This window comes from Leucoraja erinacea, chromosome 42 (genome assembly GCF_028641065.1).
Source record: "Leucoraja erinacea ecotype New England chromosome 42, Leri_hhj_1, whole genome shotgun sequence".
Classification (NCBI taxonomy): Eukaryota; Metazoa; Chordata; class Chondrichthyes; order Rajiformes; family Rajidae; genus Leucoraja; species Leucoraja erinaceus.
This window is the reverse complement of record NC_073418.1, coordinates 1528933-1667099: the sequence shown is the minus strand read 5'-3', so window position 1 is coordinate 1667099 and position 138167 is coordinate 1528933. Positions and strand designations below refer to the sequence as shown.

General features: G+C 42.2%; 2 protein-coding genes and 1 long non-coding RNA gene across 3 annotated transcripts; all 3 read right to left on the bottom strand.

Moving 5' to 3' along the window:
* Positions 1–23535: 23535 nt before the first annotated feature.
* On the bottom strand, positions 23536–56055 carry LOC129714819 (CAP-Gly domain-containing linker protein 1-like). Its single transcript, XM_055664661.1, has 22 exons — positions 55038–56055; positions 53177–53203; positions 52454–52480; positions 51728–51754; positions 50317–50352; positions 49732–49758; positions 47429–47455; positions 46347–46382; positions 45032–45058; positions 44325–44360; positions 43582–43596; positions 39745–39780; positions 38580–38606; positions 36098–36133; positions 35374–35400; positions 35226–35252; positions 30243–30269; positions 29706–29741; positions 29134–29160; positions 28141–28167; positions 26724–26747; positions 23536–25167 (listed from the first exon to the last, which is right to left on the bottom strand). Exons 1-22 carry the CDS (start codon positions 55228–55230, stop codon positions 25157–25159), a joined length of 783 nt encoding a protein of 260 aa, XP_055520636.1. The 5' UTR covers positions 55231–56055; the 3' UTR covers positions 23536–25156.
* Positions 56056–56672: 617 nt separating this feature from the next.
* On the bottom strand, positions 56673–108788 carry LOC129714818 (coiled-coil domain-containing protein 18-like). Its single transcript, XM_055664660.1, has 26 exons — positions 108780–108788; positions 107298–107315; positions 106207–106233; positions 104973–105008; positions 103816–103842; positions 101307–101333; positions 99877–99912; positions 89525–89551; positions 88395–88430; positions 86228–86251; positions 84697–84723; positions 83112–83147; positions 80048–80074; positions 78696–78722; positions 75180–75206; positions 74457–74480; positions 72768–72794; positions 70191–70226; positions 69335–69361; positions 69145–69171; positions 64950–64976; positions 62756–62791; positions 61738–61764; positions 60356–60382; positions 56843–56875; positions 56673–56707 (listed from the first exon to the last, which is right to left on the bottom strand). Coding segments are annotated over exons 13-26 (381 nt in total). The 5' UTR covers positions 80049–80074; positions 83112–83147; positions 84697–84723; positions 86228–86251; positions 88395–88430; positions 89525–89551; positions 99877–99912; positions 101307–101333; positions 103816–103842; positions 104973–105008; positions 106207–106233; positions 107298–107315; positions 108780–108788.
* A 332-nt stretch (positions 108789–109120) lies between these two features.
* LOC129714813 (uncharacterized) lies at positions 109121–112943 on the bottom strand. Its single transcript, XR_008726401.1, has 3 exons — positions 112906–112943; positions 111095–111121; positions 109121–109156 (listed from the first exon to the last, which is right to left on the bottom strand). It is a non-coding gene; the product is annotated as an uncharacterized LOC129714813 (long non-coding RNA).
* Positions 112944–138167: the final 25224 nt, after the last annotated feature.

Here is a 138167-nt window from a genome sequence, read left to right as displayed (position 1 = left end):
CGGCTGTGGCCAGCAGCGGCCTCTGCAGTCTGTCCGCGTTTTTATTATTTTCTGTCTGTGTTTTAATGTAGTTTTTGTTATTTTTTGTTGGGTCGTGGTGTGTGGGGTGGGGGGGGTGGGGGTGGGGTGGGAGGGGGGGGGGGGGGGGACTTTTTAAATCTCTCCCTGCACTGGAGACCCGACCTTTTTCTCGTCGGGTTTCCGTTGTCGTTGAGGCCGCAACGAGGAGCGGCCTCCAACAGGGGGGCGCCGGGGACTCTGGTGCTACTCACCGTCGCCGTCGCGGGGCTGGCTGAGTCCGGAGCGGTTGGAGCGGGTGGAGGGGCGCTGCTGCTGCTGCTGCCGCTGCGGAGTCGGAAGCTGCTGCTGCGGGTCTGCGGACAGCGGCGCCGGGAGCCCGCGGATCCCTGGAATTTTCGGGGGCTACTGCAACGGCGAATTCTCCCGCCCGAGTTGCGGGGTTGAAGAGCTCCTGGAGCGGGGCCTCACTACACTGCCCCGCGCGGCTGGAATGGTCGCGGGACTTTACGAGCGCACACCGGGGGCTCCAACACCAAGACCCGGTGTGCGACCTCGCACCACCCGGCGTGGGCTTCAATGGCCGCGGGACAATCGCCATCGCCAGCCGGGGGCTTTGACTTTGACTCTGACATCACGGGGGGGGGGGGGGGGGGGGGGGGGGAGAGTGCAGTGGAGAGATAAGTTTTTTTTGCCTTCATCACAGCTATGTGATGGATGTTTATGTAAAATGTAATTATGTTGTGTCATTTGTGTGTAATGTATGGCTGCAGAAACGGCATTTCGTTTGGACCTCTAGGGGTCCAAATGACAATTAAATTGACTCTTGACTCTTGACTCTTGACTCTCTCTTGAACTTTTACATGTAATATTATATTTGCTTCACTTTCTAAAGGTGGTCACAATTACAGAATATCTGCGTGTCAGTGGTATTTTCTCTTCTCGAACTTGGTGACGATTAATTGAAGTAGCTTTCACGATGTTTGATGTAATTTGGGTCCAGTCTCATCAAATAACAGAGTGGGTTGATGATGGAGCGCTCAGTGAAGGGGTTATTGATTATTGGCACGTAGTTTAGACGTCAACATTCTTCCACACTCTTACTTCAACGGAATAATCGCCTAATAGATGCCTAAACCGAAACAGATTTTTATTTAGCCATGAGACCGTGAATCGTTCAATCTCATAAAACAGGGGTCTGGTTATATCAAGATTTTGTTACAAAATGTCAGTACTTATTGCTAACCTTTCATTCTTTTCTGTCATTAAGACCAATGTCGTCCATTGGATACTTTTGTGGGACGAGGTGTATTCCTAACTTTGACGTTGGAATCCTCGTTGTCTCTGCATTAGTTTTGACGATTTGCGTGAGTGAAGTTTTACTATTATTTCATGGAGCAAATACTGGCCTTAACTGACAAAATACGCCCCTGTCCTACTTAGGAAACCGGAACGGAAACCTCTGGAAATTTTGCGCCGCACCCAAGGTTTCCGTGCGATTCCCGGAGGTTTTTGTCAGTCTCCTTACCTGCTTCCACTAGCTGCAACCTCCGGCAACCACCTGCAACCTCTCGGTTGCATACTTCCAGCAGGGAAAGGCAAAGGCACACCAGTGGAAACAGTATTAAGAAAATAAGACACAAATATTTGACGGATATCCCAACACAGATTTGACAGATGAAATAGCAAGTTAAGTGATCAAAAACGTATGGAACAAATAGCGGAAATATTGGAATAAATACCTTTTTCTTGCTGGCCGAATATATTTTCTGTTGACATAAGCACAACAATCAAAATAGTAATAAGCATCTGGGTCCAATGTACTTTGAGTATTACACGTTAAATCTGTTTCCATTTCATATATACTGTATTGCTGCTGAATGCTTCCATTATTTTCGTTCTAAATTCAAGTTACCAGATTCCACATTTCTTAATATATACTTCCACTTTGGTACGACGAATATGTGGCCGGAAATAAGTTGGAAATCGGGCGCCTATGGATTTCTGGGTCACGGTGATTTTTTTCACGAGAAGATGGGGCCTGTACAAGCCGGGGTGGCATACTTATTGGCACCCCAGCACATACTGGACCGAGGGGCCATCTTTTAATCATGTATCTTTAATTTCCAAACGCTGGTAGCTTACGCAGACAGATGGACATAGGTTCGAGGTGAAGGGGAAATATTTAATAGGAATGTCAGGGAAATATGTTCCCATAATGGGTGGTGGATGTATGGAACAAGCTGCCAGAGGTAGTTGAGGCAGGGATTCTCCCAACATTCAAGAAGCAGTTAGACAGGCAGATGGATAGGACAGGTTTGGAGGGTTCTGCACCAAATGCTGGCAGGTGGGACTACTGTAGCTGGGACATGTTGGCCGGTGTGAACAAGTTGGGCCCAATTGCCTGTTCCCGCACTGTGTAACTCTTTGGAGCATACATTGTCGTGATCCCATGCTTTTTCGCACATTCATGATAAAAATGACGGTTATGGATTAGTCACCTTTCCGCTTCAGTGCTTCAATAATTTTCTTCAATTCTGAATGAAATACAGAAACCCAGAGCATAGATTTAGTTGTGAATTCCGGTCGATTCTTCCGGTATAATTGATTTGTATTGCATCTTTCAATTTAAAAAAGATGTGGACAAGCTTTTCCCTTTGAGAATAGGGAAGATTCAAACAAGAGGACATGACTTCAGAATTAAGGGACAGACGTTTAGGGGTAATATGAGGGGGAACCTCTTTACGCAGAGAGTGGTGGCGGTGTGGAATGAGCTCCCTGTGGAAGTGGTGGAGGCAGGTTCATTGGTATCATTTAAAAATAAATTGGATAGGCATATGGATGAGAAGGGAATGGAGGGTTATGGTATGAGCGCAGGCAGGTGGGACTAAGGGGAAAACAAATGTGTTCGGCATGGACCTGTAGGGCCGAGATGGCCTGTTTCCGTGCTGTAATTGTTATATGGTTATATGGTTATATGGTTAAAAAAGAGTGCTGAAAATAACTGAACTGTGTACCACATTATGACAAGCCAAGGGGGGGGGTGGGGGGGGGGGGGGGGGGGGGGGGGGGGGGGGGGGGGGGGGGGGCGCAAAAGTCTCCAGGGGCTTTCCGTTCAGGTTTCCTAAGTGGGACAGGGGCACAACAGTGAATGATTTGGCTATAGTCTGAACGAAAAGACCATTTGCAGTATACCGGGTATCCTGCAACAAACGCCTTGGCAGCTGGATCGCAATGTTAGGGATTTTTATTATGTGGTCGTGATGTTTTATGCGCCAGGATTTTCTTTACTTGGTCAACTTTGAATTCATTTAAAAACATACCTTCAGCAAAAACAAACATAACTCAAGTGGTCAGGCGCTGAGCGGAAACAGGTAAGCAGGAAATAGATAGGCGACTTTTTGGGTCGGAATCTTTCTTCAGACTGCCAATGTTAGGGCCCGGACACTTCACCAGAAGGATTCGATTAGATTAGATTAGATTAGATTCGTTTATTGTCATTCAGACCTTTCGGTCTGAACGAAATTCTGTCTCCCTGCAGTCATACATATAATTTAAAAAAATGACAAAACACACAGTCAACACAAATTTAACATCCACCACAGTGAGTTCACCAAACACCTCCTCACTGTGGTGGAAGGCAAAATCTTAAATTCTCTGGCTCTTCCCTCTTTGTTCTCCCTCTGCGGGTGGTCGCTGCCTCAGCCACAGCTCCAGGGCCGAGTCAGGTCTCCGCTGCTGCTGCCGCCGCTACAGCTTCGGTGCCGAGTCAGGTTTCCGCTGCTGCTGCCGCTGCTGCCGCCGCCGCCGCCCGCTCTTCGGTGCCGGGTCAGGTCTCCGCTGCCGCTGCCTCCCACAGCTCCAGGGCCGCTCAGGTCTCCGCTGCCGCTGCCGCCGCCACAGCTTCGGGCCGAGTCAGGTCTCCGCCGCTGCTGCCGCCGCTACAGCTTCGGTGCCGAGTCAGGTCTCCGCCGCTGCTGCCGCCGCTACAGCTCCGTTGCCGCCAGCTCCGCCATTAGGCCTCGGCGCAGACGGAGACGGGGACGGGGATACGACCGAAGAAAAAGTCGCATCCCCCGAAGGAAGAGACCAAAGCATGTTTCTCCCACCCCACCCACATACATACACAACTTAATAAAACAAAATTAACTAAAACATGGGACAAGGAACAAAACGAAAGAAAAAAAACAGACGGACTGCAGGTGGGCCGCAGCTGTTAAGCCAGCGCCGCCATCTTGGATTCCCTCTACAGATGATGCCTGACTCGCTGAGTTCTTCTAGTAGTTCGTAATTTGGTCAAGATCGAAGCAAGCATCCGTAGTCTTTACGGTTTACATAACAAAACACACCTTCCTCCTTTTCGCTAAGTACGGCTTCTGAAAGAAAATAATGCAGGGGGGAGAAAAAATGTCAGCAATCCTCCAAATATGTTTTTTTCTTCCCTGCTGTCGAAGGCGTTGACTACAATGTATGTATTTAGATACAACATTCACAGTTAAAATAACGTTACTGTGATATGTAATCAGGCAATCGTTTGACATTGTTAGTAGCTAGTTGAAACTCTACGGGGATGTTTTTCCCTTATGCCTTGACTTCTATTACGGTTTGTGGACATGCGTATCTTTGAGAAAATGTTACCATAGAAACACTATCATATAGGTTAATCCATGATAGTCAACATATAAAATTATAAATGGACTGGACAAGCTAGATGCAGGAAAAATGTTCCCAATGTTGGGCGAGTCCAGAACCAGGGGCAACAGTTTTAGAATAAAGGGGAGGTCAGTTAAGACTGAGGTGAGAAAAACTTTTTCTCCCAGAGACTTGTGAATTTATGGAATTCCCTGCCACAGAGGGCAACGATTTGAATATCTCCCTCCCCACATTAGTGACGTTACTCTTTGCATCTTTTTTTTTTTTTTTTTTTTTTGAAAATATTTTTTATTGGAGATAGGTACATAATCTATTACATCATTACTGTCTTACATTTTTAAATTGATAATATTGTCGGTTAAGTCTGCGATTTCTAATAGAACTAAAGAGATAGATGAAATAGAGGAAGAAAAGAAAGGAAAGAAAAACAAAAACTTGAAAAAAGGGGAAAGAGATATGAAGCAAAAACATCGTTCGATAGTCGTACATTTCCTACCATTTCATCCAATGCCCGAGTGCTAGTCAGGTTCCCTGTGCTGAACTATTCTGACCCTTTAAGTAATTAAAAGGAGACCATGTTCCACGAATAATTCATTTTGCCAGGGAAAATCTTGATTCTTTCACGTTGGTCAAAAATCCACATTTTGATTGTGTAAAGTAGAAAATTTAGAATTAAGTATGCAATAAAGTTTCTTTGTGTTATGTTTGATTACCTAAAATAGAGGGGTTCCAATTGTGTGTTGGTTTATTGGAGAGGATTTACCCAAAAACTTTAATTTTTGTACAGAGTGAGCTTCTAAATGGCCATTTACCTGCAAAAACCAAGGCGATATCTGTAACAGATGGCAGAAATGGCGCAAAGTTTCGCCCTACCCATGGATGGAACCTGGATAAATTTGTGAGGCTCACATTGCTAAAGCGATTTAGGTGGAGGACAGAGTGATTTAGGCAAAAAATCAAAAGATAGAAATGCTGTACATGTGAGGTGCTAATGGTAGGACGTAATTGTAAGGTAAATTGAAGAATACAGTTGAACAGAGGGATCTGGGTATAACCGTGCATAGTTCCTTGAAGGCGGAATCTCATATAGATAGGGTGGTAAAGAAAGCTTTTGGTATGCTAGCCTTTATAAATCAGAGCATTGAGTATAGAAGCTGGGATGTAATGTTAAAATTGTACAAGGCATTGGTGAGACCAAAGCTGGAGTATGGTGTACAATTTTGGTCGCCCAATTATAGGAAGGGTGTCAACAAAATAGAGAGAGTACAGAGGAGATTTACTAGAATGTTGCCTGGGTTTCAACAACTAAGTTACAGAGATAGGTTGAATAAGTTAGGTCTTTATTCTCTGGAGCGCAGAAGGTTAAGGGGGGACCTGATAGAGGTCTTTAAAATGATGAGAGGGATAGACAGAGTTGATGTGGACAAGCTTTTCCCTTTGAGAATAGGGAAGATTCAAACAAGAAGACATGACTTCAGAATTAAGGGACAGAAGTTTAGGGGTAATATGAGGGGGAACTTCTTTACTCAGAGAGTGGTAGCGGTGTGGAATGAGCTTCCAGTGGAAGTGGTGGCGGCAAGTTCATTGGTATCATTTAAAAATAAATTGGATAGGCATATGGATGAGAAGGGAATGGAGGGTTATGGTATGAGTACAGGCAGGTGGGACTAAGGGGATAAAACATTTGTTCGGCACGGACTTGTAGGGCCGAGATGGCCTGTTTCCGTGCTGTAGTTTTATATGGTTGTATGGTTTAATTTACATTCGAAATAATCACAACTAATATTGGATTCTAAGGCATAATTAACTGTCATAACGAAACTGAGTTTTTGGCGGCATCTGTTCTATAATATCGTTTTCATCACGTGCGTTAATGAAAACATTACTTATTGAGAACATAGAAAAATAACCCTCGTTTTGAGGAGGGGTGAGAGTTTTATCTCTAAATTATTGAGCGCATAATTAAAGTCCAATGTTATACATTTAGTCAATGCACCGACGGATGACAACGTGTAATGGCGTCATTCGTGCTCTGTTGCTTTGAACTAAAATGCACAATTTACACCAGCTAAGAAACGATCTTACTGTATCTTTAGCCTTCCGCAAGTTGCGCAAATGCCTTATATCTCAAGATTAGGATGGAGCCTCGTAAAAGAAGTCCACTCACTTTCCTCGCGTAATTCTATCACCATAACTTAAGAGTTATGTTATGGCAAAATTGGAATAGAAATGTACATAATTGTGTACGACGACCCAGATAAGAACCGATTCCAAAACATAAGCAGAATTCAGACATTAAAAGTAACACCATAACAATACATTCTAGACATTTTAAGAAGACCAGGAAACATCTCGGGCGAAATATTGTAACGGGTATTTTTACTTGGACCCAATAGCACCTCACAGAAGCATTAAAACATCTGCAGGTATCACTCTGGTAATGGAACTTTATTACGATACTGTAAGCACACAGAGTAGATGTAATGACAAACAGGAATGAGGTACACCGTACTCAGCACCACCATTAGGCTTCTCCCAGGATGTTGAGCGATCTTGGCATTTCCCAACAGTTGAACCTTCTTAACCAACCTTCCATGAGGAACATGGCAGGTAGTAGGAGACGTAGTCGGGCTCAGGATAGCGGGGGTTCCGAAGTAACCAGGAGGAGTCCAGTCGGGGTAGCGGAAGGTCAACCAGGAGATCCAAACACACGATGCAAACCAGCGAGGGGACAGACGAAAGGAGAGTCGAAGCCAGGCAGGAAGTCGAGGAGCCGTTGCAGGGATACACCAAACAGCCCAGGAGAGAGGCAGACAGAAACCAGGAGGTACGGGACGAAAGCCGTGGTCGGGGACAGAAGGCTGAGGTGATATCCGGGAAGACGACAGGGACGGAATGGTCAGGGGCAGGCCGGTTCGAATCCGTGTAGGCAGTCGGGAAAATCACTGGAGAGTCTTGCATAAATGCTGAGAACAATCTGGCACTGTGTGCACGGCGAGGAGGTCTATATACCGGGTTAATAGGTGATCAGAGGCAACTGAATGCAACAGGTGAGGAGAGTTGGGCTGATGAGAGGGGAGTGACAGGCAGGCAGGCAGGTGAGGAGAAGAGGACCGGTGGAAAAGTACCGGGACGTGAAGTGGATGAGAATGAGGAGAGGCAGACTGTGAAAATAGTACCGGCTCCTGGAGCGTGAACCACTGCCCCGCGGGCTGGAGGCCGCGGAATGCGAGGAGAGGGTGTGCGAGACTGTGACAAAATCGCCATATAACTTTGACTCTGACAAGAGTAGCATTTCGTTCCATCACAGCTATACTATTTGTGTGTAATGTATGGCATTTCTTTGGACTCGGGGTCCAAATGACAAAAATTGACTCACTCTTGACTCTTGACAACAGTACTATTCATCTGCTCGGAAAAATTATCACTTTGCTCAATAGTTTCTATAACCCCATCTCTTCACTGTGTTACAGTTTCCAAGCAACTGGGAATTCTGATCTCCTAAGCATACTACTACACAGTCCTTTTGCTGCGGAGAGCACAATATCATCGATTATGTACACCGGGTGGCGCCGTCATCCATGGCAGCCTCGCCAACAGTGTGTCTGTCTTTTCGTATTTTAAAAATTATATATTTTTAGTGTGTTTTAGTGGTATGTGTTCATGTTCTCTAGTTTGTTTTACGTGGGAGGTGGGGGAGGGGATCGGCGAAAGCATTTATCAATCTCTTACCTTACCTGACATGCGATTGTTTTCCGGATCGTATCTTCAGTCGCTCTGCGGCCTAGCATCATGGAACTGGCGGCCTTGCTTGAGACTGACTATGAGCCCCACCGCCGGGCCGTTGACTTACTATCGGAACCTACAATCCCTTGCCTGGGATTGACGCTCCAACCGCGGCCTTCCTCGTATGTTGGAAACATACTTCGCTAGTAAAGTACTATTATGATTGTGATAATTATGATTATGTTAAGGAAGACATTTCTCTTCTGGATTCCGGTTTTCTGATATAGACGTACAAATTAGGTGACCAATAAAGGGTTAATAACATAAACGTGACATCCATTCGCTGCTGTGGTGAATATTAATGACTAACTCGTACAGACGCTCATCCTTCGCCAATACTAAAAAAAATGCTTATTGTTTATATTGTACACAATACTTCAATGCACCTTGATCTACTGAAGCTGTATTGGCATCGAAATAATGGTAGTATTTTGGACAGAGGTAATCCTTGCATAGTATCATCTCTGGGTATAACTGCACGTGATCTATTTGGGCTCTCTTTTGGTGGATGAGTATCACAAACTGATAAATTATCATGATGCATCGTAAACGTTAAATCAAGCAATCTTGAAATCGGAAGCACATCGGAGAATTAAAGTTGAGAGGTGGCTGTGAGGAAGTGGGGAAGTGGTTGTCGAGAGGTGGTTGTGTGTTATTCTTGATAAACACTATATTTTATTGGTTAATATGTAAGCAGACGTTAATTCATGGGGAAGATTTTCTTCTCTCAGAGAAACAGTAGCTAGATCCGCCGCTGGCTTTTCGAATGCTGTTCATATTTTTATTGCAAACTCGGGCAACGCAAGACATTGTTCTATGACATCTGGACCACATTATCTTTTAAAACTTGTTTTGCCGCGTTATTTTGATAAACACTATTTGATTTTTATTTGCAATATATATGGACGTTATTCAAAAACTATTTTAAAATAGAAATTGCAACGGATTTTTTTTTTAAGATTGCACGACAAATAGTACGGAGTTTTAACAAATGTTAATGAATCGTCCACACCTAATTACCTTTTGCGTTAAAGGATTTGAACTGTCGTTCATGTCCCATGTGCAAGGCGCCTTTCTGCTTTTCATCGCCATCTTCTGTTTCCGTTTTGACATATTGATCAGACGGTGCTGCCATTGCTGTGTAGAAATGAAAATGTACTTTGTTACGCGACAATGTAAATATTATGATTCTCTTCCTTTGTTCTAGTTTTTCTAGTATGGAACCGAAAAGAGATGGAAAATGTTATGTTCGCTTAGTAGGTTTTTCACAGGCCCAAAGCGAAAGGTATATTTTTGTGCAATATTTTAAACGATGCGCTGAAAACAAAGATTATGCAACAATTATATTCCTGTTGTTCCTGCCAGCTGTTTTAGTTTGAAACATTATATATCCTCGTCACAACAATGAAGGGAAAATCAGCTAATAAATGGAAAATAACGACCGCCACTATTTACGCTATCGTACAAAGTGAAAATAGTCATATATTTTGCTAGTATTTACTAATAATAATAATAATAATAATAATAATAATAATAATAATAATAATAATAATAATAATGATAATAATAATAGTTTCCTAATTTAAATGCAAAGTATAATTATGAGGAAAGAATTCAATCCAATCATAGACCTGCAATTATGTACTCTCAGGGAGTAGAACAAGAACTCAGAGATGGTAAAAAAAATCAGCAAAGCAATCTTTAGGCAAGGCTAAAAAAAGTACAGGACAGATACATCGATTACATAATACAACGTATTTGTACCAGCAAGAGTTATCACATCTGTTTCAGAAGAAAGAATTATAAAGAGAAAGGTAAAAAAGTGTACCTCGTTCTTCCAATGAACTTTGTTTGTAAAACGCGAGCAACGAGCAAATCAGTGGTAATATTCACAACTGCAATTCCATATATATGTAAACCCCGAAATTCCATTGAAATGATTCATCAGATACGAATCCGACTTGCAACATTTTTGACGTTAAATGGTTGCAACCATCAGGAGGAACTGTAGTAAATGTATCAAACGATGAACAGTAACATTCATGGTCACTTCCCGTCTGTTGCAAATGGAGAATAAAACAAAGTTGAAATGCTGACACATTGCCTCTACTGATTTTCATTTTAAGACGTTAAATCTAGAGATTTAATGTTGTAGTGTCACAGAGTCATACATAGTAGAAATAAGCCCTTCGGCCAAAGTTGCCCACAATGACCATCATGTCCAATCTGCATTAGTCCCATCTGACTGAGTTTGGCCAATATATTTCTAAACATCTCCTATCCCTGTACAATGTTTCTTAAATGTCCCTTAAACGATGCGATGGTACCTACCTCACCTACATCCTCCTGAAACCCATTCCCTAATCCCATCTGTGAAAAAGGGTTCCTATTTCATCTTCACCCTCGCCTCAAACCTATGTATTACGGTTCTCGATTGCCCTACGCTAGGGAAGAGACCCTTTGCCTGTACCCGATATATTCTTCTCGTTTTTTTTTTCCATTAGATCGACGCTCATCCTCCTGCGCTCCAAGGAAGTGAGTCCAAGCCTGCTCAACCTCTCCCAATAGCTCAGGCCTTCGAGGCCATGCAACATCCTTGTACATTTTCTCGGCGCCATTTCCAACTTGACACCATCTTCCCTATAACATGGTTCCCAGATATCAACACTGCACTCTAAATGCAGCCTCACCATCGTCCCATATAACGGCGACATGAATTCCCAACTGTTATACTTGGCACCCTGACGGATAACGGCCAATGTGCCAAAAGCCTTTTTGACCACCGAGTCTTCATGTGATGCCATTTCAACGCCCTCTGTACCTGCACTCCTATATCCCTCTGCTCAACAACACTCCCCACAGCTCTACCATTCGTTGTGTAGGTCCTGTCATGCAAGTATCCCCAAAATGCAAAATATTTCTGTATTACATTCTATCAAACATTCCTCAGCCTATCTCGCCAACCTTTCAAGATCCTGCTGCAATTTGTGCTAACCATCTTCACCATCTACAAAACTACCCAATTCTGTGCCATCTGCAAACGTGCCAATCATGCCATGTAGTTTCTCATTCAAACCACTGATACATATTTGTAAATAGAGGCGCTGAGGAGATATGTGTGAATTACCAGTATTTATTGTAAACCTTAATTGAGAATAGCGGCTCGTTTCCTTATCGCAATTTGAAATGGTCGATGCCTTTCTATCCGATGTGATTAACCAGACGGTAGCAGGGACAAACACTGCAAAGGTAGGCATAGAGAAAATGCATAGTGCTCAAGATATCATCGGCTAGTGAGGAGAAAAAGATAAGCCAATAACTCGGGCTAATATGCACATGTGTTACATTAATTTGCGGTATATTATAAATGCATTTTCTTGACAGAGCAAGTTACCGAGTTCATTGCCGCTATATTGACTGTACTGTATTCATTTTCATTCAGCACAATTTGACGTATCTGTCAAATATGCTATAGGTTGTGGGTTTTTTTTCCAACAAGATGCAGGTAGCCTCGGCATTTGAACAATATGAATAAACGTCTCTCCTTCATGCTGGTTCCAAATAACTGAACGTGGAACGATATTGCACGCTAACCTGTCTTTCAGCGGGGCATGCCCTATGTAAGTGGTAACACCCCCCTTAGCATGTGATGCTTGAAATCATCACTGGCCGAACAACAGCTGTTATTCATTGTCTTTCGCTTTCACGAGAGGATGGACTTACTTACTATAAACCTAAAATGTATTGATAGTAATGGTTATTTTTTTAATTCACAGTGGATTTCGGATAGCTGTTTCGATGAGGCCGTGTCAATTGTAGATTATCTGCTGCCCGAGATGTTTGAAGATATTAACTGAACTCACTGCAAGCTGATTAGAATTACTATTACAATTCTAGAAGTCTGATTATCGACAGACGTAATAGCAACGAATTGGATAAATGTTGCAATGTTCTAGTTATACTTAAAATTGGTCTGATCATTGGTAAATTCTCAGACAAATGTATGCATTTATTGAAATGCTTTAAATTTGGTTTCCTACATTAATATCTTGTTTACCTTGGCGTTCAGTCACAGGCGGCATGCCGCAAAGCACATGGCTCTGGTGAGACCACATCTAGAGTACTGTGTACAGTTTTGGTCTCCTAATTTGAGGAAGGACATCCTTGTGATTGAGGCAGTGATTGATCCCTGGGATGGCGGGACTGTCACATGAGGAAAGATTGAAAAGACTAGGCTTGTATTCACTGGAGTTTAGAAGGATTAGGGGGGTCTTATAGAAACATATAAAATTATAAAAGGACTGGATTTAAGAGGGAGTTAGATGTGGCCCTCGTGGGTAAAGGGATCAGGGGGCATGGAGAGAGGCAGGTATGGGATATTGATTTGGATGATCAGCCATGATCATATTGAATTGCGGTGCAGGTTCGAAGGGCCGAATGGCCTACTCCTGCACCGATTTCCTATGTTTCTATGTTTCTATGACTGGACAAGCTAGATGCAGGGAAAATGTTTCCAATGTTGGGCGAGTCCAGAACCAGGGGTCACAGTCTTAGAATAAAGGGGAGGTCATTTAAGACTGAGGTGAGAAAAAACCTTTTCACCCAGAGAGTTGCGAATTTATGGAATTCCCTGCCACAGGGGGCAGTGGAGGCCAAGTCACTGGAAGGATTTAAGAGAGAGTTAGATAGAGCTATAGGGGCTAGTGGTGTCAAGGGATATGAGGAGAAGGCAGGCACGGGTTATTGATAGGGAACGATCAGCCATGATCACAATGAATGGCGGTGCTGGCTCGAAGGGCCGAATGGCCTCCTCCTGCACCTATTTTCTATATATATGTGTATCTATGTATTTCCGTTTACGGCCATTTCTCTCGGGGCAAGGGATCTCACCAAATTCCACAATGCAGGGGACGTTAGCCTCTTCTCCAACTTAAGTAAAGAAGGTCAAATGTACTGTCGAGCAATTCTGAATTAAGATAATTGCACTTCATTAAGGTCAGTGAGCTGTTGTGTAATCCATTGTCATTGCAAACACCAGTTCGGCTCCACGAATATTTACGACGCCCGGTGATGATATTAAACTATCAAATCGAGCAACACAAGAAAGTTTTGACTGTATAAATGTGCATGGTTCTCTCTCACATTTAGAACTACAACAGTCTTAATGTCGCCTTACCTTCTCCACCGTGTACACCCCAATTACGTATATGTACCTACCGTCCTCCAAATGTCTTTGCATTAAATCAGTACCCGACGTATTCGATTCGGAAATATATAAATGAAACAACGGCAGATTCCTCTCGTGTTTGTCATTAGCGGAGCTTAATTGGTTTATAAAATGTAGCAAAATATATTGCAAGTTGACATTTTATTCCAGGAAGTAAATCCCGAATGTGTCCACTTGTGTGTGATTGCGTTCATGGTCGCGCTAGCAAAATTGACAATTACATAAATATAAAAATGCTGACATTTTTTCCATTCGTTTACGATTTGTAACCTGCATAACACACAATGGTTTAAAAAATGAACTTTAAATAAATTGCATCGTTGTTTTGTTTGACCCGAGTTAATATAAATATTCTCCAATTACATTACGCATATAATGTGTCTATGTGAAAACATACATGCAAGACTACAACACAGCAAGTCCAGATAAACTCGATGAATGTTTGAATGGACATGCAGATACAGAGACGTTGATATCCCACATTTACAATGTTCTTCAAAACATCAACACCCCATCATCTGAGGTTTACAGGCGTGCATGGGAAGATGAGATGAGTCAACAAATCGCAAACGATATATGGGACGAAAGCTTACAATATATCCATATTTGCTCCTTAAATGCCAGACATTGCATAATACAGTTCAAAGTGCTGAACAAACTAGATCCCTCCTTGAACCCGCGGAGACTTATAGTGAAACCTTTCCTACCCTCCCTCCGCCCTTGTATTCCCCTTGTCCCATATACCCCGACATGTAAAAATGAACTGTCATACTTAAACCATGCCGGATCGTTGCCTTTTTGACACCCGAGTCTTCATGTATGGCCATTTCAACGATACACCTGCACTATATCCCTCTTGCTCAACCACACTCCCCACCGCTCTACCGCATTCGTTGTGTAGGTCCTGTCATTCAAGGTATCCCCAAAATTTGCAAAATAGTTCTGTATTAATTCTATCACATTCCATCAGCACTAGTCTCGCCAGCCTGTGGCAATTTGTGCTACCCCTCTGGTTCTAGTGCCATACTGCAACACGTTGCTTAGAACTGCATGCCAGAGAAGTTACCTTCAAACCCTGATATATTTGTACACCTATTCATTTTGATGAGATATGTGTGAATGTACCATGTATTTTTTGTAAAATTCTGACGGTAGCAGGACACACTGAAAATAGTGCTCTGTTCCTTAATCGCATTTGAAATGGTACAATCCGATAGGGGCAGGCTAGTATGGAACACCTTAGGCATATGTCAATGCATATCATCGGAACTAGAGGAGAAAAAGATAATCTCGAGCTAATATGGACTGTATTAAATTGCGGTATATTTATAACTGCATTTTCTATGACAGGGTGGACGATTTGCCGGCTTATGAAATATGTATCAATCCGATAAATTGAGTTGACGTATCTGTCTGAACGGCTATAGGTTATGTTTTTCTAGACCTTGTATTATGGGGCACGAGCCTCGATGCATAATTGCAACAAATATAGTCAATAAACTTATCCCTTCATGGTGGTTCCTTAAACTGCACTGACATTGACTGTTTATTGTCAGTTCAAAGTTCAGTCATGTGATGCTTGAAATCATCATTGGGCCGAACAACATCTGTAACAACATAGAGGTACGTGGACCGTTTACTATATCACCTAATGTATTGATAGTTACGGTTAGTTTATGCCCCTGCGGCTGTAGATTATCTGCTGGAACGAGAGAATTTTAGTGAACTCACTGCAAGCTGAATTAATTATCGACAGACGGTAATATGCACATTGGATAAATGTTGTAAATTCCTAGTTATACTTAAAATTGGTTGATCATTGGTAAAATCTCAGACCAAAGGTCGATGGCCTTGATTGAAATGCCTTGAAATTTGGTTTCCTATCAGTATTTTCTTGTTTAATTCAGCACAGGGCGGCCACAGGCGGCAGGGAAACCACATTCAAAGCTGAGTCTCTGGTGCAGACCACATCTAGAGTACTGTGTACATTTTTGAACTCCTAATTTGAGGAAGGACATCCTTGTGATTGAAGGCATTGCATTGATCCCTGGGGAGTGGCGGGAAGTGTCGGAGGAGGGATTGAAAAGGAAGACTAGGCTTGTATTCACTGGAGTTTAGAAGTATAGGGGGTCCTTATAAAGCCTATAAATTTATATTGGATTTAAGAGGATTAGTTATGTGGCCCTCGTGGGTAAAGGGATCAGGGGTGCATGGACGAGAGGCATTATTTGGATCTCTGCATGATTGATATTGATCTTACGATTGCGGTGGCAGGTTCGAAGTGCCGAATGCTCTGAATTTTCTATGGCGTTTCTATGACTGGACCAATATGGGCAGGGAAGAGGAGAGTTGCGAATTTATGGAATTCCCTGCCACAGGGGGCAGTGGAGGCCAAGTCACTGGAATGATTTAAGAGAGAGTTAGATAGAGCTATAGGGGCTAGTGGAATCAAGGGGAAAGGCAGTCACGGGTTATTGATTGGGAACGATCAGCCATGATCACAATGAATGGCGGTGCTGGCTCGAAGGGCCGAATGGCCTCCTCCTGCACCTATTTTATATATATATGTGTATCTATGTATTTCCGTTTACGGCCATTTCTCTCGGGGCAAGGGATCTCTGCAAATTCCACAATGCAGGGAACGTTAGTCTCTTCTCCAACTTAAGTAAAGAAGGTCAAATGTACTGTCGAGCAATTCTGAATTAAGATAATTGCACTTCATTAAGGTCAGTGAGCTGTTGTGTAATCCATTGTCATTGCAAACACCAGTTCGGCTCCACGAATATTTACGACGCCCGGTGATGATATTAAACTATCAAATCGAGCAACACAAGAAAGTTTTGACTGTATAAATGTGCATGGTTCTCTCTCACATTTAGAACTACAACAGTCTTAATGTCGCCTTACCTTCTCCACCGTGTACACCCCAATTACGTATATGTACCTACCGTCCTCCAAATGTCTTTGCATTAAATCAGTACCCGACGTATTCGATTCGGAAATATATAAATGAAACAACGGCAGATTCCTCTCGTGTTTGTCATTAGCGGAGCTTAATTGGTTTATAAAATGTAGCAAAATATATTGCAAGTTGACATTTTATTCCAGGAAGTAAATCCCGAATGTGTCCACTTGTGTGTGATTGCGTTCATGGTCGCGCTAGCAAAATTGACAATTACATAAATATAAAAATGCTGACATTTTTTCCATTCGTTTACGATTTGTAACCTGCATAACACACAATGGTTTAAAAAATGAACTTTAAATAAATTGCATCGTTGTTTTGTTTGACCCGAGTTAATATAAATATTCTCCAATTACATTACGCATATAATGTGTCTATGTGAAAACATACATGCAAGACTACAACACAGCAAGTCCAGATAAACTCGATGAATGTTTGAATGGACATGCAGATACAGAGACGTTGATATCCCACATTTACAATGTTCTTCAAAACATCAACACCCCATCATCTGAGGTTTACAGGCGTGCATGGGAAGATGAGATGAGTCAACAAATCGCAAACGATATATGGGACGAAAGCTTACAATATATCCATATTTGCTCCTTAAATGCCAGACATTGCATAATACAGTTCAAAGTGCTGAACAAACTAGATCCCTCCTTAAACCCGCGGAGACTTATAGTGAAACCTTTCCTACCCTCCCTCCGCCCTTGTAAATCTCCAAGACATTTTAAAATCCCAGTGGCCTTGATTGCAGTATTTTACTGTTCTCGCGTGAAAGCTTGATTCCCCGCCTTGCGTGCCTTGCGAAGTAAGGCAGCCATACTCGTTGGCTATCATTGCACGGATAGGCACACTTTCATTCACTGCGTTATTAAGCTCGTCTAAAATGCTCGATTGGTAAGAAACTGCAGATACTGCAGGAACTCAATGCGCCGGACAGCATCAGTTGGGGCAATGGACAAAGGAGGCTGCGCACCAGGCCCCATATTCGTCGAATCATATTCTTCTTAAACTCGTGTGTCCTGGTATTTGTGACGATTGTTTCTCAGAAGTTCAAAGGGAATGTGAAGCTTATCAGATTTGTACTTCCGTTCTGATTTTCTGCACTGTCTTCTTCGGGCTCTGGTGGTGTCATTGAGCCACGGCCAGCCTTTGGGCTTATGCCCCGTCCCACTTAGGAAACCTGAACGGAAACCTCTGGAGACTGCGCCCCACCCAGGGTTTCCGTGCGGTTCCCGGAGGTTCCCGGAGGTTTTTGTCAGTCTCCCTACCTGTTTCCATTATATGCAACCTCCGGCAACCACCTGCATCCTCCGGGAACCTTACGAAACCTTAGGCTTTTTCAATTTAAGAGGAGCAACAAAATCCAGGACGGAAGAGCAAGTGGTGTTCAATAAATAAATTAGGTCGTCAGTGCTGAGATGGAGGGGAGGCGCATCAATAGAGCAGATGTCGGGGGCGGCTATGAAAGCCTCAGAGAACGTACTAGCAGTTGAAGACTTTACGTAGCGGGAGTAACGAGCAGGGAGATGGGATTTTGAGGGAGAGAAAGGCAGAGATGCATCGAATATAATTGCACTATGATCAGACAGACAGGCATCATTAATTTATGTATTACAAATTGGGACACCAGACAAAAGCACTAGGTCTAGTGTATGGCCAAGCGTGTGCGTAGGTCCAGCGGTGAGTAGAGTCAGATTGAAGGACTCAACCAGGTTCATAAATTCACTCACAAGACGCTTTGTGGGAGAGCAGACATTAATTTCAAAGACACCAAGAACCAGGACCCGGTCAAATTTGGGCAACAAGCTAGCGATAAGATCAGCACATTGTGAGATAAAGTCCTCGTGCATTTTTCGTGGGCGAGACACAAGTTCAATTAAAATAGGACAGATTAGACCGACTATGATTAGTTGCTGTTCAAAACTGGAGAACTGATCAGCGTTCAGAAGACGGCAGTTGAAATGCTTCTTAAACCCAGTGGCCGGAGAGACTAGGCGAGCTGACAAAGTCACAGGTATCAGGACAGAGTTCCACGAGTGGAGCAAGCTCACCAGGATTTAGCCAGGGTTCTGTGATCAGTAGCAAGTCCAATCCAAGTGCTGTGAAGAAGTCATTATCAGGGAGAAGGCAGGAAGCAGGAAGCAGTAAAATCTGCAAGAACAAAATACTTTTCCACCCTTATTTCCAAAAACGCTCTTAACGCCAAAGTTATTTTTAGCACCATCACCTCTATCATATGTCCTGCCCCCAGCACCTGGTTAACTGGGTCCCCTGCTAAGTGCGAATAATTTACTACTTTTTTCACCAGCAGGGTTAACAACATCAGATGGAACATTTCCCCTCCACATCCGCGACCTGGCTGTCTCATTAAGAACTTGTTTTCCCCCATGGATCTTGAGCGAAGCAGTACAGATTAGTGAAGACGCGCTTTCTCGCACCGAAGAAACTTGGATGGAATTCCACAACAATCACAACCAGCCTCCTCCCTCCCCAAACACCTTAATCGGATAAAATCTGACAATTACCACCGTTTTCCATCGGCAAACATATCCTGTTCCTCCTCTTGGTTGAGTCTACCTCAGGTTCCCTTCACTCCAGAGACGCAATCTCCACCAAACACTTCAATTCTCGTGGCACCGACACGTTTTGGTGATGGATGTCCCACCTCAGACGCGAACAACCGTTTGCGTTCCACGTATTTGATCTGACCAGATCCGCGATACTGGCGTTAAGAATGTTATTCGGGTTTCCATTAAATTTATATTGACCAAAACAAATATGGGGCATTCCAGTTACCGGTGCTACCTGTAAAATTACTCCATCTCGGTTTAGCAGAAACGTATCCCCCCTTCTTATCCTTATGGTTTGCTTTCCAAGGCATGATGGAAGTTCAACCTACATATACCGTTTTCCCCCTTTTAGCATTTTAGGAGCACGTCAATTTTCTTGATCAGACTGTTTAAGAAAACGTATAGTCGGTGGGGGCGCTGCAAGCCGGCACCCTGCCAGCAACGTGTCAGTTTTCTTCACTTTTTTTAATGTTTTAAAGTGTGTTTAAATGTATGTTTTTTTAATGTTTCTTTGTGTGTTTTGTGTTGGGGTGGTGTGGGGTGGTGAGGTGGAAACCGCTTCGGTCGCCTCCTCCACGGAGAGGCGACTTTTTCCAGGTCGCCTCCCCCGTGGCCTAACTACGAGGATCGGTGCGGCCTTTCCTGGAGACGCGCCCGGGAATTCAGCGGCGGGCGCAGCATGGACTCTCGACGTGGAGCATGCGAGCCTCGCTGGGGCTCGCCGGAGGGGAGCGCTCCGTTTCGCTGGCTCGCGGCAGCCGGCAGCCTGAATGCGCGGTCTGCACAGTTCCAGCTGGCGTGGCGTCTACAGCCCGCGATTGGGAAAGGGGGAGATGCAGCGAGATCTGGGTGTCATGGTACACCAGTCATTGAAGGTAGGCATGCAGCTGCAGCAGGCAGTAAAGAAAGCGAATGGTATGTTGGCTTTCATAGCAAATGGATTTGAGTATAGGAGCAGGGAGGTTGGGAGGTTCTACTGCAGTTGTACAGGGTCTTGGTGAGACCACACCTGGAGTATTGCGTACAGTTTTGGTCTCCAAATCTGAGGAAGGACATTATTGCCATAGAGGGAGTGCAGAGAAGGTTCACCAGACTGATTCCTGGGAAGTCAGGACTGTCTTATGAAGAAAGACTGGTTAGACTTGGTTTATGCTCTCTAGAATTTAGGAGATTGAGAGGCGATCTTATAGAAACTTACACAATTCTTAAGGGGTTGGACAGGCTAGATGCAGGAAGATTGTTCCCGATGTTGGGGAAGTCCAGGACAAGGGGTCACAGCTTAAGGATAAGGGGGAAATTCTTTAAAACCGAGATGAAAAGAACTTTTTTTCAAACAGAGAGTGGTGAATCTCTGGAACTCTCTGCCACAGAGGGTAGTTGAGGCCAGTTCATTGGCTATATTTAAGAGGGAGTTAGATGTGGCCCTTGTGGATAAGGGGATCAGATGGTATGGAGAGAAGGCAGGTGCGGGATACTGAGTTAGATGATCAGCCATGATCATATTGAATGGCGGTGCAGGCTCGAAGGGCCGAATGGCCTACTCCTGCACCTAATTTCTATGTTTCTATGTTTCTATCTCACGTTGGGGACCAAGGAGAGGAAGAAGCTTCCACGCCGACTGACGGCCCGCGGCCTACTTTTACCGCGGGCGCGGCATGGACTTACCATCGGGAGCGGGGTTCCTCCCTGGGGATCCCTGTAGGGGAACGTCGACTTCGACTGCTGCCCTGCAATCTGCGGTGTTTTGGCTGCAGCGCGAACTTTAAATCACCGACCGATGGCCTGCGGCCTACACCAATCTGAAGCCGCGGTCACCGGTGGGGGAGGCACAGATTCAGGACTTACCTTGACTTTTATCATCTGGACGCCCGCAGCGGCGACTGCGGAGGGTTGAGGTCCCGACCACGGGGGAAAATGGAGGAGGACTGGCGGAATTTTGTGCCTTCCACCACAGTGATGAATGCTGTGGTGGATGTTTGTGTTAAAATTTTATTGTGTTTTTGTGTGTTCTTTCTCATTGTACCGCTGCTGAGAAATTCATTTCACTTGCACGCTATGTACAATGTGACGAATAAAACTGATTGATAGATTATCAACCGACATGGAATTGACGGAATATCGGATTTATCACACCTTGTGCGCTTTGAAATGTATTTGAAATCAGAGCATTGCTTTACCAACGTTGGCTGCGATGTTTATTCAACCCTGAATCATTCTCCGTATGCATGCCCACTCCCTGGCCCGCCTGCCCCTTTGCTATCACTTTTAGGTTGCTGTGGTCTGCAATTCGCCTGTTTTTATCTTTACCCACTTAGGCAGCTGTTTCACTATTGCAGGATCTTTTCTTAAATCAACACTAGGCCCATGCTAACCCTTCCCTTTCTATTACCATGCATTCCTCTGGGGAATGGGTGTATTCGAAGCTATAATGCCCATAAATTCCATTGTTTATTTGTATTTGTCAGAGTATTTGCAGATCTTGTTTAAGGTCGTTCTAAAGCACAGATAATGAGATGTTGACATCTCCTGTCGATCATTTGGCTCGCTGCAGTATTTTCTTCCACACGTTCGCCCATTCTATAGCTGAGAGACATCCTAACTCACATTATCCTAGTGAATACTCGCTGTCAATGAATTATTCAGGTTATTTGCCAAGTTAACATACCATGCTATAACTTGCCGATCAGTGGTTGACCCTAATGCCCCTGTCCCACTTAGGAAACCTGAACTGAAACTTCTGGAGACTTTGTGCCCCACCCAAGGTTTCCATGCGGTTCCCGGAGGTTCCCGGAGGTTTTTGTCAGTCTCCCTACCTGCTTCTCCGACCTGCAACCTCCAGCAACCACCTGCGACCTCCGGGAACCGCACGTAAACCTTGGGTGGGGCGCAAAGTGTCCAGAGGTTTCCGTTCAGGTTTCCTAAGTGGGACAGGGGCATTTTCGTTTCCGTGCTGTAATTGTTATATGGTTATTACTTCAGGTCCAACAGCGATTATCCGTTCAATTCTCCGAAATGACTTTCCCAAACCCCTCCCCCACAACATCTGGTCTTCCCATCTCACAGCTGACATGCCGCCTGTCCATCTAAGTCACTCCTGCATTTGGTGTCCATCTTCGGTTTAAACCAACATCTGCAGTTATTTCCTAAACATTCCACACCTCACACGTATTTTAAAAATCCTGAACATGGGACCAGTTGTAGCGACAAAATATCACGGGGCTCTTGCGAATAACGTTTCCAAAGAGCCGTCCTCCTCAGTGGATGATAATTAGAGCACCTTTAGACAGGGTCAAATCAAAATCATTCGAAAATGTCATGTCTAAAATACCCCATGTATTACACGGAACCGGAAAGCGACCAAGTGATTCTGATTAATCGATAATCGTGATTTTTCAACCGAATTAGTTGGAACGTATTATGTTACACCTGTTCAGAATGGTCCAAGAACACATTTAACTTGTATACCATAGGCTGTTGCATATAACGCATGGAACATTTTGGACCATATGTGATAATATGTGTACTTTGCACGTGCAAATGGTGAGTCTGGAATAGCACGGCAGAGAAGTATATTCTACTTAATGCAAACAGCCGAACGCGTGGGGTGGGATGTTCAAAGTTCCTCGAATTAAAAACGGGTTAATGGAAGTACTGCGTTGCTGTGATACGTTTGTGTGTGTTTTTGCTTAATTCGGTCTTGAAGAGCTTGGTGCATTATTTATTCGCTGTATGGTTATATAATGTGTAATGCTGTGAAGTGTATAAACTTTGAAATTTTCAGGGATTGACGAAGGGATTACGCATTTCCGTGAATAGCGATATCGTATACACACTCAAGATCTTAAGCTGAAGATCGCGTCGAGGCAGCTTCAGTTATCTTCGATGAAATTATAACCACTGGAATATATCTGCCCGACATAGAGAAACATAGAAATATAGAACATAAGTGCAGGAGGAGGCCATTCGGCCCTTCGAGCCTGCACTGCCATTCATTGGTTGATGATCGTCCCGTATCAATAACCCGTGCCTGCCTTCTCCCCATATCCCTTGACTCCACTAGCCCCTAGAGCTCTATCTAAATCTCTCTTAAATCCATCCAGTGGTTTGGTCTCCACTGCCCTCTGTGGCAGGGAATTCCATTCCATGACCGGTGTACAAGGACACCCAGGTCTCGCTGTACCTCCCCTTACCTAACCTAATTATATGTAACATGTAAAGTAAAACGGCGGATATTCGACTAGCCAAAGCAAATCCCAGGTCCCATTCCGCTGATAAATAGAGGGTACGTATTTGTGTCTGTCACTGCTATAATTTCTCCCATTCCACTAACGTCACGGAAATGATTCCATTAGGGTGTCTTCTTGTCAATTAATAAAAGACATGCAATTCGTGTTACGATTTTTATTAATATCCAAACCAACCGGATAACACATGAAGTGAAATATTAATAGTGTCATAAAGTAAACGCACATACATATAACGAAGTAAATGAATACAGCAGCATCAAACCATGCAATTGCAACGCTAAGCGGCTGCATGGACATCATGTCATGAGAACAACTATATTATTTGAGAAGGATATGACGACTTGAGCATAAATTGAAGGTTTATTTATGTTGTAGCTAAACAGATAATCGTACATGTTAACTAACATTTTATATGATGTGCTCCCAGCCTCCACTCAGGAATTCATCAAACATCTTTAGTTTAGGTGGCTTCCATAGACGTGATGGTGACATTTTGCTTCCATTGTTTGATCATATTCCCGCTGCGGCTAAATTTCCATAAAGTAACGAGGCGGATTTGATGGCGGTTTGTTCAGTTCTACTTCGAAATTAGGTCAAATTTTACCCATGTGTGGTTGATGATTCGCATGATCGAATGCCGTGTTTCGTCATTTGAGGAAAGTTAATGTAGAAGGTCCATCCGAAGTAGAGGTAATTTTCCGAATTTAACTGATTTAAATTGCTTTCAAGGAATTCAAAAATAATTTAAGATGCACAGAACCTTTCTAGTTCTACCCTATAGATACACGCTATCAAAATCTCTGGTATGGAATGGCATTGATGAACATGTGGAGGAATACTGAAAATACAATGGACACGTGATGAGGCATTATCGCAGAGAGAAATGCAGTGTGCATTTCAAAAACGTTGATCCCTTTCCAGAGTAGATGAGAGTTCGTGAACTCAATCTCCCACTCCACACTCTTCACATTCCCAGCCCGCCTCTTCATTCGGGAAACAGTGAGTAATTTCGAAGAAATATTTTCCCATTTTTGTCTTCCTTTACAAACCAGTGTTTTGTGTTATCATGTTCTCATGCATAATAAATAAAATGGGAACAATTCGGCGATACCGCTATAAAGCCGCGTTGGGAGCACTTCGCACGTGCTTATCATTTCCAAGGCAAACACATCTCTATTCAGCCGAACAATATGTGTAATGCACGTTTCACAAATATCCAGATTTTTACGGTCACATTCTGGTTCAAAAAAGAAAGTACAAGATGATGAAACTTTAATGCTATAGCCAGCCTAAAATTAAATTGTTATTTCACGCTCTCTAGCTGGAAGATTCGGGGTTTTTTTTTCATTAACAATAATCGACTTCTTATTTTAGGCATCTAACCTTTCTCTGACAACAACTGCATTGTTTCATTGACCAGCGACAATTCACGACACAGAGCATGTTTCTTCGTAAAGCTTAATTTTCTAAAACATGGTTCTGTGTATCGTTCAAAAACACTTGGAAAAAGATGAATTGCTTGTTGTAATAATGGAACGCGCTACTTATACTGTAATGGCAAAATGTATATAATAAAAGAGTGTTACGAGCGTATTTAAGATGAAGCAAATAAATCCAGTTGAAGTAAACAGACTGTGTTGTCTTGAGCTCCGATACTGCTGTAGCGTAAAGGACAATAGGATTACAGGCGACCTGCAATTAAAAATAAGTAACATTAGGAAGCAGGTAATGGCTAATTTTGATGTAAATTTTTTGAAAATAAAATCCTTTGAAACGACTTGGCAGAACATGACAATGTGAAATTGGAGCATTTGTGTTGTATTTCAGCATTTGGTTTCCTTCTCCCTTGAACCGAATCTTACTGAACCAGCCTACAGATTAGACTGTTCATCCATTGTGTTACTCTGGCTACTCTTGACCGACCCGGGATGCAGTCTGTGGGAAGAAACTGCAGATGCTGGTTTACTCCGAATATACATAATGCTAGAGTAACTAACTCAACGGGATATGCAGCATCTCTGCGCAGAAGGAATGACTGAGAATTTCTGGTCGAGACCCTTCTTCAGAATTATGTCAGGGGGGAGGGAGATACATAGATAAGAAAGTGTGCTGTGTGAAAAGGGGGCATTGTTAGCTGGAATAAGGTAACAACAAAACAAACAGGGATATAGACAATAGGTAATAGACAATAGACGATATAAAATAGGTGCAGGTGTAGGCCATTCCGCCCTTCGAGCTAGCACCGCCATTCAATGTGATCATGGCGGATCCTGCCTTCCCATTATCCACTGATTCCGATATCTTTAAGAGCCCTATCTAGCTCTTGAAAGTATCCAGTGAACCGGCCTCCACGGAGGCAGTGAATTCCACATACTCACTACTCTCTGTGTGTAGAAGTATTCCTCGCCTCCGTTCTAAATGGCTTACCCCTTATTCTTAAACTGTGCCCTCCTGGTTCTGGACTACCCTCCCTGGCCTTATCCCCCATAGCCCTTGACTCCACTAGCCCCTAGAGCTCTACCTAACTTTATCTTAAATCCATCCAGTGACATGGCCTCCACTGCCCTCTGTGGTTGGGATTTCCATAAATTCAGAACTCTCTGGGTGAAAACGTTTTTTCTCACTTCAGTCTTAAATTACCTTCCTTTATTCTAAGACCGCGTGGCCCTTGGTTCTGGACTCACCCAACATTGGGGACATTTTTCCTGCCTCTAGCTTGTCAGTCATTTTATAATTTTAGATGTTTCTATAAGATCACCCCTCATCCTTCTAAACTCCAGTGAATACAAGCCTAGTATTTTCAATCTTTCCTCACATGACAGTCCCGCCATCCCTGGGATCAATCTCAATTTAGCCGATTGAAGAAAGTTCCAGGGTCTGCAAAGGGATAGGTGGGAAGTCGGAACCGAATTCCATCTGAAAAGGAGACCGTTCAATTGCCTACTAACAGCTGAAAAGAAATGTCCTGCATCTGGAGGTATGCGTTTCAGAACTTCTGTATCTCGTGGTTGATGGTAGAGCTGGGAAGAGGGATTGAGCAAGGTTAAAATGAGACATGATTATGCTGTTGGCCTTGCCGAAGCAGCGTGGTGTAGAGATGGAGTGAATGGAAGGGAGGCTGGTGGGCTGTGAGATGGCCTGGGCTACGTCCACAACTCTGCAATTCATTGCGTTCTTGCATGGAACATTTGTGAAGCAATAGCTGGTAAAAAATATATCATATAACCATATAAAATAAAACAATTTACCTGCATTCGATTTTTCTCGGTCCTCTGTTGTGGCAAAGACATGGGAGTTTTAAACGTCAATGAGAAATAGATGCTCTTCGAGAAATAACTTGAATAATATTTTTTTAATTCTTAACAATACTACAGTTTGCCCAAACTATTAATTCAACATGTTTCTGATGTGATTATTAACCTTTAATTTAAGATGCTAACCTCCAAGTGCAAACCAGTCCTTGCAGTTCGGTAAATTTATCGGGTGAATAAATACTTTTAAAGTTCATTTTTTGTATTATCTGTTTACCTCTGTGTACTTGTAACATACGTACAAACGGGGTAATGCTGTTTTTAGATTTGCACAGCTATTGCTAGAGTCCTCCGCGATAGTTAAATCCAATGATTCGCTGCCTTATGTCTTAAGACATTTCTTCTAACCTCAGTCAAAGATGCAAACCCGAATTGACCAGGGAGTTACAGAGGGAGCGGTCTCTGCGGAATGCGAAATGGGTAGATGTGGCCAGTGGTGGGTTCCCCTTGGAGGTGGCGAAAATGGTGGGGTGGAAGGTGAGGACAAGGGGGAGTCTGTCCTTTTTACGAGTGGTGGAATGGGTAGTGAGAGCGAACTACGGGGTATAGAGGAGACCCTGGTGAGAGCCTCGTCTATAGTCGAAGAGGCGAAACCCCCTTTCCCTAAAGAATGAGGATATCTCCGATGCCTTGGTTTGGAACATCTCATCCTGGGTGCACATGCGGAGTAGACGGAGGAATTGGGAGTAGGGGATAGAGTCCTTACAGGAGGCAGAGTGGGAAGAAGTGTAGTCCAGGTTGCCATGGAAGTCAGTGGGTTTGTAGTAGATGTCGGTCAGTAGTCTGTAACCTGCGAAGGAGATGGTGACGTCTAGAAAGGGTAAGCAGATGTCGGAAATGGTCCTGGTGAATTTCAGTGCCGGATGTACGTTAGTGGTGAAATGGATGAAGTCAGTGAGTTCTGCAATTGGTGCATAATTACATAACTACACACGGCATTGAATGATTTGTGCACGAGACCCAGTTCATATTCAATTTCCAAATTACCCAATCTCTCACCCATTATAACATACTTCGGCGTGTTTACCAATACTAAAATCTTCACACTTTATGTCTAAATTATGTTCCAAGTTGTTTCCCTGTCGTCGCGTTACATTATTTTTACAATGTCAATATATATATATATAGCAAAATGGAAAATTAAGCACGTAACTATAACAAAAATGAAATAAATTAATCACCTTAATGAATACGCAGCCAAAATCGAGACTCGTTTCCAGTTACCTTATCCGTGTTGGTTTCTGTTTCACATGAGCGTTTTCGTGTGAAATATATGGGAGGGTTAGCTCATGGTGAATTTCAATACAACGCCAGAACGTAAACTTATCATTAAATACCAGATGCCATGACTTACTAATAATATTTCGTAGCCTTTCAAGTTCTGTAACACAAAGGCACATTTCAAAGTTAGAAATTGCTGAGTACCTCGAAAGTTATTTCACCAGGGACATTAGTTACTTCCTGCATTTTCTTGTTTAGGTGTAACCCCAGTATCAACCTCGGCCTAATGTGACTCAATCGTCTCAAAGAACACGTATTACATAGAAACATAGACAATAGGTGCAGGAGAAAGCCATTCGGCCCTTCGAGCCTGCACCGCCACTCAATATGATCATGGCTGATCATTCAACGCAGTATCCTGTACCTGCCTTCTCTCCATATCCCCTGACCCCTTTAGCCGCAAGGGCCACGTCTAACGCCCTCTTAAATATAGCCAATGAACTGGCCTCAACTACCTTCTGTGGCGGAGAATTCCAGAGATTCACCACACTCTGTGTGAATTTTCTTTTCTCACCTCGGTCCTAAAAGATTTCCCCCTTATCCTTAAACTGTGATGCCTTGTTCTGGACTTCCCCAACATCGGTAACAATCTTCCTGCATCTAGCCTGTCCAACCCTGTTAAGAATTGTGTAAGTTTCTATAAGAAACGTCCTATTGCGTGCAACAGGGAGATACATACAAATGTACTCCTGCCTGATTATTTTTGTCCATCAATCCAATTTAGATCTTACTTGACTACTATTCACGCTTGATTGTTGCACAGTAATCGTCGTATTTTGGCTATTACCCTCACGATTAAACAAGTCGTGTCGTTTCAACTTCAGCTTGCAAATATGTTAATTTGAAATAGCGGCGTGGAATAGTTTTGTTGTGAAACGTAAGTGTTAATCAGTGTTTTACGGAAACTGTATTTGCGCGGAGAACTTAAATTTTTAATATTCATCATGTACTCACGCTATCCGGGACATTATGATCAATGATATACTGTTTTACTGTCACTGTTTATCATAATTATTTTGTAACGGCAATATCTAAAGGGACGCAGAGAAATCAGGAAATGCATTACCTTCATCCTTTTGCTTAACCAATGACTCTGAAAATCAAAATAAAATATTAGATTCCATACCTTACGTGCATATTAGTCATATACTGTTATTAAATTGATGACATATTGAATGGTTTAACGTTCCATTGTGCTTCACACGAATAATCACAGGACATAGTTGACGCTAAGCCTGCTTGAAAGTAGTCCTGGTTAATTTCATGCAGAATAACCTTCCGTGCCATCCCATGAATTGCAACGCCTTCTGATTATATGGAATGCATGCCTTTGAATAATAACGTCAATACTCATGGTATCGTATTAAGGAATTTAAGAAATACTTTAAAAAAAACTCAAGTCGTCACCTGCTAGTATGCACCAACGGGATGGGCAAAGGGAATCTAAAGCGACCAGATCTTTAAAAATCCAGTGACCTGGAGAAGTTGCCAATATGATCGACGTGCGTACGTGCGAGTGTTGGAGTGGACGTGTGTGTGTGTTGCAAACGCAGGACATGCTTTATTTCGTTTACAGTTTTGCGTAATTAATGAAAATCCACGTGTATTAAAAAAAATAAAGTAGGTGTCGCTGCTTACCGACGTCCTTGCGAATGATTTCCAATTTGTCTAATTCTGAAAGTAGAAAGTAAACATCTTTTCAGCTTTCCATATTTTTTAGACACGTAAAGTTGTCTCACGTAGCCACACACAGCACCCAAGACAAACATATTTTCTAATTATCTCTATTCGTACAACGTTGCACGGAGTTCCCACTTGCCAACGTTATAAAGCTTGTTAGAGCATCACCCAGGTACCTTTAATAGATTTGTCAGCATTTTTTCGCAGAGCATTACAAGGCCAAATTTGCCCTATGTCCCAGTATGTATCCCGATAAACGGGGAAACAACGAGAAGCAATGTCAATAATTTACTTAAAAAACGCCCACCATGGGTGCGCGCATGCACGCAAAATTCACTTCTGTGAATTTCCATTACCCAAGAAATAGCCCTCGACGATAGTGAACAAAATATATAGAATCAAGCGCCCTTCACAAAAAGGAACGAAATTATGTCACTGAATTTGTTGGGGGAAAACTCGATTCTCAGATCGTAAATATTACGCGGATGCACTAACCTGATTTCGATTCTTTTAAACGCAATTCTGAAAAATTTAAAGTGGCATGGCATAAAAACCCAAAGCAAAAAAAAACAAAACTGAAAATAGCACGAAGTTTAGCTAAATCACTGCTTCTAAGGAACACCCTGCAGATTTTTATATTGATATAAACGACAATGTTGAGAAGTATAACCTTAGGAAATATATTTATTCTTGATTATGAGATTCCAAGATCTCTTACGGTAGCTTGCAAGTAAAATCTATATTATTAAAACTAAGATCTTGACCACTTTCTGACTTCCTGTTTCGTGATTTCTGAACGAATGCCGCCACTTACGGCCGAAAGTTGTGGCCACCTCGCTTTGAGTCTCCCTCCGCCGGATTGGGCTGGAGGATTTTCCCAACGATGATAAATCAGAGAGTTATTAATGTTTTTAAAAATGTCGCCATTCTCTCTGCTGCCCCCGCTGGCGGTTGAGGGCAGGGACTCTAAAACCCGGAAGTGTCGTCCCTCACTCAGTCACTGCGAGATGGATGAAGCGAGAGAATTACGGCTATCTGAGCTGCGAATAACACTGAACGCACGTCTACTCGTCTGTGAGTCTCCCCGAGATGTGGTTGTAGAGTGTTTGCAAAAAATGTTTGTCTTGGATTTTAAAAATATGTTTTCAGAAAATGTATTGATTGTAAAGAGTTTGGCAAATTGTCTTGGCTTTTAAAATGTTTTCAGAAAATGTATTGGTTGTAAAGTGTTTGACAATTGTTTTGGCTTTTAAAATGGTTGCAACAGTTTTTGGATGGATAAAGCGTGAAAAAACATTTTATTAGATCAGGACTGCGTTTAATTGCAAAATGGCGCTCATTCCATGACTTCCGCTTAGTTGCAAGATTGCGCCGATGACGTCATTTCCGGTTAGCGGCAAGATGGCGCTGAGTCCGTCATTTCCGGTTCATGGAAAGATGGCGCTGAGTGCGTCATTTCCAGTTCATGGTGCTGACTGCAGAAGGCATAGTGAATGCGACATTGAATAATTCAAAGGTACACAAAAATGCTGGAGAAACTCAGCCGGTGCAGCAGCATCTATGGAGCGAAGGAAATAGGCGACGTTTCGGGCCGAAACTCTTCTTCAGACTGATGGGGGTGGGGGGGGGGGGGGGGGGGGGGGGGAGAAGGAAATAAAAAGGGAGGAGGAGGAGCCCGAGGGCGGGGAGATGGGAGGATATAGCTCGAGGGTTAAGGAAGGGGAGGAGAATAATTATTGATATAATATCTTGAATAATTCAAGAGAGCTTACTGCTCTGTCTACGGCGAGTGTGTTTGTTGGACGTTATGTAAAACACGTTTTTTACTTCAGCAGCAGCAGCCTCTACAGGGTGCTTGAAACGCTTGAATCATTCGGTTTACATACTATATGCTTACCTCGTTCTGATGTTACTTGACATTTTAGTATTGGTTGTGTGTGAGTGAGTGAGTGTGTGTGAGTGTCTGTGTGTGTGTGTGTGTGCGTCTGAGTCCGTGTGTGTGAGTGAGTCTGTGTCTGTGTGCATGTGTGAGTCTGTGTGCGTGTGTGAGTCGGTGTGTGTGTGTGTGTGTGAGACTGCGTGTGTGAGTCTGTGTGTGTGGTGGTGTGTGTCTGTGTCTGTGTGTGTGTCTGTGTCTGTGTCTGTGTGTGTGTGTGAGTGAGTGTGAGTGTGTGTGAGTGATTCTGTGTGTGAGTGTGTGAGTCTCTTTCTCTCTCTCTCTGTGCCTGTGTGTGTGTGTCTGAGAGTCTCTGTGTGTGTATAGGGGGGTTGCACGTAACGTCAACGGGCCAGAGGGCACGGAGCCGCTCAATCCATCTGGAGGACATCGAAGCTTCCGGTATATGTTGTTAATACACGAAACGCGTACATTCCTACCTGTTAAAAACCGCCAAAATGGTGAATTTTTGGGCTGTAAATAATTGTGAAAAGTAAGTTTTCTAACAGTATTCTATTGTTGTATATTTTGGCAAATTATAAAATATCCTGACAGCTTAAACACCCACTCCCTTTCAATAGAATGTTGTCAATTTTCTGAGGTTGATTATGTCCAATTAACAGCTGACAATTATGCCATTCCTTGGCTTGCATCTGCGTATATTTTTATTTAAAGCGCAGGTATTGTTTGCGATTTTTAAAATAATACATTTTGCTCTAGAGACGTTTTCTTTCTTATGTAAAAATCCATGGGCGATTTAAATATTTTACAGTCAGATTTATCACTTCTGAAACCTTTTAGTTGCCATTGGAATCAAGAAAAAGACAAATAATGCCTTACTGTTGACCAAATGCAGTGAGCAAATGCGATAATTCCCAATATTTTCAATATCGATATCTGCACGGCCAATGTTCGGCAAGGACTTATGGTCGGGGTTCGATGTTGTTGTCCCTTCAGCTCTCTCTTCTATCTACCGTCATTTCTGCTCATTTTTCGAATTCTGAAGTAGGATCAATGTCTCGCACGCTTATCCCGATTGCCCTAATTAGTTACAGCGCAAAAACTGACCATTTCGGCGGGATTTAATGGGCCCGCTACGCTGGAAATAATGGTAAGTGCTTACCTGCAGTTCATCGCGTGTACTTCAGTTGGCGTAGCGTAGCAACAGTGTGTGTGTGAGTCTGTGTGTGTGTGTGTGTGTGTGTGTGTGTGTGTGTGTGTGTGTGTCAGTGAGTGAATCCAGACGCCATGAGTAGGTCGCTCACCGCCCCACCCCACTGACATCCCACACCTCAAGACGCTGCTCCCCCACCTGGCTATATAGGATGCTCCCCCTCCTGAGGCTGCCCCCATCCCCCGCTGCAGGACGACCCCCTCCCTCATCAGCCCACGAGAGCCCCTGCCTGAAGCCGTCAACCGCTTCGGCTGCAGGACATTTTCCAACCCCCGACAGCCCCCGCCTCAAAACAAATGTTTAGCACATATTCTTCAGTGAGTCCAGAGGATTCAGAATTACAACAAAACAATGGAATTCTTTAATTTGCCACAACCAAGAATGGATGGATGCACGTTGATGGTGACAATCCAGAATTGCTGCAGGAATTGCAATACGCTAGAACTGAACAACAGCAATTTGTTGAGGAGAATGGGCCTGTGCTGAATGCTGAGCAGAGAGCTGCGTATGCACTCAATTTAACAGAAGGTGAATACATTCCCCTTCAGCAGACTCAATTCCCCATTCAATCAAGTTTTGCTATGTCGATCCATAAAGCACAAGCACAAACAATGCATAAAGTGTCGATCTACCTCGACACACCTGTATTTCAGCATAGAAAACTATATGTCTCGTAGCCGAGGAAAAATGAAGGGAAATGTCAAAGTTTTTCTGAAGGATGGAACATCGACCAAGCATGTTGTCATTAAAAGCGTGTTTCGTTGAATACTTGTTTCGATGACTTCTGAGATAAATTCGCAGAATTTCTTTGTTTAAATTTGACCGCTCAATCTCTCTATATTTAAATTGTCTTTTTTTTAATCAACAGCAAAGAGGCATAAAGGCGCAGTGAGCAGCAACAAGAGACACGACAAAAAGAACGTAGAATTCTCATCTTTAACATTTAAATTGTTCTCATATATTAAGAGTCATTCACATTTTAAACTTTAATAAATCCTTTTCCCACTTTTCATGCCCGCGTGTTCTTCTTCACAATGGGAATCTAATGGGCAGGAATGGATGCTCTGTGGGAGGGCAACTAAGGGTGTATGAGGGGAGGTTGTGGGGAGATGGACTTAATGCGTGGGGGAGGGGTGGCAAGGAGCAGATGAGGGGGTGGAGGGGTAACTCAGTGAACTGCCAGCGTACCAGGCACGAGTGGCTTTACTGCCAGCCCACGAGCCGTGTGTATGTGACATGCCAGCCCACCAGCTGTCAGTGACTGAATTCGCAGCCCACCAGCTGTCAGTGACTGCATTCGCAGCCCACCAGCCGTGAGTGACTGCACTGCCAGCCCACGAGCCCTGAGTAAGTGAACTGGCAGCCCACCAGCTGTAAGTGATCGAAGTGACAGTCCACCAGCCGTCAGTAACTGAACTGCCAGCCCACCAGCCGTGAGTGACTGCACTGCCAGCCCACCAGCTGTGAGTAAGTGACCTGTCAGCCCACTAGCCGTAAGTGACTGAACAGCCAGCCCAATATTCCATTCAGTCCACCCTCTCCCCATCTCTCTCACAGAGCCTGTCACCTGTTTTGGGCAGACATTCTGGCAGTTTCTCAGCAGCTTGCCAGCCAGGTCTGACTGAACTGCAAGTCCAATAATCCATTCAGCCCACAATGTCCATACTAGCCCTCTGTAAACCAGTCCCTTCGGCCCACAACACCCATATTAGCGCAACAGAAAGCCCCCCCCCCCCCCCCCCCCCTCACTGGCCAGCAATATTGGAATTGGTGGAGAGGTGCAATATTGCGCTGGGTCCCACTTAGTCTAGTAAAGTTATAAAAGTCAATATGTTGGAAGTGTCCCTTGGGCAACCAAGGGACGCGTTACATTGTGCTTTGTTGTGACTGCGAGACATCAGCTTGACTGTCATACTAATCCATTTTTACTCCTTGTAGAGAGCGGAAACGGGAAGAAACGAATGGAAAGATACAAAATGCTGCAGTAACTCAGTGGGACACGATACGTTTGGATTCGGCATCGATTATCAAACTCAGGTCAGCGTAGCAGACTACAGCGACACCGCCATTGTTGGCGGGTTTAATGACAATGCTGGAATTGTTGCTTTGTCATCCTGCCCGTCTCTCCGGGCGGCTTTCATATCGCGACCTTCAAATAGCTTTGAAACCACCAGTAACAACATAAGTGAAATACTCGTTTAACCTTGGTGGTACGTAGACATGCGAACGCCAATTAGTAGATCTGGTGGTTTATAAAAATATGAACTCTGCAAAGTTTCATAACCTGGGGCCTCCTCTCTCCCTCCACTTATGTTGACGGGCACTTTCAAATGTTTTCTTTTCCGTATAACTGATTATCTTTACTCACCATCGTTTCTCAGATGTTCTGCAATTTCTAAAGATAATTAAGCCAGAATTACTGTCGAACCATGAATATTGAAAACAATGAACATGCAGAAAATTGCTACTATACTTAAATCGTGACGAATCTTTTCGCCACTCAGAATCTTTCGTACCTGCATCATTCCTCTTCAATTTCTGAGCTATAAACACAGAATAGATTTAACACAAATAGTAAACGCATTGTCATAATTTGCTGACTCTAACTTGCTTTATCCTTTTAATGACAAACCCATCGAAAACCAAAAGCGGCAGTTGCTTTACGTATATAACCCTGGTAGATATACAGCAGCATTGAGTGGAAAGCTAGACGCCTTGCGGGGTGAATCCTTTCCAGAACTATAATTATTAATTGACAACATATGGACTGTTTTTGTAGCATGTATTTTGCCACCGATTTGTTTTCGATAGGCAGTTATCGAAGGCAGTCTATTCGCAGATGGTTAAGGGGGGACTTGATAGAGGTCTTTAAAATGATGAGAGGGATAGACAGAGTTGACGTGGATAAGCTTTTCCCACTGAGAGTAGGGAAGATTTAAACAAGATGACATGACTTGAGAATTAAGGGACAGATGTTTAGGGGTAACATGAGGGTGAAGTTCTATACTCAGTGAGTGGTAGCTGTGTGGAATGAGCTTCCAGCGGAGGTGGTGGAGGCAGGTTCGATTTTATCATTTAAAAATAAATTGGATAGTTATATGTACGGGAAAGGAATGGAGGGTTATGGTCAGAGTGCAGGTAGATGGGACTATGGGAAAAAAGTGTTCGGCACGGACAAGAAGGGCCGAGATGGCCTGTTTCCGTGCTGTAATTGTTATATGGTTATATGGTTATTCTCACCTGTTTTCTCTAGCTCCTCTTTTATGTGCTCCAATTCTGAAAGAAAGAATAAACTCTGTTGAAGAACCGTTTATTTTGCAATTTTGTATTTAATGTTCCGGTTATGTAATGCATTATAAAATTAATAGAAATAAAGTAATTAAATAAATAACTGTAACAACTAAGAGCAAGGAGTAGGTTCCTTCAATATACGAGAAATACATTTCCCAAACAAAGCCGTCGAGTAGTAGGATCATGGAGTGGGTGATACAGTGTGGAAAAATGTCCTTCGGCCCGCCCACATCGTCCAAAAATGTTCCAGCTACTCATGTCCCACTTACCTGCTCTTGGTCCATAACCCTGCAAGCTTGTCCTATCCATGTACTTGTCCAACTGTTTCTTAAAAGTGGGACAGTCCTAGCCTCAACTATCTCCTTTGGCACCTTGTTCCATATACCCACCACCTTCTGTGTGAAAAACTTACCTTTCCGATTCCAGTTAAATATTTTCCGCTTCATCGTGTGCCTATATCCTCTGGTCCTCTGTGTGGGCTGCGATCACCTGAAGGATTGGACGGGTTGGACGGGTGAGGGGGTCGGGGGGGTCGGGGGGTAGTTTCCCCTTCATCTATGATCAAAGTGATCTGCTGCTCAAAATTTTACACTGAGGGAGGTATAAACATGCAAAGCATCTCTTCATTTGACAAGGCTAACTGCCCTAGAGATTCGTCATAATAGCGACTCGGATACTGCGTGTATTATGGAGATGGTCACTTGACTTGTTAATTCACCTATAATGTTTAACATTGTTTATTGATGTTGTAACTACCCTTAACTAAACCGTTCCGAATTATTGCAAAGCTGCCTGACGAGATTTCATAGAAGTTCATCAAATTATGCGAATCTTTAAAGAAGAGGTTGATGGGATGGCGGACTGAATGTAATTGTAGTGGTAGCAAGTGATACGTGACACGTGGACATGCATATAATGGAGATATGTTAAACATGTGCACACAGATTCAAGATTCAAGATTCAAGATTCAAGATTCAATTTATTTGTCATTTGGACATCTTGAGGTCCAAACGAAATGACGTTTCTGCAGCCATACATTACAAACAAATAGACCCAAGACACAACATAATTTTCACCCCCCCCCCCCCCCCCCCCCCCCCCAACATCCAACACATCGCTGTGATGGAATTGGCCCCCCCCCCCTCTCCTTTCCACTCCCCCCCCCCCCCCCCCCCCCCCTCACGATGTCAGAGTCAAAGTCAAAGCCCCCGGCTGGCGATGGCGATTGTCTCGCGGCCATTAAAGCCACGCCGGGTGATGCGAGGTCGCAGACCGGGTCTTGGTGTTAGAGCCCCCGGCGTGCGCTCGCAGAGTCCCGCGGCCATTCCAAGCCGACGTCGACGTTGCGGGAGCCCTGAAAAGCGGTCTCCCTCCAGGGACCCGCGGGCTCCCGGTGCCGCTGTCCACCAGACCCGCAGTTGCAGCCTCCGAATCTCCGGAGGTCGGGCCGCAGCAGCGCTCCACCACCGCTCCACCCGCTCCGGACTCGGCCAGCTCCGCGACGGTGAGGTGAGTCGTCGGCACCAGAGCCCCCGGTCTTCCTGTTGGAGGCCGCTCCTCGTTGCAGCCCCAACGACAACGGAGACCCGACAAAGAAAAAGTCGGGTCTCCAATGCAGGGAGAGATTAAAGGTTACCCCCTCCCTCCCACCCCACCCCCCCCCCCCCCCCCCCCCCCCCCACACACACACACAACAAAAAAAAACAACAAAACGACATAAAAACATAGACAAAAAATAATAAAAACGCAGACGGGCTGCAGAGGCCGCTGCTGACGAGAATCGCGCCGCCTCACCAGTTGTGTTTGGTTTACTTTAGCAACGAAATCGCGCGGGTGTTAAACGGTCGATATTGGCTTAACGCAATCAAATAAATGTCTTAAGATCAAGTGCCGCTGTGATGTTGCCATCTACACTGCGTTCTTCAAGACATGACAATGAGCGTGTTCATAGAATGGATATCCATTAATTCGAGGGAAACCATTATATTTAGTGGAATTTCGGAAACCGTATCTTCGTTGATGAAAAAAACAACTGAGAAATTATCAAGCAGCCGGTATAGTTGTTGTTCAAGACGTAGACCACCATGTACAACCCAGACAGTTATCATATGTGTTATACATGTCCATATTATGACATGTTCATGCCAGGTAGAGCATTTCACTGTATTTGGACATAGTGTTATTAATTTTCCCTCGCTAAAGCCTGAAATCGTGGATATAATACCGAATTATATTGTAACGTTCCCGTGGGATATAGGAGTCACAAGAAAGGGAGCATCAAATTAATGTCGACTTGATCTTCAATGCAAAAGAAAAACGCATTACTTCCATTGGGATAGCAGTGTGCTTCTCGGTTAGTAGCAGCCAATTCGATCTTGCAAACAAATAACACGACCAGCAGCAGAGAGGTAAAGTACGGGAGACTGCTTACCTTTAATTTTCACATTCAAAGATGTTTCTGCAATGAAAAATATATGAAAGAGAGAGTATTACACGAAGATACCATTTACTTCAGAAAATGATGATTGGCTGACACGGAAATCGCTTTGCTGAGTTGAAAACATCAGGTTTTATAATATGGGTAGAAAGGCCCAACCAAATAAACGAAGTTTGGTCTCCTAATCTGAGGAAAGACATTCTTGCCATAGGGGAAGTACAGAGAATGTTCACCAGACTGATTCCTGGGATGGCAGCACTTTTATATGAAGAAAGACTGGATAGATTCGGCTTGTACACGCTAGAATTTAGAAGATTGGGGGGGGTCTGATAGAGACTTACAAAATTCTTAAGGGGATGGACAGGCTAGATGCAGGAAGATTATTCCCGATTTTGAGGAAATCCGGAACATGGGGTCATAGTTTAAGGATAAGGGGAAATCTTTCAAGACCGAGACAGAGGCCAATCTCTCGAATTCTCTGTCACAGAAGGTAGTTGAGGCCAGTTCATTGGCTATATTTAAGAGGGAGTTAGATGTGGCCCTTGTGTTTAAAGGTATCGGGGGGTGTTGAGAGAAGGCAGGTACAGGATAATGAGTTGGATGATCATATTGAATGGCGGCCGAATGGCCCACTCCTGCATCTATTTTCTATGTTTCTATGTTTCCAAGTGGACCTTCGGAATTAATATGCACTATGTTATGGAATCGGACTATGAAATATTAACGAGCACCAAACATAACATATTTAATAGATTTAGAAGTAGGCACTTCGTTCTGGGTTGTCTGTGTAGATCTTTAATAACATTCAGAAAAAATGGAACAAGCTCTCATGGAAAGGACCACAACCTGCGTAAGGTTAATTTTCAATTTTTCAATTGTGTTTTCGTCCGGTACAGATCTTCCAGTTTGGTGTCGAAATGTCAAGTACTCCGAGCATCCGGCCCATTTATCATTTTCCGAAGAATAATAAGCCATAAACAACATTAAAAATCAGCACCAGGATCTTGGAAAGAAGCGGTGTTTTTTTCTCGTATACCACTTGTGCTTAATAAATGCAAGCTTTATTGTATCAGCAAGCTATTCATTAGCTAATAACGCCAGCATTGGGATGAAACACATGTAAACGACATTCTGGTTATATCCATGAAAGCATACGTACGTTTCTCCTCTAGATCATCCTTGAGTTTCTTTATTTCTTTAAAAAAAAAAGGAGGCACATTATTACATTTAAAACATCAGAGCCCGGAAACAGAGAGACACACAAACACCAGTTGAGCGTTGTTTACAGCGAATCAGCAAAGTTCTAGGATGGCGAGGTTTGTGTTAGATACAATGCCAAGCGCTGCAGTGCAGTGTACATCTAACCATACTCATCAAATTGACTTGATATGTCCACCTGCGTTAAAGCCATTGGCGAATAACCACAGTTAAAATATAAACGTCCTGCTGTTCCCCAATTGGTGATGTGATCGGTAATTCATGTTTATTTATCTGTTACAGATTACTGAGAAGATCAAATCTCATTCCAATTAACAAGAGTCCTTTTCCATCGGTTTATCTAAGCGAAACAAATCACTAATATATCGATTTTGAAGTGTAAGACGAGATAAATGCATGAATGGACGGCATGGAAAATAAATTGATGGTTAAGCCATACTTTTTTGGGAAATGAATTGCCTTTTAATGACCGAAGATAATCCCCACCTTAAAATACAGTAACTCACCGACAATTTGAGAAACATTTGGCAACATCATTTGAACTCAGAAATATCTGAATTCTACAAAATGGTATTAGATTATGATAAAAAGATGAATCACTTCAGTAACGAAATATCTAGTTTTACGCTTGGTGATAGCCTGAAAATGAATCTTGGAAATTAATTTATTCATTGCATCCCATAAATACACCATCGCGTTTCTTCCTACTAAGTATTAGTATTAATTCCAGTTAGTATTAAAGGATCCCTGGTATTAGCCTCAAATCTTCTATGTAAGGCCGATTCCAAATTAAGTATTTCGATGGACTATGGGAGTTATCTATGAATGCGCTTCGTTTTGATAGTTTGACAGATATGAGATATTAAAGCTGGTAATAGCTTTTAGGTCCAAGTGCAGGATTGGGTCTGTCGCCTAGGTTTGTGCCATGTTGCTATTTTATTCCGGTACCGCTCATTCTGCGCAGGCTGTTCCGGAAACTAATCGTCCCGTACATGAACCGAACTATTTTCTTTATTAGTCCTTGAGAATTTTGGCATAGCATACATTAGATACTAATTTCTGGCGCTCACATGAAATACGCAAAACACGTTCGTGTCAGAATCTCATTTTATATGTGCCTTTATATGATGTAAGCAATTGTTTCCAACGGCGAATTGATCTGATTATTGTCGCTGATGCGACTCAATAGTTGGAGGGACATAAACGGTTCGGCGGTAGCATCAAACTGATCATACCAGGCCAATCGCGGAATGCTTGCTATTCCTTTCTACCACCTGCTTCTTAGACAGATTACCGACGATAAGTAGGTCGGTGCCATTAACGTCAATCGAACGCGACATATATGTCGAATAGCCGTTTAATGCATTTGTAGAATATGCACTTCCTTACATTTGCGAAGAACGTGCAGTTGTATGATTGAGTTCCTCCCACGAGGCATTGATACTTCGTTAGCAGATTGTATTTTTCAGAAAAACGATGTACCTTTTCATTTAGTAGAATGGCCGATATGTGATGCATGCCGTAATGACATTGCAGTTCTTGCCATAGAGGGAGTACAGATAAGGTTCACCAGACTGATTCGTGGGATGTCAGGACTTTCATATGAAGAAAGACTGGATAGACTCGGCTTGTACTCACTAGAATTTAGAAGATTGAGGGGGGATCTTATAGAAACTTACAAAATTCTTAAGGGGTTGGACAGGCTAGATGCAGGATGATTGTTCCCGATGTCGGGGAAGTCCAAAACAAGGGGTCACAGTTTAAGGATAAGGGGGAAGTCTTTTAGGACCGAGATGAAAAAAAAAATTTTTTTTTCACCCAGAGAGTGGTGAATCTGTGGAATTCTCTGCCACAGAAGGTAGTTGAGGCCAATTCATTGGCTATATTTAAGAGAGAGTTAGATGTGGCCCTTGTGGCTAAAGGGATCAGGGAGTATGGAGAGAAGGCAGGTACAGGATACTGAGTTGGATGATCAGCCATGATCATATTGAATGGCGGTGCAGGCTCGAATGGCCGAATGGCATGCTCTTGCACCTATTTTCCATGTTTCTATGTTTAGTTGAATGGCCGATATGTGATGCATGCAGTAATAAGGGACTAATGTAGAAATATGATTGCATGTCAAATGAACAGACAAGATATATTAAATGGATATTGTTTTTTAAAATCGTATGGTTTTTATTTATAGTATATATTTTTTATCAATCGTGCAAAAACATATCGATGCATTGAACAACATAAGGAAAGTGACCTATCTCCAGTTGTTCATCTCAGAAGTCTCTTTTGCTTATTCTCTCCACTCATTGTTTAAAGTACTCATCGACGGACGGTTTAAATAATTTCTGTGGTTATGATAAAATTCAAGATTCAAGATTCAAGATAGATTTAATTGTCACGTGTGCCCGATGGCACAGTGAAATGAAATTCCATGCAGCCATACAATAAAAATCAACAGGACACAACGCACTATAGGGTTTGACATAAAACATCCCCACACAGCAGAATCAAAGTTCCCCACTGTGTGGGAAGGCACCAAAGTCAGTCTTCTTCCTCCACTATTCCCCGTGGTCAGGGCCTCCCCGTGCCCTCCGCAGTTGCCGCTACGGGCGGCCCGATGTTCAGGACCGCACGCCGGGGTGTTAAAAGTCCGACGTCTGGGGCTGCGGGACGTCCTCAGCGGCGTGGACACAGAGTCGCCCCCCCTCCTACCGGAGTCTGCGGCTCCCAAAGTCCGCAGGCCGCGCCGGGAGGATACTGCCGCTGTAGACCCTCTGCAAGGCGCCCCAGGACTCCACGATGCCGTTCAGCGCCGCCCGCGTTGGAAGCTCTCCGCACCAGAGCTCCACGATGTTGGAGCAGCGGCCCAACGCTCCGGAGCTCCAACGGTGACCCAGGTCGGCATCGCCCGCTCCGCGGTGAATCCAGCGCTGCGCCGCCGCTGTAGCAGCCCTGGTCCGGTTCCCGGTCCCCGGCAGGAAAGGCCGCTCCGATCCAGCTGGTAGGCCGCGAGATGGGGGGCGAGGACGCGACTCGGAGAAATAGTCGCGTCCCCGCCAGGAAGAGACTGGGAGACGGTTTCCCCCTTACCCTGCCCCACTCCCCCACATAGAGAAGTTAAAGTTTCCCCCAACACAACACTTTGGACCGACTAAAAATAATAAAAAAGACAGAAATAACAGACAGAGGCTGCTGCCAGTGCAGCGCCCCTAGAGGTTTGTAAGAACCAGGAAAACATATTAAAGTTGCAAAAGTAACCCCTGCGTCAAGCACGCAATGAACTGCCTCGGTGTTCCTGTGCTTTCACTTTAAACGCCTGTAGTATACTATAGTTTTTGGTTTTGAAGTTAGACAAGAAACAGGGACACAATTGAATGCAATGTTTTCTAATTTAAGGAATAGGTCATTGTGTCCACGACATCGAATTTCGGAACATACTATTTATTACAAAAAATGTATTTAATGACATCCATTCCTCGGTATCTGATTTGAGCATGCTGACTATTCAGATTGATTCAGTTAGACAAGTATACTTTTCATCTATCCAGAAAAACGCTACACCAACGCCGTGGAATATAATATGATAGGAAAACCTAAGTGACATTTATTGACCTCAACATGCATTCAGAAGCATGCTTCAAAACTTATGACGTCGTAATGCGACCATCCGAGCCATGATCTGTTACTGAAATTGTACCCCATGTTCGGGGACATTCAAGTCATGGCTAATATGATAATATGGTTCTGTTGGCAAACCAATAAATAAAGCTTCTGTACTCACCCAGCCCACACGCTTCTACAAAAAAACATATTCACAAAGTAACTGACCATTGCCAGTGACCTGTCAGCTATTCTTAAGATTTTAAGATAGAAAGAACATTTCAAACTTAAGCTATACCAAAAATATTTCAATGGTAAATCGTCTAAAATGTTTAGAAAGGGAAATCGGATATATTTCGAAAATTCTTAGACATAATAGATCGGAGCTTAGAAATAATAACTGCGTACGACAAACATCGAACATACAAGCCTGGCCACCGATATTCTCACACACGTCGCGGTTCAGAAATTGTGACAGATTATTCCTCAGAAAACCACTGATCCATCCCCATAGCTGCCTCCTGTCACCAAGTTAATTTTGGATCAAGCTTGCTTAAGCATATCGCATCCACCCTGCGTTATATTTGTAGGTTCGAATGCAGGACAACGGATCTGCTTTTCCATTCATGTCTATGCTGCCAAGAACAACTGTTGTACTAATAAATACAATTTCTGGGACATTGAGGTGCGCATCGCGGAAGCACCCCATTCGGCCCTACGAGTCCGTACCGATCGCGTTCGCTTTCAAAGTGATCCCCACACTGTCAACTCGTTAATTGGACTAGATGAGGCGCACTGCACAAATGACAAGGAGGCTTCAACTTCATCATATTCAGACGCACGTCCTCAACAACTAGTTGCGCTTTTTGGATGTATATGAGTCTTCCGAAAGTATTGACATTCCATACAAAACCATATACCTACCTTTGCCGTGCGTGGATTCTTTGATTATTTTCAGTTCTAAAGAGTAATTATGAGAACGTCGTTTCATTAAAATGAAATGTGCTAACTTATCATCACCAGCTGAAATTTTACTTCAGTCAAATTATGATTAACGACTTAACTTGATGACCGTTTACAAGCATTGTTTAAAAAGTAATATTCAGACATTACAGAGAAAGGTTGAACAAGTTAGGGCTTTATTCTTTGGATCGCAGAAGGTTAAGGGGGGGACTTGATAGAGGTTTTTAAATGATGAAAGATGAAAGTGTACGTGGAAAATCTCACTGAGAATAGGGATTCAAACAGCTGAAATTTTACTTCAATTAAGGGACAAATTTATGATTAGCGAGGGGGAACTTGACTCAGAGTGGTAGCCGTGTTACTTCCAGTGAAGCATTGGAGGCAGGTTTTTTAAAATAATAATATTCATGGATGGGAAGGGATTTATGAAGCGCGGTATAGGGACTAAGGAAATTATGTGTTCACGGACTAGTAGGGGCCGAGATGGCCTGTTTCAGTGCTGTAATTGTTATATGGTCATATGGTTATATTAAGGAAACGGTAGTTATTTACAAAGTAGGGGCCTATATCATTAATATTTAAATAATTACATTGTGTTTATTTTGGAGGCTAACGTTCATTTTCGAAAGTCAGGAAGTATAACATTATCATGGTGGAAACATACTTACCTTCTTCTTTTGCTGCCAGCGCCGTCTCTGGAATTGAAAATTATCATCTTAATATGTGAGCATTACAAACGTAGGAAACTGTTGAGCTACTCAACGAGTATACGGTATCTGATGTTTCCAACACTACATCCTTCAATGCCAGCACAATTGTGAGTTACACGCCCTGCCAAATAGTCCTTAATTCGGCACCGGTTGTGATGTCAAACTTTCCGTAAAGTTATAAAGCTACGAAGATCACTGATTGTTTTTAATTAGAAGAAAACACAGTTTTATTGATTGGTTTGATTAGGGAGCTTTCATCCCCCGCTTCAGTACTGAATTTAGCTCATAGTCGACTATTGTTCTTGCAGGAAAATATGTTTTTGTTGAAATTTTCTATCAATAGCAATCTTTGCAAATTTTCCAACTCGTTAACATCCTTCAAAAATGAATATATTCGAATTAGCTTACCTCCAGATTTACAACACATTGTTGAAACGGATTTACCAAGTTATAGCGTAAAGTTCAAATATCGCTGCAAGAATACGAGGCAGCATCAACGAATAGCTATCTTTCATTTTTGCCAGTGCTGTTAAATCATTTGTAGGATTTGGCTACAAATGTGTAGAACGGAATAGCACACCATAACTTCGCACTGATGTCCCAATTGATAACATGGGTACCTTGACTAATTCTCATTCTCATAGTCTGCTGAAACTATAACCCTTGCCTGTTCGTTTTCTTGTACGATACGATAAAACTTTATTCATCCCCGGAGGGATATTGGTCTGCCAACAGTCACAACACACAACAAGGTATGCGAAAATTTGAAATTAAAAGTGAAAAAAGAAGAAAAGGACAAGCTGTTGGCTACCGGCTGTGTGCACAGCGCCTTAAGGGACGAACGAATGTCGGAAAGATTTCGGAGGACGTTTCCAGGATTCTGGGGTCTGAGTTACAGTGAGTAGTTAGCCCAGCTGGGTGGGTATCCCATGGAGCGCCGGAGACTGAGCGGCGATCTGTTGGAGGGGCATAACAGCTTGCAGTGCACGTTAGATCGAATGTACACGGGTTTATCATAGAATAGGAAAACCTAGAATTAAAGTGCATGCCTTAAACTCAGATGAAAAAAGATAAAATAGGAATCTGAGCGGAAACATTATCACAGATACGGTGGTGGGTATTTGGAACAAGCTACCATATTAAGCAGTGTCGGCAGGTGCAACAAGTTTTAAATTACTTGAAAACGGTACATGGATATGAAATATTTGCAAAGATATTATAGACATTTCGACTCCACAATCAATGTCTATGCTAACTTGGTTCAGTTACTCACCAACTTCGCTCAATTTTTTCTTTAGTTCCTCCACACCTGTGTGCAAAGGTAAACAAATACGTTTAAAGATTCCTCTGACCGATTGTTATATAGGGCATGAGGCAAATGGTAAATAATGATCCGACTGCAACCATATATTCCAGGAGCATCATCATTGTTAAGCACACCATACAAAACTATATTGGCATGCTTGTACCACCATCTATGTTTCGTGATATGCGATAATATTGCACATCCTTGCAATTTCATATTTTCATTTAAAGTTCGGGAAAAAAACACTTTATCGGGAAAGAAAACCTACAATGAATGCGTTAGTCCAAATGACTGCAGCATTGAAAGATGGGGCCATCCATCTCCCCAGCATTCGAGCCGCCACAATGTCCTCTGCCGCAGACATGAACATTTACTTCACGACGTCGTTCGTTTCCAGTTCCATAGAGTCAAGTAGTCCACAAATGAAACCGGGGAAATAAGCTCATAAAGGATAGGGGTAGAATTAGGCCATTCGGCCAACGTCTATACCGCCATGTAATCATGACTGATCAACCTCTCCCTCCTTACCCCATTCTCCTGCCTTCTCACCATAAACACTGATGCGTGTTCACCAATACGTAATCAATAAATAATCTCTCTATCCCTGCGTTTAAAGGATCCACTGACTTGGCATCCATAGCCTTCTGTGGCAACGAATTCCACAGATTCACTACCCTCTGACTAAAGACATTTCTCTTTATTGATCTCTAGTCGTAGACTCTCCCACCAGTGGAAACGTCCTCATACAGTTTTGTAAATGATGTTTGGAAAGCGTGTTTTTTCATCGAGATTGAATACCCCATTCTGCGGTCTCGATGCCGTTTCTTGGAATCGAAGATGGTTACTGACACTCTTTTGTGCCATCCATAAACCGATAGTGACCTAGTGACACATTTCACATAGTAGGCTCTTTGAGTAATAAAGTTGCCATCCCAGTGGACAGCAACAGAACATATGGCTTGATTTGCAGTATTCGGTGTTGCTCGATATACGTAATACACAAAACCAGTTTGTGATTCTAAAATAGTTTCTCTAACATTAATGCTCACCGCCATCTTTACGAAGTTCTTCGTTCTCTGTCCAAGGGAAGAACAATGAAAAAATATATTCACGGAAGTAACGAATCTTTATAATATTTCATGAGTGAGATGCGAACTATTCTTCGCTATTTTCACGTGCAATTATTTGAGTCACATACAACGGAGATCATATTAAGTTCAGTTTCACACGGGTGGCCATTCCTCTTTGTGTCTGCTTATTTCAGCCTCAAGTATAAGATAGCATAGCATTCATTATTGGTAGAACGTGTGTTCGCCTATTTCATGCAGAGTATGAAAGTAGCGAAACTAAAAATGTATCTATCTAACAACAGCATCGTAACACCGTGCAAATTCTTGATCACCCTCTACGAGACCTTAAAATTGCAAAAATAAATATTGGTGTAGCGGAAGAGTTGCGGCCTTACAGCACAAGACGAACGGATTCAATCCTGACTACGGGTTCTGTCTGTACGATATTTGTAGGTGAACCCCGTGACCGCGTGGGCTTTCTCCGGATGCTCTGGTTTCCTCGCACATTCCAAAGACGTACATTATTGTAGGTTAATCGGCTTGCGTATAATGTGCCCAATGTGTAGGATAGAACTAGTGTATGAGTGATCGTTGGTCGTCCCGAAGGCCGAATGGTCTGATTTCACGCTATTTCTAAAAATAAAACTAAATAAACATAATAACGTCACTGCTAAAAGTAAATTACGAGTAGCTTGCTTACAATGTTAAAACTACAATCTGGGTCAATTGTCATCAATTCTAGACATTTTTTTTGTCATTGTTAATTGAATACCGGGACTCAATTAATCAAAAATAATGGAACAGCGGATTTCAAGTGCTGCACTTTCCGGCGAGCGATGGTAACGAAAAATATGTTTACCAATACGGAAATAACTGGTCAAATGTTGCCATTGACAGCAAATGATTGCAAAAATATACATACTCATGAAAGCCTTGTTAACAATTTAGTGCGTTGTATTGTTTATTTCATCATGTGTTCAAAACGTCTTCTGACTTTGCCTATCGGCAATTCCATATTTCACCCAGGTTTTCTCAAGCGTGATTGCTGTCCTTGCTTAGAAGAATTTAGAAGATTGAGGGGGGATCTTATAGAAACATACAAAATTCTTAAGGGGTTGGACAGGCAAGATGCGGACAAGCTTTTCCCTTTGAGAATAGGGAAGATTCAAACAAGAGGACATGACTTCAGAATTAAGGGACATAAGTTTAGGGGTAATATGAGGGGTTCTTTACTCATAGAGTGGTAGCGGTGTGGAATGAGCTTCCAGTGGAAGTGGTGGAGGCAGCTTCATTGGTATCATTTAAAAATAAATTGGATAGGCATATGGATGAGAAGGGAATGGAGGGTTATGGTATGAGTGCGGGCAAGTGAGACTGAGGGGAAAACATTGTTCGGTACGGACTTGTAGGGCCGAGATGGCCTGTTTCCGTGCTGTAATTGTTATATGGTTATATGGTTATATGCAGGAAGATTGTTCCCGATGTTGGGGAAGTCCAGAACAAGGGGTCACAGTTTAAGGATAAGGGGGGCCGAGATGAGAAAAACATTTTTCACACACATGAGTGGTGAATCTGTGGAATTCTCTGCCACAGAAGGTAGTTGAGGCTAGTTCATTGGCTATATTTAAGAGGGGGTTAGATGTGGCCCCTGTGGCTAAAGGTATCAGGGGGATGGAGAGAAGGCATGTACAGGATACTGAGTTGGATGATCAGCCATGATAATATTGAATGGTGGTGCAGGCTCGAAGGGCCGAATGGCCTACTCCTGCACCTATTTTCTATGTTTCTATGTTTCTATCCGCATTTATTCTCCCGTCATATTTCATGTGATAGCTGAATTAAGCCATCGTCTATTCCGCCATTCAATCATGTCTGATCTATCTCTCACTCCTAATCCCAATCCCCTGCCTTCTCCACATCCCTGACACCAATTCTAATCAAGAAGGTATCTCTGCCTTTAAATTATCCATTGACCTGGCCTCCACAGCCTTCTGTGTCAAATAATTCCACAGATTCACCACGTTCTGACCAAGGAAATGCTTTCTCATCTCCTTCCTAAAAGAACGTTTATATATTTTTATATAAATATATATTTTTATATATATGTATATATTGTATCTTTAGTAAGTCCTCGCATAATAATGTAAAACGCAATACTGCAAAATGCTTTTGTTTTATGTACTTAATTTATGATAGGGAGCAATCTCCGTCGTCCATTTAAAACAAATATTGAATACACTGAACACAAATTAAAAAAAAACGTAAATAATCTTTGACATTACCTTTATCTCTTGCACGTAGCAGTTTTTCTTAAAATTGGATAAAGCGAGACAATACATTTGTTAAAAAAAACATAAACTGTCATGCGAATGGCAGATAACTTCCAACCATGCCAAAGCCCCATAAAGAGACTAACTGAGGTTCAATGGGGCACTGTAATTGTTTTTAACGGGAGATACAGACATAGTTCAGTTGGCCTAAATGCACGTGAATAGACCAGCGGATAGCTTTTGGATAATCTAAATATCAGGACAGAGCTGACGTTGCTTTCACCTCCTCTATTATCGGAGTAAACTTGTACGAGCCAGACGATATAGGCGAGTAACCATCATCATCATGTAATTGAACACTACAGACTCCAACTAAGCTCCGAACGAGAAAGACTTGCAGGTATTGTTCTGGTCTTTTTATTGTTATTGTTTTTTTTATTTTTAATTTACTGAACTTATTTTGAGTGTGTATTATGGTGCATGCAGCGTAGTGCGTTTGCATATCTGTTGTGGTTGTGGATGTAAGCTTTGGTATGTTTTGGGCGTGAGAAATTTAAATTGACAATGTACGCACAAATGCCACAAACAAATTCTTACCTAGGTCTTGGCGAATAATTTGTAAGGTCTGATGCTCTACGAAAATATCAAACATTTAATAATTTCAATTCGTTTTAATAAATATTGTACCGTTAAATAAATCTAAGGTTTCAATTATACGTCTATTATTTCAGCGGTTTCGAATTATTTCTGTCCGTCAACCAGAATATGGAGTATTCCGATTGATGTAATGAAGAAAATATTATGCAGATATTACATTCTATCATGTCCATATTAGCAAACATAGAGGCATTGACGGTTGATATCACTGAACATACTGTGCGTGGAGATAATTTATTCGTTCAAGTGAGTTTATTGTCATGTGCCCCTGATAGGACAATGAAATTCTTGCTTTGCTTCAGCACACAGAACATAGTAAGCATTTACTACAAAACAGATCAGTGTGTCCATATACCGTAATATAAATATATACACACATGAATAAATAAACTGATCAAGTGCAAATAACAAATAATGGGTTATTAATAATCAGAGTTTTGTCCGAGCCAGGTTTAATAGCCTGATGGCTGTGGGGAAGTAGCTATTCCTGAACCTGGTTGTTGCAGTCTTCAGGCTCCTGTACCTTCTACCTGAAGTTAGCAGGGAGATGAGTGTGTGGCCAGGATGGTGAGGGTCTTTGATGATTCTGCCAGCCTTTTTGAGACAGCGACTGCGATGAATCCCCTCGATGGAAGGATGGGCAGAGCCGATGATAGACTGTAAATATATGCACTACGATTTTTTTTAAAATTCCTTCTATATAATTAGGGAAACATGGGAAATATGACTTGATTGTCAGCTTAGAAAAATCCACGACAGGCATGGACATTCTGCTGCTGTTGAACTTCACGTTCTGCATGGTGCGAAGCAAAACCGTGATTACACGTTAAAACGTATTAAAACGTGCTCAAAATCCAAAATCCAAAATCCAAATAAATTACAGCATCGCAGATATAACGACCCTTTGCCCATCGCCAAAGTGTCAACTTGAAAATGACATCGGCAATAGATTGCTGAGCATTGAACTGAGTGATACTCCTGTGAGTCTCTCCATCCTAATGCAGTGACATAAGTTGAACATCAACAAGAGCATACACAGTATGATATTGCCGAGCAATGTTCTTGTACTCGAAATCAGGCTGCGCTGCAGGGGATAGACCACAAAAGGTTGCATCCTGGAGCCTTCGTGTGTTACCGGCCGAGAAGAGATCAGACAGAATATTTAACTAAGAAGAATCATTTCAGAGGCAACATTTAAGTAACTTGATGCAAATACGACAGAGGCACTGGCAATTGATATCAGTTGTTACTTTACGTTGAAAATAATTAAAATAAATTGCCTTTATTTTCTTCATTATGAAATTTATTTCAAACTGAACATTATCAAGTAAATGTTGATTAATAGTTTTACCTGCTTTCAATTCACGTAACTTTTCGTCTGAAAGGTCAAATAGTGAAGGTAAGTCAAAGTATGGTTCATATGTTTTTACAACATGTTCATTAATTAAATCATTGTTTAGAAGCGCCTGACCAACATAACGTCGCAAATCCCGTAATCATTCCCCTAGCTGATGAAGGCTGACGTACCAAAAGCCTTCGTCAGTACCCGTCTATCTGTTACGCCACGTCAAGCGAGCTATGTTTGTCTATATACTTTGGCCCCGCTGTTCGACATCACCCGGAAAATGTACCAATGATCCAAAAGCGATTCACCGTTCCCCGCACTGGTTCTCATTCATCCGTGTTCCCGTTCCCTTTATTCCTTTACAAGTATGTGGCACAAGGAGTAATTTATAGATTCATACCTATGTGGCGCTGCTTCTTATCCCCGTTCATAACACTATATTTATTTTCGATCATCTTTTAATCTGGATTTTTAACTTATGTATTGTGTTTTTTTTTTAAATATAAATTATGATGTTTTTATAAGTGATACACCAAGATTTTATATGTATTTATGATATTTGATATGCAATGCATTTTTAATGTAATGTTGCCCTTCTCTGGACATTGAGTCTGTAATACAGTTTATATTATTTCCATCCTATTAGACCCCGTTATTTTTTTTTGTGTTATAAAAAGTGAACACAATTACATAGTGTTATGTTTTGGTTGTCAGGAATAAATCGTCACTCACCATCGAGTTGCACATGTTTGCCCATATCTGTTATGAACAAATATTTCAACATACCAATTACATATAGCATCGGAAATATGCAACGACATTACATAGAGACATAGAAACATAGACAATAGGTGCAGGAGTAGGCCATTCGGCCCCATCGAGCCTGCACCGCCATTCAATATGATCATGGCTGATTATCTAACTTAGTATCCTGTACCTGCCTTCTCTCCATACCCCCTGATCCCTTTAGCCACAAGGGCCACATCTAACTCCCTCTTAAATATAGCCAATGAACTGGCCTCAACTACCTTCTGTGGCAGATAATTCCAGAGATTCACCACTATCTGTGTGAAAAATGTTTTCCTCATCTCGGTCCTAAAAGATTTCCCCCTTATCCTTAAACTGTGACCCCTTTGTTCTGGACTTCCCCAACATCGGGAACAATCTTCCTGCATCTTGCCTGTCCAACCCCTTGCGAATTTTATAAGTTTCTATAAGATCCCCCCTCAATCTTCCAAATTCAAGCGAGTACAAGCCGAGTCTATCCAGTCTTTCTTCATATGTAAGTCCAGACATCCCAGGAAGCAGTCTGGTGAACCTTCTCTGTACTCCCTCTATGGCAAGAATGGCTTTCCTTCGTTCCAGCACAACATGTAATCTAATAAACATACCAAATCATTGAACAACACAGATCAACCTTTTAGAAGATCATCTTACATTAATTAAATGTGATACCTGTTTCTCTATTTTTCAGTTCGTCCTCTGTGAAATGAAAATATGGAATCTTCAATGGCTATTAGCATTTCGATATATCACAGTAGTATGTTATGTCTTAATACTCTCGGCATTGTTTCAATATAGTGTGGCTAGATGTTACTACTTCTTTAATGTGTTTGAGATTGGAGGAGCATTTTATCCTCGGACCTTACTTGCTCTCTATCCCACACAAATACGCATACACTTGCACATGCACACACACTCACTCACTCACTCACACACTCACTCACTCACTCACACTCACTCACTCACTCACTCACTCACTCACTCACTCACTCACTCACTCACTCACTCACTCACTCGCTCACTCACTCACTCACTCACTCACTCGCTCGCTCGCTCGCTCACTCACTCACTCACTCACTCACTCACTCACTCACTCACTCACTCACTCACTCACTCACTCACTCACTCACTCGCTCGCTCACTCACTCACTCTCACATTACACCAACTGCTGTAAAATACTCTACTTTTTCGGCCATTGTCCACAATTAAATTAACATTTCGGTGCTCATCCAACACTTTTTCTTGGGACGATGTTGAACGATATAAAATAATAACAATCAGAATACTTACTTCCTATGGGTTACATCGCTATTGATTTGAGTTGCATACTGCTGTGTCTATTTCACACCAGCATCGATACCAGGTGCATTGTAAATAACGCAAAGACATAATCTCGCAGAACATTCCTAACACCCATCAGTTCACCCAAGCAGGGACATAAACAAGGCAATTAACAGATACTTGTGCACAACTTTCAAATGACCAATTTCAGTCGCAATTAAATTAAGTTAATTAATCTTAATAACATGGCTCCATTACTGTTTGAAAACGTTACCGTTCGTTAATATTCTTGTGTGTAAGGAAAGTGTGTAAAATGCAAATTGCCAATTTATCCTTCATTCTTAATGCCAGAATTTTCCTTTCCAACCGGAATGTTTTAAATTCACAGTGTCAACAGAATATGATAATTCTTTCACGTGCGCTCCCAAATTGGCCAAAAATGTCTTATGTCATTGTTGTGGTGTCAGTTAACTGGCCTTTCTGTTCTCAATGACGATCCCTACCCAGCCAGATGCACGTCATGAAATGCTCTGACTTTGGATAGTGGACACGAAATGCTGGAGTAACTCAGCGGGACAGGCAGCATCTCTGGTGAGAATGAATGGGTGTCGTTTCAGGTCGAGACCATTCTTCGAACTGAGTTGGGATGGCCTATTTTACTGAACTGAAGTAGTGCAGGCAGAAGCCCGAAACGCGACTGAATGGGTTGATTGCTGTGGAAACTCTGGGCTGGCTTAATTCCAGCTGCCAGTGATGTGAGGATATTACAATACATGCCACTGTCTGTAACCTTCAATAGTTTTTAAAATATGATGAAAATCAATTACATCATTTCAATGGGAGCAATTAAATCAAACAAATTAAGCCACCCAAATAATTTCAATAAACAAAGTAAAGGAAACACAGTATATGGTATTTTCTGTGATCGGTATTTTAATAATTAATTGTAGTTTCATGCCAATTTGGCAAGAAATCCAGAGGTGAAGGAATTTTATCTAAATTGTTTGATGTCAATGAAGTTCAATGGTGATCTGATTACCCCCCAACGAAAAGCGTGCATTACTCAAAACATGTGTTGATTACGGCACCTGATCTTGAGGTTCTGAGATGGAAATCCATTCCAGAGAATATTAATACAAGTTTGGCAATGAAATGTAGACGATATACTATTTCTGGTTTCTGGCTGTTTGCAATCTAAATCATAACTGCAAAACGTCAAGATGTTAAAGTAAGCTCAGCTTTACCGCTTACCCTTTTCCTTCAAACGTTGCTTCACGGTTTCTAATTCTGAAAATAAAATAAAGTCACGTGTTTGTTTTTCCCCAATCCCCCGAAGTAAATCGCATTGAAAGTAAGTGATTGGTATCGAACATCTGCCACCGATATCACTGGACACCCGTTTAATAAATAACTTGTCATTCTCTGCCTTAATATCCACTGCCATGGCCTCCACAGTCCTCTGTGGCAATGTTCCACAGATTAACTACCTTCTGACTAAATAAGTTCCTCCTCACCACCTTTCGAAAAGAGCGGCCTTTAATTCCGACACCATGATTGCTGGCCATGGACTCTCTCACATCTTTTCCACGTCGACTCGATCTGTACCTTTCATTATTCTATGTTTCAATGAGGTCCCCCTCAACTTTCTAAACTCCAGCGAGTAGCGGCCCAGTGCTGTCAAACTCTCATCGGAAACTAACCCACTCATTCCTTGAATCATACTCTGGATACTCTCCAGATCCAGCACATCCTTCCTCAGATATGGGGCCCAAATTTTCTCACGGTGCTCCAAATGCGGCATGACCATCACCTTACCGAGCCTCAACATTACGTATGTGTTGTGAGAAAACCACTCTGCACGATAGCACTGTTCCAGATACATTAGGGACAATTTACATGTATGCCAAGCCAATTAACCTAGGTCTTTGGAGTGTGGGAGGAAACCTAAGATCTCGGAAAACCCCCACACGGTCACGGGGAGAACGTGCAGAGAGCACCCGTAGTAGAAACATAGATACAAAGAAATTAGGTGCAAGAGTAGTCCATTCGCCCCATAGAGCCAGCACCGCCATTCAATATGTTCATGGCTGATCATACAAAATCCCGTTCAAGGTTTTTCCCCATATGCCTTAATTCCTTGAGCCCCAAAAGCTAAATCTTACTGGTCTTGAAAACACCCAGTGAATTCGACTCCACTGCCTCTTGTGGCAGAGAATTCAACAGATTCACAAGTCTCTGGGTGAAAAATCGTTTCATCATCCCGTGCCTATTCACAGTTGCGATCGACCCCTTGACTCTGGCGCTAGAAGTGCTGTAAGGCAGCAACTCTACCGCTGCCCCAACGTGCCGCGTTTAACTCAGTTCTAGTCGGCCGGGAGGATGAGCACACAATACAACTTCCTATTCAAACACCGATGAAGACTAAATCTGTTCTGTGGCTAGGGGGGAAGAGTGAGAAAGATGGCTCGGAGACTGTAATATCAGGCTCGGTAGACGACTTGGTTGAAGTTAGGAAATGGCAAGATAAGAGGTTGGCACATTGGTGCTTGGAGGCTATCTATCTGCGACTGGCATTGGGCGACATTAATCTTGCCATTGCGTTTGCGTCCTCCAGCTACCTGGACGCACACATTTACCCCACGAATTAGGAATCGGGCAAACAGGTCAAGTCTTTGGGTTCTCGGTCAGACAAATATATCAGAAATGCCACACTGCAACCATCTATACGGCTCTTCGGGAGCGTACGGAACAGAGGATGGAGGAGATCGGTAAAGCAGCGGCGGAGGCCACCACAGCGTCACAATAACCGTGTGCCCGGGGTTTCAATCTATTCATGACACATGAATTATGTCCTTTGTTCAAAAAAGCAATTATCTTATCTCGAAATTACTCACCTATATTCTTTTCATCCAACAACTTTTCTGCAACGGAAAAAAAAAATCACTGTTGCAAAAAGCTTGAGAAGAAACGAAGTATTGTGAAATATTTACAGATATATTAGAGGCATTTCGACCCAACAATCAATGTCTATGCTACCTATCCTTTGTGTTACTCACCAACTTGGCTCAATTTTTCCTTTAGTTCCAAGCCTGTGTGCAAAGGAAAACACTTACGTTTAGAAATTCCTCTGACCGTTTGTTATATAGGACATGAGGCAAATGGTAAATAATGGTTCAACTACCAGCATATATTGCTTGAACATCATCATCGGCAAGCACACACTAAACGGCTCACAACTATACTGACACGCTTGTCCCACAAGCTATGGTTCCTGATATGCGATAATACTGCACATTCTTGCAATTTCATATTTTCACAGAATGTTACGAAAATTCACTTCATCAGGAGGAAAAACCTGCATTGAAAGCGTTACTTCAAATGACTGTAGCTTTGAAAGACGGGGTCATCCCTCCCCCAGCCTTCGAGCTTCAACAAAGCCTGCTGCAGTAGACGCATATAACATGTATTTCACGACGCTCTTCGATCTTCGTTCCACAAAGCCAAGTTGGACAAATAAAAGCAGGGGTCGTAAGGTCATAAGGGATATGAGTAGAATTAGACCATTCAACCCATCACGTGGGGTCAAGCAAAGAGCGTTCTCGTCGCGGCCCTGTATCCACCAATCTTTCCACCACGTCTGAAGGAGGGTTTCGGCCCGAAACGTTGCCTATTTCCTTCGCTCCATAGATGCTGCTGCACCCGCTGAGTTTCTCCAGCTTTGTTGTGTACAATCTTTCCACCACCACGCACAAGAAGCACAAGAAGCGAGAAGACGGACAACATTGTATACAGATGCCGAAAAGTGTGTTCAGGTCTGGCTGGGGTGGAAGATTGCAACCTTCACGTGGTCCACGAATGCAATCATCCCGGCGTGCGCAATCAAATAAGATCAAATAGAACAAGTTGTCCTACAAGTTTAGGCTGTGCACGCCATACGCAGGACGAAGAATAAGCTCTGGCTGAACAACTTCTCGTGTGGTGTGAGGACTCGATAAGAAGAAGACCCATTAAGTCGACACCGCCATTCAAACATGGCTGACAATAGACAATAGGTGCAGGAGTAGGCCATTCGGCCATTCGGCCCTTCGAGCCAGCACTGCTATGCAATACTATCATGGCTAATCTAGCTTCCCCACCTAACCCCATTCTCCTACCTTTTCATCATAACCTCTGATTCATGTACTAATCATGAATATGTCTATCTCTGCCTTAAAAAGATCCACTGACTTGGCATCCACGAGTTGCTGTGGCAAAAAAGAAATGTCTCCTCGTCTCCTTCCTCAAAGAACGTCCTTTAATTCTGAGGCTATGACCTCTTGGCCTAGACTCCCCCACCAGTGGAACCATCCTAACCACATCCACTGTATCAAATCCTTTCACTATTCAACAAGGCCCCCATCATTCTTCTAAACTCCAGGGAGGACAGGACAAGTGCATACAAACGTTCATCATAGGTTAACCTATTCATTCCTTGGATAATTCTTGTAATCCCACCTGAATCCTCCCCATAGACAGCACACACTTCCTCAGATACGGTACCAAAATTACTCACAACATTCCAATTGTGACATTACCAGCGCTTTAGAGAACCTTAACATTACATCCCCGTTTTATATACAAGCCCTCATGAAATAAATGCTCGCATTGCGTTTACTTTCCTTACAACTAATGCAACTTGCAACTTGCATAATTGACTTTGTGGGTATAGTGCAACAGCACTCCCAATTCCATTTGCACTTCAGATTTCTGGATTCTCACTCCATTGAGTCAGCAGAGTGCACATAATACCTCAAGCTGGGGCAACCATGTTGACCGCATGATTGTTCACTAATCGCGAAAACATTTTCAGACGTGCGAAAATGAATTTGAAGAAGAACCCTGACGATATTATTGCAGATAACCATATAACCATATATAACCATATAACAATTACAGCACGGAAACAGGCCATCTCGGCCCTACAAGTCCGTGCCGAACAACTTTTTTTCCCTTAGTCCCACCTGCCTGCACTAATACCATAACCCTCCATTCCCTTCTCATCCATATGCCTATCCAATTTATTTTAAAATGATACCAACGAACCTGCCGACACCACTTCCACTGGAAGCTCATTCCACACCGCTACCACTCTCTGAGTAAAGAAGTCCCCCCTCATGTTACCCCTAAACGTCTGTCCCTTAATTCTGAAGTCATGTCCTCTTGTTTGAATCTTCCCTATTCTCAAAGGGAAAAGCTTGTCCACATCAACTCTGTCTATCCCTCTCATCATTTTAAATACCTCTATCAAGTCCCCCTTAACCTTCTGCGCTCCAGAGAATAAAGACCTAACTTATTCAGCCTGTCTCTGTAACTTAGTTGTTGAAACCCAGGCAACATTCTAGTAAATCTCCTCTGTACTCTCTCTATTTTGTTGACATCCTTCCTATAATTGGGCGACCAAAATTGTACACCATACTCCATCCATAATGAATGTTTATTGCATACAAACACATTTAAAAAATGTCTAAAATAACATGCTGTGGCGAAGCATTAAGGAGGACACACACCATCGGTAGTAATCGGCTCACAGTTCTTTGTCGACTTCAAATAATACAGTCTTTCAAATGCAGACCACGGTGGACTTGTAACTAACGGAATGTGATCACAAGACTCTGCAAATGCTAGAATATATAGCAAGATAAATTGCTTGGAGAATATGCGGAAGCACCTTCTGTTAATTGTCCTCACTGGTCTCAATAGCGCCCTGTTTGGATATATTCGCTAACCCACACCCCACACACTCGCTGGATCCTTTCAGCAGTTTGCGTTTATTTTACTGAATGCCAAGTTTATCTGGACTCTCAACTTAACATCATTGGAATTCGTTTGTAGACCTAACAACAGATAAACACACCCACAATACAGGCGACTGGTCTCAATTGTAGTATCTGAATTCTGAATTCCGCATTCCAACCAAAGGGGTAGGGACCAAGAAACCTTTGCACTGCAGCTTCGCCACAGAACTGCCGTCGCACAAGCAGGTTAATCGGGCATAATGTTAGGAAACATGATCTCATTGATACCCGTGCCATATATAGCACGGCTAGGTCAATGGCTATCCAGGTTGCTTCTCAACAAAACATTATTGAAAATTCCTATTACTTCATTATAGGGTATGTGCAGATATGATCTGCTGGTACATCTACATGTTCACAGTCTGAACTTTTTTCCATTAGCTGTCATGGTGAGATTCTTGAACAAAGTATTACTGTCCAGTGAACATAAGGTTTTGCAAATTATATTTGAAACACCTATTTTCTAGCGTGAATTAAAACGACATTCTTCTGTCCCGATGACGTTTCATTGAATCAAAGAAGGTTCCTGACACTTTTCTGTGTAACCCATTTATCGATAGTGGCTGAGTGATATAATTCAAAAAATAGGGCTCTTTGAGTAATAAAGTTCTTATTCCAATGGACTGCAACAGAAAAGATGGCTTGAATTGCAGTATTCGGTGTTTCTCGACATACGTATTATGCCAAATTAGAATATGATTATATAATAATTTCTGCTCTAACATTAATACTCACCGCCAGTTTTACGAAGTTCCTCGTTCTCTGTCCAAGGGAAGATTAATGAAAAGTTATATTCACAAAAGTAACGAATCTTTATAAAATTTCATAAGTGAGATGCGAACGGTTTTTCGTTATTTTCACTTTTAATTGTTTAAGTCACATACTGCAGAGATTACAATGTCCAGTTTCACACGGGTGACCATTGTGCTTCTATTCCCCTTTGCCTTTGTCTATTACAGCTCCAAGTGTAAGGTAGCATGGCATGATTTGTAGAGCGTGTGTTCGCATATTTTAGCGGAGTATTATATTAGCCAAACTAAAAATGTATCTATCTAACAACAGTATCGTAACTCCTTGCAAATTCCTGATCACTCCTTATACGGCTGTAAAAGCGTAAACATAAATATTGGTTTAGCGGAAGAGTTGAGGCCTTACAGCGGAAGCCAACTGATTCAACACTGACTATGTAAGATATTTGCACGTTTATCGCGTGACCGCGTGGGTTTTCTCCCGGTGCACAGATTTACTCCCACAGTCCAAATACGGACAGGGGTTCAGGTCAATTGGCTCGTGAATATTGTCCCTAGTGTGTAGGATAGAACCAGTGTGCGGGTGATCGTTGGTCGACCCGGACTCGAGGGCCTAATGGCCTGATTCCACGTTGCATTTCCAAAACTGAAACGAAATAAACATAATGATAGTGACGGCTGTAAATAAATTACGAGAAGCTTGCTTACAACGTGGAAAATACAATTTGGATCCATGGTCATAAATGGTAGCAATTTTTTTAAATCATTTTTAATTGAATACCGGGGCTCTAATTATCAAAAATAACCAGGCAACGGGTTTCAAGTGCTGCAATTTTCCTGCGAGCTACGGTGACGAAACCGTGTTTAGCCAATGCTCAAATAAATGTTCAAACATTGGTCATTGACAGCACATGACTGCAAAAAAAAAAAAATTCTAATCCCCTACTGATCACGAATCTATTTCTGCCTTAAAAATAACCACAGCGTTTTGTTGCAAATAATTCCACAGATTCGCCACCATTTGGCGACTAAGAAATCCATCTCTATCCCCTTCCCAAAGGAACGTCCTTTAATTCTGAGGCTATGACCTCTAGATCTAGACTGTCCCAATAGTGGGAACATCCTCTCCACCACACTATCCAAGATAACATGAACGCTGCTAATTATATCCGCAATTTATCGGCGTTTGTAGACTTTCTTTTATATATCTTTAGTAGGTCCTCGCATAATAAAGTAAAACGTAATACTGCAGAATGCTTTTTGTTTATGTACTTAATTTAGGATAGGGTGCAATGTCCGTCGTCCATTTAAAACAATTTTGAATTCACGGAATACATATAACAAAACGCAAATGATCTTTGACATTACCTTTATCTCTTGCGCGTAGCAGTTGTTCTTAAAAAGGGAAGAAGCAAGATAATACATTTGTTAAAAAAACCATAAACGATTAGGCGAATGGCAGATAACTGCCAACTAGTCCAAACCCCCATAATGAGACTAAATGAGGTTGAATTTAAAAATGCGTTTTATTAACGGAAGATATAGAAATTCACAAGGTTCAATTAGCCTAATGCCCCTGTCCCACTTAGGAAACCTGAACGGAAACCTCTGGAGACTTTTCGACCCACCCAAAGTTTCCGTGCGGTCCCCGGAGGTTCCCGGGGGTTTTTGTCAGTGTCCCTACCTGCTTCCACTACCTGCAACCTCCGGCAACCACCTGCACCCTCCAGGGACCGCACGGAAACCTTGGGTGGGGCGCAACGTCTCCAGAGGTTTCCGTTCGGGTTTCCTAAGTGGGACAGCGGCTTAAAACACGAGAAAAGTCCAACGGGCAGCTTTTGCATCTCGTTTAAATATGAATGCCATTACTCATGTTGGATAATCTAAATCTCAGGACAGAGTTGACGATGCTTTCACCTCCTCTATTATTAGAGTGAACTTGTACGAACCTAACGATTTAGGTGTGTAACCACCACCAGGCAATTGAATACAGACTCCAACTAAGCTCTGAACTACATAGACTTGCAAGTATTGTTCTGTTTTTTTCCATTGTTATTATTATGTTTTTATTTTATTTTTGTCAACTTATTTTTATTGTTTATTGGCGTGGTTACAGAGTACTGCGTTTACATATCTGTTGTGGCGTAGCAAGTAGGATTTGCATTGCTACGTTTTGGTCGATATGACAATAAAACACTCATGATTCTTGACTCATGATTTTAGTACTGATTTTCCAACATATTAATGGTATAAACTAAACCTGCTTTGGCAGGAATAATTGACTTTTATCCGCGTCATGAAGTGACAAGAAATACCAATTAATTGATAATAAAATATACCAATTAATGTGAGAATGTACGCACAAATGCCAAAATAAAATTCTTACCTAGGTCTTGGCGAATAATTAGTAAGGTCTGATGCTCTAGGAAAATATCATACATTACATAATTCTAAATCGTTTTAATAAATATTGTACAGTTAAATAAATCTAAAGTTTCAACTATACGTCTAGTGTTTCAGCGATTTCTAATTATCTCGGTCGGTCAATTAGAATGTGGAGCGTTTCGATTGATGTAATAAAGAAAATATTATGCAGGTAATACTTTTGTCATATCCATATTTGGACACAAAGATAAATTGACGTTTGATGTCACTGAATATATTGTGCGGTACCCGGACGTTGCGCCGACGGACGAGAAGCCGACGCAAAGAATTCGAAGCCAAAGAACCGAATGGGAACGAGGCCGAAACGCCAAATAACCGACCGGGTACGAAGCCAAAATGGCAACAAACCGAAAGGATGGGACACCTAAATGCAAATTAACCGAAAGGGCGGGACGTCTAAATGCCAACTAACCGAAAGGCGGCGTCGCCTACAAGCCAACGAACCGAGTGCCGCGCACCAGAAACGTCAAATGACGGACATGACGTTGGCTTGTAGACGACGCCGCCATTCGGGTAGGTGGCGTTCCGACAGAGCGGCCATTCGGTGAGTTTGCTTTTAGGCGACGCCGCTTTACGGTTCGTTGGCTTTTAGGCGGCCCGCCCTTCCGGTACGTTTGCATTTAGGCGTACCATCCTTTCGGTTAGTTGGCGTTTCGGCTTCGTGCTCTTTCGGGTATTTGACGTTTTGGCCTCGAATCCATTCGGTTCTTTGGCTTCGACTTCTATGCTTCGGCTTCTCGCCAGTCGGCGCCGCGTCCGCACACGATACCATATAACCATATAACAATTACAGCACGGAAACAGGCCATCTCGACCCTTCTAGTCCGTGCCGACACACACAATCTCCCCTAGTCCCATATACCTGCGCTCAGACCATAACCCTCCATTCCCTTCCCATCCATATAACTATCCAATTTATTTTTAAATGATAAAAACGAACCTGCCTCCACCACCTTCACTGGAAGCTCATTCCACACAGCTACCACTCTCTGAGTAAAGAAGTTCCCCCTCATGTTACCCCTAAACTTCAGTCCCTTAATTCTCATGTCATGTCCCCTTGTTTGAATCTTCCCTACTCTCAGTGGGAAAAGCTTTTCCACGTCAACTCTGTCTATCCCTCTCATCATTTTAAAAACCTCTATCAAGTCCCCCCTTAACCTTCTGCGCTCCAAAGAATAAAGCCCTAACTTGTTCAACCTTTCTCTGTAACTTAGTTGCTGAAACCCAGGCAACATTCTAGTAAATCCCCTCTGTACTCTCTCTATTTTGTTGACATCCTTCCTATAATTAGGCGACCAAAATTGTACACCATACTCCAGAATTGGCCTCACCAATGCCTTGTACAATTTTAACATTACATCCCAACTTCTATACTCAATATGTGCATAGAGATGATTTATTACCTTTTGGTTTTGAAAATGTAAACATATGCAATTTCTATACAAGGACATTTCTATTCCATCTATATATCAAAGGAAACCTGGGAAATATAACTGATTATCAGCTCAGAATTATCCACGGCAGGCACGGATATTCTGTTGCTATTGAACTGCACATTGTGCGAGGTGCGAAGCATATCCAAATGATTACATTTAAAACGTATTAAAACGTGCTCAAACCCCAAGTTGATAGGCTTCAAATAAATGTACAACATCGCAGATATAACGACCCTTTGCCCATCGTCATAGTTTCATCTTGAAAGTTACATCGGCAATGTATTACTGTGCATTGAACTGAGTGGTAGTCCTCTGAGTCTCTCCATCCGAATACAGTGACATAAGTTTAACATCAGCAAGATCGTACAGTGTATAATATTGAGCAATCTTTATGTTCTGCATAGCCAAGCATCACTGCATGAGATAGACCACATAAGGTTATATCCCGGAGCCTTTGCTTGCTACCGGCCGAGAATAGATCGGGCAGAGATTTTAACTAACAAGAAACATTTTCTAGGCAACACGTCGGTAACTAGAAACAAACTATAGAAAGAAGGCGACTTCGGGATAATTCGACACGCATTGGAAATTGACATGGTTGTTACTTTATATGGAACATAATAAAATACAGTGCCTTTCCTTTCATGTTCCTGAAAGACGTAACAAACTGATTAAATAAATATTGATTCATAGTTTTACCTGCTTTTAATTCACGTAACTTTGCATCTGAAACGTCAAATGGAGAAGGTAAGTTGGCTTCAACAACAGAAAGGAAGTGCAGATCCTATGTTTTTGCAACATGCTCACTAATTAAATCATTGGTTAGAAGCGCCTGACCAACATCTTCTAAAGCTGCAACATAACGTCCCAACTCCCGTATTCATCGCACAATCTGATGAAGGCTAGCGCGCCAAAAAACTTCTTCAGAACCCGTTCATCTGTTACGCCACGTCAAGAGAGCTGTGTGTTTGTATACCTTGGCCCTCGTTCTTCTACGTGGGGCACTGCCGTTCATTGTCAACACCTTAACCTGGGTTTGACTTCGAACAATACATCACCTCAACCTCGCGTAGAACGCAAAGTACTGGAGTAACTCAGCGGGTCAAGCCGCAAATCTGAAGGACATGGATAGAAACATAGAAACCATAACCATATAACCATATAACAATTACAGCACGGAAACAGGCCATCTCGGCCCTACAAGTCCGTGCCGAACAATTTTTTCCCCTTAGTCCCACCTGCCTGCACTCACACCATAACCCTCCATTCCCTTCTCATCCATATACCTATCCAATTTATTTTTAAATTATACCAATGAACCTGCCTTCACCACTTCCACTGGGAGCTCATTCCACACCGCTACCACTCTCTGCGTAAAGAAGTTCCCCCTCATATTACCCCTATACTTATGTCCCTTAATTCTGAAGTCATGTCCTCTTGTTTGAATCTTCCCTATTTTCAAAGGGAAAAGCTTGTCCACATCAACTCTGTCTATCCCTCTCATCATTTTAAAGACCTCTATCAGGTCCCCCCTTAACCCTTCTGCGCTCCAGAGAATAAAGACCTAACTTATTCAACCTATCTCTGTAACTTAGTTGTTGAAACCCAGGCAACATTCTAGTAAATCTCCTCTGTACTCTCTCTATTTTGTTGACATCCTTCCTATAATTGGGCGACCAAAATTGTACACCATACTCCAGATTTGGTCTCACCAATGCCTTGTACAATTTTAACATTACATCCCAGCTCTATACTCAATGCTCTGATTTATAAAGGCTAGCATACCAAAAGCTTTCTTTACCACCCTATCTATATGAGATTCCACCTTCAAGGAACTATGCACGGTTATACCCAGATCCCTCTGTTCAACTGTATTCTTCAATTCCCTACCATTTACCATGTACGTCCTATTTTGATTTGTCCTGCCAAGGTGTAGCACCTCACATTTATCAGCATTAAACTCCATCTGCCATCTTTCAGCCCATTTTTCCAAATGGCCTAAATCACTGTAGACTTTGGAAATCCTCTTCATTATCCACAACACCCCCTATCTTGGTATCATCTGCATACTTACTAATCCAATTTATCACAGCTTCATCCAGATCATTGATGTACATGACAAACAACAAAGGACCCAACACAGATCCCTGAGGCACCCCACTAGTCACCTGCCTCCAACCCGATAAACAGCCATCCACCATTACCCTCTGGCTTCTCCCATTCAGCCACTGCTGAATCCATCTTACTATTCCTGCATTTATACCCAACATTTGAACCATCTTAACCAACCTTCCATGAGGAACCTTGTCAATGGCCTTACTAAAGTCCATATAGACAACATCCACTGCTTTACCCTCGTCAATTTCCCTAGTAACCTCATCAAAAAAATCAAGAAGATTAGTCCTTCTTCTTGAAACATAGAAATTATGTGCAGGAGTAGGCTATTCGGCCCTTCGAGCCTGCACCGCCATTCAATGTGATCATGGCTGATCATCCAACTCAGTATCCCGTACCGGCCTTCTCTCCATACCCCCTGATACCTTTAGCCGCAAGGGCCACATCTAACTCCCTCTTAAATATAGCCAATGAACTGGCCTCAACTACCATATGTGGTAGAGAATTCCAGAGATTCACCACTCTCTGAGTGAAAAATGTTTTTTCTCATCTCGGTCCTCAAAGATTTCCCCCTTATCCTTAAACTGTGACCCCTTGTTCCGGACTTCCCCAACATCGGGAACAATCTTCCTGCATCTAGCCTGTCCAACCCCTTAAGAACTTTGTAAGTTTCTATAAGATCCCCCCCTCCCCCCTCAATCTTCTAAATCCTAGCGAGTACAAGTCGAATCTGTCCAGTCTTTCTTCATATGAAAGTCCTGACATCCAAGGAATCAGTCTGGTGAACCTTCTCTGCACTCCGTCTATGGCAAGAATGTTTTTCCTCAGATTAGGAGACTCGGATAGGTGACGATTCGGGTGGATTTCTTTCTAGGCAGGATGTCAGCATCCTGATAATGCATTTACTTTCTAGCAGGATGTCAGAATCTGAATCTGCTGTTCCCTGTGTCAACACCTCACACTATCTGAATTCAACAATACATGTCATTCATCGCTTCACTTACGTCGCAGTCCAAGATGGCTTGCAGTTTTATTTACCGATTGTTTTCACAATCATCCGGAAGTGGCGGCGCTGCCCTGGCAGCAGCGGCTCGCCTGCAGTCCGTTTGTGTTTACTTTTTTGGGTTATTTTTCTTTCGTTTTGTCTAGCTAAGTTCTTGGTTTTTAGGTTGTGTTTATGTTGGGGGTGGGGGGTGGGGGTTTGAAACGGGGCTTGCTGTCTCTCCCTTCGGGGGAATGCGACTTTTTTGTCGTATCCCCCTACTCTGCCTCCGTCTGCGCTGAGGCCTAATGGCTGAGCTGGCGACCTCGAGACTCCGGAGGCAGAGCCAGTCAGGACTTGCCCTGGGCTCGCTCCCGTGAGGGCGGTCCGGCTCGGTGCTGGAACGGCGCTCCCGTGAGGGGTTGTGACGCTCCTGTGAGGGCGGCGTGGCGCGGAGCTGAGACTCTCCCGTGAGGGGCTGTGGCGCTCCCATCGGGGCGGCCAAGCCCGAGGGAGGAACGGCACTCACGTGAGGGCGATCCGGCTCGGGGCTGGAACGGTGCTCCGGTGGCTGGGACGGCGTTCTGGCGGCGTTGACCTGAGTTTGGGGTTCAGCCGCGGGCCGGCGGCTGCGTCCGCTGGACTGGAGGGCGGCAGCTTCGACAACCCCGGGTCGCCGTGTTTGAGCCGCCCCTTTGCGGGGTTCGGTGAGCCGCGGGACTGTTTGTACAATCGCCCGGTGGGGTATCGCCTCAGCGCAGAGGAAGAAGAGGAGGGAAGAGACTGCAGCCCTAAGATTTTTGCCTCCATCACAGTGAGGAGGTGCTTGGAGGACTCACTCTGGTGGATGTTAATTTGTGTTTTTTGTTGTTTATTGTTGTATTATTGTATGTATGACTGCAGGCACGAAATTTCGTTCAGGCCGTAAGGTCTGAATGACAATAAAGATAATTCTAATTCTAATTCTAATTCTAATCTCCAATTCCTTCTTGAGCACACTAAATGTCCTAATAAATGCCTAATACATTCTCATATTATCGGTGCAGGCTCGAAGGGCCGAATGGCCTACTCCTGCACCTAATTTCTATGTTTCTATGTTTCTATGTTTCATCCGCCGACATAACTGACGGATAACAATTGATACAGCAGCGGTCCCTGTAGCACGATACTAGCCACAAACCCCCAGTCTAAATATTAACCTTCAACCATCACCCTCTGCTTCGTTCCATTGACCAAATGAGGTGCACAATTCACGTGATCGCATCGAATCTTACCTTCCCGATTAGACAACCATGCGGCCCTTGTTATGATCAATATGAAGTCCATTTGGTCGCCAAGTCCCAACATACAGTGTTAGGAACGGGGTGAATAAGTAGCGCAACAGCGGTAGTAATCTCTGGATTCTCCTCGTTTCACATACATATAAAGGTAGAAATGGGACGAAGAGACAGATGATTGCGTCTCAGAGGAACCAGAATGGGGGGATCGCTTTTGGATCATTGAGATTTTGCGAAGGCGAAGAGAGAATGGTTGCATCTGAACTGAAGGGAGATGTTCTGTTGCACATCGTGATGGTTTAAAGTAATTTGCCGCGAGGGTCTCAAGGTGCAGGTAGGAAGAACATAAGAAGTATGTCACACGTGGAATAATCCACACATTACTACCGATGTTGCGCGACTTCTTCACCTCGTTCATAACACTGTATTTTCATTCTATTGGACCTCGTTATTTATTTCTGTGTTATTTATATTAATCATACTATTATGATTTGGTTGTCAGGAATATTTCGTCACTCACCATCGAGCTGCACATGCTTGCCCATTTCTGTTAGGAAAGACATTTCAACATGCCAATTACATATTGCATTGGAAATATGGGACGATGTTGCATCATTTCGGCAAAAAATGTAATCAAAGAAGCATACCAAATATTAACCAACATCGATTAAGCTTTTAGAAGATCATCTTAATTTAATTAAATGTGGTACCTGTTCCTTTATTTCTGAGTTCGTCCTCTGCGAAATGAAAACATGGTAACTTAAATGTCTATTAGCAAGGGATATATAATAGTAGTATGTTCAGTCTTAATACTCTCGGCATTGATCCAAAACCATCTACGGATTTTAACATCTCTGAGCGGGCGGTCCCTTTGCCACGGGTTGGCATACGATGCTCCAAGCTGAGGAAGCTGCGGAATTTTACATAGTGGAGTTCGCGGTCCCTGGTTAGGTCCGACTTCGGGAACTCCGAGCCGCTGGAATTTCGACCGCCCCGATGCGGGAGCAGATGCCCCTGTCCCACTTAGGAAACTGGAGACGTTGCGCCCCACCCAAGGTTTCCGTGCGGTTCCCGGAGTTTGCAGGTGGTTGCCGGAGGTTGCAGGTAGTGGAAGCAGGTAGGGAGACTGACAAAAACCTCCGGGAACCGCACGCACACTTTGGGTGGGGCGCAAAGTCTCCAGAGGTTTCCGTTCAGGTTGCCTAAGTAGACAGCGCCAAAACGAAATAATATGCTGGAGAAACTCAGTGCGTGCAGCAGCATCTATGGAGCGAAGGGGATAGGCGGATAGGCAAGGTTTCGGGCCGAAACATTTCTTCAGTAATGATTCAATGGTTATCTGACCCCCCCCCCCCCTCCCAACGGGAAGCACGCATTACTCAAAACATGAGTTGATTGCTGCACCTGAACTTGGGGGTCCTGAGATTGAAATGCCTTCCAGCCAGTATTAATGAAAAATGGATAAGTAAATATAGATGATATACTATCTTTGATTTTTAGCATTGCATTCAAATCATAACAGCACAACGTCAACAATTTAAAGTATGCTCAGCTTTCATCGCTTACCTCTTTCCTTCAAACTCTGTTTCACGCTACGCAGTTCTGCAAAAAAAAAAAATTCATGTACCTTTTTTTTTTCAATCATATTGAATCGCATTGGTATTAACTAATATCATTTCTACAGGGTTGGCATACGTCGTTCAGCATTGGAAAATAAATCTGCCACCGAAAAAATGGCTGTGCAACAACAGCACCTAACGAAAATGATCCAATTTGTAGTTCACATTTAATTCGATGTTGTTGTAATGTTCGTTGTATCGCGACGTGACTCGCAACCGATTATTGTATTTACGAATATTGCGCACGTGTGGATCAGCACGAGTACCTGTGATCTATGGCAGTGACAATGTTAAGTTTCCAGGCAGCCCTGAGTGTGTCTTTATTAACTTGTTGAACATTAAGCAATTTGAAATTAATACTTCCGTATGGATCAATTTAAAATTCAAAATTGCTTAAATATCATGGGTGTCAAAGTTTAAAATGCAGATACGTGAAAACTAGATCAAACGAATGTAGACAGAAAATGCTGGAGTAATGCAACGGGACAGGCAGCATCTCTGGAGAGAAGGAATGGGTGACGTATCGGGTTGAGACCCTTCTTAAACGAAATTTTGTTTCAAGCGGTGCCATTTCCAGATTTGAATATTTCTAAAATATCAGCTTTGTAGAATACGTTCGTGTTTATAAAATAACATCTTGAATTGAATCGCAATGTATGTTATTTGGCGATGAAGGACTACTGAGCCCCTTTGTTCCGTGAAGCTGTTGCCAGTTTTTCATCGGTGATTACTCGGGGTTAGCGGTTGCAGCAGAATGAATCATCAGTTTATGTTTTAGATTAATTCAGACATACAGCGCGGAAAATCCACTGACTTGGCCTATAAGGGGCCCAGTGCTGTCATAGAAACATAGAAACATAGAAATTAGATGCAGGAGTAGGCCATTCGGCCTGCACCGCCATTCAATATGAGCATGGCTGATCATCCAACTCAGTATCCCGTACCTGCCTTCTCTCCATACCCCCTGATCCCCTTAGCCACAATGGCCACATCTAACTCCCTCTTAAATATAGCCAATGAACTGGCCTCAACTACCCTCTGTGGCAGAGAGTTCCAGAGATTCACCACTCTCTGTTTGAAAAAAGTTATTTTCATCTCGGTTTTAAAAGATTTTCCCCTTATCCTTAAGCTGTGACCCCTTGTCCTGGACTTCCCTAACATCGGGAACAATCTTCCTGCATCTAGCCTGTCCAACCCCTTAAGCATTTTGTAAGTTTCTATAAGATCCCCTCTAAATCTCCTAAATTCTAGAGAGTATAAACCAAGTCTATCCAGTCTTTCTTCATAAGACAGTCCTGACATCCCAGGAATCAGTCTGGTGAACCGTCTCTGCACTCCCTCTATGGCAATAATGTCCTTCCTCAGATTTGGAGACCAAAACTGTACGCAACACTGTCAAACGCTTATCGTATGCTAACACATTAACTCATTGAATTATGCTTGTCAACCTCATCTGGACCCTCTCCAGAGCCAGCACATCCTTCCTCAGACATGGGGCCCAAATTTGCTCACAGTATTCCAATGCGACATGGCTAGCGCCTTGTGCCATTGTAGTGTGTGCCGAAATTGAAGATCTTGGAGAAACCCAGCGCGGTCACGGGGAGAACGTACACATTCCGTACAGACAGTACCCGTGGCTGGGATCGAACCCATGTCTCAACCGCTGGAAGCGCTGTAATGCCCCTGTCCCGCTTAGGAAACCTGAACGGAAACCCCTGGAGACTGTGTGCCCCACCCAAGGTTTCCGTGCGGTTCCCGGAGGTTGTTGTCAGTCTCCCTACCCGCCTCCACTACCTGCAACCTCCGGCAACCACCTGCAACCTCCGGCAACCACCTGCAACCTCCTGGAACCGCACGGAAACCTTGAGTGGGACGCAAGGTCTCCAGAGGTTTCCGTTCAGGTTTCCTAAGTGGGACAGGGAGGAAGTAATGCTACTGGTGTGCCACCGTACCGTCATTAACTCAGTTGCAGTAGGCCGGGAGGATGAGCACACAGTATAACTTCTTATTCAGACAACACACTGATGATGAACGCTATACTTTCTGTCGCTAGAGGCAAGAATAAGAAAAATGCTCGGAAACCATAGTATCAGTCTGAGTAGACGACTTGGCTGAAGTTTGAAAATGGCAAGATACGAGGTTGGTAAAGTGGAGCTTGGGGGGGACTTTATCTGGGAGTGGCATTGGTCGACATTAAACATGTCAGTCCATTTGACACCTACAGCTGCCTGGACGCAAACATTTGCCCCTGTGATTTGGAGTCGGACAAACAGATCAAGTGTTTGGATGTTCAGTCAGCCAAGAGAATGCCAGAAGATATCAAAAATGCCACTCCGCAACCATCTATATGGCGCTCCGGAACTGACGCGCCCTGCAGTGGCATGGAAGACATCCGTAAACCAGCGGTGGGGGCAGCAACCGCGTCACAATATCCGTGTATCTGGGCTTTCAATTCATCAATGATATATGAAGTATATGCTTTGTTCCAAAATAGCAATGATTTTATTAACTCGAAGTTGCTCACCTTTCCTAAGGTCTTCCAACAGTTTTTCTGCAAAGAAAACAACATGTCACTGTTGCAATAGGAATAAACGAGAATAAACTAAGTATTGTGAAATTTGATTATCGGCCTGTATCTATGTAGAAACTTCCGGAAAATTTAAAGTGCTTCCGTTGGTGACTGTGTACATTTATCTTTTTGATGTAACTAATTACCACAGAATCAATAATATACACTTCCAGTCTCATTTAATTGTGCATTTATTATACCTGTGTGCGATAGAAGGAAATGATCAGTTTTTTTTTTCATTTCGGAACATTTATTGTTTTTTCAAAAATTACTAAATGACTCAATATATTACGTGAGGTATAATCAGAAATTACATCTGTAATATTCCGTTTGTAGACTGGGCATTGCCCAACTCATTTGCATACTGAGAGGTAATACCATCTCTGATATTTCACTGCTGCTTCGTGATCTCAACGTCTCAATCACAGGGAACGGACTATCGACAGATGTCTATTATAAACTCACTGATTCCCGCAGCTATCTAGACAACACTTGTCCCACCTTGCCGCCTGCAGAGACTCTATCCTCTACTCCCAATTCCTCCGTATATGCCACATCTGCGCCCAAGATGAGGTGATCCATAGTAGGACATCCGAAATGTCCTCTTCCATCAGAAATGAGACCCTCACTCGCGTATCCTCGTTATCCCGCATCCTCCCCCCCCCCCCCCCCCCCCCCCCCCCCCACAGTCGCAACAGGGATATTCCTCACCTTTCACCCCTTCAGCCGGCGCATACAGCACATAATCCTCCGACATTTTGGTCACCTTCGACTGGATCCCACAACTCGCCACATTTTCCCATCTCCAGCCCTTTCCGCTTTCTACAGAGAACGTTCCCACTGCAACTCATCGATTCACTCGTCCATTCCCACCGTAACCAACCCATCCCCAGGTACTTTCCCCTTCAACAGCAGGAATTGCAACACCTATCCCTTCACCTCATCCGTCGATTCCGGCCAAGGACCCCGGCAGTCTTTTCAGGTGAGGCAGGGATTCACTTACACCCCCTCCAAACTTATCTACTGTATCCGCTGTTCCAGTTGTGGACCTATATATTAGGGAGACCAAACGCAGGCGCGGCAGCGTTTTGCTGAACACCACTCAGTCCGCCTACACCTACGTGATCTCCCAGTTGCGAAATACTTAACTCCCCTTCCCATTCCCGCACTGACCTTTTTGTCCTGGGCCTCTTCTATTCTTAGAGTGGGGTCTAGCGCAAATTGAAGGCACAGCACCTCACATTTCGCTTGGACAGCTTACACCCCAGCGGTCTGAATATTGAGTTATCTAAATTCAAGTTGCCCTTGCTTTCCCTCTCTCTTCATCCCTTCATCTTCCCAGTTCTCCGACCAGTATGACTATCCCTGAATACATTTTATCTCAGTTTGCTTTGTTGTTACCTTTTCCCAGCTAACAATGCTCTATTCTACATTTTCCTTGATCTTCACACCACTTGAGTTCTCGGTCTCACAAATTACACTTCCTTATTTATATATCTCCCTTTCCCTGAATCTCAGTCTGGACAAGTATCTCGACCCGAAACGTTGTCCATTCCCTTTCTCTAGAGATGATGCCTGTTCCCCTGAGTTACTCCAACATTTTGTGCCTATCTTCGTAATACCATGTGCCCTGTTTGTCCTTACCACATTCGCGCAGCGTTTTAACGTCTGTGGGAAGGAAAACAGACCAAAATTAGTAATATTTATATAGATTTACATATACTGAATATTTAGAGGATCTCATGAAGACAAATATTGCATGATTTTCAGCCATGGAATTACTGGAAAACACTGTGATATGTTTGATGCAATTTAAAAGACGTGTTGTGCTTATTCAGTGGATTAAAACAAGTTGTCGCTGTCCAGATGAGATTATTCAAAGTGATGGAAGTTACGATTAGTACAGGCTATCACATGTACACCAAAATTCTTCTGGTGTATCAAGGAAAACATATATCAGTAGAAGCTGACACCATGCTACCTGCCATTTTAAAATGTAGCATTAAAATTAATAGATGTATAAAAGACAATCACTACACCTGTAAAACTACATAGGTTACTTTCGCTTTATCAAATGGCTCAGTGATGCGGAAATAAGGAGTTCGAATCGAGACACGATTAGATTGCGGGATCAACTTTTCGACAGTAATTGTGGCTAAAATCCGAACATTGCTTCCGTATATTGAGATAATAAGAGTAGAAATTGATAAGCGTGTTGAGAAGTAAGTGGAAGAAAGGAGGTAAGGGCCGTTATCCTAAAACAAAATATCAATTTTCGAGGTCCTTTTTTCACGTCAGAATTTTTCAAGGATTTTGGGCCCGTAGGCCAGGTTCATCTTAAATATTGAAGTTCACGCAAGTGCATACCTGATTCTATATCAGTTGTCGAACTATCTAGAAATTAATGAACAATAGACATGAGGAATTTCTTTTAATTCGTTATTCATTAAGTTACTTTCAATTACATTGTGCAGCACACGTATATGTTACGTGTTCCTCCGATAAAAAGGAAAATATGCAGAAACAAAGAGGCGTGTCGACGTACGCAAACCGCTTGAATCGACTGAAATAATATCAATGTGGTATCATGTTTATTGCGTGGCAAAGGAAATAATAGTAATTGTAGATCGGCTATTACATGCTAGCCAATCATACTGCTTGTTTGTAGTAGCCCCGCCTAATACATGCTTTATAATAATGAGAATCCGCCCACGTAGGGCAGTACATGTAGCAGGTAAAGTGTAAAGTGCTGCAGATCCTATGCTGTAGGTGTTTAATAAAGATGTGTTGTATCTTTACGTTCGTTTAATTATTGTATGTACATGGTGTCAGATCGTGGCTCGGACTCACTCCGCCAAGTTTACCGGGTTTCTTTTATTTTAACAGTTTTATTTTAACACTTTGTTCTCTCCGTCATGGCTAACTCGTGCCGCTTGACCTGGCCATCTGATCTTTAATTCATACATCGCTGAGCGATGGCGTCTCTTCGAACGTGACTACACTCATTATATCCACGTTGTTCATCGGAATGGCCCCTCTGACGTGAAAGCATCACTACTGCTTAATCTAGCGGGTCCGGAGGCAACGGATCGTGCAGAAAACATTGACTTTGCTCTTGGTGTTGTGGATGGCAACGGGCAGGTCCCTGCCGAGACTTTAGATGACCCAGAGTTCCTACTCAGAAAATTGAGAGAACTGTGTGATCCGCTGTCAAACCACATAATTGAACGGACGAAGGTCTATGCTCGTTTGCACCATGCTGATTAACCTATTGAACGATTTACTAGCGACTTGAAACACATATTGTCGCAATGGTGAGTTGACAAATGAACTTATTAGAGATAAGCTTGTCGGGGGCGTGATCGATAGCAAACTGAGAGCTGAGTTCCATCGCAACGCCGAACTAACTCTTGGCCCAGCGATTCATTCACGTCGAATTTCAGAGATTACTGCTCCCCATGCCGATCCTGCCTTTTTCAACCCACGACAGCAACACAACGTCAATCTTACTGACCACCCTCCCGAAATGCCCTAATGTGTGTGCTGCGCGATGTCAGAATTGTAACTATTTTTATGCAAAGGGTCGCCAATTCTGCATAGTTTACTGAAAGCTGCAATAATTGTAAAAAGCAGAACCACTTTGCGAAATGCTGCCATTCTCGTGGGACTGCTAATCCTTCAAGGACAAACGTCTAACGACTCCACATCCCCCGGTCACCACCTGTTTGAACTGTTGCCCTCTGGTAGGCGTTACAGGCCAGCCAAAACACGCACCTACAGACTCAGAGACAGTTTCTTCCCCAAGGCAATCTTCGCAATCAATATGAAAAAAAACACTGAGTATTGTTCATGCTGCACTGTTCCATGCTGCTACCCACCTTGAACTTCATTATCACCATGTACATTACTGATTAATTACTTATCTTGATACCTAGTCTTTAACATTGTTTTTACATTGTGTCCTGTGTTTTTATGTTTGTATATTATGCACCAATGGAGTGGCAACACCAATTTCGTTGCATGCAGTGCTTACAACGTCAAATACAGGCATTTCATTTCATTTCATTTCATTTCATTTAAGTTTGCCGTGTAGAGACGAGTGTCTCCATTTTAAGACCGTGTTTATTAATGATAGTTAAATTAAATTATTGAATTTGAAATTATATTTGGTATTTTGCGAATATCATTCTTTATCAGATGATTTCATATTACCATATCTCCGTTATTGCGAACCCCTGTCGAAACAGTGGAAAAGCCATTTGACCGGCCAATGTATCTTAAGGCCGTCGGGATGCTCTTTGGACTGGACTGGACAGGAGTTCTTGACGCTGACGGTAGAGTTACTCATTTGGGGGGCGATTTTGTGTCACTAAACATATCTTGGGAATTCCATGGCGCTAAAAATCTAGATTACATGGAAACATAGAAACATAGAAAATAGGTGCAGGAGTAGGCCATTCGGCCCTTAGAGCCTGCACCGCCATTCTATATGATCATGGCTGATCATCCAACTCAGTATCCCATACCCGCCTTCTCTCCCTACCCCCTGATCTATTTAGCCACAAGGGCCACATCCAACTCCATGTTAAATATAGTCAATGAACTAGCCTCAACTATCTTCTGTGGCAGAGCATTCCACAGATTCACCACTTTGTGTAAAAACTCATTTTCTCATCTCGGTCCTAAATGACTTCCCTCTTATCCTTAAACTGTGACCCCCTTGTTCTGGACTTCCCCAACATCGGGAATAATCTCCCTGCATCTAGCCTGTCCAACCCCTTAAGAATGTTGTAAGTTTCTATAAGATCCCCCCTCAATCTTCTAAATTCGAGCGTGTACAAGCCGAGTATCCAGTCTTTCTTCATATCAAAGTCCTGCCATCCTAGGAATCAGTCTGGTGAACCTTCTCTGTACTCCCTCTATAGCAAGAATGTCTTTCCTCAAATTAGGAGACCAAAACGTTACGCAATACTCCAGGCGTGGCCTCACCTAGACAATGTACAACTGCAGTAGAACCTCCCTGCTTTTATAATCAAATCCTTTTGCTATGATCAGTGCAGGAACCGAACACAGTGCCAGATCCATCGCAATGCTCCCAGTACGTCCTGCTTGTGGATTCCAGATTTGCGTTGCTGGCGTTTTATCAGCAATGTTCACTTCGGCCAGCAAAGGCATGGCATGAAAGTCTGTGCATACGGCGTGCAATGGCTTCCCTTTATCAACCGCACCTTTCGTGAATGAATTTCAAATAATTGGTCCAATATTCACAACGCCAAATCCTTGTACCTTTTACCTATTTACTTAAACCAATCTACTTAAACATTGTACCTATTTACCATATGCACCTATTTCTTGTACCTATTTACTTAAAGAGACTTCGCGTCTTCACGCGAAGGCTTCTTTACGCTTGGGACTATGAAGGAAACTCAAAGGTATACTGAAACATACATTTAAATTTTAGAGTATGTAATGTGCATAGCAGCGCATATCACTAGAAACTGTCTGTATTATTTAGTCTCGATTACATCAACTCTGCTGTAATTCCCGTGAATTTCGTGCGATATCAGTAGTTTAATCAGTCAACGCTCATACGAGACTGGGAGAGCGAAGTACACCCCAGCGATGGACCATTTACAATGCAGCGTACCCATCAAAGGTAATATATTTTCTTTTGAATACGAATCAACTGCAGTTATGAACACGTTTTATCTGAAAAATGTGACTGCCAGTGTGATCTTAACAAGTCAATTTCTGATACAATACATTGCAGCAATGTGGGAATTGTAGTAAGGTATTTAGTTCATTACACACAAACAATTCAGATATCTGTGTGATAGATACCATGGATAGAAATCTACTTCAAGATGGCTGATTCTTTCTTACCTTTCTTGCTTATCAAATCTTTAATCACTATGGAAAAAAAGAACATAACGTTGCAAATTAAACTTTTAAATAATCAAAATAAAACCTCGTGGGTTAAACGGAAACAAGTAGTGTGACTTCTTATTCAGTCTTGCCTTGGATCAATAAACATGGCCATTAAAACATAAATCAATTGTTACTGTGATTGTGCGCAACGGAGGAAATGCAGGTATTTATATATACACTAGACCTGTTCCTCCAACGCGCAGTTGCGGGGTGGGGGGGGGGGGGGGGGGGGGGGGGGGGGGGGGGGGCTGCGGCGTCACACACACACTAACCACCCCCCTTGGTATTATATTAATATTATTCCCCCGCACGCACGCTAACTACCCCTCTTGATATTATATTAATATTAATAATTTGCTCCTTTTACTCCATAACCACCCTATCCACTGACGCATAGCGCCCAACTCACAGGCGCATCTAGAGAGGCAGGGGGAGGTACAGAGTGAAGGCAGAGGGAGAATAGGGAGAGACAGAGAGAGAGAGGGGCAAAGACAGAAGATATATGATATGATGTTTTGCTGTGATCTGGAAATATCCCGCTGATATTCAAGTTATTCATCATACATATTCCCGTGGAAAACAATGTCAGTGTCGCGATGGCACTTTGACTGTAACAATATTATTTATAGAATTGTTTAAAATATGAAAATGCAGCTGTGTTGCACTGGTAAAATATTGTTCCAACCCGGTTAGGCCTCTGTTAAATATAAAAACTCCGCGTACCCATAATCTATACTTCAGTACATAGTGTTGTGTCTATCATATCTATCATATGCTTGTGTAAATGTGTTCCTATGTTAGGAGCATCGGTAATGGGCATTTCGGTCAGGGAATTCTTTAAGTAAGTGACAGAGTATACAATCATGCAAACATAGTTCAATTTAGGGTCGGTTCATTGTTACATGGAGGGAACAGGAAAACAGGAGCTCGCTATCTGAATACACAGAGAACATGGTTTGATAACGTTTCGGGTCGCGACCCTTCTTCAGTCTGCTCCTGATGTAACTTCTGTCTTTAATATAGTTGTCGCATTGAATGACGTAATTCTAATCACTTCTGCACAGCAATAATTTCTATCGAATCGACATAGTGGCTGATTCCAATCCTGAACAAATGTCCGCCTGATTTTAGTCCGTCTTACACCCAAACATAGGTAACTAGATTTTACTGTTACAAACATCTCGCATTTCCCTCCTACATATTTCGCAGGTCATTTTATAATTCTTCCGAGGTGATTTTGCTGAACCATTCCAGGCCTATGTTCATAATAACAATGGAAAAATATATAAACATGCTGTTTTAATTACTTTTGTCTTTTTGTCTCAGCTGTTCTTCTGCAATTAAAAAAAAATCAAGAGTAGTAATTTTATGATAACATTATCAAATCAAGTTTACGGATTTGTCACCTAAATTTTTGGGGCAAATGCCACGTGTTGTATCGTGTACGTCATGTGATTCACATTAGTTATTCTTTTGCACTATAATTTAAATAATAATTAATTAATACATCATATTCAAACACGTCAGTTGCACATGCGAGTAAATGCGTTAACATTTGGTACCAAGTTAGAAGCGAACCATGTTACACATTGAACCATGTTAACTTATTTATAAACCAAGGGAGCACATATGAAAGATAACACATTCATTTCTGGATGGAGATATTTAAAAGATTGGGTTGACGCTAGCTATTCCAAACTAACCAATAATGCGACGTACGCTAATTTCGATGTGAAGCCATCGAAACTGCTCACTTTGCTTATTCTTCCATAAAAGGCAGCTGTGAAAATTGAAGTCTTACAACTGAAAGTATGATATAAACATAGACACATATAAATTAGGTGCTGTAGTAGGCCATTCGGCCCTTCGAGCCTGCACCGCCATTCAATATGATCATGGCTGATCATCCAACTCAGTATCCCGTACCTGACTTCTCTCCATACCCCCTGATCCCCTTAGCCACAAGGGCCACATCTAACTCCCTCTTAAATATAGCAAATGAACTGGCCTCGACTATCCTCTGCGGCAGAGAGTTCCAGAGATTCAACACTCTCTGTGTGAAAAAAAACTTCTTCTCGTCTCGGTTTTAAAGGATTTCCCCCTTATCCTTAAGCTGTGACCCTTTGTCTTGGACTTCCCTAACATCGGGAGCAATCTTCCTGCATCTAGCCTGTCCAACCCCTTAATAATTTTGTAAGTTTCTATAAGATCCCCTCTCAATCTGCTAAATTCTAGAGAGTATAAACCAAGTCTATCCAGTCTTTCTTAATAAGACAGCCCTGACATCCCAGGAATCAGTCTGGTGAACCTTCTCTGCACTCCCTCTATGGCAATAATGTCCTTCCTGAGATTTGGAGACCAAAACTGTACGCAATACTCCAGGTGTGATCTCACCAAGACCCTGTACAACTGCAGTAGAACCTCCCTGTTCCTATACTCAAATCCTTTTGCTATGAAAGCTAACATACAATTCGCTTTCTTCACTGCCTGCTGCACCTGCATGCCTACTTTCAATGACTGGTGTACCATGACATCCAGGTCTCGCTGCATCTCCCCTTTTCCTAGTCGGCCACCATTTAGATAATAGTCTGCTTTCCTGTTTTTGCCACCAAAATGGATAACCTCACATTTATCCACATTATACTGCATCTGCCAAACATTTGCCCACTCACCCAGCCTATCCCAGTCACCGTGCAGTATCCTAGCATCCTCCTCACAGCTAACACTGCCCCCCAGCTTAGTGTCATCCGCAAACTTGGAGATATTGCCTTCAATTCCCTCATCCAGATCATTAATATATATTGTAAATAGCTGGGGTCCCAGCACTGAGCCTTGCGGTACCCCACTAGTCACTCCCTGCTATTGTGAAAAGGACCCGTTTACTCCTACTCTTTGCTTCCTGTTTGCCAGCCAGGTCTCTATCCACATCAATACTGAACCCCCAATGCCGTGTACTTTAAGTTTGTATACTAATCTCTTACGTGGGACCTTGTCGAAAGGCTTCTGGAAGTCCAGATACACCACATCCACTGGTTCTCCCCTATCCACGCTACTAGTTACATCCTCGAAAAAATCTATAAGATTCGTCAGACATGATTTACCTTTCGTAAATCCATGCTGACGTTGTCCAATGATTTCACCACTTTCCAAATGTGCTGCTATCCCATCTTTAATAACTGACTCTAACAGTTTCCCCACTACCGATGTTAGACTAACTGGTCTGTAATTCTCTGTTTTCTCTCTCCCTTCTTAAAAAGTGGGATTACGTTTGCTACCCGCCAATCCTCAGGAACTACTCCAGAATCTAAAGAGTTTTGAAAGATTATTACTAATGCATCCACTATTCCTGGAGCTACTTCCTTAAGTACTCTGGGATGCAGCCTATCTGGCCCTGGGGATTTATCGGCCTTTAATCCATTCAATTTACCCAACACCACTTCCCGGCTAACCTGGATTTCACTCAATTCCTCCAACTCCTTTGACCCGCGGTCCCCTGCTATTTCCGGCAAATTATTTATGTCTCCCTTAGTGAAGACGGAACCAAAGTAGTTATTCAATTGGTCCGCCATATCCTTGTTCCCCATGATCAACTCACCTGTTTCTGACTGCAAGGGACCTACATTTGTTTTAACTAATCTCTTTCTTTGATACAACAAAATAATTTGTTGTTGAGAGTATTGCAGAAATTAAAATTGAAGCGATCCAGTTATTAAATGACGAAAGAGCCACAGTTAAGAGTCATGGTGTTCCAGAAAAAATCAGCTGAAGCCTAACCGAGGGCCCATCCACAGGAATATTCATGAAATGAATCCATTTGAATGAAATCAATCATGCGAAGGTTTGATCCAAATGTATATTGAACGTCGACTCTGTAACAATCTCAACTGATACAATCGTATTCGGTTAATTTCGGCACTCCCTGTTGCCGTGTTATGTCCAACATTTATGAATCCAGATATCTTCTTCTATCTCTGCATATCTGCTTGTCTCTGTCTATCGATGGATCCAACATTTTGCGCTGGTTTAATCCACCTACATGTCAACAGTCCGCCTGCTCAATATATAGTGCGGTGTTGATCAAAGGTGGATTTGTAAATACAGTAGGAGAACACGTTTTAAAATGAAAAAGCAAGAAGGTTTCATACTCCCTTTGATCATAACACCAAGGCTTTCTCGATAAACATATTCCCGGTACAAATAGCTGCTGCATTTATGTCCATTTATATTAATGCAAAAGTTAGTTTCTATGTTTGCATTTGCCCTTAACATTATTTCAGCAGTGTAACAAGTCTGTTGAATGACATTCGGGATGGACAATATGTTTTCGATGATTTCCTCTGATATGTCATGTAACTTTTCCTACATTCTCACCAACATCCTTCTTGAAGGCTTCTAGTAATTCTTTGTCTGCAAAACAATCAGATACACCCACATAATTAACTCTTCGTGACACTAAAATCCAATGCCGTAATCCAATTTTTCGAGAAATAGTAGTCCAGTTTTTAACTCAACATCACGGTTGTACAGACTGCTTCTATTGTTTCCATTCTTAGCATCATAGCTGTTAGGAGAATCGCTAATGGACATTTCGGTAAGGAAATTCTTGAAGAAAGTGACAGAATATGCAATCATACAAACATAATTACAATTGGAGTTGAGGCATTGTTGGCTGCAGTAAACACAAAAATCAGGGGGTAGTTATCTCAATACATGCAGCATTCGAAGAAAAAAAAAACAAAACAAGGGAAGCAGTGAAAATTAATATTAACCATCTCAGAATTATCACGGCATCGTGGCAGTAACTTAACCAGGATTGGTGGCAGAATGTTGCAGAACAATTGTTCAGAGAGTCAGTTCAGGCTAAATGTAAGAGGGAGAAAACAGCTCCGATTATAAAGAGAGCACCAATCAGGGAACGTGGCTTGCAAAAATTAGAAAGCAGTATGATAAAGTAGCAGTAAATGGCGGAGAGTTGATCCTGCCGGTGATATAGGAAAATGCTGCTTTACCAAGGAAATACACAACATGTTGCAGGAAGCATTCTCAGATCACATGGATCCGTAACGTTTCGGGCCGGAACACTTCTGCCGTCCGCTACCGATGTAACTTCTGTCATTAATATAGTTGTGGCATTGAAAGAGCTAATTCTAATCACTTCTGCTCTGCACTGATTTGCACCGAATCGCCCTGTTGTCGGATTCCAATCCTGGTCAAATTTCAGGGGAACCTTATTACGTTTTACACCGAAACATGGATAAATAGATTTTACGAAAACAATGAGCTCACATAAAAGTATGTGCATAGCAATCTGTGGTGTTAATTTGTGGAATGGTCTGGAACAGGAGATAAAACTTAACACAAGCATAATTCCGTTTAAAAAGATGTACAAAAACACTTGGATATTGGGATGAGGATAGGTGATTGTAAGTGGGATATTTGTTATACCGATTGTATTGGGAACGGTGATTATGGAGTGATGGGTTGTATATATGACTAAGATGCTGTATAGTATATGAGGGGTTTTTCTTTTCTTTTTTTTGTATGGCTTTGTAAATATTTGATCAGTGTATAAATGTAAATAATTTGGTGTACATATAGTGGCTGGTGTACATATGGTGTACATATAGTGGCTGGTGTACATATGGTGTACATATAGCTGCTAAATTTGTATAAGATAATTACAAGCAGTTGAATAAGGGATGGGAATTAATAAGCTTTGGCTTCTTCCTGCTCCTTTTCGGACACATACGATTTCATTTATTTATAGATAATGTTTATGACACTTTATAAATATTCTTATTTTGTTTTTTATATGCTGTTTCACACTTGCTTTTTATTATTTTATTCTTTTCGAAATAAATAATAAAATGAAATATAAAACATTTATCTGCCCATTTTGCGGGTAATGTTCATAAGGACAGCAGGAAAATATATATAAACAAACTGTTTAAATTACCTTTGTCTTTATGTTTCTGCTGTTCTTCTGCAATTATAAAAAGAGAATACAATTGTGAAGCCTAACAAGGGCAGGATATACAAAGGTAGGCCGTTGGGGCGTGTTGTGGAGCAGAGTGATGCAGGAGTGCAGGTGCACGGGTCCTTGAAGGTCGAATAGCAGGTCGATAAGATGGTCAAAAGGGGTTTTGGCACAAAAGGTTTCATCAGTCAGAGTATTGAGTATAGAAGATGTGAGGTCATGTTGCAGTTGTGTATAAGACGTTGGTGAGACCGCATTTAGAATATTGTGTTCAGTTCAGGACACCATGTTGAAACAGACATTGTCAAGGTTGAAATGTTTACGAGGATGTTGCCAGGACTGTAGGGAGTGGGCTTATGGGAGAGGTTGAGTAGGCTGGATCTCTATTCCTTGGAGCGCTGGAAGATGAGGGTGATTTTATAGAGATGTACAACATCATGAGATGAATTGAACGGGTAGATGCACACAATCGAGCACCAGAGGACATGGGTTTAACAGGAATCTGAGCGGTACCTTTTTCACACAAAGGGTGGTGCGTGTTTGGAACAAGCTGCCAGAGGATGTAGATGAGGCTGGGACTATCCCATCGTTTAAGAAAAAGGATACACAGGGACATGGATAGGTCATGTTTGTTGGGATATGGACCAAGGGCAGGCAGGTGGGCCTAGTGCAGCTGGGACATGTTGGCCGGTGTGCGCCAGTTGGGCCGAACGTCATGTTTCCACACTGATAATTTTATTATAACATTGTAAATTAAGTTTACGTATTTGTTAGCTATATTTCTTTGGGTAATGCCACGTGCTATAATGATTCATATGAGGTAGGTGATTTGCATTAGTTATTCAGTTGCACTATAATTTAAATACTACATAATTAATGCGTCATACATAAATAAACACGATAGTTGTACATTCATCAACAAGGGAGTGAATGCGTTAATTAGTGGTAAACAGCAAACTACCACTGTCATTTTGCATACCAATGGAGCACATATGACAGATCAACTATTAATTTCTGGATGGTGTTGTTTACAAGATTGCGTTGGCGGCAGATATTCCAAACTAACAAATAATGGTGCAAGCACAAATAACCATGTCAACACCGGAACTCAAATGCATTGCAGGATACCACGCCAAACCCATCCTGCAATTTCAACGTCTTGCATTGATGACCGTATGTTAAATTGGGTTGCCCATTTTTCTGGTTAGACTGGAGCAACAAAACAATATTTTGTTTGTAAATGCTATTCATCGTCTTTGTGACTTACCGCAAATTATACATTTTTAATCATTATGCTAACAACTTTATTAAACATACTTGCTTTAAAATTATCTCAAGTAATTTTAACTGGTGTGTCGAATATTGAATGACTGTAACGAATTTAAAGCATTAAAAGATAAGTCCCAATCTCGCCTCCAATAACTTGGAAGAAGTAGTTCAACACGGACCCTTAATCATTATGGTAAATGTAAAATTTAGGGTAATCATTTACAAACATTATTTAGCTTACCATCTGTTACGCAGACTTTCGCTTCTAAAAAAAATAATGGCAACGATCAATACATTTCTGCAGTGGATTCTGACACAAATAAAACTTAATTTCATGGCTGAGCTCCCATGCACGTTTTACCTGTTGATTGTGACATTATCGGCGTCTGTTAATGGCATTTTCCCGGAACCGCATTGAATACCGAGGATCACAATTACTTGGCATTTATTGGAACCGTCTGGCAAAAATTGCAAATAATTGGCTGTGTTTTTAGAAACATAGAAACATAGAGAATAGGTGTAGGAGGAGGCCATTCGGCCCTTGGAGTTAGCACCGCTATTCATTGTGATCATGGCTGATCATTCCCTATCAATAACCCGTGCCTGCCTTCTCCCCATATCCCTTGACTCCACTAGTCTCTAGAGCTCTATCTAACTTTCTCTTAAATCCATCCAGTGATTTGGCCTCCACTGCCCTCTGTGGCAGGGAATTTCATAAATTCACAACTCTCTGGGTGAAAAAGTGTTTTCTCACCTCAGTCTTAAATGACCTCCCCTTTAATCTAAGTGTGGCCCCTGGTTCTGGACTCGCCCAACATTGGGAACATTTTTCCTGCATCTAGCTTGTCCAGTCATTTTATAATTGTATATGTTTCTATAAGATCCCCCTTCATCATTCTAAGCTCCAGTTAATACAAGCCTAGTCTTTTCAATCTTTCATCGTATGACAGTCCCGCCATCCCAGGGATCAATCTAGTTTTTCGTTTTCTTTTGTTCGTTCCAAAAATAGAACAACATGACAGGAGAGAATAGAGCGAGTAACCTGTATGTCGCCGTTTTACTGATCAAGACGGGCTCCACACTGCCATGCAGGCCACAATTCTGTAATGTACACCAGTCACTTCCTTCTAATTGCCAAACCCAACAATTTTCTACTGAGAGTCAGATGTAAAGCGGGACGCTACAGCCTAAATATCTTCGCTGCCTCAACAATGTCTGCTGCTGGTGACAGAATTCTACCCCTCTCCCTTGGACCGTTCAGTTAATTGAGATAGTACAGGAACGCAAATATTTACTTAATTGGCAGTTTTTACGCTATGATTTGCGAACACAATAGTGTTTCACTTAATTAGTTTACATTTACTTAACAACACGAACGCTTGTAATTTCCCCCACTCACCCGTCGCTTCAAAACAACTGCCCCTAAGCATCTGACAACCGGCACTGAATAAAGCTAATTATTGGCATTCATTGCGAGAGGTTTTGAGTATAGGGGCCAGAAGGTGCTGCTGATGTTATACAGGGCCCAGGTGAGACCCCAGCTGGAGTATTGTGTGCAGTTTATCTATCCTAATTTGAATGAGGACAGACTTGTTATTGAGGGAGTGCAGCGTAGGTTCACTGGGTCAATTCCTGGGGTGGCGGGACTGACATATGATGAATGAAAGGATCGACTGGGCTTGTAGTCACTGGAATTTTGAAGGATGAGCGGGAATCTGATAGAAACATATAACATTATTAAGGGATTAGACAGGCTCGACGAAGGAAAAATATTCCCCATGTTTGGCTAGTCCAGAACCAGGTGTCACATTTTCAGAATAAGGATAAGGCCTGTTCAGGACTGAGACGAGGAAAAACTTATTTCAACCAGAGGGTTGTGAACCTGTGGAATTCTCTGCCACAGAGGGCAGTGGAGGCCAATTCATTGGGTGTATTAAAGGGAGATTTAGATATAGCTCTTGGGACTAACGGAATCAAGGGATATGGGGAGAGAGTAGGAACATTGTCCTGATTCTGGATGATGAACCATGATCATATTGAATGGCGGTGCTGGCTCGAAGGTCAGAATGTACCTATTTTCTCTGTTTATGTTTCGATGAAAGCAGTTGCGTATCTAAGCCAACCTGCCACGCATCCGAGTCACGTTGTCAGCATCTACCATCTGTTGTATCTAACTGCTGACATGCGTTGTCAGTTTCTGTCACTGCAATTATAGTGCGGCATCGAGAAAGGCCGGGCAAACGCGATAGTAGATAATTGATTCGAGCTGGGGAAACGATTAGAACATTGCTATTTTTTCATAGAATCACTGCCATTCGGAGGAAAGAAGCAATTGTCTTCTGTAGGAGCTGGTAAGTGGCAATACAGCTGAAATTTATGAAACTAATAGTTTAAAGTAAAGCTCTCACCTGCTTCTTTAAGGAGTTTTTTTAACTCAAGTATTTCTGAAAAGAAAATGTAAAGTACAAGTTAGTTTTAGGCAGGGGAGTTCTTCATCCATCAATGTTGAGATTACTGTATTTTTGTCGTGTGTACACAACCGACTTGGAAGTTGGACTTGTGGGTATGCAGACGGCACAACAATTGGCGGAGGGGCGGACAGTTAAGACGGGTATCGAGGGATGCAGTGGGATAAAGGTTTGAAACAGGCATTCGAGGAGAAGTTGATTAGGTAGTTTAATCCGAGTGTGTGAGGTGCTCCACTTTGAGAGGTCAAATGTAACGTGAACGTCTGCACTAAGTTACGAACTCACAATTGAAGATGGAGTTATCAAAAGGGGCACAAGGTAGCGATGCCGGCATCACTTCAACAGGCTTACGTTCCCGCCGTTCACAGGGAACATCCCGGCTCAGAGGCCGCCGTTCAACAAGCAAAGAGTATGTTTTTTTTTCTGGGGCTGAGATAAATGTTCACCGATTCCAAGATTATTTTATTTCTGCCTATTCATTCCTTGCACCTGGATGCCATTTGATTGCACTTTGACCAGAGATGCGTAATATTGCACTCGGTCATTCGCTCACATTATAACGATAGCCTTCGCTTGGTGGCATCCAGTGAATTGAGTTTTGTTTAATTAAAGGCCTTGACGAGGGATTATATTTGAATGTTCATGCCGAAACATAATTCGCCAATGATAAAAGTGTCTTCATTTTTAGAAATGTATTCATGGCAACTTTCCTCGCTTTGCTGATGATTGACATGTCAATATATAGGAGAAGTCGATTATTTTTCTTCACGGAATGAAAATACAATTTTTGCGCAGTTAGGTAGCTGCCAGTGTTATAACTCTACTGGACTATACTTCACATACTAAGTGAGTGTGTTACCGTAAAAACGAAAACGTATAGACGCAATATATTTCGAGGGGACTGGTACATAGTATTTTAGCATGAAAAATCCACAAGAACAGAGAATAAAAGAACGTTACAATTCATCTAAAAATCAGCAGCAAATGGGTCTCTGAAAAGGAACCATTTTACGGGTTTACGATAAAACAAAACATTGCTGGTAGCAAGTAAAATAAGATCACACGCTTACCATCATCTTTTTGCCTCAGGAGTCTATCTGTTTGGGAAATATATGATAGTTTATGTAGATTGGTTATTGCATGTAAACCAATGACAGTAATATAGCATCGCTAACTCCATCTTACTGTACACTTTATATTAACACCAATTTCCTACATTGCCATAGAGGGTGTACAGAGAAGGTTCACCACACTGACTCCTGGGATGGCAGGACTTTCATATGAAGACAGACTGGATAGACTCGGCTTGTACTCGCTATAATTTAGAAGATTGAGGGGGATCTTATAGAGACCTACACAATTCTTAAGGTGTTGGACAGGCTAGATGCAGGAAGATTGTTCCCGATGTTGGGGAAGTCCAGAACAAGGGGTCACAGTTTAAAGATAACGTGGGCGTCTTTTAGGACCGAGACGAGAGAAAAAAATTCACACAGAGAGTGGTGAATCTCTGGAATTCTCTGCCACAGAAGGTAGTTGATGCCAGTTCATTGGCTATATTTAAGAGGGAGTTAGATGTGGCCCTTGTGGCTAAGGGGATCAGGGGTATGGATAGAAGGCAGGTACTGGATACTGAGTTGGATGATCAGCCATGATCATATTGAATGACGGTGCAGGCTCGAAGGGCCGAATGGCCTATTCGTGCACATATTTTTCTATGTTTCTATGTTTCGGAAAAAGAGGGAGATCTACAACAATTATTGGCATCATGAAGTAAATGAGGTGCTTGAGGAGTATAAGGAATGTAAAAAGAATCTTAAGAAAGAAATTAGACAAGCTAAAAGAAGATATGAGGTTGCTTTGGCAAGTAAGGTGAAAGTAAATCCAAAGGGTTTCTGCAGCTATATTAATAGCAAAAGGATAACGAGGGATAAAATTGGTCCATTGGAGAGACAGAGTGGACAGCTATCTGCAGAGCCAAAAGAGATGGGGGAGATATTGAACTTTTTTTTTCTTCGGTATTCACCAAGGAGAAGGATATTGAATTATATGAGGTAAGGGAAACTAGTAGAGTCGCTATGGATACTATGAGGTTCAAAGTAAAAGAAGTACTGACACTTTTGAAAAATCTAAAAGTGGATAAGTCTCCAGGTCCTGACAGGATATTACCTAGGACATTGAGGGAAGTTAGTGTAGAAATAGCCCGGGCTATGACAGAAATATTTCAAATGTCATTAGAAACGGGAATAGTCCCCGAGGATTGGCGTACTGCGCATGTTGTTCCATTGTTCAAAAAGGGTTCTAAGAGTAAACCTAGTAATTATAGACCTGTTAGTTTGACTTCAGTGGTGGGCAAATTAATGGAAAAGATACTTAGAGATAATATATATAAGCATCTGGATAAACATGGTCTGATTAGGAACAGTCAAGATGGATTTGTGCCTGGAAGGTCATGTTTGACTAATCTTCTTGAATTTTTGAAAATGTTACTAGTGAAATTGACGAGGGAAAGCAGTGGATGTTGTCTATATGGACTTTAGTAAGGCCTTTGACAAGGTTCCTCATGGAAGGTTGGTTAAGAAGGTTCAACTGTTGGGTATAAATGCAGGAATAGCAAGATGGATTCAACAATGGCTGAATGGGAGAAGCCAGAGGGTAATGGTGGATGGCTGTTTATCTTGTTGGAGGCAGGTGACTAGTGGGGTGCCTCAGGGATCTGTGTTGAGTCCTTTGTTGTTTGTCATGTACATCAATGATCTGGATGAAGGTGTGGTAAATTGGATTAGTAAGTATGCATATGATACCAAGATAGGGAGTGTTGTGGATAATGAAGAGGATTTCCAAAGTCTACAGAGTGATTTAGGCCATTTGGAAAAATGGGCTGAAAGATGGCAGATGGAGTTTAATGCTGATAAATGTGAGGTGCTACACCTTGGCAGGACAAATCAAAATAGGACGTACATGGTAAATGGTAGGGAATTGAAGAATACAGTTGAATAGAGGGATCTGGGAATAACCGTGCGTAGTTCCTTGAAGGTGGAATCTCATATAGATAGGGTGGTAAAGAAAGCTTTTGGTATGCTAGCCTTTATAAACAAGAAATTGTACAAGGCATTGGTGAGACCAAATCTGGAGTATGGTGTACAATTTTGGTCGCCCAATTATAGGAAGGATGTCAACAAAATAGAGAGAGTACAGAGGAGATTTACTAGAATGTTGCCTGGGTTTCAACAACTAAGTTACAGAGATAGGTTGAATAAGTTAGGTCTTTAATCTCTGGAGCGCAGAAAGTTAACGGGGAACTTGATAGAGGACTTTTAAATGATGAGAGGGATAGACAGAGTTGATGTGGACAAGCTTTTCCCTTTGAGAATAGGGAAAATTCAAACAAGAGGACATGACTTCAAAATTAAGGGACAGAAGTTTAGGGGTAACATGAGAGGCCCAGGAACCGTTGGTGAGGGAGGAGCGACCCCGTGTGGTGAGTTAAAAAACCCATCGCGGGGCTTGTTTCAACAGAGGCCCAGGAGCCGTTGGTGAGGGAGGAGGAACCAAAATCTGCAATGTTCCATTCGCAAATCACACTTCAAATTAAGGGTGCTGGTGGAAGCCTCTGATTGGTCGAACGGACTAAAGGAAGCAGCCGTTACTGGACTAGAGGAAGCAGCTGATTGGCTTGTATCCCGGGTAAGGCTTTATTGTATTCGGATAAGGGAGAGAATGAGGGCCAGGGCAGTTTACGGTTCTGGATGTAAGATGTGGGAGGTCATGGAGTCGGAGTGCCCTCCAGACGTCCACATCTGCGCCAGGTGCGTCGAGATGGGGCTCCTAAGAGACCGTGTTAGGAACCTGGAATAGCAACTCGATGACCTCTGTCTGCTCAGGGAGAGCGAGGAGGTCATAGAAAGGAGTTACAGGGAGGTGGTCACTCCAAGACCACGGGAGACAGAAAACGGGGTCACAGTTAGGAAGGGCAACGAGCAGAGGCAGGGACTGGTGAGTACCCCGCTGGCTGCACACCTTGAAAATAAGTACTCATGTTTGAGTAAGGGTGGGGGAGACAGCCTAACAGGGGGCAGCGACAGCGGCCGGGCCTCTGGCATAAAGACCGGTCCTGTTGCTCAGAAGGGTAAGGAAAAGAAGAGGAGGGCAATTGCAATAGGGGACTGTATAGTCAGGGGGTCGGATAGGCGATTCGGTGGACGCAGACAGGAGTCCCGGATGGTAGTTTGCCTCCCTGGAGCCAGGGTCAGGGATGTGTCTGAACGGGTTTAAGAAATCCTGAAATGGGAGGGAGAGGAACCTGAGGTTATGGTGCATATAGGTACCAACGACATAGGTAAAAAAAAAGAGAAGAGGTCCTGAAAGAAGAATTTAGGGAATTAGGTAGAGAGATAAGGACTGCAAAGGTAACAATCTCAGGATTACTGCATGTGCCACGCGACAGTGAGAGTAGAAATGGAGCGAAGTGGAGGATACATGAGTGGACGAGGGACTGGTGCAGTGGGTATGGATTCAAGTTTCTGGATCATTGGGACCTCTTTTGGGGAAGGTGCGACCTGTACAGAAAGGACGGGTTGCACTTGAACTAGAGGGGGACCAATATCATGGCGGGGAGATTTGCAAAGGCTACTGGGGAGACTTTAAACTAGTATGGTTGGGGGGAGGGACTCAAATTGGAATAGCTAGCAGTCAGTGTGTGAGGCATGAGGCAGGAGGCAGAGAATGGTAGCACTCTGACCCAAAAGGTAGGGGAGAGAGAAGAAAATGACAATAAACAGAGAATAAGAGAGGGTGGGTTTCTTAAATGTGTATATTTTAATGCTAGGAGCATTGTAAGAAAGGTGGATGAACTTAGAGCCTGGATTGACACCTGGAAGTATGATGTTGTGGCGATCAGTGAAACATGGTTGCAGGAGGGCTGTGATTGGAAACTCAATATTCCAGGATTTCGTTGCTTCAGGTGTGATAGCATTGGAGGGGCAAGAGGTGGAGGTGTTGCATTGCTTATCAGGGAAGATATTACAGCAGTGCTTTGGCAGGATAGATTAGAGGGCTCGTCTAGGGAGGCTATTTGGGTGGAACTGAGAAATGGGAAAGGGGTAGCAACACTTATAGGGGTGTATTATAGACCGCCAAATGGGGAGCGAGAATTGGAAGAGAAAATATGTAAGGAGATTGCAGATATTAGTAGTAAGCACAAGGTAGTGATTGTGGGAGATTTCAATTTTCCACACATAGACTGGGAAACACATTCTGTAAATGGGCTGGATGGGTTGGAGTTTGTAAAATGTGTGCATGCTAGTTTTTTGCAGCAATACATAGAAGTACCTACTAGAGAAGGGGCGGTGCTGGACCTCCTGTTAGATAATGAGACAGGCCAGGTGGCGGAGGTATGCGGTGGGAAGCACTTCGGGTCCAATTATCACAATACCATTAGTTTCAATATAATTATGGAGAGGGTCAGAACTGGACCTAGGGTTGAGATTTTTGATTGGAGAAAGGCTAACTTTGATGAGATGCGAAAGGATTTAAAAGGAGTGAATTTGGATATTTTGTTTTATGGGAAGGATGTAGAAGAGAAATTGAGTACATTTAAAGGTGAAATTTTAAGAGTACAGAATCTTTATGTCTCTGTTCGGTTGAAAGGAAATAGTAAAAATAGGAAAGAGCCATGGTTTTCAAGGGAAATTGGACACTTGGTTCGGGAAAAAAAGGGAGATCTACAATAATTATAGGCGGCATGGAGTAAATGAGGTGCTTGAGGAGTATAAAGAATCTCAAGAAAGAAATTAGAAAAGCTAAAAGACGATATGAGGTTGCTTTGGCAAGTAAGGTGAAAGTAAATCCAAAGGGTTTCTACAGCTATATTAATAGCAAAAGGATAACGAGGGATAAAATTGGTCCATTAGAGAGTCAGAGTGGACAGCTATCTGCAGAGCCAAAAGAGATGGGGGAGATATTGAACAATTTATTTTCTTCGGTATTCACCAAGGAGAAGGATATTGAATTATGTGAGGTAAGGGAAACAAGTAGAGTAGCTATGGAAACTATGAGATTCAAAGAGGAGGAAGTACTGACACTATTGAGAAATATAAAAGTGGATAAGTCTCCAGTTCCGGACAGGATATTCCCTAGGACATTGAGGGAAGTTAGTGTAGAAATAGCAGGGGCTATGACAGAAATATTTCAAATGTCATTAGAAATGGGAATAGTGCCGGAGGATTGGCGTACTGCGCATGTTGTTCCATTGTTTAAAAAGGGGTCCAAGAGTAAACCTAGCAATTATAGACCTGTTAGTTTGACGTCAGTGGTGGTCAAATTAATGGAAAGGATACTTAGAGATAATATATATAAGCATCTGGATAAACAGGGTCTGATTAGGAACAGTCAACATGGATTTGTGCCTGGAAGGTCATGTTTGACTAATCTTCTTGAATTTTATGAAGAGGTTACTCGGGAAATTGATGAGGGTAAAGCAGTGGATGTTGTATATATGGACTTCAGTAAGGCCTTTGACAAGGTTCCTCATGGAAGGTTGGTTAAGAAGGTTCAATGGTTGGGTATTAATGGTGGAGTAGCAAGATGGATTCAACAGTGGTTGAATGGAAGATGCCAGAGAGTAATGGTGGATGGTTGTTTGTCAGGTTGGAGGCCAGTGACTAGTGGGGTGCCACAGGGATCTGTGTTGGGTCCACTGTTGTTTGTCATGTACATCAATGATCTGGATGATGGTGTGGTAAATTGGATTAGTAAGTATGCAGATGATACTAAGATAGGTGGGGTTGCGGGTAATGAAGTAGAGTTTCAGTCTACAGACAGATTTATGCCAGTTGGAAGAGTGGGCTGAAAGATGGCAGATGGAGTTTAATGCTGATAAGTGTGAGGTGCTACATCTTGGAGGACAAATCAAAATAGGACGCACATGGTAAATGGTAGGGAATTGAAGAATGCAGGTGAACAGAGGGATCTGGGAATAACTGTGCACAGTTCCCTGAAAGTGGAATCTCATGTAGATAGGGTGGTAAAGAAAGCTTTTGGTGTGCTGGTAAGTAGGCATGCAATCAGAGCATTGAGTATAGAAGTTGGGATGTAATGTTAAAATTGTACAAGGCATTGGTGAGGCCAATTCTGGAGTATGGGGTACAATTTTGGTCGCCTAATTATAGGAAGGATGTCAACAAAATAGAGAGAGTACAGAGGAGATTTACTAGAATGTTGCCTGGGTTTCATTCTTTGGAGCGCAGAAGGTTAAGGGGGGGACTTGATAGAGGTCTTTAAAATGATGAGAGGGATATACAGAGTTGACGTGGAAAAGCTTTTCCCACTGAGAGGAGGGAAGATGCAAACAAGGGGACATGACTTGAGAATTAAGGGACAGAAATTTCGGGGTAACATGAGGGGGAACTTCTTTACTCAGAGAGTGGTGGCTGTGTGGAATGAGCTTCCAGTGAAGGTGATGGAGGCGGGTTCGTTTTTATAATTTAAAAATAAATTGGATAGTTATATGGACCAGACAGGAATGGAGGGTTATGGGCTGAGCGCAGGTATATGGGACTAGGGGAGAATACGCGTTCGGCACGGACTAGAAGGGTCGAGATGGCCTGTTTCCGTGCTGTAATTGTTATTTGGTTATATGAGGGGGGACATCTTTACTCAGAGAGTGGTAGCGGTGTGGAATGAGCTTCCAATGGAAGTGGTGGAGGCAGGTTCATTGATATCATTTAAAAATAAATTAGATAGGCATATGGATGAGAAGGGAATGGAAGGTTCTGGTATGAGTGCAGGCAGGTGGGACTAAGGGAAAAAAAGTTGTTCGGCACGGACTTGTAGGGCCGAGATGGCCTGTTTCCGTGCTGTAACTGTTATATGGTTATATGGTTCTATTACGTAGTTATACTAGTAGTAGAGATGAACTAACAACCTACTGTACTGCTGATCATCCAACTCAGTATCCTGTACGTGCCTTCTCTCCATACCCCCTGATAACTTTAGCCACAAGGGCCACATCTCATCTCGGTCCTAAAAGATTTCCCCCTTAAGCTTAAACTGTGGCCCCTTGTTCTGGACTTCCCCAATATCGGGAACAATCTTCAGAAACATATTTATTCGTTGAAAGAATCCTGGAAATTGTTGAATTAATAGTTCTCGATGTGAATCGTTCTCGATCTGAATGTTGGCCGATTAGGAAAGTGGGAGATGCAACGAGACATGGGTGTCATGGTACACCAGTCATTAAAAGTAGGCATGCAAGTGCAGCAGGCAGTAAAGAAGGCGAATGGTATGTCAGCATCCATAACAAAAGGATTTGAGTGTAGGAGCAGGGAGTTTCTACTGCAGTTGTACAGGGTCTTTGTGAGACCACACCTGGAGTATTGCGTACAGTTTTGGTCTCCTAATCTGAGGAAAGACATTCTTGCCATAAAGGGAGTACAGAGAAGGTTCACCAGACTGATTCCTGCGATGTCAGGACTTTCATATGAAGAAAGACTGGATAGACTCGGTTTGTACTCGCTAGTATTTAGAAGATTGAGGGTGGATCTTAAAGAAACTTACTAAATTCTTAAGGGGTTGGACAGGCTAGATGCACGAAGATTGTTCCCGATGTTGGGGAAGTCCAGAACAAGGGGTCATAGTTTAAGGATAAGGGGGAAATCTTTTAGGACCGAGATGAGGACAACGTTTTTCACACAGAGAGTGGTGCATCTCTGGAATTCTCTGCCGCAGAAGGTAGTTGAGGCCAGTTCATTGGCTATATTTAAGAGGCAGTTAGATGTGACTCTTGTGGCTAAAGGGATCAGGGGGTATGGAAAGAAGGCAGGAACAGGATACTGAGTTGGATGATCAGCCATGGGCATATTGAATGGCGGTGCAGGCTCGAAGGGCCGAATGGCCTACTCCTGCACCTATTTTCTATGTTTCTATGTTTCTATGAATGACACAATGATTGTCACGTAAGTATATCCTGGCATTGAAGGGAGTAAATGTTAGGGACATTACTATCAGAAATATGCTAGACTTCTAATCGTAGAACCATGCTGCACAATTAGGGTATTTTTCGATGTTATCGCCTATAACGACCGTGATATCTATCGACGTCTGCTTTCAGTTGGTGTATGCCCTATACGTATTTCCTCTATACATAAGGAAAATGCCGTTAAGTACTGCAAATTTATCCGTCACTAGTCTCCCACGATAGGTCGTTATAGATAATCGCAACATTGTCCGTGAGACTCCTACCGCACAGATCTCTGTTAAATATCGCCCCTCCCACCGTATACATGTTCCTTCTAGTTCGAGTGTTCCCACTCCGGGAGTAAAATGACTCTATCTGACCTATCCACTCTACCCATGCCCCTTATGGTTTTATAGTCGCCCATAATGTTATTCCTCGGCCTCGTTCGTTCCACTGGGAATAACATACATCTATTAAATTCGAAGATGGACACAGAATGCTGGTGTACCTCAGCGGGACAGCCAGAATACCGGAAGAGAAGGAATGGGTAACATTTCCGCTCGAGACCCACCAGACTGGCCGGGAAGCTAATGGAATTGGGGCTCAACACCTCCCTGTGTGCCTGGGTCCTGGACTTTCTCACCGCCAGGCCCCAGGTAGTGAAGATGGGAGGGAATACATCGAAGACCCTCACCCTGAGCACAGGATCGCCCCAGGGTTGCGTCCTCAGCCCCCTATTGTACTCCCTGTACACACATGACTGTGTGGCTAGGTTCAGCTCCAACTCATTAATTAAGTTTGCTGATGACACTGTGGCGGTGGGCTCACTAAGACAACGACGAGAAGGCCTACCGGGAGGAGGTGGCTGGTCTAGCACTCTGGTGCCAGGATAACAGCCTCCTCTTGAACATCAAAAAAACGAAGGAGCTGATCATCGACTTTAGGAGGGCACATCAACCGAGGACATAGACTCCATTGAGGATAAATGGGGATCCTGTGGATAGGGTGAACTGTTTTAAATATCTGGGAGTCCACATCTCCGAGGATATGACATGGGCATCACACGCCTCAGCACTCGTGAGTAAGGCAAGGCAGCGCCTTTACCACCTCAGGCAATTGAGGAAATTCAGAGCTTCTCCGATGATCCTCCAGTGCTTCTACGCAGCGGCGGTGGAAAGCATCTTGTCCGGGAACATTACCATCTGGTTAGGGAATTGCTCTGCCAAGGACAAGAAGGCTCTGCAGAGAGTAGTGCGTTCGGCCGAACGCACTATGGGAACTTCACGCCCCCCTGCAGGAACTATACATCAGGAGGTGCAACTCCAGAGCCAACAATATCATGAGAGACCCCTTCCACTCCTGCAACGGACTGTTCCAGCTGCTACGGTCAGACACACGCCTCCGTTGCCATGCGGCGAGAACGGAGAGGTTGAGACAGAGTTTCTTCCCAGAGGCCATTCGGACTGTAAACGCCTCTCTCATCAGGGACTACCTCTACGGAACGTTTTTCCTTCCATTATTTATGATGTAAAAGAATATGTGTGTTATGATTGTGTTTATAGTTTGTTTGGTTGTTTGGTTGTTTGTCTTTTGCACAGAAGTCCGCGAGCATTGCAACTTTCATTTCACTGCACGTCTCGTATGTGTATGTGACAAATAAACTTGACTTGACTTGACTTGACTTCTGGCTGAACGGCGGGGGAAAGGGAAACAAGAGATGGCGGGGGGAAGGTCCTGGTAACTACAGCTCTTGATCGAATTGAATAGCACGTGTGCTTGTCGTGCATATCTTACTACATTTTATTCTCTAATGTAAACGTTCTTGTTGGAAGTCAGATGTTAAAAATAAGCAGCATCTCTGTATCAGAGATCATAGCTTATTTCATTTCTGAGATGAATCCATCAATTTTCTTGACAGATTTTAAAGCACAAGTAGATCGAACAAGCATCGGTACTTATAGCGGCTTGTTATTTATAACTATTACCACATTTTGAATATGTATCACATGATATCGCACTGTTTGATCGAATTTGCATCCTTTAATGCCAATAATGATTAAAGCAAAACACGGTTGCAAGGATCACCTATTTCCTCTGTTATTTTTCGTATCGAACTTTGCAAATAGATATGAAACATAATCATAACTAGTTTCAAGTTATTACGTGTGCAGTTTCTGACTGTTTAAAACATATACTTGCCAGGGAGAAAGTAGCAGCGTGACAGATTTTGAAAAAAAACCAACATTATGTTAATATACACGTAAAGTAACAGGTCATTGCCAATGCTTCAATTGTTTGCAATCACTCTTTGTATGTTGCATTAATTCGTGATTTGTAATAACATACAATAGAGAAGAATCTATAATCGATGTCTAATTATCCACTCATGGGCTATCATCTATGCGTGGTCCTAATAAGCCTCTTAGCCAGCTCCCAAACATGTCCAGTAATTTCAAGTGCTTTTCTTACCTTTTTCGATCGTGGATGTGGTGGGACGAACTATTGCTGAAAACCAGAATATAATTCTTAAACATTTTAGGGCGTCAGATGCATCCACAAGACAAACATTCTGATCACATAAAAAGTGGAGATGATTAGACTTTACAGCCTTCCATCACAGTGAGGAATGTAGGGAATCCGCTGTGGTGGATGTTTATGTTAACTTTTATGTAGTTATGTGTCTTGTTGCTTTTTTTTTAGTGTGGCTGTATGGTAAATCGAGTTTCACTGTACCTTAATTGGTACACGTGACAATAAAATTCCTTTGAATCTTTGAAATGGTGTAAACGGGTGGGTGTGTGGATTTGGTACATCCAGTGCAGAGTTTTCCTGAAATCACGTGATATGCACCTAGTGAAATGCTCGGGTAAAAATGTGCATGTTTTGTTTTGTTTTGCCGACAACATTGCAATATTTCTAACTATGGCAAGTCGTATATAATAAATGGAAAATGTTATGGTTATGGGATTGCTTCAGGGATTATTTCTGGAATTATTTCACACTACAGGAAAAGGGAAATGTTCATCATTTCGCGCCGTCTCGTCTTCGTGTAATTGTCAGTGACCTTAAAGGCCTCCGTTTTTTGTTATCCACGAGCAGTCCGAGTCCTCTGAACGTCGCGAATCATGAGGACCAAAGGGCCTGACCCACTGTACGAGATAATGCAAGAATTCTCCGGAGTTCTCCCCTGATTCCAGCTCGTGTAATGTACGTAGCGGGTACTTCGGGGCTCGTACGAGTGAAAACTAACACTTATTTTCATCACGAGTATTTTTTTTTACTCGTGGACATTTTTCACAATGTTGAAAAAAAGTCAGGAGTTTACCGGTTTCCCCGAGTAACTACCGTTATTCGTACGAACCGCTACGAGACATCCACGAACTCATATGTACCTGCTACGTACATTACACGAGCTCGAATCAGGGGAGAACTCGGGAGAACTCTTTTAGCTTTTAGATAATATTACCTCGTACAGTGGGACAGGCCCTGAGTGTAATAAAATGAAATTTATGCGGACTCAGTTATTCTAGTACTCGTTAGAATTTTGCGAACATTATCAGCCCAGCATTCTAATCCATTCTTCCTTTACCTCAGAGATGTGTTCGTAACTTAACTGACTATTATTAATTGTACCCAGTGAAGTGGTAAAATGCGACGGTGCGCGGCAGATGATGAAAATATAAGGAGAATAAGTTGTAAGGGATGACCTGGCGGAGCGATTTGTTTGTATTTCACTCAGATCCGGATCGATGGGCCAATTCAGTATTCTGTCTCTTGACAGTTGATCAATACGTTAATTTTACTTTTGAAATGGCTCGGCAACATTTATTGTTGTCACAGAAACATTACACGTAACCAGAATCCCAGAAGCAAATCATCTATATATATATATATATTACCCGCTTGTTTGCGAAGATATTCGATTTCTGAGGAAACATAACATATAACAAAGTAATTACGAACCATCACTCTCTCTCTCTTTCTCTCTCTCACTCTCCCCAAATCAGAATCCAATATTCAAAATATCTGTATTTTCGTTGTAAACATTATTAGCATGATAGATCTGGAGATTCTGATGGACAAACCACATTACTTCGAATACGTTTTAGCCAGAAGAAGTGGCGTATGAATTACATTGTCGATTGATTAAACGACCAACCAAAACCCTCTTGTGTAAGGGGTGGAGAACTGTCAGTGGCATTTTATTCTCAAAGTCTTGCGTTAAGTGGTACATTGCCGTTTCTCTCAAAAAACAAAATTGGCGCCCTAAGTTTTGATTGATTTATGGCATGAATATAACATTTTCTAAAATGTCAGCTCAAAATTACACTCAAAATGGCTTTAGGATTTCGGTGATATTTTGTAATCATCTCTGAAACATCTAGGCAACAAAGATTCCAACGTTTATCGAACACATCTCCGCCTTAAACACTACGACCGCATCTAAATTCATCTCCACACTCATCTCCAAACTTCTGGAGCTAGGAATCAGCAACGCTCCAACCCCCACACACTCCCCCCTCACTACCCCGTCCTTTCGATCCTCGACTTTCTGATGCACAGAGCACAATCAGCACGGATAGGTGACAACTCGTCCTCCTTATAAATCCACCACTGCAGCGACAAATACATCTACAAGACTGCGGACAACATCACTGTGCGGGGATGGACCACGGACAATGACAAAGAAGACATGAAGGAGATAGATAACTTTGTAAATTGTGCCAGGAATATATACTCTCTGTCAATGTCAGTAAGGCGAAGGAACTAGTTGTCGACTGCAGAAAAAATGGTGGAGTTGATGTCCAAATGAGCATCAATAGTGGTTACATGGACACAGTCGAGAGCTTGGAGATCCTTGGCATTAGTATACCAACGGCAGGAAATCTGTCGTGGGCCAACCGCAATGGTGCGACAAGGAAAAAAGGCACACTAATTCATCTACTTCCTGAGGACACTGAGGAAATTCGGCAGGTATCCAATGACTATCAAACTTCTGCAGATGGGACGTACTGCCGGGTTGCGTCACAGCTGCGTTAGGGAACAAATCTCCCCAAGATCACAATAAATTGCTGACTTGTAGATGCATCCCAGTCTATCAAACCGACCAGAATCTCCACATTGACTTGATATACACTTCAAGCAGCCTCGGAAAAGAAGTCAACCAACCCAAACAGTTGAATCACTCCATGGTCATTCCTTCTTGTTCCTTCTTCCGTTCGGCAGAAGGAATGGAACCGTGAAAAAGCGCACCACAGATTCAGAAACATATACTTCCTCTCTGTTATCTGGCCTCCGTACAGCCCTTACATAGCCCAGTTTACGGTATAATTAATATCTACTCCATTGCAGGCATTGGACTTTATCCGTGGAACTGCAGCGCCAATATGTTGAGAACTGTATTATGCATGATGTATGTTCCCTTTGCTCGACCTATTGTGCTTTAGTTTGACTGGATTATATTTATGTGTAGTATTATCTGGTCTAATTGAACAACATGCAAAACAAAGCTTTACACTGTACCTCTTCATACGTGGCTAATGTATATCTAATCCCGAACCTGCCAATTTCGCTGTTTACTAATTGTGAATTGTGATTTGTTGTGCATTTGCTGCTCACCAACGAAACAAAGCCACGAGTATGACAAAGGGCCAATGCAAGCCGAGATAAATACGAACGATAAAGTCTATTTTCACCCATAGATTACATTGAACGATGTTTAGATTGGCCACTTGAAGGACCTCCCTGAGAAATGATTACAATCGTGTTTCCAGAGAACAGTAAAGCTTGCTCTCCAGCCACCACATGTAAAACCTTTCAAGTCACTACACGGGTAAAATAATTTGTGTTTTTTTTTCATTGTTATATACGTCCCCCACGAATAAAATCGCGCTGACAGCTTTCAAGTATATGGCATGGTGTAAAAGACCAGTAGAATACTTGTACCAAGTTTACGATATGTCTCTTCAAAAACAAACAGTTTTTATCCAACAGCAATAACTACATTTAATATAGCCAAATGAGCGCAGGTGCGCTACATACCAAAGGGATTGAGCAATGGACAGAAGAATGTATGCTTGTGTGTTTATGCTTGTTTTTTTCATGTTATTTATTTTAGTTGTTTATTTCAGATATTTCTCTTTTACGTACCGTTAGCTTTTAGATAATGTGTGAATGGTGCACTGACTGGTTGGCATTTTTAATTTCGTTGTACATGTTTACATGTTATAATGACAATAAAGAACCTCTTACTATTAAATTGCTTTCAATAGAATTGGTAATATCAATCAAATGAGGAGTAAAACATGAATTTGCTTTGAATTTGCTTTGAATTCACTAGGATTAATTTCGAATATTGACAAAAGAAAGTAAATATCCAGTTTACTTCCACAATGCATGCTCTCATACCTTCATCCTTTAGTTTTATAAGTTTCTCTGCGGAAAAAATGAACAAACTTCAACATATTTTAAGAATACATAACCTTTCCGTTCAACGTGTCTGCTTTTAACATGAGGTTAGCGAAATAATAAATAGGAATGAATGATGGTAGAATGAATTTCGCGAATAGACAATCTAGGTCTGCTCTTTCCCCAGAAGTGTACACCCATAATTAGAAAATAAAACTTGGGATTTTGCGAGAGCTGTTGTGAGATAAACGAGTGCAATGAGCAGAGAAGCAGAACATCGCGAAATATGGTTTTAGAAATGTTTACACTGCTTTTAGATTTAATGGGAGAAGATAAGTCAAATGGAAATATAGAATACATATTTATTATGTACAGACCATCATTATACATATTGGCCATTCTATTTTTCAAGTCGTGAAGTTGAAAATAACAGTTGTAGTGGAAAATGTTTGTGTCGTGTCATATTGTGGCGTGGAAATAGTTTACAACATACTTAGAACATTTTCTACGGTATTAAAATGGAGAAAATACATTACATTAATTGAGTTTAGCGATACGTTTGCAGTGAGAGTTGTGGTATAAGCTGGCTAGTACCAGCAGATCACCAATCAAACTTATATATAGCCTTTCAGAGGGAACTGCAGATGCTGGAGAATCGAAGGTTACACAAAAAAGCTGGAGAAACTCAGCGGGTGCAGCAGCATCTATGGAGCGAAGGAAATAGGCAACGTTTCGGGCTTCGGGTTTCGGCTCGAAACGTTGCCTATTTCCTTCGCTCCATAGATGCTGCTGCACCCGCTGAGTTTCTCCAGCTTTTTTGTGTAACCTTATATATAGCCTTGTTGGTCTTACTCACTTTCACCTTTCAACTTTCAACAGTGGCAAAATTAATTTTCGCAATGGACTAATGTAGCGTAAATGCTGTGGTGGTTTATGCAACATGATTTAAGGTAAATTTGACGTGTCAGCAGCGTTTGGTTCGTTCCTCCCACCTACCTCCAAAAACAATTCATAACATCTCTTGTTTAAGAAGGAACTGCAGATGCCGGAAAATCGAAGGTGCACAAAATTGCTGGAAAAACCCAGCGGGTGCAGCAGCATCTCTGGAGCGAAGGAAATAGGCAACGTTTCGGTCCGAAACCCTTCTTCAGACTTACCGACATCTTTGCGAATTTCTTCTATTTGCTCCAATTCTAGAAATAAATATTAAACAATAGTTGTAATCATATTTTCCATAGTATTCAGTCATGACTTGCCCGACTTAGAACTGCGATATATCATAGTGCTGGGCGTAGTTTGAACGCTGACGTTTTACGCGGGTTGGCAGGATCAACAGCATTGTACACAATGATAGTTTATAGTTGTGCATGATGTGAGAACGCTATTTAATACCAAATTTGAACCGATATCGGGAGAGAATGATATTCGCGCGTCCCTTTAATAAAGTACTTTAATTTTCGCAGAACGTTATGTTGAATTGCACGTCGAAAGTATAGCATCGGGTTAACCTATTTAATGACAGAATTTCTTGGACGGCTAAAATAAAAATAAAATAAAAATCAATAGTTATTAAAGTGGGATTTCTGCTCAAAAATCCTACTTGCTTCCCGGAATACAAAATCGAATATTATCCGGTATTTTTTTCATCGTCATACGACACTTTCATAACCCTCAACAAAAAGTATTTCATTGGCTCTGGGTGGAGCCCTCTATATTAACTCCAAACTGTTCACGAAGCATTCCGGGATTCCGTGCCTAACTGTGTGTCATAGAAGCCAAATATTTAATATTGACTAGGCATATTATGCATAATGTATAAAATAAACTCTTCTCATTTTCTTGAATTTAGGGGTAATTTATTTTCCTTCTGTGGCAGCTAGTCGAACTGCTGCCTCACAGAGTCCGCGATACGAGTTCGGCTCTGAACTCGGGCCTTGTCTATTTGAATTTTGCACGTTCTCCCTGTGACGCATACGACCCAAAGAGTTTGCAGGATACTTGGCCTGCGTAAATATCCCCTAATATGTAAGGAGTGGATGCGAAATTATGAGAATAAATAGAATAAATGATAGCTCGAGGTCGTGGATTCGGTGGGCCTGAGACCCGTTTGCATGCTGCATCACTACATTGAATTCAACTAATCATTTGGCTAATAATGCATCGAGAAGGTATAATGCAAGATGGACTGCATATTGACCGTTCCGATTTAAATTAATAACATGTGCAGAAAATATGTGTCCTACCTGTCCATCGATATCATTGCAACTATTTCCTATTTCGCTTTTATTCGAGCGGACTCAATATTCTGATACAACGATTCATTAAATAAAGTGACACAGGGTGGAAACAAGCCCTTCGGCAAACTTTGCCCAAACACGAAGCAAAACATACCTGTTTTTGTTTCACGCAACTTAGCGTCTGTGGTTAAATTATAAGGAAACAGAATTAGTATTTCCCAGAACTATGCATGGCAAAACCGTTCGGAATTTCATCGCAAACTAGATAACACCGAAGAAAAACATCGCACAATATCTGCGAGAGAGTTGATCTTCTCTGCTTATTCTCGCTGATATTCACTTAAACCACGGCGAATTTGTGAAATGATTCGTGATATGCCGATACATAATCATATTGCATCTTTTCTCTCGCGGATCATGGTTAGTTAATCCTGCGTTTGCTCAGGTAATACATGATACTTCGTGTTTCCAAGCAACGTGGAAGCAATATAGTGGAATCCACTCAATGTTTCGGGAAGCATAATGTACATTCGTATCCTTTAATAAATTAAATGAAATGTATATTAAATGATTACGATGAAATAATTAAATTATTAAGTTTGTTTTGATGCAATAGCTGGAAAAGATAATACATCGGCACTTCTCTTAATTAAAGTCTCATGATAATTTGTGGATGCATATACATGCAAATTATATTGTAGCCGTTTTCGCCAAGAGGAGATGCAAACATTCTGATATATGTAACTGTGTTGAATGTACGTTACATTCACTCTTTCCACGCTACGAGGTCACTCACCCTAGACTGTACCTCCAGCAGTCATTCATGGCTTTCGAGTAATGATATCACCAACATATCGACGACGACGACATCGCAATGTGATTCTTCGCTCCGCGTATGTACTACCCTGCCGCTGAGGACCTAAGCGACATCGTTTCCTACCTTGTTTGATGGTAATGTTGTCATGGTATATTTGGTTACTTGTATATATGGAGGTCAGTAACACAGTATATCTAAGTTCCTGACACGTCTACTTTTCATAAATTAATTTACTTAACCGCGTTTATTGTCAGCATCAATCCATCATCGCTTTCTCCTGGCACGGAGAAATGTCAGGGCACGGATTGCAAGGCATATGTATACATTTTCAAAATGAACAGGTCATCGGCGATTAAATGTCACTGTTGATTCAAGAATGTGGGCTAATTTCGATGACATCCACACTACAGAGTAAAACTGATGCTTACCGTCGTCATCCAAGTGCTCTGTAATGATATAAATATAATTTGATAAGGTCCCACAAAGGATATCAGTTTGCAAAATTAGAGCACATGGTATTGGGGGTAGGGTGCTGACATGGCTAGAAAATTGGAAGACAGACAGGAAACAACGAGTGGGGAATAACGGGTCCCTTTCAGAATGGCAGGCGACACGGTGCTGGGACCGCAGCTATGTAAAATATGGCTGATGCAGTTTAATGCGGATACATGTGAGGCAAGGAAGGCAGATTATTATCGGAATGGTGTCAAGTTTGGAAAATGGGTAGTACAACGAGATCTGGGGGTCCTTGTACATCAGTCACTGAAAGTAAACAAGCAGGTACAGCAGTCAGTGAAGAATGATAATGGCATGTTGGCCTTCATAACAAGACTGAAACAATAGTGTCCCTTTGCAGTTTTACAAGGCCCTAGTGAGACTCTGCCAGGGGTATTATGTGCAGATTTGGTCTCCAAATTTGAGGAAGGACATTATTGCTATTGAGGGAGTGCAGTGTAGTTTCAAAAGTTTCATTTCCCGGATGGCGGGACTGTCATATGTGCGGTTCCGAATAAATTTCAAGATCCTTCTGTATGTTTACAAAGTTCTTAACGGGCCTGCCCCCACCCACATCAAAAGTCTGCTTACCCACCAAACCACCCCCAGGTCCATCAGGTCGGCCGACTTGGGGTTACTGAACACCCAGCGGTCCAGGCATAAGCTCAGGAGCGTCTTTGCGTTTGCAGTTCCTAGACGTTGGAACAGGATCCCGCTTCCCATCAGAACTCCCCCCTCCATCGACTCCTTTAAGTCGAGACTTAAAACTCGTCTTTACTCTCAAGCCTTTCTTGACGTCCTCTGAGGGAGGACTATATGTATGTATTTATGTATGTACTTAATCTATGAACGATTGCTGTATACCGTTAGTACCTCCACCAATGTAAAGTACTTTGGTCAACGAGAGTTGATTTTTAAATGTGCTATAGAAATAAAAGTGACTTGACTTGACTTGACAGAGTGGAGCGACTGGGTTTGTATACTTCGGAATTTGCAAGGATATCTTATTGAAATATATAAAACGATTAAGGGACTAGACACACAAGAGGCATGTTCCCGATGAGGGGGGGATGCCGGGGGGGGGGGGGGGGGGGTCCATAACCAGGGGCCACAGTTTAAAAATAAGAGGTAGGCCATTTAGCATGGAGATGAGGTTTTCATCCCACAGAGTTGTGAATCGGTGGAATTCTCGACCTCAATAGGCAGTGGAAGCCTATTCTCTGGCTGCTTTCAAGAGAGAGTTGAGTTGAGCTCTTAAAGAAAGCGGAGTCAGGGGATATGGCGAGAAGGCAGGAACGGGGTACTGATTGTGGATGGTCAGCCATAATCCTATTGAATGGCGGTGCTGGCTCGAATGAAGTACACAATGCATTATAAGAGTACTACTCAAACAAGCTGGATAAAAATAAGTGTACCTTTCTCTTTTTGAGCTGTGAACAGGAAGAAAAATTGCCTAGATTTATTAAATCAAAGTCAATGTGCATTAAAGAATATAAATTGATACACTCGTAAAGGAAATACATGTAAACGAGGAAGTAGCATAAGTTCCCCAATTAGATCCATTCTACCCAACTTGGTTACTAATTTAATCAAAATACATGCAGAAAATCAATTACAAGAACAGGGGAGAATGTGGATTGAAATTTACAAGCAAGTTATTTACATAAGCAAAACGGAAACGGAAATACTACGAACATAGTTGTGTTTCAGCAGATATTTAATTTTTGAAACTTAATTTAAATGCGGATATACTCACATTGATCCCTCACACGTCTTTTGAGATCATCCACCTCTGTAACATCAAAAACATAATTATATATGCTCTATGTTAAACACCTCATACATATTTTCAACCATTCCCGTTTGGAACATCACAGCATCAGGCATCATAGTTGTACGTGCATTCCATACTGAGGCTTTCATGGGATGTTCAACAATTCAGCTGAACTAATTCAACTAAACAGAATTGCAGATGATATAATGTGACCCAAAAAGAAAACAGAAGTGCCAGGGGTGACAGAATCAAAAATATTTTGAACGATGTGTTTTCTCTCTTTGTCAGCTCCGATGAGACGTGGTCAACGTGAAACAAGATTGAATGATGGATCGTGGTTGGGTGAATGGTGGGTGAACGCACCTTACCGCAATAACATGATGGAATGGTTCTCTTTTTAGGGAATCATTTTGAACTGTATTTTTTGTTATATATTCCCAACATACGACGAGATCTGCCGAGCTGTGCAAGGATGCAGTATCTTGCGTCGCACAGTTCTGTCATGTTTTTGTTTGGCTAGATAATATGTCCTCATCCTCTCATTCCCCTCGTGTTGTTACGTTCTCACGGTCACCCATTATTTATCCGTTGGCGCAGCCACGATCTGTCATTTATTATTGTTTTGACCTGCATCTGAAACCAGACATGCGTTCTTTCTCTCGTTTTCCCATGTTCTTTGCGACTTAAAGATCTTCCCTGATGAACACTCCATGTTTCCCAGGAATATAGAAACATAGAAACATAGAAATTAGGTGCAGGAGTAGGCCATTCGGCCCTTCGAGCCTGCACCGCCATTCAATATGATCATGGCAGATCATCCAACTCAGTATCCCGTACCTGCCTTCTCTCCATACCCACTGACCCCTTTGCCAGAAGGCCACATCTAACTCCGTCTTAAATATAGCCAATGAACTGGCCTCAACTACCCTCTGTGGCAGAGAGTTCCAGAGATTCACCACTCTCTGTGTGAAAAAAGTTCTTCTCATCTCGGTTTTAAAGGATTTATCCCTCATCCTTAAGCTGTGACCCCTTGTCCTGGGCTTCCCCAACATCGGGAACAATCTTCCTGCATCTAGCCTGTCCAGCCCCTTAAGAATGTTGTAAGTTTCTATAAGATCCCCTCTCAATCTCCTAAATTCTAGAGAGTATAAACCAAGTCTATCCAGTCTTACTTCATAAGACAGTCTTGACATCCCAGGAATCAGTCTGGTAAACCTTCTCTGCCCTCCCTCTATGGCAATAATGTCCTTCCTCAGATTTGTAGACCAAAACTGTACGCAATACTCTAGGTGTGGTCTCACCAAGACCCCGTACAACTGCAGTAGAACCTCCCTGCTCCTATACCCGAATCCTTTTGCAATGAAAGGATTATCGGGTTAACGGACGTCATGCATAGACAACTAACACCTAATTTTGTTCCACACCGTGTGCTTTGTGGATGAACGGGACCTCGGGCTTTGGGAGTCCTAGTGAAAGTAAGCTTGGCAAGTAACTGCAGTGTAAATATCTATCCAACAACCACGTCCATGTGCAATATATAATTGACAATTCGTGTTGCTGCTGGCATGGCGGGTTCGTATTACGTCATGGCGTCTGACAATGTGCATACGGACCCCTCGGCCTAACGTGCCTAAACTGGCCAATATGTCCCATGTATACTCATCCCACCTGCCTACATTTGGCCCTCTAAACCTGTCCTATCCATATTCCTGTCTGAATGTTTCTTAAACGTTTCGATGGCACCTGCCTCAACTACGTTCTCCGATATCTCGTTACCCCTCGGTCACGATGTTTATCTTATCAGTTAAAAAATATTGTTACATTTTGGAGATAATCCACCCATTTGAAAAAAAAAATTCAATTGCATGCCAAAACCATTTGGTAATATTTTCTACTCACACCACCCAAGAATACAATGTATGTATTTTTGAAAAGGCATGCATGTTAATACATTACCAAGTTCCTTTCTTCGTAGATTGCTTTCTGAAAGAGAAACACTTTTAAATAATATCGTTCAGCAAGTATTTCAAAGAAAATGTGATGTTCAATCATCATTTTTTCCCTTCCCGTCTATTTTTTTTTTAATAGAAAAGAAAATGAAAATTGGGAAGAATGCATAGTGGACTCCTTTCGCTCCAGCTAAACTACCACTGTCCAATTCTGAGGCACGATGATGCCTGTTGGCTCTTCTTCTGACCCTTATTATTTCTTGTATTTGTCCTGAACAGTTAGAGTGAAGGGCAAGGCAGGAAAACGTAAGGAAGCTTGGATGACTGGGGGCATTGAGGCTTTTGTCACGAATAAGGGGGCATGAGACAGGTATCGGCAATGGGATCAAACGTATCCTTGGAATACTTTGGGGGAACTGAGGTGCAAACTAATAACGGGTAGCAAAAGGAAGGACATGTGACATGAGATAGTATTTGCAGATGACATTAAGGATAATCACACGATATTTTGTCACTACAAAAAGGGAAAATGGTAACCAGAGGGGTGAGAGAGAGTAGGACGCCTCAGGATTCAAAGACGTCAATTCTGCGTGGAGTCACTGGAGATGGGCAAGGTCATCCATGAGTATTTATCCTCTGTTTTTAACGTGGAGAATGACAGGAGAGCATGTGCGGCAGTCAACAGAAGTGTCTTGAGAGCAGCGCGTCATAAGGTCGATGAAGTGCTGAATGCCATGATGCGTGTCAAGGTAGACAAATCTCCCAGGCGGAATCAGATATATCTGATGTTTGTGTTCTGCTCTGGGCACCTTGTTATAGGAACGATGTTATCAAGTCGGAAATGGCGCTCAGAAGATTTACAAGGAAGTTGCCACGACTCGAGTGCGTGGGTATAGGGAGAGGTTGAGTAGGCCGGGACTCTATACTCCGGAGCGCAGGAGGATGAGGGGTGGTCTTATTGGAGTGTTTGACATCACGAGAGGAATAGACCGGAGCATCACAGAGTCTCTTGCCCAGAGTGAGGTTACGTGTACCAGAGAGCATAGGTTTAAGATGCAATCGGAAAGATGTTATTAGAATCTCAGGGATAAGTTCGGTGGGTTTAGGGAATGAGCTGCCAGAGGAGGTAGTTGGGGTAGGGACCGTCGCAGCGTTTCAACAGCAATTAGACAGGTAATTGCATAGGACATGTTTAGATGGATATGGGCCAAACACAAGCACGTGGGACTTGTGTCGATGGGCCATGTTGGTTGGTGTGAGCAAGTTGGGCCGAAGGGCCTGATTGCACACTGCATGCCTGTATGGCTCTATACGCATTGGAACACTTATAACTTTCGTTTGACTGTCTCTGCAGAAATACCTTACTCGTTAGAACGTGCCTGGCCCATTTTATAATATATTTGTCGGATATTGGGCATTGTTGTGAAAACAAGAACGCTTCAATATCAAATTTAATTTCAATACACTGAGCAACTTTTCTGATTCTAAATGTCTGCCGAATGTATACTTGTGCTTTGTCTTGAATGGAATAGCTATCAATAGCAATCGCTGCATTTGCTTTAAGGGTGACATCTCTAAAATCCGATAGATTAAAATTGGGTTTAAATCAAATAATTTGTTGGTTTTCACATTACATTATGACGATGTAGGCACGACATTGCAAAATCTTCGAATTGCCACATGACATAAATTACGATAAGCCATTCCATTTCATTCCCGACATTAGTAGTATTTGAACCTGTGTGAAACCTGTTTCGGTGAAGTACCGTTGCTTGCTTCTTTACTTCGAGTTGTAAACATTTCCAGAAAAATTCTCACCACATTCTTGCAAGCGTTCCTTCAATGCATCTATTTCTGGAAAAAAGAAGAATAAGAACGGCAGGTGAGTTATTTGTGTTTCCAAGCACAGCTAACCTATCAAGATAGTTTTCTTTGTGACACAAATCGCGATGTACAAATTATTTTCGTTCTTGACGTCGTCTTTATTGATAAACACTGGAGCAAATCGGAGTTAATCACACTAACTGATCTATTCATACTGATCAATTTTGCTAAAAAAAGGTCACAGAAATTGATCTAACTTGAGCACAGCAGATTGGGATGCTGACCGATTCACATCTAACCCATTGTGGAATTCGATTTGGTCCATGGAACTGATGTGCTTCGAATAATATATTGTGCACTGCATTTCTTCTCTGCTCATTCTTTTGTCGTTTAGGTTGACGTGGTTGTATTGATGTATAGTATATCTCATCTCTCTATGTGGCATACGACATTGAGATTTTAGTCTACTTCGGTACAAATATCAAGAATAACAACAAAAGATATAGTCTCTCAGTAGAGTGAATGCATGAATTGTCCGGTAAATTATAAATTAAAAGATCGGTTAAAAATAGAATCTGTTTTCTTAAAGATTTGGTCTCCCTTTATCGACTTATTACAAGCATATGGTGCAACATAACCCTGGAAATTAACTGTGTCAGAACCGGGTGAGGGGTGCGCAAAGATACGAAGCAGGTATATCCCTTTTATTTTATTTTTATTTTATTTTTTCCTTTTGTTTTCTTTTTATTTTTCTTTCTCTCTTGTTCTTGTACTTTTTCACGAAGTATCACTTTCACCACCTTACCTAACTTTCTTTCTCTCTCTCTTTCTTGCTTCGACTACTTTTTTTATTATTACGTTTAAAAACACGAGGTTGTACATGAAATGTATTATATTATTCTTGGTTTATACTACTGTGTATGACTTCTAATAAAAATATATATTTTTTTAAAAATAGAATCGGTTTGATGCTGTTTGCCCTTTACAATGTGCTATCTTCGCGCAATCAATATTACTGGAGAAAGGCACTTGCCAACGGTCCAACAAAATATAAACTTGAGGACACCGGTCGTCAGCCTGGACCGTTTGCTTGCGAGATTGACGGTTTTATTTGGACGATAATTTTAACAGAGTATAGTGAAATCGCGGGTGTTCCGTCATAATGCCAAGTACATGCCTTAGCTTTAGTCCATCAGTATCAATTTCTGCATTAATTGTGTAGGTTGAAACAAGAACTTGGTTTTCTGAACAAAGTTCCTTCCATTAATGCAGGTGTCCACAAAGGACATTAAAAGGCCATGGATTTATTGTTCGTGTATGTAATAACCTCCCCAAAACTCAAAGCCAGCAGACTGCTGCATGTTACTTCAAGCAGTCGACGTAGACTTTGTTCACTGTTCTATTTGCCAGTTTACACATTTGTACATTTATAACCCAATTAAAGTTCGCTGTAACGATATGAGCCGGTAACCACAAGAGTACAAATTAAATGCACGTTAACATCGTTAATTGTCATCTACGAATCTGTAGGTGAATTTATCTGCTCTCTTTTACCTTTATCTTTTTGAAGAAGTTGTTTCACTGGTAAAAGAAAAAAATAACAATCTAATAGTAAATTAACATCATTTTCATATGTATATACCGATTTGTATTATATTCTGCAATAGTGCTAGGGATGGATAATTGATTTGCAGACCCGAGTGCGGTGAATTCAATGCAAAATATTGTATTTACAATTGTAGGGTCCACTATGAGTGAAAAACATAGGTAGGGTTGTAAGTACATTTTTCAGGGAGATAAGGGTTTGACTAACAACGATTATGTTGCATTTAAACATTTCCATGTATAGTATTCCAAGTTAATCAGTTTAATTACTAGAAGTCTATAAATTGAGCAGTACATTGAATACATCTGCATTCTTATGGAAGCCAATATTCTCTAAAGGCCATCCATATCATTGACACTGGAACGGGCAGGTCGTTGCCGAATCCAGACATTGTTTGCGATGGGGGAAAGAGCCGGGTCACGGCGACATGGGTCTCCCGAATGGCCGTTCAAACGTCGTGTTGCGAAAGGGACCTTTCTGCATTTACGGGAGTGACCAGCCTTGATCATTCAACTATCAGTATCTACCAATAGACACCTGTTAATTTAGAGCACACAACGAAGAAAAGTCGGCTACCGGGTGAATTTCCAGCCTTTCTCATTCTTTCATCTTCATTGACACAGTCTGCATCGTTTGGGTCAATACATGGTGAAGGATGTGGAAAGGATTGCTTCTCCGATTGGTTCTCAACGTGCAGCTAACAAGTATTTTGAGCCCAGGTGATAAGCTGATCATCAATATCTTCCGGGCGATGGGAAATTTCGTTTGGCTTTAATTCTAAAGGACAGGTTGGAAACAAGCCTTTCGGCCCGCTGAGTCCATGCCACCATGGATCACCACAGCACCAGCTCTATGTCGTCCCATGATCTTGTCCACTTGCTACACGCAGCGTACACTTTACACAGGCCAATTAACCTACAAACCCGCACGCCATCGTGATGTGGGAGCAAACTGGAGCACCCGGAGGAAACCTATGCGTCACAGGGGGAAATGTGCAAACTGCACGCAGGAGGCACCCGAGGTCTGGATCGAACCCGGGTCTCTGGCGCGTTCTGGGGCAGCAGCTCTACCTGCCGCCACATGACATTTATATGAGGCAGTGGGCATATACGCATTCAACAACACCAAAGAGAACATGACAAAGGATATTGACATACACAGACGTAAACAGCTAAAATGATCCTTTATTTATATGAACTTAAACCGCGTTCAAATCTAGCTGGCACTTTCAGTCTAGATCTCTATAAAATCACCGAGCACGATTCTACATTCCCACAATGTGTAGTTTTGTAAATCTGTCCGTTTGCAAATTCCCCTTCTATGGGAAATTTACATTCGAACCAAAATGCGATTAATCAGCAATTTAACCATATAGCCATATAACCATATAACCATATAACAATTACAGCACGGAGACAGGCCATCTCGGCCCTACAAGTCCGTGCCGAACAACTTTTTTTTTCCCTTAGTCCCACATGCCTGCACTCATACCTTAACCCTCCATTCCCTTCTCATCCATATGCCTATCCAATTTATTTTTAAATGATACCAATGAACCTGCCTCCACCACTTCCACTGGATGCTCATTCCACACCGCTACCATTCTCTGAGTAAAGAAGTTCCCCCTCATATTACCCCTAAACTTCTGTCCCTTAATTCTGAAATCATGCCCTCTTGTTTGAATCTTCCCTATTCTCAGAGAATAAAGACCTAACTTATTCAACCTATCTCTGTAACTTAGTTGTTGAAACCCAGGCAACATTCTAGTAAATCTCTTCTGTACTCTCTCTATTTTGTTGACATCCTTCCTATAATTGGGCGACCAAAATTGTACACCATACTCCAGATTTGGTCTCACCAATGCCTTGTACAATTTTAACATTACATCCCAGCTTCTATACTCAATGCTCTGATTTATAAAGGCTAGCATACCAAAAGCTTTCTTTACCACCCTATCTATATGAGATTCCACCTTCAAGGAACTATGCACGGTTATGCCCAGATCCCCCTGTTCAACTATATTCTTCAATTCCCTACCTTTTACCATGTACGTCCTATTTTGATTTGTCCTGCCAAGGTGTAGCACCTCACATTTATCAGCATTAAACTCCATCTGCCATCTTTCAGCCCATTTTTCCAAATGGCCTAAATCACTCTGTAGACTTTGGAAATCCTCTTCATTATCCACAACACCCCCTATCTTGGTATCATCTGCACACTAACTAATCCAATTTACCACACCTTCATCCAGATCATTGGTGTACATGACAAACAACAAAGGACCCAACACAGATCCCTGAGGCACCCCACTAGTCACCTGCCTCCAACCCGATAAACAGCCATCCACCATTACCCTCTGGCTTCTCCCATTCAGCCACTGTTGAATCCATCTTGCTATTCCTGCATTTATACCCAACAGTTGAACCTTCTTAACCAACCTTCCATGAGGAACCTTGTCAAAGGCCTTACTAAAGTCCATATAGACAACATCCACTGCTTTACCCTCGTCAATTTCCCTAGTAACCTCTTCAAAAAATTCAAGAAGATTAGTCAAACATGACCTTCCAGGCACAAATCCATGTTGACTGTTCCTAATCAGACCCTGTTCATCTAGATGCTTATATATATTATCTCTAAGTATCATTTCCATTAATTTGCCCACCACTGAAGTCAAACTAACAGGTCTATAATTGCTAGGTTTACTCTTAGAACCCTTTTTAAACAATGGAACAACATGCGCAATACGCCAATCCTCGAGGACTATTCCCGTTTCTAATGACATTTGAAATATTTCTGCCATAGCCCCGGCTATTTCTACACTAACTTCCCTCAATGTCCTAGGGAATATCCTGTCAGGACCTGGAGACTTATCCACTTTTATATTTTTCAAAAGTGTCAGTACTTCTTTTACTTTGAACCTCATAGTATCCATAGCTACTCTACTAGTTTCCCTTACCTCACATAATTCAATATCCTTCTCCTTGGTGAATACCGAAGACAAGAAATTGCGCAATATCTTCCCCATCTCTTTTGGCTCTGCAAATAGCTGTCCACTCTGTCTCTTCAATGGACCAATTGTATCCCTCGTTATCCTTTTGCTATTAATATAGAAACCCTTTGGATTTACTTTCACCTTACTTGCCAAAACAACCGCATATCTTCTTTTAGCTTTTCTAATTTCTTTCTTGAGATTCTTTTTACATTCCTTATACTCCTCAAGCACCTAATTTACTTCATGCTGCCTATAATTATTGTAGATCTCCCTCTTTTTCCGAACAAGATGTCCAATTTCCCTTGAAACCCAGGGCTCTTTCCTATTTTTACTGTTTCCTTTCAACCGAACAGGAACATGAAGATTCTGTACTCTTAAAATTTCCCCTTTAAATGTCCTCCATTTCTCTCCTACATCTTTCCCATAAAACAAAATGTCCCAGTTCAATCCTTTTAAATCATTTCGCATCTCATCAAAGTTAGCCTTTCTCCAATCAAAAATCTCAACCCTCGGTCCAGTTCTGACCCTCTCCATAATTATATTGAAACTAATGGTATTGTGATCACTGGACCCGAAGTGCTCCCCAACGCATACCTCCGCCACCTGTCCCGTCTCATTTCCTAACAGCAGGTCCAGCACTGCCCCTCCCCTAGTAGGTACATCTATGTATTGCTGCAAAAAACTATCCTGCACACATTTTACAAACTCCAACCCATCCAGCCCATTTACAGAATGTGTTTCCCAGTCTATGTGTCGAAAGTTGAAATCTCCCACAATCACTGCCTTGTGCTTACTACTAATATATGCTATCTCCTTACATATTTGCTCTTCCAATTCTCGTTCCCCGTTTAATGCGAAAGTGACAGAGGACCGACGGGTTCAATGAGAATCAAGATGAATGTGATCACAGAAGCAGCTAATTCTGAAGCTGCCGAGAACAAACGGTGAAATGCCAGGCGGGTTAGGTTGCTTTCAGATGATGTGCGAGAGAAAAACACGTTTTCAGAGCAAGCAAGATGAATGTAGAAAACAGCGAGCAACAAGTGTATGCATTAACTCTTGTAATATACCCCTACTACTCCTATGACGTTATGCTTCAGCTATTGGCAGGATTTTACGAATGTGGATTAAGAAATTTAGTTGTATCCGTACCAGGAAAAATGAAATATATGACATATCATGTACATAACTTACTCTATGACATGACGCCAGTAATGTATCGTTGATCGGCTTTCAATAAATTATCAAAGCAATACTGTGGGCATTGCTAACGCATATAATTTCAATATATTCGCTTACTGGTACCTTGAAGAAGTTTTTGTAATTCTGAATGACATAACCAGATATGAATTATATGTACTCTTGTGCATATTAAACTGCTTGTGCATATAGTACATTATAGTGACGCACACACGGACACACATATAAAACACACTACACGGTGCAATATTTATCCTACATGTTAGATCATCGCATTTAAACAATTATTTTACGACGAAGCTACCGTCATTGAATACATCTATTAGTTTCAAGAAATGTAATTATCGTAAAATAAATATTGTTATTTAGTGCTGTTCCTCGTGGATGTCACGCATTGCTATTTAAGAACTATCTAAAAGTGCTATCATGTGTGTGCTGAATTGCAGTTTCATCACTTGCACGATTTGCAAAAACATGCGTTGTGATATGGAAACATAGAAAATAAGTGCAGGGGAGGCCATTTGGTCCTTCGAGCTTGCACCGGCATTCATTGTGATGGCTAATCGTCCACAATCAATAACCCGTGCCTGCCTTCTCCCCATAACTCTTGATTTCGCTTGCCGCTTGAGCTCTATCTAACTCTCTTTTAAATGCATCCAGTGAATTGGCCTCTACTGCCTTCTGCGGCAGAGAATTCCACAAATTCACAGCTCTCTGGGTGAACATTTTTTCTCCTTTCAGTTTTAATCTGTGGCTCCTGGTTTTGCACTCCCCCAAAATTGAGATTTTTTTCCCTTCATCTAGCTTGTCCAGTCCTTTTATAATTGTATACGTTCCAATACGAAACCCTCTCATCCTTCTAACTTCCAGTGAATACAACCCCAGTCCTTCCGATCTTTCCTCAAACGAGAGTCCCGCCATCCCGGTGATTAACGTCCGGAACCTACGTACATTCGAAGCCAACAGGAGCATGTGAGCGTAATTCTTTGTGAAATAATCCTACCAGGCTCAATCGCTTGCACTTTCTGGCGAACCTTGCGAATTATGTCATATTTGCATGAGCGGTTTCCGCCACGATTATCTACACCCATGTAAAATTTCAACGGTATCTTTGCTTCTTTGAACCAGGAGAAAAATGAAAGCTCTTTCAGTGTACGTTAGCAACTCAATGTCTTGAACCGCTATATACTCTCTTCACCCTTTCTGGGTCCTTCATGTCCTGTATTCTGAGCGATCTATGCTTTTAATCGTAGTTTAATGTAAAAATGACAATTAGCAAAGCATTCCGCAAAAAAATAAGTGCTGATGGTGTAAATTAGTTTTGCCATAGACATGTGAATATAGTGGGGCAGAGATAACGTAGAGATTAGTGGTAAAGTGCTCGTGTTCGCCGCGACGTGTGGATATAACGGGTGTTGCCAGGCGATCGATGCTGGATCGTCAACCTGTTGCCCATTGATCCAAACGGCTTCGATAAACTCATCGAATGCATTGTTGGTAAATTTGCAAATTCCACAGGATAAGTCGGAAGGTCTGTAAATCATGCTGAGGGCATAATTAATTGGCATTGATTTGGCTTTATAAGATTAATTATTCTAAAGTACGAATCTCCCTACTTTGACAATGCATCCAAAAAGGACACGTTGTGTGAATGGTGAGACTCAACCTAGATGTCGTTCTGTAGATCACAAATACTATGGTGCTCTGATAAGCAATAATTAGAAATGTAATTGAATACTTGACTCGTTGCGATCAGAATTAGTTGCACGGGTGAGGCAGTTATATTGCATTTGCATCTGGCATTGGTGTTGCAACATCTAGAATACTACGTGGAGTATTGGTCTCCTCATTGGGGGAAATTTGATTTGGAAGCCGCTCAATGAGAGTAGAATGAACTGGAATGGATACATTTGATCCGAAGAAAGGCTGCATGCTATACCTGTTAATGTTAAGTAACGAAAGTGGGAAGTCTGCCAGTCTATTGTTGCTCTATATTGCTTGTATCTCAAATATGGAGACCAAAAACTGCACAATAATACTCCAGGTGTGGTCTCAATTTCGTTTTCCCTGCTTACATATCCTTTTTTGAGTCCATGCAATTCATTGCTCACCAATTGCACACCCTATTATTGTCCTCACATACGTGTTGATCTCATTTGAAAACCGTTTAGATATTTCGTCGCTGCAGAAATGTTTGCCACCAAAATGTGACCTCACATTTATCCACAGAAACTGTGGCCAAGTTTGCATACGGCTGGAAGGGATCCAATTGCAGTCTGCTGTTCCAAAGACATATCCCCGCGAGTGTCATGTGTTTTTACAATTCAATTTCATAATAATATGTAAATAGCTGGGGTCGAAGATTGGGCATTTTTAAACCCCGTTTTGTCAATGAAATAGTTAATAGGTTGGAGGCAGTTCGTAGAATTTGTCGGCTTGAAAACGCACGGAGCTCAGAAAATCAAGTACAATGCTGATTTCATGCTTGATCGTTAGCTCGGATGTTCATATTGATAGTCTTGGCTGTTCTGCGAGGTATTCAAGCACAGGGCCGGCCAACCAACTTATTTCATTGTCATTGAGGGCTAACACATCATTTATACAGCTACATTGCATACTCACAGTGTGGTGTAGTTTCCCAGCTCAGACAGAGAGTTGTGACCTCTCCTTCGTCATCGTGCATACAGACTGAGCCACGCCCACGTTTTTGGGTGTTATAGTCCCCTCCCCCTCTCACCGGAATGTGCGTGGCCTTCATGGCGGTGATTGACAGGAAAGAGAATCTCAAGATTTTTTAAACACTAATATGTGTTATATTTGTCATCAACGGAAACATCATCGGGGTCTGCGCAGCGAAGAAGGACTCTGAGTAAGATCGCCAAAAATCACGGCCATATGTGGTAGCGTTTCTTGTAAAATCAAAGCACAGTGCAAACAGGAAAAATGGTCAAGATTTCATGCTTGTATCGTTAGCTATAGATATTGATAGTCTGCATCTGCCACGCATCAAGCCCACAGGGCACTCAACCTGTCCCTTATTTTCATTGTCATTGAGGGCTAACCTCATTTATACAACATTGCATACTCACCTGTGGTCACATGTCACAGGGCAGACAGATAGCACAATGGGTCTCGAGTTACGGCTGGCGACCGGAAGGTTTTTGGGTGTTATAATCCCGCCCTCTCACCGGAGTGCATACTGGCCGTGATTGTCCTTGGGCAAGACACTTCAAACCACCTTTGCCTCAACGTAATGGAATGTACGGCGGCAGGCGCGGGCACACCGCGACGCCCTGTGTCTCCCTTTCAAGGGAGATGCTAAAAATGCATTTCGTTGTCTCTGTACTGTACACTGACAATGACAATAAATTGCAATCATTTTTCATTTCACACTTCCACCCAGCATTGTGTTATCCGCAAACCTGCTAATGTTGCTCCAAACAACTAATTCTAACATTATGAACATGTTAATGACCATTCCAATTTGTTGGAAAATGCATTCGGTTGATGACATCCGGCGGAAAATACTTATATCTCATTCATAATAATCGATGGGTAACGATTTTTTAAAAACTTATCGAGCACCCTTTGGAGTCATCTGCTTTTCCAGTACCGATAATCTATGATATAATATCGTAGCCGGTGAACGGGCAGTGAAGCCAACAGCACTCCCGACTTGACTTCGGTCACACGACTTGCCTGTCTTGCTGAAAATGCGTCCATGCATCTCAAAATAAAACTGTAGTATATATATGTGAAACATCCGAGTTTACACAGCAGCGAGGAAATGTTTTATTTCCCAGTAGGTTTCATTACGTCTGAGATAGCCTTCAAAATATCCAGTTAACCTTGTGATACGATATTGCAACAATCCAATTGTTCCCCAGGACAAAAAATAATTTCTACATTAACGTATGTTCGCACTTGAACATTACAAAGTTAATTTAAAGCTATATTTAAGAGGGAGTTAGATGTGGCCCTTGTGGCTAAGGGGATCAGGGGGTATGGAGAGAAGGCAGGTACGGGATACTGAGTTGGATGATCAGTCATGATCATATTGAATGGCGCTGCAGGCTCGAAGGGCCGAATGGCCTACTCCTGCACCTAATTTCTATGTTTCTATGTTTCTAATTTAATTTCCTTCCCATGAGAAAATGTTCCCGTCAAAGTCAATAATTGAGGATTACATATCGATATTCCGATAGTTCAATTCCTACCTCTGTAAATATCACCCATTTATTTCCTCTGTTGTAGAAAATAAAAATATGTTTGAAATATTTTGTCACATATTTCTTCTGGTGCAGCTACAGTAATCAATGCAAGATTTGACTTCCCGTTGTCGTAGAAATGGTTTTGATCTTATTTTTGCTGAAGGTGTTTTCTTGGCAAAGAACTTGCAATTACTGGGCATCACAACGTTGCACGTTTTGTAATATTCGCAATCCATACCTTTTCAGGATAAGATGAATACGTTCATTTTTGTAATACACTCAGCAATACTGAAGACATGTGCACACGCACACGCATACCCAAACACGCACACCTAAGCGATTGCTCGACATATATATAGATACACACGCATTCGGGCACACATACATAAATACACACATACAGGTACGCTTCAGTGCACGCGCGTGTCACCGTACATGCTATTATTTGGTTCCCAATATTTCCCTCGCAAAGTATATGTTTATATGGTTATATAACTGCTATTGGATGAAGCTAAAACATACGGGGGAATGTGGAAGACGAGCATTGTATTAACTTGAAAAAATAGACAGAGTGGAACAGAATTCAAATATGGTCATCAAATTATCTGTGTTTGTTGCAGCGGAGATGCGAGACGATCTACTGCTAAGCAAGCGAAAGCCGTCGCTAATTACAAAGGAGATGAGCGGTTGAAATGGATACAGGTCGCGAAGAATGGCTGATTCCGCATTTCTGATGGAGGGAACATAATCATAGCATTTGCAAAAATCGGGTTTGTGCAACCAGATACGAATCAGCAACATTGCGACACACAAGCATATGAAATTAGATCAGAGAGTTCTATTTGCCCAGGTAACATTTTGTGGGAAAACCAATCAGCAAAATGAAGATCGACGATTATGACTCATATTGTTTCTAATGAAAAGTGTAGCTGAGACATGTTGGCCGGTATACGCAAGTTGGGCCGAAGGGCTTGTTTCCACACTGTATCACTCGATGATTCTATGAGTCTCTCTCTCTATGAATTAATGTATAAATATCTCTGATTAGCGAAACCACCTGCATTGTTCAGACTCTCCCTCATTTTTTCGAGCTCTGAAAAAGAAAGACAAACCTTTAGTTTCATTGCACTTCAGTATTTCTATGTAAAAATAAAAGTATTAATTCTACATGTCTCGCTGGTAAACAGCAGCAATGGAACAATCAACATTGGTTACTTTGACTTTGACATTGATTACGTAGCAATGCGCATTACAAGCATCACTAGCATTGCGACGTTAGTATACTTCATCAATTTATGAAGTAAAGCAAACAGTCCAATTGTACTTTAATGGTGTTTAAGAGGGAACTGCAGATGCTGGAGAATCGAAGGTTACACAAAAACGCTGGAGAAACTCAGCGGGTGCAGCAGCATCTATGGAGCGAAGGAAATAGGCAACGTCTCGGGCCGAAACCCTTCTTCAGTCTGAAGAAGGGTTTCGGCCCGAAACGTTGCCTATTTCCTTCGCTCCATAGATGCTGCTGCACCCGCTGAGTTTCTTTAGCTTTTTTGTGTACTTTAATGGTACTGCGCCTTTACATAAATTATTGTTTAATCCAATCTATAACATGCGCAACCTTAAACATGTAATAGCTATTTTTATAACATTTGAAAAAGATTGGGTGCGATAAAGGACTAATCCTCCTTTAGACTTTTTGAACATTCGGATCGTTTTTGAATGTCAAATGCACGGAAGGTTGCAGTTGAGAAGATAGGACCATGAGGATATGCTTACCTTCAAAATTGTTATTTCTGTTTTTTGAGGGCTAATGCCTAGACTCGCGGATTAGATCGACCATTCGACCCAGCATGGCACTGGAGAAACGATGCTACACATATACTTCATTAGAACGGGTGTCAAGGGTTATGGGGAAAAGGCAGGGCATTTGTATTAGAAGGAAGAGATTGATTGATAGGCGGAGTGGACTCCATCGGCCAAATGACCCAATCCTCGTCCTATATTTCGTGAACCTGCGAAGATACATGCATTTCCGCAAATCAGTGTCCATCACTAGCAAGGTGCGGCTAGCTTAACAGCCTCAAAGCAATTACCTCGTTCTTTATCTTTTGATTCTTCTCCTGTTGTGAAAAAGACGAAAAATAAATTATGGTATACCGAATGCGTTTCCCAGTGGTTAAACTGAATGCTCTGCTAAGCTGTGTTGCCATGGACTCCAAGTAACCAAGCAATGGATTTTTGGGGAGCAATTACATAGAGAATAGGTGCAGGAGGAGGACATTCGACCCTTCGATCCAGCGCCGCCATTCATTGTGATCATGGCTGATCGTCCCCTATCAATCACCCGTGCCTGCCTTCTCCCCATAATCCCTTGACTCCATTGGCCCCTAGAGCTCTATCCAACTCTCTCTTAAACCATCCCGTGATTTGGCCTCCACTGCCCTCTGTGGCAGGGAATTGCAGAAATTCACAACTCTGTGGGAGAAAAAGTTTTTTCTCACCACTGTCTTAAATGAACTCCCCTTTATTCTAAGACTGTGGCCCCCCTAGTTCTGGACTCGCCCAACATTGGGAACATTTTCCTGCATCTAGTTTGATTACTGTTTCTTTTACAATTCTTACAGTGAAAAAGATATGCTGCACTGCCTCAATCACAATGATATCCAATAACCATTACGTACATCCGTTCGTACAATATTAAAAAATACATATAGGCTGAGAATATTCTGATATTATCTCGTCCTGAGACGTTTTGCTGATCAGAGCCAAAGATTGAAAAGATTGTTTCTATCCGGTTGTTGTCATATTCCATAATATCCGTTCATATCGAAAACATGAATCCTTGATCTAATGACCTGTTTCCTTTCAGCCCTTCCACATTTTTTCTCCGCACTAATTTGTAGTTGCGACACACTGATCTGCAGTAAGTTGCTTTTTGCTCTCTTGTATTAACTTGATTCACTTGCTTTGACTGTACGGCACGCAAAATCACACACGCATCATTTAGCATAATACTGGCAATCAGAAGTCTAGCCTGCGATGATAACTTCGTTAAGTATGACAGTACTTTATAGAAATAATCTGTTCTGGTATCACTGAACAGTGGAGTTTAAAACATTCTTCATAAATGTGTCGTCAGGCGCAAATTTGTTTTGTTCCCGCCTGCAGATATCAGGAAAGTATTCAAGTAGTTCAATGGCCCCACTAGCTGAAACATAATTAATCTCAATTTGCAACTCGTATTAACGTATTAAAGTGAACAAATAAAACCTGTGTTCACTCTTCTTCAACAATTTTTAATCGCCAGACCTTATTGTTAATTATGCGTAGCATAAATGATTTCTCCACGTGTAAATCTAGTGATTCAAGCAAGGATATAAACACCGTTATTGCTGATAGATTACCTGTTCCTTGGTCACCTTTGTCTGTAATGTAATTAGAACACAGGTAGCCACATTGATTACATATCCAATAAATAGCATATGTTCTGCAATATACAACTGAGAACACACTGAGAATAATATGACATTATCTCGTCCTGAGGGATTTTGCGGATGAGACCCAACTAGATTGTAAATATAATCGGCAAAATGTATCGATTTTGCGTTGGGAAATTAAAGTTTTATTAACGTTACAAAAGAAACACGTTTTACACGATGGCTTCAAATACATACAGAATTCTAATAAAATAGTACCCAGCAAATCTGTTTTCACTCTTGAACAATATTATATCTCTAGACCTATGTTCCATGAACAACTTTCGACCGGTATAGCTAGTAATGCAAGTAACTAAGTAAGATATAAACATTGGTACTTCTGATAGTTTACCTTTGTCTTTGTCACCCGTGCCTGTAATGTAAATAAAACACACGTGGCCGCATTGTTCATATATCCAATAATTATCAGATACATCCGTTTGTATAATATACTAGTCACAAACACGCTCAAATTAATCTGATATATTATTGCCCTGAGGGATTCTGCTGATGAATGAATGAATAAGTTTATTGGCCAAGTATTTGCCTTGGTGGGCCGTGCGCAAGTGACAACATGCCATAGGTCTGGAGATTCTTCCCATAGAGGGTTAATTAGTCTTGCCATAGAGGGAGTACTTAGAAGGTTCACCAGACTGATTCCTGGGATGTCAGGACTTTCATATGAAGAAAGACTGGATAGACTCGGCCTGTACTCGCTAGAATTTAGAAGATTGAGGGAGGATCTTATAGGAACTCACAACATTCTTAAGTGGTTTGGTTAAGAAGGTTCAATGGTTGGGTATTAATGGTGGAGTAGCAAGATGGATTCAACAGTGGCTGAATGGGAGATGCCAGAGAGTAATGGTGGATGGTTGTTTGTCAGGTTGGAGGCCAGTGACGAGTGGGGTGCCACAGGGATCTGTGTTGGGTCCACTGTTGTTTGTCATGTACATCAATGATCTGGAGGATGGTGTGGTAAATTGGATTAGTAAGTATGCAGATGATACTAAGATAGGTGGGGTTGCGGGTAATGAAGTAGAGTTTCAAAGTCTACAGAGAGATTTATGCCAGTTGGAAGAGTGGGCTGAAAGATGGCAGATAGGGTTTAATGCTGATAAGTGTGAGGTGCTACATCTTGGCAGGACAAATCAAAATAGGACGTACATGTTAAATGGTAGGGAATTGAAGAATGTAGGTGAACAGAGGGATCTGGGAATAACTGTGCACAGTTCCCTGAAAGTGGAATCTCATGTCGATAGGGTGGTAAAGAAAGCTTTTGGTGTGCTGGCCTTTATAAATCAGAGCATTGAGTATAGAAGTTGGGATGTAATGTTAAAATTGTACAAGGCATTGGTGAGGCCAATTCTGGAGTATGGTGTACAATTTTGGTCGCCTAATTATAGGAAGGATGTCACCAAAAAGAGAGAGTACAGAGGAGATTTACTAGAATGTTGCCTGGGTTTCAGCAACTAAGTTACAGAGAAAGGTTGAACAAGTTAGGGCTTTATTCTTTGGAGCGCAGAAGGTTAAGGGGGACTTGATAGAGGTTTTTTAAATGATGTGCGGGATAGACAGAGTTGACGTGGAAAAGCTTTTCCCACTGAGAGTAGGGAAGATTCAAACAAGGGGACATGACATGAGAATTAAGGGACTGAGGTTTAGGGGTAACATGAGGGGGAACTTCTTTACTCAGAGAGTGGCAGCTGTGTGGAATGAGCTTCCAGCGAAGGTGGTGGGGGCAGGTTCGTTTTTTATCATTTAAAAATAAATTGGATAGTTATATGGATGGGAAGGGAATGGAGGGTTATGGTCTCAGCGCAGGTGTATGGGACTAGGGGAGATTATGTGTTCGGCACGGACTAGAAGGGTCGAGATCGCCTGTTTCCGTGCTGTAATTGTTATATGGTTATATGGTTATATATGGTTATATGGTTGGACAGGCTAGATGCAGGAAGATTGGTCCTGATGTTGAGGAAGTCCAGAACAAGGGGTCACAGTTTAAGGATAAGGGGGAAATATTTTAGGACCGAGATTAGAAAAACATTTTTCACACAGAAGTGGTGAATCTCTGGAATTCTCTGCCACAGAAGGTAGTTGAGGCCATTTCATTGGCTATATTAAGATGGAGTTAGATGTGGCCCTTGTGGCTAAAGGGATCAGGGGGTATGGAGAGAAGGCAGGTACAGGAAACTGAGCCATGATAATATTGAATGGCGGTGCAGGCTCGAAGGGCGGAATGGCCTACTCCGGCACCTATTTTATATGTTTCTATGTTTCTATGACATACAGTGAAAATTATGAATGACACATAAAACATTAAACTTTAATAATAAAGCATTATCGATTAATGTTTTCCGCCTAATGTTTTGCAGTCTATTAACGAGCCAAAGAGACTGTAAATAGCATCGGGAAAATTCGAGATTGCCTTGGGACATGAAAGTAACATCTTAAAGTAACAATATAAATACGTTTTACACGTTGGATTCACGTTTTGTACAGAATCCCGATAAAACAGTGCACAATAACGCCATGTGGCCACTCTTATATATTATCTCTAGACCAATGTTCGATAAATTATTCCTTGACACGTAGACACGCTAGCGATTCAGGCAAATGTATAGGATTTAAACACGGATATTGATTATAATGTACCTGGCTCCTGGTCATCTTTGCCTGTAATGTAATTAAAACACATATACTACATTGTTCCCAAATCCAATCAATATTATATACCACCATTTGTATAATAAACATGTCACAAACACGCTAACAATAATTTGATATGATGATTTTGCTGATGAAAGCCCTATGAACTGCAAATGTGATAGGCAAATATATCGATTCTGCGTTGGGATATGAAGATATTGCAGTGTGTGGTATTCGTTAAAATGTTTTCATGTTTCTGTTCAGTGCTTGAATTCTGCAGAACATCAACTGTTGACAAGCACTTTCATATTTCGTACGGTATAATATAGGGGGCAGAGGTAGTTGGAGAAATATATCTGCATCAGGGTAGAACTGGAAATAAATGGTTTGGAACGAAAGGTGTTGGGGGAAACTTGTTTTTAATCTCTTACCTTGCCGGAGATGGGATTGTTATCCGGTTCGGATCTCCGGTCGCTCTGCGTCCTAACATAATGTAGCTGGAAGTTTTGCTGAGGACTAACTTTGAGCCCCACCGCGCGGACGTGGACTGGCCAAAGGGATCGACGCTTCATCCGCTGCCTGCGGATTTGAACATCGAGCAGCACGCAGCCTCGGGTAGATGATGCCGGGAAGCTCCGAAGTTACAGAAGACCAGCCCTGACCCGGGGTCGATCACCCGGCGCGGGGAGCTGACATGCTCCGATGTAGGAGCTTGATCGCCCTGACGCAGAGGACTCAACCACCGGCAACGGGATCGAACATCGTCCCGTCAACGGAAGGTTCGAGGCCCCCGACCGCGGGAGACGGAGAAGGGAAGAGACTGAACCTTTTTTTCGCCTTCCATCACAGTGAAAAATGTGAACTGTATCCAGTCCTGGTGGATGGGGGGGGGGGGGGGGGGGGGGGGAAAACTGTAATCCGTATGTTGAAAACATACGTGGCTAATAAAGGGAACCGTTCGACCCTACTTGGTCTGCTCTTGGACTAGTATATAATATATTTCACTTTGATGAGCTATAGGGTACAGATAACATTTTTGAAAATGTTGCCAGGACTGGAGTGTCTTAGCTATAGGCGGAGGTTACGTAAGCCTGGATTTGTAACGGGTATAGCTTGGACCCAATAGCAGCACAGAGTAGTAACACAGGAATGGATACACCGTACTCACACAGAGGCTCAGGATTGAGCGAGGGTTCCGAAGAGGGGCAGGCAGGAGACGTAGTCGGGGTAGCGGAAGGTCCGCTAACCAGGAGATCCAACACACGATGCAAACAAACCAGCGAGGGACAGAAGAAAGGACGGAATGGTCAGGGGCAGGCAGGTTTGAATCCCTGTAGGCATGTCGTGAAATCGCTGGAGAGTCTTGCATGAATGCTGGGAGCAATCTGGCACTGTGTGAATGGTGAGGCGAGTCTATATACCGGGTTAATTGGTGATCAGAGGCAACTGAGTGCAACAGGTGAGGAGAGTTGGGCTGATGAGAGGGGAGTGGCAGGCAGGCAGGTGCGGAGAAGGAGGGACCGGTGGAAAAGTACTGGGAGGTGAAGTGGATGAGAATGAGGAGAGGGCAGACTGTGACTGGACTAAATCACAAGTGATTCTCCATTAGCCCCAATCATGGATACTGTGTCAGTAATCTGAAGTTTCTGTCTAGTCCTTGTAATACAAAATGTCAACAAATCTATGGAGTGCTTCACTTTATAATTCATTCATGCGCAGCTTTGCTAAATAATTTATTTCATCTTACCTGTATCGGTAGTCTCATCTGTGAAAAGTATGGAATTGAGACACCATTAAATACAATCAAGAATATAGACAACTGCAGAAAATAAAATCTAGCAAATTGAAGTTTTATTGCCAATTGGGCTATAATAATATCATTTAGGGAGAACGCACTTCCCAATACAATAGACAATTATGAAATGTGAACATTTTACACATTAACCAAAACGACAGTTTCATGGAAGTCGTAGAATCATCTGCAAATAGCATTGGTTTTTATTATATTTCCCAAAACAAATACGTATTATTTGGTAATCATGCAACTACCTTTATCTATTTCCAGTTTTGTTTTGCATTGTACTCAAAATTAATACGAGCATCATTAGTCAATGTCTTTATTTTCAAAATATGTTGAGATCAACTTCAAATCCAAACGTCCACAGTGAAGTGTTACACAACCACCCTGCACCTCGATACGCCCGCTTGTGACACAATGACACATCTTAGAGGACGGTAAATAATATCAGTGACTGATTCGCGTTATAACTAATGGCATCCGGTATGCGTTTATACTTCAAATATCAATGGCATTTCCGTGGCCTCAAAGTGCGGTGCAAGCTTCCGTATATTGCCTAAAGCCGACATTTCAATTGGCACTTGGTGATACCTAAAGCAATGGTTGAGGCGATAGCTTCCACGAAAAGTCATGCTGACATGTGGTTTATTCGTCCACCTCTAAATGGGGAATGGGTATAAGAATAAACATCACTTACAATTGTATTCATCTTTATTATGATGAGCGACCGAATAATGTTAATTGTGATAATATGTGCAATTTCCCTTTTAATATTACTATTATTCCTAGCCCAGCCCCCAGCGTATGTATTCAATTTTGGCCCATACGAAGGAATTTTAAAACACATGTCATTCATGGGAAACATGTTTTCAGACTTCTTGATGTACATTGGTACATATATAATGGTTTTGCAAAGACATTCAATGGCAGGGTACTCAATGTGTTTTGAAAGAAGAAAATTGTAAATAACACACTGATAACTATCCAGCTCTTACATTGCACAAATCATAATTGTAACCATTGTTATGAATTAAAGCGAACTAAACTAGTTTGCAATACTTTGCAATTCTTGATGCCTCTCACATTAAATCAATACACAGAATACGTGTACAATGATAACTCCAGAGTAAAGCCAAATAGATTTTAAAGGCCATTAATCTATAAAGGATCGCTGAAGATGAAATGCAAATACATTAATGCCCCTGTCCCACTTAGGAAACTTGAACGGAAACCTCTGGAGACTTTGTGCCCCGCCCAAGGTTTCCGTGCGGTTCCCGGAAGTTTTTGTCAGTCTCCCTACCTGCTTCCACTACCTGCAAACCCCGGCAACCACCTGCAACCTCCGGGAACCGCACGGAAACCTTGGGCAAAGCCTCCAGAGGTTCCCGTTCCGGTTCCCTAAGTGGGACAGGGGCATAACTGAAAGTGGCAATAATTTCATTCCGTACGATATTATAACAATACCCTACACTAGGTAATTATTGATTACATTCGGACAGGCCAAGGATAATTAGAAAAACACACCAATGATCAATTCCGTCAAACACGAGATATTGGAATCAGATCATGAAGGAAATAACGCAAATACTTTTTTCTGAATTAACGCAGAAGCGAAACGGTCGCGTAATTTTAATTCAATAGAATGGATTGTTTCCTTACCGCCGTTCGAAACCTTTAACTTCAGAATTTCAATCTCTTATGAAACAAAATATTACAGAAAGTCAGATCACGCTATCTATACGAAGCACACTTTTGAAGTATAATTATTTAAATATTCGATAATTTACATTTGAATGTTCACACAACTAATGATTAAATGGAACACATGAATCGAGATAATTTCTAGTGTCTTCTTAAACTTTTAAGGCGACGAGTATGGACTCGATCAGAAAATTGAGCAAAAAACTCCATAGCGCATTCTTTTGTTTTTTGTTTTTTGTACAAAAATCCAAAAATTCTGGTATGAAATATTTGATATTTTTTCAAAATTAATCAAAATAAAACTGGTACCAAAACCAGAATGGATTATTTTTGGAATATCGGAAGGTAACCCTGAACTAAACGTGTTTCAGAAGAATGTATTCAATTACGGGCTAATAATGGGAAAAAGGCTTATACTTAAATTCTGGAAAAATGCGCCCACACCAACAATAAAAATGTGCATATCAAATATGTTTGAAACATTACACCTGGAAGAGATGAGATTCCTCTTAGCAGGTAAAGCAGACCAATTCCAAAATACGTGGTCTACGTTCCCGGACCCATTACAAGCATGAGGTGCAATAGTAATTTTAAAAATAAATAAATAAATAAATAAATGGTATCAGGGCCTGGTAACGGGAGGTAAAACAACAAAAACTGACTTGGTTGATAGTCCCCTTTCTGCGGAGTTTAATGTTATAATAGAGCGATTGTTCCTACTTTCTTTTTCTTTCTTGTCTAGGGTCTACTTTCTTACTTTACTTCCTTCTCTAACTTCTTTTCTAAGGGGCTTTCTTTTCCCAACACTCTTGCACGTCACGACTCTTGCGCACTTTCTTTACTTTCTTTACTTCGATCTTTCTCTTAAAGCTCAAAAAAATGAAGCGGTACAAAAATGTATTAAGGTATATGTGTTGTGTAGTATTGTAATTTACCGTACTTCTAATAAAAATAATTTAAAAAAATTAAAAAATTAATAAATAAAAAATAAATCAAAAATGTTCCAAAAAAAATAAAATAAAATTGAGCAAAAAATATATGGCGCTTGATGTTATTTTTCAGAAAATTGTTGATTTACAATAAACATGGGCGAGGAATGCATGGATTCGGGCGTTATGGATTAGCTCATTCGGAAACGGGACGATATTTTAATAATACCGAATGTAATTATGAAATAAACTAGGGTGTTTGTTTCATGCGAAGCGGAACATTTTGCTTTATTCGTTTAAGAACATTCCAGAATAGTTGTTTTTTTTTGTTGCAAATATGACACTGCCATTGGTGTTTTAAAATAAAACGAACGTAGTATAATCTGAAATATATTTAGTATTCGAGGGTAAACATTACCTAGGTCTTTCGCAAGCATCTTTTTCACTGTAAGAATTGTAAAAGAAAAAGTAATCAAACCATTCTTTCCTCTGATCTTTGGACAAAGTAATATAAACCAAAAACAAAATGGAACAATTTGCTGGACATTAATTCTCATTTCTGTGAATATTTATCTCCTACAAAATATATTCGTTTATAAAAGTCTGTACTCACTGCTCTCCGCGATAAGTTTTTCCAAATCTAAAAACATTAAGTGGAGAAACAATCAAGAACAATGACCGGATAAATGGACTTGGGGACATTGTTTTTTGTCTTTGCAAGATTATTTATTGTTTGCTTTTTTTATATATATATATATACATATACTGAACTTATTTTTGTTGTTTATTTATGGTGTTTAAAGTGCACTATATTTAGATATCTGTTGTGCTGCTGCAAGCAAATATGTAATTGTTCAGTTTCGTGACATATGGTATTAAAACCCTCTTGATTCGTGATTCTTGACGAGAAATGAATGTAGGTGTAATTGGAGGGAAGTGCAGAAACAGATGAGATTCCAGGTGAGGCTTAAGAGAGAAGCGGGGAGGAAGGGGTGGTTTAGCAGTTAATTAAAATTGGAGTGATGAATGTTCATACAGTTTGGCAATTAGTTACCCAAGCGGAATATGAGTTACTGCTCCTCAAGTTTGCGCGTGGCCACACTCGGGCAATGGGGGAGGCCCAGGGCGGTAATGTCAGTATGAGTATGGAATATGATTTAAATGTTTGGCAATCAGGAGATCGAGTAGTGCTTGATAAACACACTCCTGCAATCGGACTGAGAGGCAAATTACAGTAATTTCGCGATATTTATTATGTCGAAAGCCTGGGTGGTGAAAAGGGGTCCACCGCACATTCTAGACCTATGCTCATTAAATAACACGGGGTTAACATCTGAATAGTAAAACATATTATACATTGAGTTTAAGAAGGAAATGCAGATGCTGGAAAATCGAAGGTACACACAAAAGCTGGAGAAACTCAGCGGGTGCAGCAGCATTTATGGAGCGAAGGAAAAAGTCAACGTTTCGGGCCGAAACCCTTCTTCAGGATTATATATTGATCCTGGAAATGACGTGTACTTGGTGATTAGATAACGGTTCTATTCCATACGGCAATAACATAAATGCTAATTGACACCATTACAGAGAGCCAATGAGGTATTAATGCGCCCATCGACTTTCATTTCATGCTGGTGGTCATCATCAGTGCAAAGTCGTTTAATTTTTCCAAATTTCTTTCCATATAAAAAGTAGTCAACAAAGGCCACCAATTATTCATGTAACGGTTGTGAATTGATTGTGTTGTCAATTGCAGTTGCTCAACCGTTGTGAATAATAGTCCAAATTGTTCACGACATATCCAAAGGATTCGGAAGTCTACGAATACGAGTGGAATAGAAATAGTCGGACGACAGGGCATGTCCCACGAGCATGCGACTGCATGCGGCAAGCGCGACCTAACGTGGCCGCTTGAGCCGTACGGCCTCGCGGGGCCGGTCCCACTTCGATCGCCGGAGTCGTATGGAGTTGTGCGGAGCTGGTCCCGACATCGAGCGGGGCCCCGAAAACTGACACCGTCCAAAAAATTCCGCGCGGCAACGGCCTGCCGGCCCGCTGCCGCATTGTATCCGTACGCACCGCCTCCACGGACGAACGCACCGTCTTGACGCCGTACTGCTGCTACCGGAGAGTCGGAGGCTCCAACGGCAGGTCTGTGGACGGCGGCACCGGGAGCCCGCGGGTCCCTGGAGGGAGACCGCTTTTCAGGGCTCTCGCAACGGCGACTTCTCCCGCCCGAGTTGCGGGGTCGAAGAGCTCCTGGAGCGGGGCCTGACATCACCGCCCCGCGCGGCTTGGAATGGCCGCGGGACTCTGCGAGCGCACGCCGGGGGCTCTAACACCAAGACCCAGTTTGCGACCTCGCACCACCCGGCGTGGCTTTAATGGCCGCGGGACAATCGCCATCGCCAGCCGGGGGCTTTGACTTTGACTCTGACATGGGGGGGGGGGGGGGAGTGCGGTGGAGAGATAAGTTTATTAGGCCTTCCATCACAGCAATGTGATGGATGTTTATGTTAATTATGTTGTGTCTTGGGTTTATGTGTTTGTAATGTATGGCTGCAGAAACGGCATTTCGTTTGGACCTCAAGGGGTCCAAATGACAATTAAATGTATTAAATGTATCTTGTATCTTGTACGCCTAGCGCGAACTTCCCGCGGACTTCGCTCGATCTTCACGTCAACTCGTACGGTATCACTCGACCCCCGCGCGGCCCCCGCGCGGCCCTAGCTTCCGGTTTGCAGTCGCATGCACTTTATTACTAAAATACAACTGAAAATTGTTGAACGGTTGAAGTGGAGGATCAGAATTTACTATCACACATAACATTGTGTTTCGTATCCTGCATTAACTATACTTGCAGCAATGAAATAAGTGCTATCATTTTACCTTACCTTCATTTTTATCCAGTTGCTCAACTTTATCGGGAAAAAGAAAGCACGTGTCAGTAAATGGCGAAACGATAGTGATAATCAGCAAAATACAAATACGAAATGATTGTTTACATGATCAATATAACTCTCATCGAATCTTATCTGCGCTTAACTTCTCAACCAATCTTTTTATTATACGGTTTGTATCGGGATGTAAATCATTTGATCATTTTCAACCAGGTCTGTTCATATAATGAGTTATTGACTAAAGTACCGACTAAAAATAATATGTTCTATTTGTTTAATATTAATCTATGTGAACCGTGTCTCGCTAAAGGCAATATAACACTAAATATAGCATTGAATTCATGTTGATGAATAAATATGTTGCCACAGATAATCAGTTCGCATAAATCTTGATTGTGTCACAACCTTAGAGTGATGCAGTATGAAAATAGGCGCCTCGGCCTAAGCTGCCTACACACCTGCCCTATTTCTTTACATGCCCAACTATTTCTTAAATGTTGGGATAGTCCCTGCGTCAATTACCTCCTCTGGCAGCCAGTTCCATACACCCACTACCCTTTGCGTGAAAAGGTTACCGCTTAGTTTCCTATTGAATAATTCCCCCTTCACCTAAATCTATGTCCACTGGTACTCGATTCACCTACTCTGGGTAAGAGACTCCGTGTATCTACCCGATCCACTCCGCTCATAATAATAATAATAATAATAATAATAATAATAATAATAATAATAATAATAATAATAATAATAATAATAATAATACATTTTATTTATGGGCGCCTTTCAAGAGTCTCAAGGACACCTTACAAAAATTTAACAGGTAGAGGAAAAGCATGTAAGGGGAATGAAATAAATAGTAGAGACATGACTAGTACACAAAGTAAAGACAGAATTCAATACAAAACACAATATGAGGCAATTAATGCACATATGAAAAGGGAGGGGAACGTGAGGCTAAGGATAGGCAGAGGTGAATAGATGGGTCTTGAGGCGGGACTGGAAGATGGTGAGGGACACGGAGTTGCGGATCAGTTGGGGGAGGGAGTTCCAGAGCCTGGGAGCTGCCCTGGAGAAGGCTCGGTCCCCAAAACTGTGGAGGTTGGACTTGTGGATGGAGAGGACACCGGCTGATGTGGATCTGAGGGACCGTGAGGGTTGGTAGGGGGAGAGGAGGTCAGTGAGATATTGTGTGTGTGGGGGGGGGGGCAGATGGTGGAAGGCTTTGTAGGTGAGGATCAGATTTTTGTACTTGATCCGGTGGGAGATGGGAAGCCAGTGAAGTTGGTTGAGGATTGGAGTGATGTGATGCCAGGATTTGGTGTGGGTGATGAGTCGGGCGGCTGCGTTCTGGACCAGTTGGAGTCGGTTGATGTAGGTGGAGCTGATGTCAAAGAGAAGTGAGTTGCAGTAGTCCAGTCGGGAGGAGATGAAGGCATGGATGAGTCAGAACTTGTATACCTCTATAATATCACCCACCTTCCTTCTGCGCTCCAAGAATACAGTCCCAGCCTACTCAACCTCTCACTCTAACTCAGACACTCTAGTCCTGGCAACAATCTCGTAAATAGACACAATACGCTGGAGTATCTCATCGGCAAGGGCAGCATCTTTGGTGAGAAGGAATTGGTGATTTGTCGGGTCGAGACCCTTCTTCATCTTAAATCTCATCGGTACCCTTTCCAGCTTGACAGCTTCTTTCCGATAACACGATGCGCAGACCGGAATACCATATTCTAAATGCGGCCTCATCAACATCTTATACAACTGCAAACTGACTGAGATACTCAATCTTTCTGAAG

Excerpts from the sequence above, each read along its gene's own strand:
- LOC129714819 (XM_055664661.1), bottom strand. The coding sequence starts at position 55,230 with ATGGCAGTGGATATTAAGGCAGAGAATGACAAGTTATTTATTAAACGG. Across the intron at positions 52,481-53,176 it reads ACTGAAAAATAGAGAAACAG|ATATGGGCAAACATGTGCAA; the intron begins GTATCACATTTA and ends TGTTCATAACAG. Across the intron at positions 26,748-28,140 it reads AAGGCTACGAAATATTATTA|AGGACCGAGAAAAATCGAAT; the intron begins GTAAGTCATGGC and ends TTGCCACAACAG.
- LOC129714818 (XM_055664660.1), bottom strand. Across the intron at positions 61,765-62,755 it reads AATTATTCGCCAAGACCTAG|AACAACTGCTACGCGCAAGA; the intron begins GTAAGAATTTTA and ends TCCCTTTTTAAG. Across the intron at positions 56,876-60,355 it reads GGAACTTCGTAAAACTGGCG|GCTTGGAACTAAAGGAAAAA; the intron begins GTGAGTATTAAT and ends CTTTGCACACAG.